Genomic DNA, 144179 nt, shown 5'->3' on the forward strand with positions numbered 1-144179 from the left:
GCCAATTGGAGCCACTCAATATGGAAAGAAAATGACTGCATAATTTCAACTCTGTGAGACAGCATTTAAGTCTTAACAGGGTCATTATATCTTAGAAGTCACTTTAAAACCACTTCATTTCTGCTCACTTAGCAGATGCTCTTTACCAGTGTGACTGAGTATAATTCCATCCCCGTCATCCTGAATCTCAAGTAAGAGCAGAATGGTTTAAGTGACTGAAGAACCCTCCTCCCCAAGTTTGTTTTATTCACTGCTTTAGCACACTCTGCCAACCCAGATGTCCTAGCCATGTCTGAATCCTGGCTTAGGGGGACCACCAAAAACATATTGATTGCCCCCCATCTTTCTTCAGAGCTTGTGCTGCTAGGTGACCTAAACTGGGACAGGCTTAACACCCCGGCCAATCTACAATCTAAGCATGATGCACTCAATCTCACACAAATTATCAATGAACCTACCAGGTACAACCCCAAATCTGTAAACATGGGCACCCTCATAGATATTATCCTAACCAGCTTGCACTCCAAATACATCTCTGCTGTCTTCAACCAAGATCTCAAAGATCACTGCCTCATTGCCTGCATCCGTAATGGGTCGGCGGTCAAACGACCACTCCTCATCACTGTCAAAAGTAGGCCTTTCTAATCGACCTGGCCCGGGTATCCTGGAAGGATATTGACCTCATCCGGTCAGTAGACGATGCATGCCTGGTTATTCTTTAAAAGTGACTTCCTCACCATTTTAAATAAGCATGCCCCATTCAAAAAATGTAGACCTAGGAACAGATATAGCCCTTGGTTCACTCCAGACCTGACTGCCCTTGACCAGCACAAAAGCATCCTGTGCCATTCTGCATTAGCATCAAATAGCCCCCGTGATATGCAACTTTTCAGTTTTCAGTGATATGGAACTTTTTAAGTTAGGAACCAATATACACAAGCAGTTAGGAAAGCTAAGGCTAACTTTTTCAAACAGAAATTTGCATCCTGTAGCACAAACTCAAAAAAGTTCTGGGACACTGTAAAGTCCATGGAGAATAAGAGCACCTCCTCCCAGTTGCCCACTGCACTGAGGCTAGAAAACATTGTCATCACCGATAAATGCACTATAAATGACAATTTCAAGAAGCATTTTTCTACAGCGGGCCATGCTTTCCACCTGGCTACCACTACCCCGGTCAACTGCCCTGCACCCCCCACAGCAACTCGCCCAAGCCCCCCCCATTTCTCCTTTTCCCAAATCCATATAGCTGATGTTCTGAAAGAGCTGCAAAATCTGGACCTCGACAAATCAGCTGGGCTAGACAATCTGGACCCTTTCTTTCTAAAATGATCTGCCAAAATTGTTGCAACCCCTACCCCTTACTAGCTTGTTCAACCTCTCTTTCATGTTGTCTGAGATTCCCAAAGATTGGAAAGCCACTGCGGTCATCCCCCTCTTCAAAGGGGGGGACACTCTTGACCCAAACTGCTACAGACCTATATATATCCTACCCTGCCTTTCTAAGGTCTTTGAAAGCCAAGTCAACAAACAGATTACCGACCATTTTGAATCTCAACGTACCTTCTCCACTATGCAATCTGGTTTCCGAGCTGGTTATGGGTGCACCTCAGCCACACTCAAGGTCCGAAATGATATCATATCTGCCATTGATAAGAGACAATTCTGTAGAGCCGTATTAATGGACCTGGCCAAGGTTTTCGGCTCTTGTCAATCACCACATTCTTATCAGCAGACTCAACAGCCTTGGTTTCTCAGATGACTGCCTCGTCTGGTTTACCAACTTCTGCTCTGATAGAGTTCAGTGTGTCAAATCGGAGGGACTGTTGTCCGGACCTCTGGCAGTCTCTATGGGGATGCCACAGGGTTCAATTCTCGGGCCGACTCTCTTCTCTGTATACATCAATGATGTCGCTCTTGCTGCTGGTGATTCCCTGATTCAGCTCTACGCAGACTGTTTACAGACAGATAATTTAACTTGTAATTCACTGTATCTCAATTCCAGTGGGTCAGAAGTTTACATACATTATGTTGACTGTGCCTTTAAAGAGCTTGGAAAATTCCAGAAAATTATGTCATGGCTTTAGAAGCTTTTGAAAGGCTAATTGACATCACTTGAGTCAATTGGAGGTGTACCTGTGGATGTATTTCAAGGCCTACCTTAAAACGCAGTGCCTCTTTGCTTGACATCATGGGAAAATCAAAAGAAATCAGCCAAGATCTCATAAAAAATATTGTAGACCTACAAAAATCTTGTTCCTCCTTGGGAGCAATTTCAAATCACCTGAAAGTACCACATTCATCTGTACAAACAATAGTATGCAAGTACAAACACCATGGGACTATGCAGGCGTCATACCGCTCAGGAAGGAGACACATTCTGTCCCCTAGAGATGAACGTACTTTGGTCCAAAAAGTGCAAATCAATCCCACAACAGCAAAGGACCTTGTGAAGATGCTGGAGGAAACAAGTACAAAAATATCCACAGTGAAATGGACATAACCTGAAAGGTCGCTCAGCAAGGAAGAAGCGACTGCTCCAAAACCGCCATAAAAAATGCTGGACTATGGTTTGCAACTGCACATGGAGACAAAGATCATACTTTTTGGAGAAATGTCCTCTGGTCTGATGAAACAAAAATAGAACTGTTTGGCCATAATGACCATTGTTATGTTTGGAGAAAAAAGGGGGACAGCTTGCAAGCCTAAGAACACCGTCCCAACCGTGAAGCACGGGGGTGGCAGCATCATGTTGTGGGGGTGCTTTCCTTTCAGGAGGGACTGGTGCACACCACAAAATAGATGACATCATGAGGGAGGAAAATTACGTGGATATATTCAGGAAGTTAAAGCTTGTTCGCAAATAGGTTTTCCAAATGGACAATGACCCCAAGGACACATCCAAAGTTGTGGAAAAATGGTTTAAGGACAACGAAGTCAAGGTGTTGCAGTGGCCATCACAAAGCCCTGTCCTCAATCCTATAGAAAATTTGTGGGCAGAACTGAAAAAGCGTGTGCGAGCAAGGAGGCCAAGGAGCAAGGAGGCTCCGTTACACCAGCTTTGTCAGGAGGAATGGGCCTCTTCCATTTAACCACAATACCGAACTGTTTCAATACACAGAAGCAATATACCTAATCTTACCTGTTTCAATACGCAGAGGCAATATACCTGATCTTACCTGTTTCAATACGCAGAGACAATATTCCGGATCTTACCTGTGCACATAGCGATCTCTTGCTTTTAGGTAGGTTATACATGATATGTCTCTCACACACAAATTCATCCTTAATCAAACAAAAGCTTCTCAATTTGGGTTTATGATTAATCTCCTCCCTCCATTTTTTTCATATTGTATCAACAGTTTAAAAAAAATAATATCTATGTCTCCCTTAATTTGGTTTTCATACAGATGTTCACAGTCAGACTGTTGAAAAGGTCAGACATTTCAGTTGCCCAGGCTCCCCCTATAGATAGATCCCATTAAAAAACTTTTCTACCTATTCTGGCAGTTGGCATATCCAACATCTATTCCAGTCTCACCATACACACCTTCCATCTCACGTCACAGGATTCCCTGCCCATGTCCCCAGTTATTGCAAATATAGGTGCAAACTTGTGGACACCTTAAAAGTAATGTACTGCTCTGTTATGAACATGTTCATTTTTGAGATACCTCTTAGCACCCCACACCCCTGCTGAATAGTCCAGGACAGGGCACACACATGTCTGATACAGTTTGGAATACGTTGCATAACCAATATCTTTTTTTTCCTTTAACTCCCCCAAGAGCTGTTCTTGATGAGTCGGCCAGGTCAGATGTTATTTATAGAAGGGTAATATGTTCATCAATAAAAATACCCAAATATGTATAAATGCTAGTAAACTCAAGAATGTCTTCACCAAAACAAAACTGAAAAACAGTTTCTGTGTTTTTGTCTGGTTAATGATGAATCTCCATCTTTTACACCAATTGATTGCACATAATAACATGGTCTGCAGGTCTTGTTCAGTTTCTGCCATCAAAATCATATCAGCAGCATATAAAAGGATACTTAGCATTTCATCATATCTTACTCCAATATTTAACTGTTGAATTTATTTAGGCAAATAATTTATAAACAAAGCAAACAAAGTCGATTTTAAGGCTAAGGATAAGGGTTTTACACCCGAGGGTGTGGGAAACCAATCTGTACCATATGAATTAAAACAAAGTCGATGTTAAGGCTAAGGATAAGGGTTTTACACCCGAGGGTGTGGGAAACCAATCTGTACCATATGAATTAAAACAAAGTCGATGTTAAGGCTAAGGATAAGGGTTTTACACCCGAGGGTGTGGGAAACCAATCTGTACCATATGAATTAAAACAAAGTCGATGTTAAGGCTAAGGATAAGGGTTTTACACCCGAGGGTGTGGGAAACCAATCTGTACCATATGAATTAAAACAAAGTCGATGTTAAGGCTAAGGATAAGGGTTTTACACCCGAGGGTGTGGGAAACCAATCTGTACCATATGAATTAAAACAAAGTCGATGTTAAGGCTAAGGATAAGGGTTTTACACCCGAGGGTGTGGGAAACCAATCTGTACCATATGAATTAAAACAAAGTCGATGTTAAGGCTAAGGATAAGGGTTTTACACCCGAGGGTGTGGGAAACCAATCTGTACCATATGAATTAAAACAAAGTCGATGTTAAGGCTAAGGATAAGGGTTTTACACCCGAGGGTGTGGGAAACCAATCTGTACCATATGAATTAAAACAAAGTCGATGTTAAGGCTAAGGATAAGGGTTTTACACCCGAGGGTGTGGGAAACCAATCTGTACCATATGAATTAAAACAAAGTCGATGTTAAGGCTAAGGATAAGGGTTTTACACCCGAGGGTGTGGGAAACCAATCTGTACCATATGAATTAAAACAAAGTCGATGTTAAGGCTAAGGATAAGGGTTTTACACCCGAGGGTGTGGGAAACCAATCTGTACCATATGAATTAAAACAAAGTCGATGTTAAGGCTAAGGATAAGGGTTTTACACCCGAGGGTGTGGGAAACCAATCTGTACCATATGAATTAAAACAAAGTCGATGTTAAGGCTAAGGATAAGGGTTTTACACCCGAGGGTGTGGGAAACCAATCTGTACCATATGAATTAAAACAAAGTCGATGTTAAGGCTAAGGATAAGGGTTTTACACCCGAGGGTGTGGGAAACCAATCTGTACCATATGAATTAAAACAAAGTCGATGTTAAGGCTAAGGATAAGGGTTTTACACCCGAGGGTGTGGGAAACCAATCTGTACCATATGAATTAAAACGCACACAAGCAATTGTTGCTTTGTAAAGAGACTGGATTGCGTGATAAAATTTCCCACCAACCCCTGTTTGTAACAAACTACAGGCTAGAAGATCCCTATTTACAAAATGAAAGCTTTCTGGAAATCAATGAAAGATGCAAAGTAGTCTTCTGTTTGTGTAATCTATTACTGATTACTGTACAGACCGAGAACGTATGATCTATACAGGCTTTGGATTTACCAAAACCAGAATGTTCTTCCACCAGAATGTTTTGGTCCTCCAAAAATGTAATTAGCCTATTGTTAAGGATGGATGAATATAATTTATAAAACGTAAACCTCTATAGTTCAGTGGCACTTTTGTGTACATTTTTTTGAAGATTCGGGAATGGGATTAACTATAGATTTATAGCAAGTGCGTGGCAGTACACTGTACTCAAAACAAATTTGGAGCAAATCATATAGAATGTACATTTATTTAGGGTATTTTAAAACCTCATTAGGCAGTTCATCAATGCCAAACGCTTTCCCATGTTTTGCAGTGTCAATCACCTTCTCAGGCCACAGACAGCTCCTCATTTAAATTGTATTTTGTACATTGTATTTTCCATGTGCCACATTTTCGTTACCTGAGAACAAACTAGCAAACCCCTTCTCCCACTCCTTAAGTACCTGTGTAATATCAGTCTTCAGCCACCCCTGCTCTTCCCTGACTTCCATTGCAATTTTCTTATGTTGTTTTGGTCCTAACTTGTTTATCTGGCTCCAAAACTGTTGAGTATTTCTTGTCTGTATCTCCTCAAGGTGTTTTAACTGCCCTCTCTGATATCTCAGTTTAAATAGATACAGTCCTTTCTCAAACACATGCTGTTTTTTCTTAAATTAATCCCAAAACACTGTTCTCTTGTATTCTTATCTTTACACTGTAAATAAGTACTCAGCCTTCCGCATTACTGACCATAGATCCCTTAACTCATCATTCCAATAAGGCTCGTTCGGCCTGTAAACTTTCCTGGACTAGGGGTGTATTCTTTATTCACATGTTTTCCCATTTCAGAATATATAATATTTAAAAAAAATCATATCACAAATGTTGTTTCTTGGCATCTTTCCAGAGTTTCAATGAGTTCCACCAGAGCTCTACATGCCTTTTCAGAACATAGAAAGTCATTTGGCACATTTCTTTTCTTACATTTATGCCTATGCGGGATATGTACATTTTGACCCGTGTGATGCACAGTAATACCTGGTTGAGAAAGTTTGTGGCCAACAGAAAAGATCATAAATAAAATATAATTTTTTTTCTCCCAATTAAGTCAAAACATCCATGCTGTTCAACCATCTGTGTAGGAGATAACACCTTCAATTCCAAACAAGTTTCTAGACAGTCGTGGAGGGTAACTATATGGTCCACCACAGCTTTTCATTGGTCAGATATGGATGTAAAGTTATTGCTTAAGAGGCATATTCTTTCATTAATGATACACATTACAGTCCTGAAGGAATTCAAACAGGGTTTCCCCATGATGATTAACAAGTCATGCAAAGCAACACGTGATGGAATATCATCAAAATCATTTATATAGTCATCTAATCTCCCAATTCCACTGTTAAGATCCCCGCATATGTAAATAGCATCTGCTTCTGTATATAGGTATACTTGACATAAATGACAATAGAAGGAGGATGCATCTCTTCCCCATGTGGACTGTTCAGGTGGAAAATAGTATGAAAACCCAACAAAAGTATATTCTGACTCCCTATGTTCAAAGTGCAAACCTTAAATGACTTTATCGATAATTTCAATTTTATATGCTTTCATCATATCAGACTTAACACATATTCCCACTCCTGTAGAGCCCCTGGGGGCTTTCACATGAGTGTTCCTGTTGGGTGCACACCCTTCCACACCCTCCACACCCTTCCACACCCTTCCACACCCTCCAATATCAATAGTTTCTTGCTGACACAAATGCATTTCATTTATTGAGATCATGTCTGGGTTGAAGGATTTTAGTATTGTTATTCGTAATTTATTGTTCAATGTAGTCCATCCGTTAACATTCCAATTGAAATCGAATGTTGTAGGGGATGGGAAGCCCCTCTGTGTTACGGGATTCTTCCTGGGAAGGAGAGGCGGACCAAAACGCAGCGTTGTTATTGTGATACATCTTTAATGAAGATGATAAATGAACAATATACAAAACAAGAAATGTGAAAAACCCCAAAACAGCCCTATCTGGTGCAACAAACACAAAGACAGGAACAATCACCCACAAAACCCAACACAAAACAGGCTACCTAAATATGGCTCCCAATCAGAGACAATGACTAACACCTGCCTCTGATTGAGAACCATATCAGGCCCAAACACAGAAACAGACAAACAAGACATCCAACATAGAATGCCCACTCAGATTACACCCTGACCAAACAAAACATAGAATACACAAAGCAAACTATGGTCAGGGTGTGACACTCAGTATCTAGTAGGTCTGTCCACCCCATGTCCTTGTCTGCGTTGTCCTTCTGGTTGATCTCGTTTCATGACCCGTCCACTTCCCGTGACAAAATAGTCATTTCCTCCTGGTATTTCCCTCAGCAGCGTCTTGAAATTCAGTTCTATAAGGCGATTGGTGTGGGACTTGGCTGATCGAAGGAAGACTCGCAGCTTTTGCTTTGTCCGTAACAGAGCCACTTTCTCCTCCACGGACACTTCACCTTCACAACCCTTGGACCTTAACCTCTCGCCCTCATCCTCTCAACTGCAATCACCTCTGTTTCGCAGCCTAGGCCTACCAATATCAACTGGTTCACTTTGGAGATTAGGTTTAGGTCCTCGTTTTCATCAGCTATGATAGACACGTCTGGGTTGAACTTCGTTGCTTTGGCAGCGCCTATTCTCCCAGATTCTAGGAATTCTACACGGGACTCCAGACGTCCAACTTCAAGAGCTGCTTGTTATTATTCTCCAGTTGAGAGCAAAGCTGTATGATCATCCTGAATGGCTTTCTCCAAAGATGCACGTACGCTGTCAACTTTACTATTCATTCCTTTTTCAATACTCAGCTTCATTTCGTCCATCTTTTTTTCCATTTTTGTACCTAGGCTCCTTATCTCCGTCATGAGATTAGCCATGCTATTGGCACTTTCTTACTGTCTTCGTACCTAGGCTCCTTATCTCCGTCATGAGATTAGCCATGCTATTGGCACTTTCTTACTGTCTTCGTACCTAGGCTCCTTATCTCCGTCATGAGATTAGCCATGCTATTGGCACTTTCTTACTTTGATAAATTTCACCACTGCGTACATTAGAATCCATATGTTTCAGCGGTTAAGTGTTTCTGTTATTGCTGTTTAAGGTAACGTTAGATAGCCAGCTGAATGTAACCTTATAGGCTAGCCAGATTACTCACCAAACAATCCCCAACAAGATATTGACTGTCGGGATTCAGACTTCAGCTGCCTCCAAACGTTAAAATGAAAAAAGTTGGACATAGTTTGGTCCCATAAAGAAAGAACAGAATGTAAAGTAAGAACAGAATGGTCAAGTATGGTAAAGTAAGAACAGAATGGTCAAGTATGGTAAAGTAAGAACAGAATGGTCAAGTATGGTAAAGTAAGAACAGAATGGTTTGAGTGACAGTTATAAGCATAGGTAGCAAACTGGCCTACCTTGAGCTGACACTCCTAACAAGGTATCTTAGTCCTTTAACTGTCCCTGAAAAGGAAGAAAGAACAACCTTTCCATGTCATCAAACAGAACGCAGATGTGATGTGACAGAGGAGGGCAGGGCCTGGGGGCAGGACAGAGGCCATGTGGCATACCCTGAGCTGCCACGCTGCCCCCACACTACTAGACAGAGCAATTAGACCTGCTGACTCAAACACTGTCCTGTGTCGCCACCGCAATTAACAAGCTCTGGAGGAGCCTGGACAACAACAGAGTGACAGACCGCATACACAGAGTGAGGGAAGAGAGGAAGGAGGGAGGAGGGAGAATGGAGAGAACACGTGCAGGAGGGTAGACATGCTGGGTTGCCAGGTTGTAGTGAACAGCTGGTGTAGGCGGGTGGCAGAATCCTGACAACAACCAGCGCTGTTCTCTTTCTGAGAAAAAGAAAAAAAAAGAAACATGTTTTAAATTCTGAGTCGGATGCTCAACTTTCTTCCTTGACACAAACATGATGAAACTGTTTTTAGGGTGAGCCTTTTCATGTACCACTTTGATGATGCAATCCAGAGTTCTATTGTTTTGCTGTTACCTGTACCTGTGGGATAACAGATAGAGAGAGAGAGTTTGAAGAGAGAGAGTTTGGAGTGAGAGAGTTTGGAGGGGAGAGAGAGAGCGAAAGAGAGAGAATGTGCTACAGCTCCCAGATAGAACACCAGCAGCATGGGTAACTGCCGCAGGATCACATTGTATTCACACACACGTACCGTTTTCACCGACTGAGAAGGAATCAAGCATCTCTACACACACATACACACTCCCAGTGACAGACAGACAGATTGAATGGGTTAACAGACCTGGCAGCAGACAGGCAGAGACAGACAAGTTCTAGAGACACAAACTGATCCAGAGCCAGGGAGACCCAGACAGACCTACAGACAGATAGGTGGACGAGAGGTCATGTTGCAGACCTGGGGACAAAGGAGTGATGAAGACAGTGGGAGATGGATTTCTGGGCCCTCTCATTTCCACACAGTCATTGTTCATCAGTGTGTGTTGCCTGACACCTGTCTGTCTGTGTCACACCTGACAGATGCCACCTGTCACTCAGTCTGGGATGGGCCAAAATCTCGGACACAGCTGTCCATCTTATTGTCTCACACACACACACACACACACACACACACACACACACACACACACACACACACACACACACACACACACACACACACACACACACACACACACACACACACACACACACACACACACACACACACACACACACACACACACACACACACACCAGAGCCTTGGACACTGTTGTTTCTGATGATTTAGGTATGAGCCTCGTTCTGCAATGGAGTACAGGCAGTTTCACTATTCATCCCGTCATCTTCAGATGATGATGTTGATGAGCCAAACCCAGTACCAAAACCCACCCTCTGATTCAGAGCTCAGACCACAAATAGGCATTTTAGTCCTCTGTGTTTTTAACTAGCCCAGGCAGGCACAGAACTAATCAATCTATTAAAGCTGTCCACTTCCAGGTTTTCACTTAGAAGACCACAGCATTAAGGAACATTGCCTTTTAAAGCTGCTCAATTAATACTAGGGCTGTCAAAGTGAAGGTGTTAATAATGTTTTAATGAGTTTTATTCCACACATGTTTTAGACACCATTAATTACATCTCAATTTATTTACTGCAGGGACCCTTTTTAAGCACATACAGTGTCTTCAAAAAGTATTCAGACCCCTGGACTTTTTCCACGTTGTTACATCACAGCCTTATTCTACAATTGATTAAATAGCTTTATCCAACATCATCAATCTACACACATTACCCAATAATGATAAAGCAAAAACATTTTTTGTAAAAAAAAATGGAAATACATAAGTATTCAGACCCTCTACTTATTACTTTGTTGAAGCGCCTTTGGATCTCTCTGTGCTTTGCTCCGTCCATCTTTGCCTCGATCCTGACTAGTCTCCCAGTCCTTGCCGCTGAAAAACATCCCCACAGCATGATGCTGCCACCACCATGCTTCACCGTCGGGATGGTGCCAGGTTTCCTCCGGATGTAACGCTTGGCATTCAGGCCAAAGAGTTCAGTCTTGGTTTCATCAGACCAGAAAATCTTTAGGTGCCTTTTGGCAAACTCCAAGCGGGCGGTCATGTGCCTTTTACTGAGGAGTGGCTTCCATCTGGCCATTCTACCATAAAAGCCTGATTGGTGGAGTCCTGTAGGGATGGCTGTCTTTCTGGATGGTTCTCCAATCTCCACAGAGGAACTTTAGAACTCTGTCAGAGTGACAATCGGCTTTTTGGTCACCTCCCTGACCAAGCGCAACACACAACACAGTGTGCACTTGATGGCAGCAGCTGTTATGTAGCTATGGAGTGAAATGTTGGCCATTCAGGTCTCATATGTTGCTTCATTACAATATTTTATCATAATACATTAAATCTGTGTTCAGTTTATGTTTAACTGCTGAAAATGTTGACGTATGCTTATTGATTAGGAGCAGGTTTACAGAAAGCTATGCTAAGTCAATGGGACAAACAGGCTAATTTGGAATCTAGCTAGCCAGCCATGTAGATTTTACATTGCACATTTGATTTTAGATAATTTTTTGTATGTTTAACTAGCTGACTAGCTAGATGAATCCCATTTACACTCCCTCGTTTAGAATTGTGAAGTAAAACGTTTGCTAAATCTAGTTATCCTTATGTCTGCAATGCTATTGACTTAACAGGGCAGGGGCAACACCTCTTTGTTGCATCTCGTCAATTCCAGTACAGATGTGTCAGTCAACAGGCAACAACAAGCTATAGGACATGAGTAAATAAATGGGGAAATGTAGTTTAAAGTTGATGTTCCTCATTGCTCCTTATTGCTCCAGGGTCTCATACCCCACTCCGTTGCCAGCAACATTGCTCTGCAATATTGCCTAAAGAATTGCAAGTGTATCATCAGTTTAATGATTTTAATTACAACAGGACATCCATTCCATTTAGCTACTTTTTTTGTAGTAGCTTGTGACTAGTTCGTCATGTTGAAGAACATGGATAAATAGCCTAGGCTCGATCTAAACAGAAATTGTGAGAACACAAATTTAGAATGACTGAAGCTTTAAAACTTCTTCAGGATAGGGTCTATTTTTCTCCATTTCCCCCTGACCGACATGTCCAAAGTAAACTGCCTGTTGCTCAGGCCCTGGTGCCAGGATATGCATTTAATTGGTACCATTGGAAAGAAAACACTCTGAAGTTTGTAGACATTTTAAAATAATGTAGGAGACTATAACACAATAGATATGGTAGGAGAAAATCCAAAGAAAAACTAACCGGAAATGTTTTCTTTTTTTGAGAGCCCATGCTCTTCCAATGGAACGTAAAGGTAAAAAATGTAATATAGCTCCCAGTATGCAATTCCTATTGGCTTCCACTGGATGTCAGTAGTCTTTGTTCAAGGTTTCAGGCTTGTTTCTTCCCAAACGAGGAAGAATAATGAGTTTTGATACAGGGACACAGACTTAGAAATCAGTGTATGCGCGCGCGATGAAGAGGACACGCACCTGCTAATATCATTTTCCTATTGAACATACTTCTTTCCATATTAAATATTATAGTTTAATTACATTTTAGGGCATCTGAGGATTTAATAGAAACATATTTTGACTTGTTTTAACAAGGTTTAGAGGTAGTTTTTTGAAACCTTTGTCTGCATGTTGAACCAGTGGATTACTCAAATCGATGGCGCCAACTAAATAGACTTTTAAGGATATAAAAAAAGTATTTTGATGTGGGGCGCCGTCCTCAAACAATTGCATGGCATGCTTTCGCTGTAAAGCCTACTGTAAATCGGACAGTGCAGTTAGATTAATGGCTGTATTATAGTGACTTTTGTGTTGGTTATGATGAAAATGCTATTATAAACATTCTGATACAGAATATGTTGTGTTTCTCTCTCTTACACTAAAAGCATAGTATGCCTGTAACTCAATGCACTGCTTTTTAAATGGATTAATTGTGATTAACTACAGAAAATTAATTGTGTTTAACTACAGAAAATCGCAATTAATTATTGTAATAGTTTGACAACCCTAATTCAAACTAATCACTATTGTATCCAAGCTTCTCAGTGTTCAACAACATGTGAATAATGTTACTGTTTTGATAATCAGCCTCTTTTATTAAAAATGGTTGTTTCATTCTGAACAATTGGTGAATTGATGCAGTAGGAAAAAGGACTTCATTGTCTGTAGTAGCAGGGTTCAAGAGCCAAAGGAATGCAGGGTGGAATCCTGCTGTTGATCCTTATCTCCCGAGAATGTGTGTGTGTGTGTCTGCTCAAGGGGGCTGGGGAAAGGTGAATCGGAAAGTGCATTTAACCTGAGACAGGCAATACATTCTCTTCACCTGTGAGGCACTACGCAATCTAGGCAGAGGTGGGTCTCCTCATATAAACGGCTCCTATCTTAGACAGGACATCACGCACGTGCAAACACAAATGTGCAGCCGCATATTGAAAAGTGCAGCCGTACAACCAGGTTTGAGCCTCTTGCAGTGTGTGGTCTAAACATTGAACATAATTACTATTTCCTCCTGCTACTCAAGGCTTGGTGCCAATAAGCAGAATCATTAAAGCATGTCAAAGTGGGAAGGTGGGCGTCTGAGCTGCTCTGCTACTCTGAAACCACAGCCTACAGATTTTTTTAAATGACATAGAGAGACAAAGGGTCTATTGAACACAGTAATTAAAGCCACCCACCACTAGCATCCCCGTCACGTAGCTAATTTAATCTTACAAAATCATTAATTATTGTCAATACAAACACACATATTCTCTATTTTGCCTGTCGGGAAGACAGAGGTCTAATGGATGTGTATGTGTGTGTGTGTCCGTGTGTGTGTTTGTGTGTGAATCTGTGCTGGTGTGTGTATCCGTGTGTGTGTTTGTGTGTGAATCTGTGCCGGTGTGTGTATCCGTGTGTGTGTTTGTGTGTGAATCTGTGCCGGTGTGTGTATCCGTGTGTGTGTTTGTGTGTGAATCTGTGCCGGTGTGTGTATCCGTGTGTGTGTTTGTGTGTGAATCTGTGCCGGTGTGTGTATCCGTGTGTGTGTTTGTGTGTGAATCTGTGCCGGTGTGTGGTTCCGTGTGTGTGTTTGTGTGCAGGCATGCATGTTTAGCTAGGTGAGCCCAGCCTGGGAGAACAGGTGTAATTGGGTGTGGGAACCTTATGGTCTCTCTCGCTAAATTAGATCAGACTATCTTCTCCTCTCCATTTCCTCCTCAGGCCTGTTATTATTGCTTTGATCACGTCGGAATCTACGATCGAGGAAACACGTATGACAGGCTAATGATTACGTGTTGAAAACAGCCTTCCTTTGATAGCATGAAAGCCCCTCTCCATCTATGTGTTTTCTCTGGCCAAAATCTATTTAGCAGAGGAAAAAAGTCCCCACTAAAAGGGTTTGAGTGCTTTGGTCCACTGACACTCAGCAGTAGTTTAGCCAGGCCTGGGGATCAATGCCTCCTACAGTGAGTAATTAAGGCCCATTATTTCTATAAAGGGAAACAGGTGAGGAGAGAGAATGCAGAACCGCATACACTCCAGCTCCAGCTAACCATAACCAATTGTTAAATGAGTTTCTAGCCGTCGACATCTCAAAGCAAAGACATTGGGAGGTCTGCTGAGACAGCAGCACCACACTTAATGGAGCGTTCCATCTCCGCTTGAAAGCAGGTGTGAATCCGCAGTGCGTGCTGCGCCCCGATTATATGAAGGCATAAAAAGGAAAGTTGGGGGAGCGGAAGATGAGACAGTGTTTTTGATTACGGCTGTGAGGGGATGAGAGTGGTTCCTTCTTGGCGAGGTCTAAGGGATTCTCTCCCTGGCTGTTGACTGCATTTAAAAGGTGCTAGCAGCTAGAAGACAGAATTGAAGAGAACCTCTCCTTCTCCCATTTCCTCCATTCATTCCTCCATTCACCCAACCCCATCTGAATGAAAGGGTGCCATGAATCTTGAAAAAGGAAAGACTGAAAAATACTCCCTTCCTCACCCAGCTCATGTACTCCTTCCTCCCTCCCTCCCAAAGTTTGCTTATCAGGTGGCGAGAAGGAATGGCCCTCACATATGCTGCAATAGTTTATGTGTCGGGGGGCTAGGGTCAGTCTGTTATATATGGAGTATTTATCCTGTCTTATCCAGTGTCCTGGTAAATTTAAGTATGCTCCTTCTAATTCTCTCTCTCTCTCCCTCTCCCTCCCAGAGGACCTGAGCCCTGGAACCATGCCTCAGGACTACCTGGCCTGATGACTCCTTGCTGTCCCTAATCCACCTGGTCATGCTGCTGTTACAATTTCAACTGTTCTGCCTGTGGCTATGGAACCCTGACCTGTTCACCGGACGTGCTACCTTGTCCTGAACCTGCTGTTTTCGACTCTCTCTACCGCACTTGCGGTCTCTAACTCCGAATGCTCGCCTATGAAAAGCCAACTGACATTTACTCCTGAGGTGCTGACCTGTTGCAGCCTCCACAACCACTGTGGTTATTATTATTTGACTCTGCTGGTCATCTATGAATGTTTGCCCAATGAGCAAGAACAGCCAAACATTCAGATATGATGCTGGGGATAATTTCAAATAAGAACATAAGTGGGCAACAGTATTTGACCAAAGTTTCAGACAGATACCTTCAGGAAGGAGTGAGGTACATGCCATTGAGCATGAAGTCACCCAGGTGTCCCTCCCAAGTTTCCCAAATGTACCCAGGTGGCAGAATTGGTACAGTGATACATTGATGCACATAACTATATACAAAACACAAAAAGTTTATTCTAACACCCCCCCCCCCAATAAAAAATGAATATTTCAAAAAAATGTAAAATAACAAGGGTAACTATTTACACTTTCAATGTACAATATTGTGAAGACCCTCAGTCCTCTACACAATATTGTGCTGATGATGCCATAGCCCATAGCAGTCTCTTTCTGGTGTGAAGCAGAGGGTCACCGAACAGGTGGTGCAGGTGACAGGGAATTTCTTGTGGCAAAGAGCACAATGAAGCCTCCCAACTGAGCCCTTTTTGCCCTGAGGCACATTCCTGCCTGCAATGATGAATTTTGGCATGTGAACACCACTGGTTGGAGGAGCAGAAGGGACAGAGGTAGAGGGGACAGAAGGTGCTAGAATGGACTTGCTGTAGCTAGCAAGCTCCTGGATGAGCAGCTCCCTGAATGCTAGCTGTGAGATGGGGAGCTGTCCACAGCTCTTAGCCATTTCCTTCTGGAGTAGGAAGGCATTCACCACAGCAATGTCAATGAAATTATAAAACAATGTCTTGTCCCATTTCATGGTCTTGTGGAGAACATTGTAGTATCCTATCAGCGCGTCTGACAGGTCCACACCTCCCATGCTCTTGTTGTAGTCCTTCACAGCAGCTGGAATGGGAACATTTTTGGTGGCATTTTGGCGCCCTTCACATGCCTGACGATGTGATCACCACTGAAGGACGTGTGGATAGTGGTGCACATGACGACCTCTCTGGTATCCATCCACTTCACAAAGACCAGGCCATCCTTGCGAATCCATCTCATGGTACCCCGATCAGCCCGCTTAGGCATGTCATTCACCCTGGTTTTCGGAAAGCCCACTCTGTTGGTCCGAATGGTGCCATAGGCCCACACCTCCAGCTACCTCAGGTCTGTGAACAGGGTAAGGCTTGTGTAGAAGTTTTCCACAAACAGTTTGTAGCCCTTCCCTAGCAGTTGAAAATCTAATAACTCCATAATGGAATCATAGCTAAGTCCCTTACCGGTCGCACAAATGCTCTTCCCCTCATAGACACATTTTTTTTACGTGTATGCACATGCAGAATCAGCCAAAACAAACAGTTTGTAACCCCATTTAGTTGGTTTGTTACGCATGTATTGTTTTAGGCCAATTCTGGCCTTTGAGGCTACCATTCTCTCATCTATGGAAAGGTTCTGGGTGGGCTGGAAATAGGTCTTGCAGGCCTCAACGATGTTGTGGTAGAGAGACTTAATTTTGCAGAGCTTATCAAACCTTGCTGTGCCTCGCTTCTTCTCGTTGTCCTCATCAACTTTTGGGTCACTGATATGAAGCGCCGTGAGATTGTCAGAAACCTTTTGCATGACATGAGCGTGGTGGGTAAAAGGCAGTTGATAGAGGGGTGCTGTTTTCCAGTAGTCCTTCAGGGTTTTTAGCTTTACAAGACCAATGTAAATGACCATAGAAAGGTAACAAAACAAATCTGACATGGAAATGGGCTTCCATGTCTCTTTCTTGCCTGCCTGCTTCTTAGCTCCGTACTTATTAGTGTTCAACACCAGGGAATCAACAACTGCCGAGGTGAAAAACGTCTTTAAAAGTTGCATGTGGCTGTACTTGGAGGTATGTACAGACACACAGACACAGATACACAGACACACAGACACACCCACCCACAATGTAGAGCAATGTGTACTTTACACATTTAATTACACATTATATTTTTATACATGGCAAATAAAATAAAAATATCTCAAACAACTCAAATGAATAATATTTGATATTATTAATTCCAAACAACGGTACTTACCAGTCCAACACTGCATCTTCTCCACACAAGAACATCTTTTCAAATTGCGAGTCAAAAGTATTCTCACTATCCAAATCATCTTGGAAAAACTCACTGTCACTTTCCCTAGCAATTTCTTCAATAATATCATGTAGATCTGTATATTTAGACTTTGTGTTTGATTTTAGAGATTTACTCACCATAATTCTTCAGGTAAAACATCTGAAAATGCTCTCAAAACAATACCAGCGTGGCTGCTTCAGGTCGAATGTTCAATGGCGAATGGCTGTGTTTACGCTCGAGTTTCCAACAAAGGCTGGTCTTCCCGGAGAGAACCATTACATATTGCTGTTTACCTCAGCTCATTGGCTATCTACCAAGCTAGATTTCAAGATCAGTGGTCATTGGTCCGAAATACAGTCAATCAACGAAGCACTGGTCATATCATTGGTGCGCAATGAGGTCATAGTTTGGTGTGTTCAAATCAGTTCCTTTTGGTCAATATGTCCCGGGAAAAGAACCATGAAGTATGGCTGTGTTACTAACAAACAGAGGATTGATGAAACCATGACTCGATAAACATCCATTTAGAGATAGTAATTACATCGAATGTTACGTCCAAAGTTGAAGGACACTGAATTCACGACACAAGAAGTTTACAAAATGTTTCGTGTTCAGCTATAAAAATGGATTTTATCGAACAAAACGACTATTTATTGTTTCGTCGTGACCTTTAGTATTTCCAAAAGAAGAAGATCTTCAAAGGTAATTGATGAATTTTATTGCTATTTCTGACTTTCATGACTAATCTACTTGGCTGGTAACTGTACGTAATGTTTTGTCTGCTGATCGATAATCGCATGGTTTGCTTTCGCAGTAAAGCCTTTTTGAAATCTGACACGGTAGCTAGATTAACATGAGGTTTAGCTTTCATTTGGTGTATTGCACTTCTGATTTAATTAAAGTTAAATATTTATAATAATTTAATTTCTGCAATGTTGTCGAAACGTTCCACTAGCGGAGCCCCTAGCCATAACAAGTTATAATCTCCACCCAGCACAGCCAGAAGAGTACTGGCCACCCCTCAGAGCCTGGTACCTCGCTAGATTTTGTCCTAGGTTCTTGCCTTTCTAGGGAGTTTTTCCTAGCCACAGTGCTTCTACATCTGCATTGCTTGCTGTTTGGGGTTTTAGGCTGGGTTTCTGTACAGCACTTTGTGACATCAGCTAAAAAGGGCTTTATAAATACATTTGATTGATATTGGACTGGAAGACACCTCTTCACAGGACTCAGCTTGCGTAACACATTACTAAGGGAGACAATAGGCTTCTGAAACCATTATCTGTAATTTCATTTATTAATTAATTTAAGGCAACAACAAAAATTTAATCATTTTAATGTCTTGACTATTTTCCTTTCACCCTCTTTACTCTTACCATTATTGCTGAATAGAAACAATCAATGCATCTTTTTCTAGAAATCATTATATGACTGCTACAAAATAACATGATCCCATTGGGTAGGGCTGAGTCTTGTTCACAACTCAAGTCATATTGATTAGGTCAAAGGTCACCTTCTCCTTTCACATTAAGACTTGTCTCTAGATCACATCACAAACAAAACACACACACACACACACACACACACACACACACACACACACACACACACACACACACACACACACACACACACACACACACACACACACACACACACACACACACACACACACACACACACACACACACACACACCCTCTGTATGTGAATATTGAAGACATGATGGAGTAAGACAGTACTGCATGAAGTTAGTCATCAGGAGTCAGGACTGTACTGTCTGTGCAGATTGTCTCGGGTAATGAGGCATGGTATTAGAGAATGCTGACACTGCACAGAGGAACATTACATACAGGCAAAATACACTTTGATTTTCACCTAGCATGTACTCCGAGGCTCTCACAAATTAATTATGTGTCAATGCTTCATCTGATTGATCTGACAAACACACACAAGAGGAGGGAGTGGGGAGAATTTGTAGGAGAGGTAGAAGAAGAAGAGGAGAGGAGATGAGAGGTGAGTGCTAGGTTGTGTTTATACGTCAAGGAAGATTTTCGAGACACCTGTAATACATTTCCCTTTAGAGTATAAAACAGGAACACCCACCTTGTCCTGTACATTCTATATTCCTCCTCTGATCTAAGTCCTGTCACCAGTCAACTTTTCTATTTTCAATGCTGCTTGTCAAAACAAAATATACAGAAGAAATTAAAGTCAAGCACAGCTTGTCACATTCAGGATTTCATGTTCTATTCAGTTGGGTTTTAGCAGGCACTCAGCCGCTATGCTTTCCTACCCACAGTCCTCTCTAAGCCAAGCACACCAGCCAAGGATCTGATTGGGTGTGAAAACTGAGCCTGACGGAAATTGATTGCATGGATATCATGCTCCTCAATTAAAATAGTTATTGTAGTTTTAAAAGTTCTGAAAGCAATAAGATCCATTTTTCTTACACCACCAGCAGCCTTCTTCAAGGTCACTCCAATGTCAGCTGACATGCAGAGGACAGGAGACTCTCTCTAGTGTTGGTCTCCTGGACAGAGGTAGGAGGAGAGAGAGGTGTGGGAGGTGATTTGTCAGGGGGCGTGTCCCATTGAGGATCCGGACCTGCCCTCTCCGTAGTCCCTGGGGTCTCGTCTCGGCTCAGGGAGTCTGATGGAACGAGACACGCAAGAACATCTTCGTGAGAAGAAAATCTCTCTCTCTTTCTCACACACACACAAACACACACTGACGCACAAACTACATGTCACCAATCAAGTCTTAATTTTTACATTTTGTATAGAAATCTTTCTACTTAGTGGCTGTCGAGTGACGCAGATAAAGTGATTGCCAAATTGGTGGAGCCTGTAGTAATCAGAGAGAGTGTAATAGATTCCATTCCAATGGGGACAGGCTGCACTAATCATATCCCTTAATTGGACGACGTTCAGAGGGTGATAGAATGACAGAAACGAGAGAGAAGGGAGAGCAAAAATACATAGTTATCCCCTCCTGCTCTCATCCTCCTGCTCTCATCCATCCTCTTACCTCTCCCTGTCCTCCCTGAGAGAGAGAAGACAAGAAACAGACATACTCCTCCTCACGTCTGCACACTTATCCTCCTCCTTTTCTCTCTATCCTTTCCTCCCTTCCTTCTACCCACTTCGTACTCTTCCCCCTCAAACGTTCTATCTCCCCACTCTGCTAACTGATCTTTCTCTGTACTTCTAACCATTCTCTCTTCTTACCCCCTTTCCCCTCCCAAAGACCACATCTCTGCTGGCGCTTACTCGGTCTGAATCCAAACATCCCTCTCTCCCCTCTCTCTCCTATCCTCTCTTGTTGGGATCTGGTCAAAGAGCCTATCCTCTGTTCTCTCCTTTTTTAACAACCTGTACCACCCATTCATCTGTCCTTCCTCCCTCTCCTGCTCCCCAGTCTTAGACTGAGGTGCTGTCTCAGGCAGCAGAGCACCACATCCATTAACCAGGAGAAGGCATGCAGCTACCTCTGAGCCCTACTAAGCCCACCTGTGTGTGTGTGTGTGTTTGTTTGTTTTGCTCTGTAGTGTGTGTATGTATGTGTGAGTGTGCATGTGTGTATGCTCTGCAGTGTTGGTGTATGTTCTGTTATGTGTATGTGCATAATTCTCTTCTGGCTGCAGATATAAAGACCTCTGGTTCTGCACCTCAACCCACCTCTCAGCCAACAAGGGCACCTCATTAAAGAGTAGACACTCAAACAAACACACATATGCACACGCACACACAGACACACACACACACCATTCCCCCATGCCTGACATGAGGGGAGAAGCTGAGTTAAGGGAGAAACTCAGAAAGGCTTTTTTTGTGTTAGGCAATTTCATCTTTTATCTCCAGTCAACCAAAAAGTCTCCCTGCTGTTTGACATAATTACAAATATATTTACATGGCTCCCCTACGTTGATAAATTAACTATTTCTATTGCAATTGTCCTGGCTCAACCCTAGGCGCCATGGATGTAATAACTTATACAGTATATTCTATCCGACCCGCAGGAGAGAGGCCATTTTGTCTAGAGAGAAAGAGAGAAAGCAGGGATAGAGTTAACATGGAAGAAATGTCAGAATAAAGAGATAAATATTCCCTACAAGGTTAGAATACCTCTTTTTTACCTGTCTCTCCCTGTTTCTCTGGAAATGCACACATGCACATGCAAGCACACTTCCCCATCACCTCTCTGTCTCTCTCTCTCTCTCTCTCTCTCCACCACCTCTCCATCTCTCCGTCTGCTCTGCCCTGGTTAGAACAGTCGAGTTGTGGGGAAGCGCTATCTTAAAGAGGACTTTCCGGGTTCTTACCAGTCATTTCTTATTTATAGGCTTTAATGTAGTCGATGCATTATTGATCACAACCAATCATTTCCTCCTCCCCTTGCTTGTGACCGTGGCCCATGGATAGGGGGCAGGCTGAGCTGAAAAGCCCAATGCGGAGCTCACTGCAGAGTGTGGGGTTGGGACAGTCCTGGGGCTCCTGGGTGATGGACGGAGAGATGAGGTCTAAATGGATGGGGTCGGATGTGTATCTTGTGTGTGTGTGAGAGACAAAGCTGAGAGAGAGAGAGAGTGCTGTGGGGGGAAAAATTAGCTGAAAGTGTCAAACGTCTCCAAATCATACTAATATCCACTGACTGGTTAAATTGGAAATGCCTAGCCAGTCACCCCTAAAATGAACCCATCACTCATTTTGGAAAACTTTAGGTGCCCCGCGAGGAACCAGAGAGGAGGATCAAGCAATGTTGCCGACACACTTTTCTCTCTCTGTTCTTTTTCTGGCGTTGTTGCTGAGGTCTATAGAGACAGACAGAGAGGGAATGGGGGAGGGAGAAATGCAGAGAGGGAATGGGGGAGAGAGAGATGCAGAGAGGGAGGAGGGGAGCGAGCTGTGCCCTGATTGAGTTTGAATTCCCTGCTCTTGGCCTAGAAACCGCAGGGCTTCTAAGTCATCATCCGGAAATGCGCCCATCACGCTCCAGCCTTGCCTCCTCAATCTTGTCACAAGTGTAGAGAGAAGTAGGCAGGATGCAGTCGCAGGTTTAGAACTACTGAGATTTATTAAAGCAGCATATAGAAAAGCGTGACGAACCCCAAAGTGCAAAATAATAAAGTACTCAGGAACTCATTCCTCTCAGGAAAACAAGCAACAGATACAATGACTGAGTATATATACAGTGATAGAGTGGGGATTGGAACCAGGTGCGTGTAATGATGACGAGACCAGTCTGGAGTTGATGAGTGTAGGGCGTTTGCCAGCAACAGGTTCGGCAGCAGCTAGAAGGCCGGCGACGCTGAATGTTTGAGCTGGACAGGAGGGGCAGCCAAAGCGAAGGTTGGTGTGACAAATCTAGCCTTATTGCACCAGGCACAATCAATCAGAATGCGGTACTTCGGATGGTCTTAATGGGACGGGTGAAACAGCGATGAGGGGGGGGGGGGGGGGGTGCCAGTTAGTGACCACTCTGCAGAACTGCCTCCAGAACAAGATTAATGATGAAAAATGCTAACCTGTGTGAGGGAGCAGAGATGCAGAGGAAAGGCACTCATTTCAGTCATCCGTGGGTTAAATAAATATGGCCATTTGCATTTCCAAAAGGCAGAGCCGCCGACTGACCCTACTCGATAACATTAGGCAGGGAGAGAGAGGCCCATTTCTCAGGGGCCCCAAAACCCTGCGAGGAGGGGGGCCGTAATGAGAGAGGATCCTTAACAGATATTGATAGGGCCCCCAGGACAGCATCTTATCCTAACTCTCCAGTAAGCAGTGCACTCTGCCGCTACTTAATGAAGTAAAACTGGTAGCTTCCCCGGGAGGATTTAACATCACAAACAGCTCTGAGACATGGACCGATCGAGAGGGTGAGTGGTAGAGGGAAGGAAGGAGAAAGGGGGAGAGAGAGAATGAGAGAAAGCATGAGTGAGGAAGAATGAGTGCGGGTTAGCAAGAGAACAAGAAAAGAAAGAGTTAGTCCACATAAAAAAACTAAAGTTTACTATAGAATATTACAGTACTTAATATAAAATGTTGTAGTAAACTGTAGTATATTGTAGAATACTATACTACACACTGTAGTATCCCCCAATCATGTGCAGTATTTAGTATATCATTTTGTAGTATACTGTAGTAAATACTACAGAAATGTCCACAATAACACTACAGTCCGCAAAAACACTACATTTTTAAAAACTATAGTAAATACTACATTATTCAATTTGCATATACCCTGCCCATTCCCCTCCCCCATATCCCAATGTGTGCAACCCATAACTGAGAAACTTACATGCCAAGTATATGTCATATTATGTTCCCTAGAGAACCCCCGAACTCCCTATTCACAACCCAGTCCTACCTATAGGCTATGGAACATTTGCTCTTTTAGTCTTTCTCCAGTAGGTTTCCTCAAGGAGAAAGCCCCCCACTTCTACATCAAAGATAATAAAACACTTGAGTAAATATACCCAAAACACTACAGTAAATCCTATCAGCGCTGCGGATTTTGCAACAAAAGAGACAGAATCACGAGGTCACTTGTTTTGGTACTGCCCTTATGTAGCTTGTTTTTTGGTCACAGGTTCAGGAATGACTGAAGAATTGCAACATTTACCTGGAGCTAACTCTGCAAATAGCACTCCTGGGTGTGTCTTAATCCATTATATAACACTCTTAGCACAAATGTTTATCTGTAGAAACTATGAGAATAGAAAGATTTTTTAAACTTTTCTAAAACATCACAGCACAGTTGAAAAAAGATGGCAATCAATTGGATGACCTTCAGAGATAAATGGGAGGGGTTGAGGGTAGCTGAAGGGTGCGATTAAAAACAGTAAAAACAGTAAATTCAACAGTGTACTGCAGTAAATACTACAGCATTCACTATTCTGCAGACTTCAGAGGCACTATAGTATTTTTTACATTGGGCAGATGGCCGTCCCTTGTGGAAAACGGAAGCAGGGGTATGATGGGTAATTTGACTTATCACAGCGAATGCTCCACTGGGTCTAATTGACCATTGTCCTGCAGGACACCATCTCTCTTTTCCTCTCTCGGTCTCTCGATCTTCCTTTCTCTGTCTCTCTTTCCCTCTCTTTCCCTCTCCTTTCCGCTCTCTTCCACTCACCATCCCAATCTCTCTCTCTTTTCTGGTTAATGTCAGTAGATCAGTCCTCCACCATTCATCCGACAACTGTTCTTTGGAAAATGTGTAATTTAGAAATGGCCCCTGTTCATCCACCTGTCCCTGGGAAACCCTGTGCCAGTCCCCAGCACTTTGTACTGCAATCATCCTGCCATGGAGAATCTCAGCTGGGGATGAAGTGTGATGAGAAGAAATGCAGAGTGGAAGGAGTGGATGGAGGGAGGGAAGGGAAGGATGTAGGGAATGAGAGAGAGAGAGAGAGAGAGACATGGAAAGGTGGAGAGGAAGAGAAAAAAAGATCACTGCTTCACATGAAGCCTGAGGAGGAAATGGATTCTCTGTCAGAGTGATTCAGAGGAAGCAGGAGGAACTGCTATGATGTCAATTGGAGATTGTGTGTGTGTCTGTGTCAGCGCGTAGAGTTTCATATTTTGAAAGGGAAGAGAGGATTTTGTAAATGTATGCTTCCACCACATCGCCTCTAGATAAGAACTGTGAATAGCTATTCAGTAAGTGGATCGATCTTTCTACATACAGCTGTCATTGACGTTGGAGTGTCTATTGTAAACTGAAGCGGCTTGCTGAGGCAACCTTCCCCGACCTGACAGGGAGTGAACACCTGCCGGCCAGTCCACTCACTCATCATCATCTCACTCTTCACTTTACAGCAGCCACCACACATACACATTCTGTATACACAGTACACACCCATGCACCCACGCACACACCCACTAAAATAGAGACAAAGACAGAACAGACAGCCTAATAAAGCTGTTAAACAATGCCGCAGAGGGAAAAAAGACATGAGTAGAGTTACTATTCCATGATAAAGGAGATATCAGCGCAAACCATTCAGAGCGTTGCTTGACATAATTCCCAGAACATTATTTTCAACAATTCCTTTGATAAAGCTCTCTATAGACTGAGTTGCAGTAGAGAGAGAGAAAAAACAAAAAGCTGTCTAGCCACCAATCACATCCTGAATCTACAAGGAGTCTCAGAAACATGACCCTAGGCTTCAGCGGTGATTAGGGTCTGGTTTCAATGACGGACACTTTTGGCAACTTCAATAAGGGTAAAAAAAAAATACATCTGGGGTGGGTCCTCTTCAGACAGACAACTCTCCCAACAAATCACGAAGCAGACATGTCAGAACTTTGCGAAATGCAGTTATTAAAATACTAAGGTTGGAGCGAAAACCTAAAGGACGATAACTCTCCAGGAACAGGGTTGGGGAGCCGTGCTCTATGCCAAACTGACAGTCTATTACTACAGACATGTTCAGCCGGAACATTTGAACATTGTGGGAGGCAACCCAGATGGGAGCCTGTCATATGATGTAACACATACAGTATCAGTCAAAAGTTTGGACACACCTACTCATTCAAGGGTTTTTCTTTATTTGACTATTTCCTACGTTTAGGAATAATAGTGAAGACGTCAAAACTAGAAAATAACACATATGGAATCACGTAGTAACCAAAAAAGTGTAAAACAACTAAAAATATATATTTTATATTTGAGAGTTTTCAAAGTAGCCACCCTTTACATTGATGACAGCTTCGCAGACTCTTGGCATTATCTCAACCATCTTCATGAGGTAGTCACCTGGAATGCATTTCAATTAACAGGTGTGCCTTGTTAAAAGTTCATTTGTGGAATTTCTTTCCTTCTTAATGTGTTTGAGCCAATCAGTTGTGTTGTGACAAGGTAGGGGTGGTATACAGAAGACAGCCCTATTTGGTAAAAGACGAAGTCTATATTATGCCAAGAACAGCTCCAAAAAACTAAGAGAAATGATAGTCTGCCATTACTTTAAGACATGATGGTCAGTCAATGCAGTCGCAAAAACCATCAAGCGGTATGATGAAACTGGCTCTCATGAGGACCGCCCCAGGAAAGGAAGACCCAGAGTTACCTCTGCAGCAGAAGATACGGCCATTAGAGTTACCAGGATCAGAAATTGCAGCCCAAATAAGTGATTCACAGAGTTCAGTAATGTTATATTTGAGATTTTTCAAAGTAGCCACCCTTTGCCTCGATGTCAGCTTTGGACACTCTTGGCATTCTCTCAACCAGCTTCATCTGGAATGGTTTTCCAACAGTCTTGAAAGAGTTCCCACATATGCTGGGCACTTGTTGGCTGCTTTTCCTTCACTCTGCAGTCCAACTCATCCCAAACCATCTCAATTGGTTTGACGTTGGGTGATTGTGGAGGCCAGGTCATCTGATGCAGCACTCCATCACTATCCTTCTTGGTCAAATAACACAGCCTGGAGGTGTTTTGGGTCATTGTCCTGTTGAAAAACAAATGTTAGCCCAACTAAGCGCAAACCAGATGGGATGGCGTATCGCTGCAGAATACTGTGGTTAAGTGTGCCTTGAATTCTGAATAACAGTGTCACCAGCAAATGACCCCCACACTATCACACATCCTGCTCCATGCTTCACGGTGAGAACCACACATACAGAGATCATCCGTTCACCTACTCTGCGTCTCACGAAGACACAGCGGTTGGAACCAAAAATCTCAAATTGCTTGTGTTTCTTGGCCCAAGCAAGTCTCTTCTTATTATTGATGTCCTTTAGTAGTGGTTTCTTTGCAGCAATTCAACAATGAAGGCCTGATTCACGCAGTCTCCTCTGAACAGTTGATGTTGAGATGTGTCTGTTACTTGAAATCTTTGAAGCATTTATTTGGGCTGCAATCTCAAGTGCAGTTAACTCTAATGAACTTATGCAGCAGAGGTAACTCTGGGTCTCCCTTTTCTGTGGCCGTCCTCAAGAGAGTCAGTTTCATCATAGCGCTTGATGGTTTTTGTGACTGCACTTGAAGAAACTTTAAAAGTTCTTGAAATGTTCCATATTAACTGACCTTCATGTCATAAAGTAATGATGGACTGTCATTTCTATTTGCTTTTTTGAGCTGTTCTTGGCATAATATTGACTTGGTCTTTTACCAAATAGGGCTATCTTCTGTATACCCCCCTACCTTGTCACAACACAACTGATTGGCTCAAACGCATTAAGAAGAAAATAAATTACACAAATTGACAACGCACACCTGTTAATTGAAATGCATTCCAGGTGACCTCATGAAGCTGGTTGAGAGAATGCCAAGAGTGTGCAAAGCTGTCATCAAAGCAAAGGGTGGCTACTTTGAAGAATCTCAAATCTAAAATATACTTTGATTAGTTTTAACACTTTTTTGGTTACTACATGATTCCATATGTGTTATTTCATAGTTGTGATGTCTTCACTATTATTATACAATGTAGAAAATAGTAAAAATAAAGAAAAAAACCTTGAATGAGTAGGTGTGTCCAAACTTTTGACTGGTACTGTACACATATATACCAATCTATTTTACTAGCCATGTTATCACAGCAATATTGATACTGCATTCCCTCATACATACATGTATACAGTACTGTACTGTTAATGGTGACTGAAGTCTATTCACTCACAGGGCCAGGAGAACATCTTCACATAGGTAAATAATGCACCTATGATTACACTGGCACGTTGCGTGTAAGATATAATCTGTTCGCTACAGGCAGAGAAGCGGAGGGAGCTGCCGCTTCTTATAACCTGTAGTTTACATTGCAAGTGATTGATGTGAGCAAAACACGGCTCAGTATAGTAGGGAAATAATCCATATCATTAGCTTACTGATCCACAGCCTCCAGCGGCCCTGATTCCAGCTCATGTTCATGCATGCTGTTACGTAAAAATGTACATGATAAAATTCACTGGATTCTACCACTCACTTGCCCAAGAAGATATCCATGCAATCTACCCACCACGTGTAGCATACAATAGCCTGAACATACCTCTGTGTGCTACCGGGTCTAAACCACAACGCTGGAACACATAAGGTCAGTGATGTGTAATTAAATCTAGCGTAGTTGATGTTCATCCAATCTGAATATTCATTGAGGAGATAGATTGTGTGTAGCAGTGTTACAGCTGTTATCAACCAAGAGCCAATTTCCTGTGTGCGTCGACAATGTACGCACCTGCCTTAATCGTTTACAGGAATGAACAAAGAGATATTCTGATAAGAGCATTAATCGTGGTAAAGAGTCAATCTGACATAGGTTCATTTAGTGCTTTATCAATCACTGTTGCCACAGGGGCAATTGAGGAATTAATTGAGGAGAGTTGCATCGAGAAATGCTGCCGCCTGTGTAGGGCGAAGAAATGAAATCGCTCATTAATTAGTAATGTCAAATAAAAATTGGGGCTAAACAGAACGACACAAAGTGGCCAAGCGGCTCGGCAGGGAGGGCTGTTTGTGTTGCAAGTGTCACATGGCTGATAATTCCCCCATAAAGCCATTCTTCACAGAGATGTAAATAGACAATAAACAATTAGAGTACATCCTGGGCTGAGCCTGCGCCTGCCTCCTATACCACCTCCAGAGTCGTTAAAATCCTATTAGCCGTCATTAGTTTCTAAAGAGCTTCCTATAGAAGAGCGGAGAGGGGAGAGAGAAAATCAACATGAAAGTAGAGGCCTAGGTATAGAGAGAGAGAGAGAGAGAGAGAGAGAGAGAGAGGAAGCTGTGGAGCAGGCCTGAAAAGAAGATGAGATTTGTTTCATTCTCCACCATTATTCTATCTGGGGCCAGATGGAGAAATGGAGCATATCAGTGCCTAGAGTAATGCTGTAGTTTAATGTAGGCCAATGTGCCGGGATCCCCTAAGCAAGCAGCCTGCAGAACACACCAGGCAGACAGGCAGGCAGACAGGAAATAGGGAAGTGAAGGACCCATAACAACCAAGGCTTTGCATAGTACTGGAGCCCTCTGTGTTCACGATGCACTATAAAGACTTGTCCCCAGAGTGTGCAAAGCCATTTGGTCCTGGGTTTCATTGGGACTGCATATGGGAACAGGGCCTGGAGTAGTATGGTATTGTACCACTCACCACCTCCCAGACGATGACTGTAAGCTGCGTCCCAAATGGTACTCTATTCCCTATATGGTGCATTACTTTTGACCAGAGCCTCATGGACCCAGGTCAAGAGTACTACACTATAAAGGGAATAGGGTACCATTTGGGACACAGCCGATGACTGTAGAGTGTAGAGTCCCACCCTGTGTCAGAGGGTAATAGAGCAGAGGCTATAACCAGCTTGGACAAGTCACTCTTATGGAACTGCTGGTAGGTCACAGAACGGTCACACTGGGTTCTGGAACATTGTGGAAATGATAAGCTGTAGCACGTGGTTGAACGGAGAAAAAGTTATTTGGAGTGACGAGGGGGTCATGGGAATTCCAATGTGACCAAGTGCCGGTGTCACAGCCCAATGCTGCCAACTGTGTTGTAGTGTAACCATAGCATTTGATCCTAATTTTAACCATTTAATTATAGCAGAGATGGACCTTGATTAGCTGAATCAGGTGTTTCGGAGAAGCACTGGAACAAAATCCTTCACACTCAGTTAGCGCTCCCTGAATGTGAGTGTTTGTGTGGGCTGCACACCTGAAATGGGTGGCAAAACGTGTCAGAAGAAAGTCTTATGCCAATCAGGAGTAAAATAAAGTATTTGGATCTTTCTGCGGTTAACTTTGACATTTCTACCGAGGAGAGCAGGGTTTGGGGGAACCTTTGTCTTTTTTCTCCAGCTTCTTGCCAAGGATCCAAACTTTAAACCAGGTTTATTTTCCTCATCTCAGTTGAAAAAGCCTCTTTCTTCACCACTGCTCTAAATATATCTTAATCTTCTCTCCGAAAATTTGGAGATTCAAGGACAGCAGAGAGAAAAACAGCATGGAGATAAACTTGTATCTATCCCTCTATTAAACCACACCTCTGTTGTGCTGAGAAATCAATAGCTAACAGGGGATAAATAACAGTAAAACCATCCCCCATCCCCACCCTTCCTCCTCTCTTCTCTGCGCTTCTAAGAGCCATCAATCTTGCTCTACTAGATGGGAACTCCCCCTTGTGTGATATGAATATCAGGCCCATGTGATGTATGTTATGAGATGTGTAGGCGCCGGGCCATTATGAAGAGTGACTGGTCACAACGTCCTCCCGCTCACAAACATGGTACGCACTTACTCACGCACTCACTCACACACACACACAGAGAAAGGGGTAAGCAGACTGGCACATCTGCCTCCCTCCCTCCATCCTTCTCTAACGGCTGATCACTGGCGCCACCACCATTGAAGAATCACCCAGGTGCCGAGGCAAGCTGTCCGGGAATGCTTAGGAATGCTGTCTGAGTGGACTCTCTCGGCGCGATGTTATGGAAATCACTTTCTCACCTTCTCTCCCTTCGTCAGAGATGGAGAGATGGCAGAGGCACATATGGAAGCAGAAAAGGGAGAGGGAGAGAGAGAGTTAGAGAGAGAGAGTGTGGCAGAGAAGTGACAGCCTGGCTATTAGGCAAAGCCTTCTGTCATGTGAATACTCCCCCCATAGTCCTGTCATCCACACGTACATAGCCCTAGTCTGAAGGACACACAGGAAGCCTATACCATCTTCTCTGCCTGCCTGTGTGCTGCTGTCAAAACGTTCTTCTCCTGATAAATGTCCCCTGTCCCTCAGTTCCACATGTCCTCTCATAAATATATATCTTTAATCGACTGACAGAATTTGCCCTGAATACTAACCACTGGGGATATCATTGATTACATAACTTTTCATGTTTGAGCATACAATCCATGCCCTCATAATGAACCAGACAGAACAGAATAGAGCTGTGAGAATGTGTGTATGGCTGGTCCCAGTGTCTGTGGTTCCTGTAGTAGTAGCTGAGACAGGAACAGAAAGAGAAACATGCAGAGACACTGCCACGGGCCTGACAGCTCCACAGTGTTAGCTGCTAGCTGGATGACTAATAAACTTTTATGTGTGCTAATGCATCTTGTAAAGCGTCTGTCATAAAAGCATGCCATCTCCTGGAGTTAACCCCCCCCCCCCCCCCCCCGATGATATTTCAGGATAGCACTAGACAGAAGGCAATTGAAGTGTTTTGAGAAATCCAGTGGCCTGTCCATCCATGCCTGTTAGTAAAAACACATCCCTACTACCAGGACATAAATACCTTCAGTGGAGGCTAGGGGGGAAACAACGACACTGTCATTTAAATCAGTCCGAGTCCACAGCAACCAGAAAACATTCACATCTACAGTATAAAAACTACCACGATAACAACCTCACCTCAAATGTCATTCAAACAAAGAAAAACTCATTGGACTAGTAACCGGAAGGTTGCAAGTTCAAACCCCCGAGCTGACAAGGTACAAAATCTGCCGTTCTGCCCCTGAACAGGCAGTTAACCCACTGTTACTAGGCCGTCATTGAAAATAAGAATTTGTTCTTAACTGACTTGCCTAGTTAAATAAAGGTTAAAAAAATAATAATAATAAAAATAATAAAAAATTATCTGCCTCAACAGCCCTGCTCAATCCAAAGTGGAGAAAAAACAACACACAATGTGAAAATAGTAAAAAAAGATGTCTGGATGTTTGACTAGTGAGAGGATGTGTGCTATGTGGTGCATATTAACACACCCTCTATAGCAGGGTAATTAAGAACGGGCTCCCTCCACTCGCTCTACTCCTCCCTGCCCCTACATTCCACTCAAGGTCGCCTTCTCCCTCCACCGCCGAATACTGATGCTGAGGTGGGAGGCAACACAACGCCACGGCAACACATAAATCGCCACTGTGACAGCGACTGTCGGGAGGCTGCTGAATTAAACATGCCATGACAATCGTCACGCTGTCCCTCTCTCTCTGGGTGGAGGAAAGGAGAGGAGGAACAGACATCTTAAACCTTTTTACCTTGCTGAAGTGTGTGTTGTAATGCCACGCGATTTGGCGGGCCCCTGCCTGCAGTGGGACGGGAGTGGGGCTGCGGCTGGGGGCTGAGGAGTTGTGATGTGGCACTGCGGTGGTGCTGGGTGATAATGTCGCTCTGCTGCTACCGCGTTGACAGGTCATACGAGGGGCTGGAGTTTGATAAGCAGCTGATTCATCAGCCTTTGTTCAGCTCACCGCTATCACCCTCCAGCATCTCCACTGAGCTGACACCAAACCTAGAACACTACCCCGTGGTGTCAAGGTTTGTTGCACTGTGTGTTTCGAATCGCTCGCAGTGTGTGTATGTGTGAGTGAATGTGTGTGTGTGTGAGAGAGAGAGAAATCGAGAGAGAGAGAGAGAAATTGAGAGAGAGGGAGACAGAAAGACAAAAAATCAAGACAAACACTCTTGTAGTGTTTGTGCGTGTTGTGTTCAGTCTTTTGACTGTTTGCATGAATAATGTTTCTGTGTGCTGTAATTTCTAGAGTGTGTATGTGTGGGAGTACTCTCTACAGAGATACAGGGTGGAAATCTGCTTTGGGAAGCACACATGCACTCAAAGAAAGAAAGGAGAGAGAGAGATTGTGCACTTGCTCTTTTCTGTATCTGTTTCTGTATGTGTGTGTTTCCACAGACAAAGGAGGAGGGAATGTTATCCCCAGGTACTGAGTCCCAGTGCCCAGTTATTCCAACTTTAAAAAACTCTCTGTCCCAGAAAACACTGTCTTTTCACAACCAATAGGTCTGCCTTGTGTAAGACCTACAATTCTACCAGCCTGGAGACTTAGACTGCTACATTGACCTTTAGCTGCTAGTTGAAATGGATGCCGTACGTCGCCAGTGCTCTGATAACCATCGTAGTCCATTACAGACCATTACATATTCTCCATTGCTACTGTGTCCGCTCCGTGACGATGATGACCCTGCCTGGTCTCGTCTCGCTGTAACAGAATGCTTCCCTCCAGATGTTGACTAGTCAAACTACACAGAGAATCACAACACCTCTGTGTTCTACGATACACTGCTCCCACCTTCTCCTGCTGTCTACCTCTCATATGGGCTCCCTCTCTCTGACACGCACATCCCTTTTCTGTCTCAAGCTTGCTCTTTCTTTCCCACACTTTCTCTTTCTCTCCCTCCTCAACAATATGAGGTATATGTTTCCTCCAGGACAATTGTTTTAATTAGCATGTTGACTGTGTTTTATACCTACTCATATTTTCATCTAACACCTTTCTCTCTTTCTTCCTGGGGGGGGGGGGCATGATAGACCACGAGACCAAATGAATGGTTTAAACATATTTTAAATAGTCTACACAAATGATAAAACACATTAACAATTGTTCAATTTGGTTTCATGGCCTGCCAGCAAACAAGAAAACGATCACCCAGAGGCGGCGCTCTTAGTAGCCGGGGACTTTAATACAGGGAAACTTAAATCACCTTTAACCTAATTTCTATCAGCATGTTAAAAGTGCAAGCAGAGGAGAAAACAACTCTGGACCACCTTTACTCCACACACAGAGATGCATACAAAGCTTTCCCTCACCCTCCATTTGACAAATCTGACCATAATTCTATCCTCCTGATTCCTGCATGCAAGCAAAAATTAAAGCAGGAAGCACCAGTGACTAGATCAATAAAAAAAGTGGTCAGATGAAGTAGATGCTAAGGTAAAGGACTGTTTTGCTATCACAGACTGGAATATGTTCCGGGGTTGCTCCGATGGCAATGAGGACTATACCACATCAGTCATTGGCTTCATCACTAAGGGCATCGATGATGTCGTCCCCACAGTGACCGTACGTACATACCCCAACCAGCAGCCATGGATTACAGGTAACATTCGCACTGAGCCAAAGGCTAGAGCTGCCGCTTTCAAGGAGCGGGACTTTAACCCGGAAGCTTATAAGAAATCCCGCTATGACCTCCGATGAACCATCAAACAGGCAAAGAGTCAATACAGGACTAAGATTGTATCATACTACACCAGCTGTGATGCTCGTCGGATGTGGTACGGCTTGCAAATCATTACAGACTACAAAGGGAAGCATAGCCAAGAGCTGCCCAGTGACACAAGCCTACCAGCCGAGCTAAACTACTTCTATGCTCACTTCGAGGAAAATAACACTGAAACATCCATGTGAGCACCAGCTGTTCCAGAAGACTGTGTGATCATGTAAGACCTTTAAACAGATCAACATTCACAAGGCCGCAGGGCCAGATGGATTACCAAGATGTGTACTGCGAGCATGTGCTGACCAACTGGCAAGTGTCTTCGCTGATATTTTCAACATCTCCCTCTGTAATAACAACATGTTAAAGCAGACCACCATCATGCCTGTGCCCAAGAACACTAAGGTAACCATAGTGTCCTCAAAGCTCATCAATAAGCTAAGGACCCTGGGACTAAACACCTCCCTCTGCAGCTGTATCCTGGACTTCCCGATGGGTCGCCCCCATGTGGTAAGGTTAGGCAACAACACATCTTCCACGCTGATCCTCAACACGGGGGCCCCTCAGTGGTGCGTGCTCAGTCCCCTCCTGTACTCCCTGTTCACTCATGACTCATGAATACCATCAATACGTTTTCCGATGACACAACAGTGGTAGGCCTAATCACCGACAACGACAAGACAGCCTATAGGGAGGAGGTCAGAGACCCGGCCGTGTGGTGCCAGGACAACAACCTCTCCCTCAACATGATCAAGACAAAGGAGATGACTGTAGACTACAGGAAAAAGAGGACCGAACACTCCCCCATTCTCATTGATGGGGCTGCAGTAGAGCATGTTGAGAGCTTCAATTTCCTTGATGTCTACATCACCAACAAACTAACATAGTTTGCACACCAAGGCAGTCGTGAAAACGACGAAAACTATTCCCCCTCAGGAGACTGAAAAGATTTGGCATGGGTCCTCAGATCCTCAAAAGGTTCTACAGCTGCACCATCGAGAACATCCTGACTGGTTGCATCACTGCCTGGTATGGCAACTGCTCGGCCTCTGACCGCAAGGCACTACAGAGGGTAGTGCAAACAGCCCAGTCATCACTGGGGCCAAGCTTCCTGCCATCCAGGACCTCTATACCAGGCGGTGTCAGAGGAAGGCCCTAAAAATGGTCAATGTCTCCTGCCACCCTAGTCATAGACTGCTCTCTCTGCTACCGCATGGCAAGCTGTACCGGTGTACCAAGTGCGGGGGTGACAGTCTAGGTCCAAGAGGCTTCTAAACAGCTTCTACCCCAAGCCATAAGACCCCTGAACACTTAAACAAAAGGATACCCAGACTATTGCCCCCTCTCCCCCTCTTTTACACCGCTGCTACTCTCTGTTAACTTCTATGCATAGTCACTTTAAAAACTCTGCCTACATGTACATATTACTTCAACTAAACGTTGCCTCCGCACATTGACTCTGTACCGGTACCCCCCTTTATGTAGTCTAGCTATTGGTATTTTACTGCTGCTCTTTAATTACTTGTTACTTTTATTTCTTATTCTTATCCATATTTTTTGAAACTGCATTGTTGGTTAGGAGCTCGTAACTAAGCATTTCACTGTCAGGTCTACACCTGTTGTATTCGGCGCATGTGACCAAAACAATTTGATTTCATTTGAGTCAAACAGTTGTACTGAGCTCACGAGGCCACAGTACAGTACATGGACTTGGTAGGAAGTGTAATACTTGGTAATATATTGGATACCACAAGATTATCAGCAAGGAGCATCCCTGGAGGCAGATGCAACACAGGAGAAGATAGCAAACTGTTTATACCACCGTACACACTGACGTTTGCTGTCAGACTAACCTATTGTTGTTGTTTTGTGCACTGGAGCCCTATGTGATACTGTATGATTCACTAGGCTTGCTCCCATTTTTCATCCCCTATTCCTCTATATTACTGCATGCCCAGAAAGCTACAATCTCCCCCATTTGACCATCTCCCCTCTTTCCCTTCTCTGTTCTGAGTTAAACAGGATCTCATCTTTTTGAATACTTAAAGCGGTACCCTCTTGATTCCCTTGTTAGATAGTTGAAGTACATCCTCTCCTGGCTCCTTTTCAATGTCACCAGAAAATGCTGAGGATAACTGCTTTCAAATGAATGAGTAGGCAAACACAGTGTGTACATATACTTCACTGACAAACCCGACACACACCGACAAACACACTCAGAAATAGACAATCCATTATTTACAGACACTATATGCTTATTTCATGTTATTTAACCAGGAGTTCACCAGAAGTTCACTCAGTACACTTCCTAAGATCACAGTCCTGGTACTACAGTATACTAGTCTGCGATTGGTACAGATGTATGATCTTAATTTGAGCCAGTTTGCTACAGCAGGAAAATAATCAATCAGCAACAGAAAATGTGAATTATTATGTGAATTATAATTAATGGACTTTTTTGTCGGGGTTAATACATTTTTCATAAGGGAAATTACAAACTTCAGAAACCTTTTAAAACCTCAAATACACCATTAAATGTTAAGTTATCCTGCAACAGGTTGATCAAATTAAGATCCTACATCTGTACTGGGGGTGATGGTCAATGCAGAAAACAACACCAATATTGTCCAGTATTGACTTCAAATATTAGGATTCAAAACGTTGCTCCATACACAGGCTACTGCTAGGCTGTGTGTTGTTGCAAGTCTTCCTATCTACAACTGAACTCAACCAGAGTAATCAGGCAGCTAGTCCGCAGCAACATCCATTATGGAACCAGACACTGTCTGTTGCATCTTTTATCTAAAAACATTATCTTAGATAATTTTTTTGACGTGGGAGAACACATTTTTATGATTCAGATTGTGCCATTTCAGAAACTCTATTCATCTGAAAAGCTTTAATTTTGCAGCACTACCCTTTCCATTTAAAGGCCCACATCTGTAGAGGGGAACAAAATACAAAACCACAATGTACGGGTTGCTATGGCAACTCCCAACATTAAATTGTGATGGTTATCAGAAGCTTTCTTGTTGTAAAATGACCTTTTATGTATTCCAGTGAATCCCTGAGAGATAAAAAAAAATCGGACCATTAGTCATCTTCTAAAGGAGCACATGAAAGATCACGCACACATGCACACATGCATAAGATATGTGTTGCTTAGGCTGCCTTGTTGATGTTTTTAGATAGTGGCCCTCAGAGTGAATACCGGTGACATGAGCCTTATGAAGTGTGTGTGCGCTGTGTCTAGTACATGTGAGTTTTTCAATGAATAATGCAAGTTTATTTGTGGCGTGACATTCAATGAGTGGTGTTTGTGTGTGTGTGTGTATTTGTGCATGCACAGAGAATGAAATGAAAGGTGTTAGTGTGCCAGTGTGCATGTTAGTGCGCGCATGCCAGTGTGCATGTTAGTGCGCGCATGCCAGTGTGTGTGTGTGTATGGTGTTAGCAGGATAGCGCAGAGTGTGAAGTAGAATGTGACACCCACAGTCCCACTGGAGTGTGAATAAGAGAGGAGAGGAGTGTGAGGTGGAGGAGAGACACATGATCCTCCATCACCAACCACAGCAGCTACCTGGGCCCAACTACACACACACACACACACACACACACACACACACACACACACACACACACACACACACACACACACACACACACACACACACACACACACACACACACACACACACACACACACACATACACACATACTAGCAGCACTTACTAAAACCCTGTTGGCTGATGTTATATAGCCTATAGCCACTTAAGTGAGGGCATGTTGATTATACCGCGGCATACAGCACACGTGATGAGGTGGGGAGAATGGAGGGATGAAGGAGGGGTGGGGGAGAGAGAGTGGGAGGCCGCAGTGCCTTTTCTTCTCTCTGGGTAATGTAAATATTTCACTGTGTTTCCATCTCTGGGACCATCCCCTGTCCTCTACCATTTCACTCCTCTCTCACTCCTCCCTTTCTTCCCGTTCTCCACTGGTCTGTTTGACCATCTGAAGGGCAACTCATCTCAACACCAGACCCTTCCGTCTCCTGACCCTGGATGTGTTGACTGAACTGAACACCAGGAAGGTAACGCCAGAGAGCTCCAACTTCTTCTCCATGTACAGTCTCCATCCACAGAACCAGACCGCAACCAGAAAACTACCAACAAACCATCCATTCAACCAGAACACCACTAACTAATCATCCAATCAACCACAACACCACTAAATAACCATCCATTCAACCAGAACACCACTAACTAATCATCCAATCAACCAGAACACTACTAACTAACCATCAATTCAACCAGAACACTACTAAGTAATCATCCATTCAACCAGAACACTCGTAACCATCCGTTCAAACAGAACACTACTAACTAACCACCCATTCAACTAGAACACTACTAACTAACCATCCATTCAACCAGAACACTACTAACTAACTAACCATCCATTCAACCTGAGCACTACTAACTAACCATCCATTCAACCAGAACACTACTCACTAAACCTCCATTCAACCAGAACACTACTAACTAATCATCCATTCAACCAGAACACTACTAACTAACCACCCATTCAACTAGAACACTACTAACTAACCATCCATTCAACCAGAACACTACTAACTAACTAACCATCCATTCAACCTGAGCACTACTAACTAACCATCCATTCAACCAGAACACTACTCACTAAACATCCATTCAACCAGAACACTACTAACTAATCATCCATTCAACCAGAACACTACTAACTAACCACCCATTCAACTAGAACACTACTAACTAACCATCCATTCAACCAGAACACTACTAACTAACTAACCATCCATTCAACCTGAGCACTACTAACTAACCATCCATTCAACCAGAACACTACTCACTAAACATCCATTCAACCAGAACACTACTAACTAATCATCCATTCAACCAGAACACTACTAACTAGCCACCCATTCAACCAGAACACTACTAACTAATCATCCATTCAACCAAAACACTACTAACTATACATCCATTCAACCAGAACACTAGTAACCATCCATTCAACCAGAACACTACTAACTAACCATCCATTCAACCTGAGCACTACCAACTAACCATCCATTCAACCAGAACACTACTAACTAAACATCCATTCAACCAGAACACCACTAACTAAGCACCCATTCAACCAGAACACCACTAGCTAAGCACCCATTCAACCAGAACACCACTAACTAATCATCCAATCAACCAGAACACCACAAACTTTTATTTTATTTTATTTTTTATTTCACCTTTATTTAACCAGGTAGGCAAGTTGAGAACAAGTTCTCATTTACAATTGCGACCTGGCCAAGATAAAGCAAAGCAGTTCGACACATAAAATGACACAGAGTTACACATGGAGTCAAAACAAACATACAGTCACTAATACAGTAGAAACAAGTCTATATACGATGTGAGCAAATGAGGTGAGACAAGGGAGGTAGAGACAAAAAAAAGGCCATGGTGGCGAAGTAAATACAATATAGCATGTAAAACACTGGAATGGTAGATTTGCAGTGGAAGAATGTGCAAAATAAAAATAAAAATAATGGGGTGCAAAGGAGCAAAATAAATAAATAAATAAAATAAAATAAATACAGTAGGGAAAGAGGTAGTTGTTTGGGCTAAATTATAGGTGGGCTATGTACAGGTGCAGTCATCTGTGAGCTGCTCTGACAGCTGGTGCTTAAAGCTAGTGAGGGAGATAAGTGTTTCCAGTTTCAGAGATTTTTGTAGTTTGTTCCAGTCATTGGCAGCAGAGAACTGGAAGGAGAGGCGGCCAAAGAAAGAATTGGTTTTGGGGGTGATCAGAGAGATATACCTGCTGGAGCGTGTGCTACAGGTGGGTGATGCTATGGTGACTAGCGAGCTGAGATAAGGGGGGACTTTACCTAGCAGGGTCTTGTAGATGACATGGAGCCAGTGGTTTTGGCGACGAGTATGAAGTGAGGGCCAGTCAACGAGAGCGTACAGGTCGCAATGGTGGGTAGTATATGGGGCTTTGGTGACAAAACGGATGGCACTGTGATAGACTGCATCCAATTTATTGAGTAGGGTATTGGAGGCTAATTTTGTAAATGACATCGCCGAAGTCGAGGATTGGTAGGATGGTCAGTTTTACGAGGGTATGTTTGGCAGCATGAGTGAAGGATGCTTTGTTGCGAAATAGGAAGCCAATTCTAGATTTAACTTTGGATTGGAGATGTTTGATGTGGGTCTGGAAGGAGAGTTTACAGTCTAACCAGACACCTAGGTATTTGTAGTTGTCCACGTTTTCTAAGTCAGAGCCGTCCAGAGTAATGATGTTGGACAGGCGGGCAGGTGCAGGCAGCGATCGGTTGAAGAGCATGCATTTAGTTTTACTTGTATTTAAGAGCAATTGGTGGCCACGGAAGGAGAGTTGTATGGCATTGAAGTTTGCCTGGAGGGTTGTTAACACAGTGTCCAAAGAAGGGCCAGAAGTATACAGAATGGTGTCATCTGCGTAGAGGTGGATCAGAGACTCACCAGCAGCAAGAGCGACATCATTGATGTATACAGAGAAGAGAGTCGGTCCAAGAATTGAACCCTTTGGCACCCTCATAGAGACTGCCAGAGGTCCGGACAGCAGACCCTCCGATTTGACACACTGAACTCTATCAGAGAAGTAGTTGGTGAACCAGGCGAGGCAATCATTTGAGAAACCAAGGCTGTCGAGTCTGCAGATGAGGATGTGGTGATTGACAGAGTCGAAAGCCTTGGCCAGATCAATGAATACGGCTGCACAGTAATGTTTCTTATCGATGGCGGTTAAGATATCGTTTAGGACTTTGAGCGTGGCTGAGGTGCACCCATGACCAGCTCTGAAACCAGATTGCATAGCAGAGAGGGTATGGTGAGATTCGAAATGATCGGAGACCTTAGAAGACCTTTCGAAGACCTTAGAAAGGCAGGGTAGGATAGATATAGGTCTGTAGCTAACCATCCATTAAATCAGAACACCACTAACTAACCATCCATTAAATCAGAACATCACTAACTAATCATCCATTCAACCAGAACATCACTAAATAACCATCCAATCAACCAGAACACCACTAACTAACCATCCATTAAATCAGAACACCACTAACTAATCATCCATTCAACCAGAACACTACTAACTAACCATCCATTCAACCAGAACACTACTAACTAACCATCCATTCAACCAGAACACCACTAACTAACTAACCATCCATTCAACCAGAACACCACTAACTAACTAACCATCCATTAAATCAGAACACTAACTAACCACCCATTCAACCAGAACACTACTAACTAACCATCCATTCAACCAGCACACTACTAACTAAGAGAGAGACTGATCAAAACAACAACAAAATAGGTAGTTGGACGTGAGCCACTACAGCCCAGACTGTGTGTGTTTAAATAAATGTCCTGCTATCAGTTTGTGTGTGTTTGAGAGAGTGAGTGAGAGAGAGAGAGGGAAAGAAAGACAGAAAGAGAGTAGGAGAGAGAGATAGTGTTTGTGTTTAAAGGCTCTGGTGAGAGCGATAGCCCTTAGCCCTCTTATCGATATTCTCTGAGGTAACGCTACTTCTCCTCAGGTCCCATGCATGATAAAACAGAGGTTGTGTGTGTGTCTGTAGGTCCCATGCATGATTGAGGTTGTGTGTGTGTCTGTAAGTCCCATGCATGATAAAACAGAGGTTGTGTGTGTGTGTCCATGCATGATAAAACAGAGGTTGTGTGTGTGTGTAGGTCCCATGCATGATAAAACAGAGGTTGTGTGTGTGTGTCCATGCATGATAAAACAGAGGTTCTGTGTGTGTGTGTGTAGGTCCCATGCATGATAAAACAGAGGTTGTGTGTGTGTCTGTAGGTCCCATGCATGATAAAACAGAGGTTGTGTGTGTGTCTGTAGGTCCCATGCATGATAAAACAGAGGTTGTGTGTGTGTCTGTAGGTCCCATGCATGATAAAACAGAGGTTGTGTGTGTGTGTAGGTCCCATGCATGATAAAACAGAGGTTGTGTGTGTGTGTCCATGCATGATAAAACAGAGGTTCTGTGTGTGGGTGTAGGTCCCATGCATGATAAAACAGAGGTGTGTGTGTGTGTGTGTGTGTGTGTGTGTGTGTGTGTGTGTAGGTCCCATACATGATGAAACAGAGGTTGTGTGTGTGTGTGTGTGTGTGTGTGTGTGTGTGTGTGTGTGTGTGTGTGTGTGTGTGTGTGTGTGTGTGTGTGTAGATCCCATGCACGATATAACAGAGGTTCTGTGTGTGTGTGTGTGTAGGTCAGGGGATGTTTCATGGCTCCAGAGACAGGGACAGAGCAGAGAAACGTGACAGAGTGGAGGAATAAATGGAGGGACCTGCTATCATCATTAGAAGTGCCAGACACCCCAGAGTGCCTATCATATTAGTGTGATTACATTGCATGATTTATATGCCTGCCAAGCCTCCCCTGCTAAGCAGACTTTATGCACATCACAGTCCCGTAGCTCTTTGACACACATACTGTATGTCCTTTGTTCCTGGAGTGGTTGCTTAAATGGAGCAGTGTTTGCAAAACAAGGTGTGAGCCAACGCACTTTAAAAGCTCCACCACAGCAATGCCTTCTGGTAAATATAGATTTTTTATTTTTATTTAACTACGCAAGTCAATTAAAAACAAATTCTTATTTACAATGACGGCCTAGGAACAATGGGTTAACTGCCTTGTTCAGGGGCAGACAGACAGATTTCTACATTGTCAGCTCATGGATTCGATCTACCAACCTTTCAGTTACAGGCCCAACGCTCTAACGACTAGGCTACCTGCCTTCTGAAAGTATTCATACCCCTTGACTTATTCCACATTTTGTTGTGTTGCAGCCTGAATTCAAAATTGATCAAATGTATTTTGTTTCTCACCCATTTACACACAATAACCCATAATGCCATAGTGAAAACATGATTTTTTGAAAATGAAATACAGAAATATCTAATTTACATAGGTATTCACACCCATGAGTCAATACATGTTAGAATAACTTTTGGTAGCGATTACAGCTGTGAGTCTTTCTGGGTAAGTCTATAAGAGCTATGCACACTTGGATTGTATAATACTTGCACATTATTATTTAAAAAATTATTCAAGCTCTGTGAAGTTGGTTGTTGATCATTGCTAGACACCCATTTTCAAGTCTATTTACGTCAAAACTGTAACTAGGCCGTTATTAAGGAACATTCAATGTCTTCTTAGTAAGCAATTCCAATGTATATTTGGCCTTGTGTTTTAGGGTATTGTCCTGCTGAAAGGTGAATTTGTCTCCCAATGTCTGTTGGAAAGCAGACTAAACCAGGTTTTCCTCTAGGATTTTGCCTGTACTCAGCTGTAGTCCTAAAAAACTCGGTAGACCTTGCCGATGACAAGCATACACATAACATGTAGCCACCACCATGCTTGAAAATATGAAGAGTTGTACTCAGTGATGTGTTGTGTTGGATTTGCCCCAAACATAATGCTTTGTATTCAGGACATACAGGTAATTTCTTTGCAGTTTTATTTTAGTGCCTTATTGCAAACAGGAGGTTTGTGGTTGAATATGTGTTTGAAATTCACTGCTCGACTGAGGGACCTTAAAGATAATTGTATGTGTGGGGTACAGAGATGAGGTAGTCATTCAAAAATCATGTTAAACACTATTACTGCACACAGAGTGATCCCATGCAACTTATTATGTGACATGTTGAGCAAATGTTTACTCCTGAACATATTTAGGCTTGCCATAATTAAGGGGTTGAATACTTATGGGTTATTGTGTTTAGGTCAGTGATACATAATCGCAATTGAATCCATTTGAAATGTAGGCTGTTACAACAAAATGTGGAAAATGTCAATGGGGTGTGAATACTTTCTGAAGGCACTGTTTGTAGAAGTACATTTCATCCCTCGGGGCCATCGCTCAGTGATGTCATTGACAGCTAAAAGGGGATACAGTGATATATAACCCAGAAAAAAAAGAAAAAGAGATGCTGTAAGTAGCACAACTGCAATGGAAGACACAACTGCCAACCCAACCCTGTAAAACAACACATTTCCCTGACAATAAAACGTCTTATCTTATTCAAATTAGAAAAGTTTCCCAAATCTTATATTGGATAAAGCTGGTATATTCTTTGACCGGATCTCATTGTTTTCTCTTCTCTTTATTTATAGACTATCTGATTGAACCTTTGATATGGAAAGACACCACACAGAACAAGGGGTGGAGAAAGAGGAACAGACAGAAAGAAACAGAAAGAGAGAACGATTATAACATGAAACGGGGCCAGCTTGTGACGCAAGTGTTCCTGATCCTATGCAGCCTTGATCGAGGAAAAGCTCAAGATTTTTGAATAATCCCAGAATATTCTATTAGGGCATTCTTATTCCAAAATTCTGAATGGGGACATCTCAACTACTGAATAGAGGGAGCCGAAGAGAGAAAGCTGAAAGCATTCCATAGGCCTCAGTGAATGTCCTGCCTCTGTCTTTATCAGAAAACTAACAGAAACTATATCCAAAAGGACAGACTCCCTAAACGCCTGTCTATCATCACTTGCAACTCATACAGGGTGAAAAACATCTTAAAAAGACAAGCAATTATCAACTTTTTGTGACAGAGAGACTCGATTGATTGTGATTTTTAATTTGTTTTCTTTAAAAAAAATCCCCTTTCTTTCTTTCTTTCTCCCTCTCCTCCCTCTCCCTCTCCCTAGGTCATGAAATTGATCACTTCTCCCGACTATTTGCACTAGACTCTTGGATGAAATCAGGACTCAGAAAAAGCATTGGATTGGTTTCGGGAGCAACCACAGTTCCTAAAAAGTGATGACCTGCACCCGAACAGGAGAGGAGTTTGGACGCTGAGTGCTAACATCGAAAGGGTACTAAAAAAGTGATCGGATCTCAGTCCTTGTCCGCAACAGGTAACACATTGATTCTTGTTTTAATCCACGTCCTAGTTTGAGGCATAGACAAAATGGCACAGTTCTAAGCAATCTTTTATCTACTGTACTGTATTCAATTTCAAGACAACCCCATGGCTATTTGATATAGAGGGTTATCTACTGATCATGGCATGTTTGTATTAGAGACTCAGTCTGATCTGAAATACCACATCTGTGGCCTTGGACTGATTCATGTAAATGTTAGAAGTTTGATTTAGAAAATGGACCTTATTGTAATTCTGGCTTCTCAGACCAAAGCATACATTTTGATAATTTCTGAGACTTGGTAAAAAAAAGTCTGTGCCAGACTCTGATGTGTCTCTGAATGGATATAATGTTTATATATCTGACAGAGCTGGCAGAGGTGGGGGTGTCGCCCTTTTATGAAGAACAACTTGAATGTTGCTGTGTGTTTTACCACCTCTGTCCCCAAGCAATTTAAATGTCTTGTTCTAAATGCGTGCCTTGGTAATAATGGACCAACGAACGTTAGTGGGAGTTATCATCCTCCCTCAGCCCTCCCAATTGCTCTTAGAAAATAGCCTGACTTGATGTTTAACTATGCTAAATCTGAATGATTAATGTTCAATGGTCTTTACCTGGATTGATTCAGATAGACTGAAAGATATTTGTACTGAGCTAAATTTAACTAAACCAACCAGTCCCAACTAAACCAGCCTGAAAAACCAACCAGTCCCAACTAAACCAGCCTGACCGTTCCACAGGTGCATGTTCATTAATTATTTATGGTTCATTGAACAAGCATAGGAAATTGAAGTTATTTGGATTTTTAGGAATTATCTTTGAAAGACAGGGTCCTGAAAAAGGGACGTTTCTTTTTTTGCTGAGTTTAAATATATACATTTTAACAAGTCAACATACTTCTTGAATTGTATATCTGAGAGTGGTGGAAATTCAGCTAAATTCTGTAAAGTGGTCAAATCTTTGAAACAAAACTCACCCACTAATTGCCCCAGCAGGTTGTGACAGCCTTTGGTCCCATAACAGTTAAAAATGAAATGTATGATGCTTTAATGTCCATTTTGCCTCAGCTGGTCTGCTGTTTCAAAGAATAGTTTCTGAAAACACCTCAAGTTATTCACCTCTAAACAGATAGCAGAGAATGATGCACTTCCAGGCTCTGACTCTTTTCTTTTTCTTTTCTTCATTTGAACCATTTGATGTCAATGAAGTGCCTTGCAAAAAATGTATGTAAAAAATCATAGGAGCTGATTCGCTTAATCCCTTTTTACTGCAGCTTTCTGCCCCCTCATTGTCAAACCTTTGACCCACATTTTTTGTTTGTTTAACGATTGCTTCTGGTGCTATCCCTAAAATCTAGAAGGCAACGAATGCCCACCCCTTAACAACGGCGGGGATCCTTCTGACCTACATACTGTAACTACTGCCCAATTTCTAAGCTATCTTGCTTTGCTCAAATGTTGGAATCACAAACACTAACTTAACTTTGTTAATTTCAAATGATATTCTTCATGTGCACCAGTCTAGTATTATACCTGGACATAGCAATGTTTCAGCAGCTATGTTTGTCTTAAATAATGTGTTAAATTGCTTAGATCTTAGGCATCAGTGTGCTGCCATATTTATAGACCTATCCAAAGCCTTCGATAATGTCGACCATCCCCTAATCATTCAAAGGTTGTCTGAAATGGGCCTCGACCAGGCGTCTTGCAAGTGGTTTGGGAACTGTCAGACAGGACACAATGTGTGGTTTTTGATGGTGTCAAGTCAAGTTACCTCGATATTACTAAAGGTTTCCTGCCGGGGTCGATTTTGGGACCTGTTCTCTTTAATATTTATATAAATAATATTGGTCTATCTGCTAAAACCTGTAACATAAATCTGTATGCAGATTACACATATGTATGCTATTGCACCTACTGCTGACCAGGCTATGTTAGAGCTGCAATCTGATTTTGTTGCCTTGCAGAAAGCCCTTGTTGATTTAAAATTGGTACTTAATGCAGGAAAAACTAAATAAATGTTGTTTTCTAATTCTCATAGAAATATTTCATAAGGTTTACACATTTAAGCATGGAAAGGTTCTCTCATAGAGCATGTTCCTGCCTATAAATATCTGGGCTTTTGGATTGACAACAACTTGACATTTAAAAAACATACGGATGAGCTAGTGTGTCAATCTAAGTAACATAATAAAAATAACTCAAAATCTGTCAGTTTAAACTAGAGATATGTTTTTTTTTGCATGGGCTGCTTCTCAATCCACCCCATCTGCCTATTTCTGCATTCCACATCTGCAGTGGAAGGTGGCTGAGCTACAGCGATGTTTGTCAGAACACGAGACACCCTGAAAAGCGGTCTTCTCATGAAAACCTCTGTAGCATCTGGACGGTTTGGCCTACAAACTAATGTGACCAATCTATGGAAAGATAAGACTCCCACGAATACGATGGATCCGTTTTGCTCTACGACTCCCACAGTTGTCACGGGACTCGTCAGAAGGTAACCCATACAAATGAATGGAAGTATGGAGGTAGTTTTATGCCAACAAAAATAAGGGGTTAAATATGTGTAGAAAAAAAACACAAATATTTCCTGAGCTTTCTTATACCTCCTAGACAAAGGACAGACACTACAAAACCTTATTGCTTATGATTTATTTTTCACAGTCCTTTTTTCCACTTATAAATGTGTTATTCAATGTGTTTATCGGCAGACTCAGTAGCCTCGGTTTTTCGGATGACTGCCTTGCCTGGTTCACCAATTACTTTGCAGACAGAGTTCAGTGTGTCAAATCGGAGGGCATGCTGTCCGGTCCTCTGGCAGTCTCTATGGGGGTGCCACAGGGTTCAATTCTCGGGCCGACTCTTTTCTCTGTGTATATCAATGATGTTGCTCTTGCTGCGGGCGATTCCCTGATCCACCTCTACGCAGACGACACCATTCTATATACTTTCGGCCCGTCTTTGGACACTGTGCTATCTAACCTCCAAACAAGCTTCAATGCCATACAACACTCCTTCCGTGGCCTCCAACTGCTCTTAAACGCTAGTAAAACCAAATGCATGCTTTTCAACCGGTCGCTGCCTGCACCTGCATGCCCGACTAGCATCACCACCCTGGATGGTTCCGACCTAGAATATGTGGACGTCTATAAGTACCTAGGTGTCTGGCTAGACTGCAAACTCTCCTTCCAGACTCATATCATCTCCAATCGAAAATCAAATCAAGAGTCGGCTTTCTATTCCGCAACAAAGCCTCCTTCACTCAAGCCGCCAAGCTTACCCTAGTAAAACTGACTATCCTACCGATCCTCGACTTCGGCGATGTCATCTACAAAATGGCTTCCAACACTCTACTCAGCAAACTGGATGCAGTCTATCACAGTGCCATCCGTTTTGTCACTAAAGCACCTTATACCACCCACCACTGCGACTTGTATGCTCTAGTCGGCTGGCCCTCGCTACATATTCGTCGCCAGACCCACTGGCTCCAGGTCATCTACAAGTCTATGCTAGGTAAAGCTCCGCCTTATCTCAGCTCACTGGTCACGATGGCAACACCCATCCGTAGCACGCGCTCCAGCAGGTGTATCTCACTGATCATCCCTAAAGCCAACACCTCATTTGGCCGCCTTTCGTTCCAGTACTCTGCTGCCTGTGACTGGAACGAATTGCAAAAATCGCTGAAGTTGGAGACTTTTATCTCCCTCACCAACTTCAAACATCAGCTATCTGAGCAGCTAACCGATCGCTGCAGCTGTACATAGTCTATTGGTAAATAGCCCACCCTTTTCACCTACCTCATCCCCATACTGTTTTTATTTATTTATTTTTCTGCTCTTCTGCACACCAATATCTCTACCTGTACATGACCATCTGATCTTTTATCACTCCAGTGTTAATCTGCAAAATTGTAATTATTTGCCTACCTCCTCATGCCTTTTGCACACATTGTATATAGACCCCCCCTTTGTTTTCTACTGTGTTATTGACTTGTTAATTGTTTACTCCATGTGTAACTCTTTGTTGTATGCTCACACTGCTATGCTTTATCTTGGCCAGGTCGCAGTTGCAAATGAGAACTTGTTCTCAACTAGCCTACCTGGTTAAATAAAGGTGTTCTCAACTAGCCTACCTGGTTAAATAAAGGTGTTCTCAACTAGCCTACCTGGTTAAATAAAGGTGAAAAAAAAAAGTTTCTATGGGTTATAATATTAAACGGCAAATTAAATATTTTATAAAATAATTGTTATACCTGAAGGATCCTATAATTCAAAATCCAATAGCTAAACGATCCATGGTATGAACATCTTAAAACAATTCCTCTCTCTATACATCAGGAAGCAGGTTGTAAAGGCAACCTTTCTGCCAGCTCTTGATTATTGTGACACCATTTATAAGGAAGCAGCAACCACTACTCTAAAACCCTTGGATATAGTGTACCACAGCGTGCTTCGCTTTTTCACAAGTGACAGGTTTAATACTCATCACTGCATGCTTTATCAGAAGGTCGGCTGGATTACTCTAAATTCCCGTAGATCACTTAATTTCTCCCTTTTTGTTTCCAAAGCTCTGCTGCACCAGCTTCTAACATATCTCACTTCTCTGTTAAAGTATAGAAATATGAGGCACCAAACCTGCTCACAGGGTTGGTTAACTCTTGAGGTCCCTCATGCCTCTACCAACCTAGGTAAATCAGCCATTAGTTTTAATGCCCCCCCCCCCCCCCATAATATACAAATCCCTGGTGCCAATAGGGCAGTTTAGAACGCTGATGAGGAAGGAATTCACTGAGGTTTGCGAGTGTTTTGGTTGAATGTAAGACTTTATTTGTGTTGTTGAATTGTAATGCATCTGTAACGGCTGCATCTGTAACGGCTGCATCTGTAACGGCTGCATCTGTAACGGCTGCATCTGTAACGGCTGCATCTGTAACGGCTGCATCTGTAACGGCTGCATCTGTAACGGCTGCATCTGTAACGGCTGCATCTGTAACGGCTGCATCTGTAATTTCTCTTTTGCTGTTTTATTGAATTATAATGTTGATTTGTGAATTGTTTCTTCTCAGGGCACCATTGAGAATGAGATTCTGGTCTTAATTGGATTCCCCTGGATAAATAAAAGTTAATACATAAATATAAATCTTTCTCTCCCATTCTTCCTCCAATTAATTTTCTCCTCTCCACTGCCTCAATCCCCATCTTCCCAAGCTTGTAAACTAACCCTTCAGACAATACAAATTCTTGCATTCCCTCCTCTCTCCCAGTCACATTCCTCCCTTCATCCCTCTTTCATCCCTCTATCCTCGTCCTTCTTGTATGATGAGTTCATTATGTTTTATACCAGTCATTATCTGATGTCTTTATCCAGGCAGGGAGCTGGGCTGGATTCTGCAACCTAGGAGTTTTATGAAGATGGGGAAAGGTGGTGTGTGTGCGTTCATGTGTGTCTGTGCATACTTTTATGTGTGTGTATGTGTGTGTGTTAACCTTGACCAAGGGCATTTCAGAAGCGTTATGCCACCCTGGGGTCCCAAATTGCAGCCATCTGGTCTGGCATAGAGAGTAGTGGATTGTGCTTGGGTCTCAGTATTACCATTGGCAGGTTAAAGCTCCTACAGCCCCTGAGATGGTAGTTATACTGGGCTTCTCCATGACTGGGTCAGGGCCGTTAAAAACAAAACACTAGAATCTGTAAATATCTACAAATACTGTATATTCCTCCAAAATAAATACTCAAACTCCTATATTTATTTGTTACACTGGCTTTTTCAGTTTTTCAGGAGTGTAGCAGAGCAAGGCAATGCAGGCTGATGTTAGTGTGTATTCAGTTTCCCCGTCATAGCTGTTATTTGGTTGTTTGTGTTATCACTCATACATATGTTCTGAAAATCCAACAACATTACAAAGATAAAACACTGAGCACTCTGTTATTTTGTCAAACTTTTAGCTTATAGCTTGTAGGTGTCTGTCTTATCAGACAGGTTCTTCTTTAACCATTATTCACCCAGATAGTACCTTTTTAGATAAAGCATTTCTTCCCCACCCGAGATGCCGAGGCTGACATTTGCACAGCTCAGACAGGCAGACAGGGAGGCTCTGCCTGTGTCTCAGACCATTACTGAGTGTGTGTGTATGTGTGTGTGTGTGAGAGATGTGGTGAGGTGGCAAGCCTGACAACAAGGCCTGGAGAGACACACACCATAGGGACAGAGCAGGGGGTGATGGGAAGGCAGCTGCTCCGGGCGAGCGACTCCTGAAAGCCATGTCAGTGTCAGGGGATCAATATGTGTGTGACTGGCTAAAGGCTATCTGTTACACCTACTGTTTTACACACTGTCTCACAAACCAATCTACACACACTGTCTCACACACTAACATACACACACACCGTCTCACACACTAACCTACACACCTCTACAAGTGAGACAGACAAAATGACAGTCAGACAAATGAACTAGAGGATGAACAGATGGACAGAGATACAGACAAGTAGACAGGCATTCAGGCAGACAAGCAGGCAGGCACGCAAGCAGACAAGACACAGACCTTTCACACGACTACCTTCTAGACAAGCTTAGTACAACACAGACCATGCTGCCTAAGCACGATTGTTCCACCAGAGGGCTTGGGTTGACCCCAATAATCGAACTACAGCTTGACCACACACTAGTGGACAGTGTGTCTCTCCATTTGCCCAGCCTGGCCCGGCTTGGCCCAGTGACCATTGGAGCGGCGTGGCCGTGTGATTGGAGCAGGGAGATCGTCACAACTCTGAGCGTTACATTCCAGCGGGCATAGAGATTGGAGCAGCTAAATGCTGGCTGGGCCATGGATGTGACACACATAAGGTGCATTCATAATGCCCCTTAGCCCTGGGCTAAGGAAGATTTTTACATTTTTAGTCCATATACAAACGTATACATACAAACAACAAATTACAGACGCACACAAACCATGACTACATCTCATCTGCCCAGACCCGCATGCTCACACCCCCATCCTTAGTGCCTGCGTTATTGTTTGCCACAGATTTTTTCATTGTGTTAATTAATGGTCGGATTAAATGATTTCCACATTTTTAGTATAGGTTTTAGCAAGATGAGTGATGAGAAAATAATAGTCCAGCCTTGAAATATGCAGACCAACGGATTAAAAGTATGTTTACATTGTAATACTTCTGACAGCCAACTTTCTAGGTTCCAATAGTTAATATTTTTCACATTCTAAAGTGGGCTAGCGCCAACCTTAGCCCAGTGCTGTTTGGCCCTGCCTTGAGCAGGGTTAGCACCAAATCTTCGGGGTTAACCCAAAAAACATGGGTGCCAAAATAGCCAGTGTAAAACGGGGTCTAGAACAACACCTAGAATGATCACAGTCCAATCACAAAAGCTGCATTGTCACTTAATTTACATATACTTGTGATGTTTATAATTATTATGCACGTTATTTTGATAGCCAAATTCATACTATTTCTTCCTTCCATCTGAGGACTTTAATCAGTATGCCTAACAAAAATGGCTGCTATGCCGGCTGGCTAACGTCTTCTCATGTAGCCAACTAAAGCTTCAAACTCTACAGCTGGAAGGGCAGCAAACACTCCAATCTGTTTTCATAGCTTTTGTAATAACATTTATTAGGATATATCCATGATAATAATAGTTTTGCATGATTTCACCTAGATCAGAAAAGTTTGTTCATTGACAGTATTCTCTGTACAGGGGTGAGATCGTATTTCAAAAGTGAAACATTGTTTCCGAGGCTTTGAAGAATCCACCTTCCAGAAACAAGTCTCTCACCGTTGCTGCTTGCTATAGACCACCCTCAGCCCCCAGCGGTGCCCTGGACACCATATGTGAATTGATTGCCCCCCCCCATCTATCATCAGAGCTCGGCTGCTAGGTGACCTAAACTGGGACATGCTTAACACCCCAGCCACAATCTAAGCTTGATGCCCTCAATCTCGCACAAATGATTAACGAATCTATTAACGCACCGTCATAGATATCATCCTTACCAACTTGCCCTCCGACTCTCTTCTCTGTATACATCAATGATGTCGCTCTTGCTGCTGTTGATTCTCTGATCCACCTCTACGCAGACGACACCATTCTGTATAATTCTGGCCCTTCTTTGGACAAGCTCCAACTGCTCTTAAATGCAAGTAAAACTAAATGCATGCTCTTCAACCGATAGCTGCCCATACCTGCCCGCAAGTCAAGCATCACTACTCTGGACGGTTCTGACTTAGAATATGTAGACAACTACAAATACCTAGGTGTCTGGTTAGACTGTAAACTCTCCTTCCAGGCTCACATTCAGCATCTCCAATCCAAAATGAAATCTAGAATCGGCTTCTTATTTCGCAACAAAGCATCCGTCACTCATACTGCCAAACATACCCTCGTAAAACTGACCATCCTACCAATCCTCATCTTCGGAGACGTCATCTATATAATAGCCTCCAACACTCTACTCAACAAATTGGATGCAGTCTATCACAGTGTCATCCGTTTTGTCACCAAAGCCCCATATAATACCCACCACGGCGACCTGTACACTCTCGTTGGCTGGCCCTCGCTTCATACTCGTCGCCATACCCACTGGCTCCAGGTCATCTACAAGTCTCTGCTAGGTAAAGCCTTGCCTTATCTCAGCTCACTGGTCACTATAGCAGCACCCACCCGTAGCACGCACTCCAGCAGGTATATCTCACTGGTCACCTGCATAGCCAATTCCTCTTTGGCCGCCTTTCCTTCCAGTTCTCTGCTGCCAATGACTGGAACAAACTGCAAAAATCACTGAAGCTGGAGACTCATATCTCCCCCACTAGCTTTAAGCACCAGCTGTCAGAGCAGCTCACAGATCACTGCACCTGCACCTGTACATAGCCCATCTGTAAATAGCCCATCCAACTACCTCATCCCCATACTGTATTTATTTATTTATCTTGCTCCTTTGCACCCCAGTATCTCTACTTGCACATTCATCTTCTGCACATCTATCACTCCAGTGTTTAATTGCTATAATGTAATTATTTCGCCACTATGGCCTATTTTATTGCCTTACCTCCCTTAACTTACCTCATTTGCACACCCTGTATATAGACTTTTTCTACTGTATAATTGACTGTATGTTTGTTTATTCCATGTGTAACTCTGTGTTGTTGTATATGTCGAACTCCTTTGTTTTATCTTGGCCAGGTTGCAGTTATAAATGAGAACTTGTTCTCAACTAGCCTACCTGGTTAAATAAAGGTGAAATAAGAATTGTTTTTTAAAAATAAAAAAGGTCACAGGCAAACATCAAGGTTTGTATGGTTTAGGCTCGAAGCTAGAGGAACTAATGTGTTAATTAATGTATTGTTTATAACATTGGTTGCGTGTCGAGATAGAATGTTGGTTGCATGTTGTGTTTGTCCATTAGCCCAGGGCTTTGGAATACAAGTATGACTAAAGCTTAGCCCAGGGATAAAAAAATGCTTGTTTGAACACAGGCAAATTTAGCCCAGGGCTAAGAACAGTGCAGTGTGAAAAGGTTTATAAAGGACTACAGGGGAGGAGGAGAGGAGATACTATGTTCAATGGCTGGAGAGAGAAGTGTGTGTGTGTGTGTGTGTGTGTGTGTGTGTGTGTGTGTGTGTGTGTGTGTGTGTGTGTGTGTGTGTGTGTGTGTGTGTGTGTGTGTGTGTGTGTGTGTGTGTGTGTGTGTGTGCGTGAAAGAGATAGAGAGAGCATACACATTTACTGTACATGTGGGTGTCAGCATGGATGTGTGTGGTATTCCTCTCTCCCTGTAAACCCACTGTAAAACCACCTGAGTGTGGGGATTTTAAAACATATTTTTTTCTCCCTGCTCTGCTAGATGCTCAGAATGTTATTAATCAGACTTACCTTGGCCTGGCCTCAATGTTGCGCTGCTGAAAAAGAAAAGGGAGACAGTAGTTTTAATACAGGGGCCAATAACACAGAGGTGCTGTAGCTACACAGCTGGCATGCCTTCACAAATCAAAAGCTATTCACAGACACTTAGCAGTTCTTTAATAGATTCACATGGTAGGAATTAGTATATACTTACTATATGACTACCTGTACATGACGTATACTACCCAAGGAGAAAAAAGGGTTTAAGAAAGTGTCTGAGTATGAGTGTCTGTGTGATACTGGCTTTGAGACAGTGCCTTAATGACAGCTTTATTTATTTATTTATTTTATTTTACCTTTATTTAACCAGGTAGGCAAGTTGAGAACAAGTTCTCATTTACAATTGCGACCTGGCCAAGATAAAGCAAAGCAGTTCGACAGATAAAACGACACAGAGTTACACATGGAGTAAAAACAAACATACAGTCAATAATGCAGTATAAACAAGTCTATATACAATGTGAGCAAATGAGGTGAGAAGGGAGGTAAAGGCAAAAAAAGGCCATGATGGCAAAGTAAATACAATATAGCAAGTAAAATACTGGAATGGTAGTTTTGCAATGGAAGAATGTGCAAAGTAGAAATAAAAAAAATAATGGGGTGCAAAGGAGCAAAATAAATAAATAAATAAAAATTAAATACAGTTGGGAAAGAGGTAGTTGTTTGGGCTAAATTTTAGGTGGGCTATGTACAGGTGCAGTAATCTGTGAGCTGCTCTGACAGTTGGTGCTTAAAGCTAGTGAGGGAGATAAGTGTTTCCAGTTTCAGAGATTTTTGTAGTTCGTTCCAGTCATTGGCAGCAGAGAACTGGAAGGAGAGGCGGCCAAAGAAAGAATTGGTCTTGGGGGTGACTAGAGAGATATACCTGCTGGAGCGTGTGCTACAGGTGGGAGATGCTATGGTGACCAGCGAGCTGAGATAAGGGGGGACTTTACCTAGCAGGGTCTTGTAGATGACATGGAGCCAGTGGGTTTGGCGACGAGTATGAAGCGAGGGCCAGCCAACGAGAGCGTACAGGTCGCAATGGTGGGTAGTATATGGGGCTTTGGTGATAAAACGGATTGCACTGTGATAGACTGCATCCAATTTGTTGAGTAGGGTATTGGAGGCTATTTTGTAAATGACATCGCCAAAGTCGAGGATTGGTAGGATGGTCAGTGTGACCATTTACAGTGTGACTTAGTAAGCGTGTGACCGTGTTACTGAGTGACTGTGAGTGTGAGACAGTGGCTTTCACATATCATTGTGTCACATGAGAGGAGAGTAAATGAATAAAGCGGTGGAGCTCTACTCTGACAGTAAACACTGTTCACACTTTAATTAGCAGCCACCAGCCCAGACACCAGCTAGTGGAGGACCACAGAGACTAACTATACAGCACTGTACTGTATCTTCCCTCAAAGGGCCCTGAGCCGCTAACGCCATCTCTCTGCTTTTCATTAAAACAAGACAACAGAATACTGCCATAGTTCTTCCCACTTAGTTCCCACATCTCATTGGAATTGGTGCAGAATTCAAATGAATTCACAAGGTGAATGTAAAAATAAGAACATATTGTGAGGCCGGGTGGTGTTTAGTTTACAATTAAACAACGGGTGGGTATAATCCTGAATACTCATTTGTTAAAAATGCATTCCAGTCAGTGTCTATTCCACAAGTTACCACCGGCTAAATCTATGACGTTAAAATGCCTATTTACTCTGTTCCATCTGACTGCATAATCCACTGTCTCATCAGCCCAGGCAGGCAACGTATAAACTTCATCTCCACTATAAATAGCATCTCGACATTATCTCACATTTCTATTTCGACTAACATTTCATTTTCAACAGTGGAGATTTGTATTAATCTTGCTGTTTGTCTCTCCAACATTTGCAACAGTGTTTCAATATTCAAATTCCATCTATAGCTGTCCCATAGTAATGAGTCGGGATGAGACAGACAGGCAGGCAGCCTTTCTCAGCCAGTCGAAATCATGAATCAGCATAATTTTTATGGATATATACAAAGAACTGTCAATAGAAAACAGGTCAAATGAAATTAAGTGTAGCTAGTTTGCTGTCTTTCCAGCTTCAGATTGAAGTGATTGTGTTAGCTGTGTTGTTGGGTAGCTCCTCTGAACAACAGTGTTCTGACGATAAAGCACATTTTAACAACAGGCGATATCGCGCATCATTAGCTCATTGTTATGGATGTATCCAAATAAATGTCACTAGAAAACAGCTTAAACAAATGCAGCTAGTTTGCTGTTATTCTGGCTGCACTGTTTGACGTGACTGTAAATTAGCCGTAGTTGGCTAGCTAGAAAGCAAGCGATTAGAACAGTGTCTCGGGCCTAACAAAACCTGTACCAATATATCCTCCAAACACCGGCTTCTCTGGCATTATCACTTAATTGTAACCCAGGTCCGATTTAGGTGAAAACATACTGTAGAATGAGTGGTCTACAGTGATGGCAGTAATTGTTCAGTCACTATGAGCTTTACTTTCTAGACTATTGGTTGTCTAAGGTCAGCCCCTCTGCCCCTCACTGTGAACCAGGTCAGGACCATGTTAGGTCTGGTTCACGACCAGGTCAGGACCAGGTTAGATTTGGTTCAGGACCAGGTTAGGTCTGATTCAGGACCAGGTTAGGTCCAGTTCAGGCCTGGGTCAACACAGTCCGCACACCTGGCATTTAATGATTGACTAATGGCTGATTGGACCAGCTGACTAATACACTCCTCTGCCGAACTCATACACACACTTGCTCACACAGAAATGTGGACACTACTGTAACTTGCTTACACAAACAGCCACACACATTCTAGTACGCACAATAACACAGACTCATACGGGAGCAAACACACCTCACACAATGCAATGGAATGTGTTTCTTTGTGTATTGATGCACTGGGGCATGTGAAAAAGTCAGTGTGCATGACTGTCTATCTGTATGGGTGGAGGCATTCTTTCCTGTCTGTGTCACTCTTGGAATACGTGTGAGTGTGACAGAAATGTGTATTTCAGAAAGTCTAATCAGTGTCTGTGTCAACACGATTATGTGCACTGTACACACATAGAGCAAATACATGTTGGTACTTTCCTGGCAGTCTGTATAGTACAATGTAAGCATAGGTAAATGAGTGTGATTTATTCTGCTATGTGTGTGTGTTCTCTGACTATTTGTGTATGCTACGTGAGGTGATGTGTGTGCGTGTGTTCTGTGAGACAGCCTGAGAGATGGTTTCCTCCGGGGTGACAGATAAGTGCTCAGTAATCATGGTGTGTGGTGATTGGAGGGTAAACACAGCGGTGTACGTCTGTACAGCTGCTTACCTACTGCCCGCACCGCTCTTTATTGATTTAATGACAGATCTGTAGATTACACTGAAAAACAGGAGCCCATGCATTTCTGTAATACATAACAAATGGCCCATTCTTTATCAGTCTTGCCTCTAGTTAGACTAACTGCTTAGCGAGCACACACACACACACACACACACAGACACAGAACTGAAACTCGCTGGAGAATGATTAGATTGTGTGTATAAGTTGGTGTTAAGGGCTTCTTTCTATCTCATTCTCCATTTTGTATCTCTTGCACACACACAGAGGTATAAATGCATGCACACACACCCTTTTTATTTGTACTTCATCATGCACACACACACAATGAAATATTTTACATCAGCAGATGTCACAAAGTGCTTATACAGAAACCGAGCCTAAAATCCCAAAGAGCAAACAATGCAGATGTAGAAGCACGGTGGCACACACACACCTAAGTGCCACTGTAGGAGCTCAGACAGTCTCTCTCTCGCTGTCTCTCTCTCTCTCCTCGATGTCTCTAAGTCACAGCAGGCATTACTCACTGCAGCAATGACTTCCAGAAGAGAACAAACAGGGAAACCATCACCATCCAATTAGGGCCTTAATGAACTCGGGCCTACCACTGGCCCATTTTTCAAACCAGGAAACCAATCGGCAGGCCGACCACAGCCATTAATACAGCCCACCTTCCCTCTCTCCCTGACTGCCTGACTGGGAGCCTGAAGTAGTTAAACTATAGCAGGTGAGTAATGGGCCAGCAGGATCTTTGATTTAACCCTGTAAGTAATAAGAGCTTTCTCTTGTATGAGGGAGGAGGAGTGTGTGGAGAAGGGGTGTGTGTGCATGTGAGAGAGAATACATGCACAGTACCAGTCAAAAGTGTGGACACCTACTCATTCAAGGGTTGTTCTTTATTTTTACTATTTTATACATTGTAGATGTTACGACTTCTGCTGAAGACAGCCCCTCTCCTTGTTCGGGTGACGTTCGGCAATCGACGTCACCGTCTGTCTAGCCATCGATGCTCCATTTTTTGTATATCCATTTGTCTTGTCTTGTTTCCATACACACCTGGTTTACATTTCCCCAATTAAGCTACTTGTATTTAACCCTCTGTTTCCCATCATGTTTTGTGTGTAATTGTTTTCATGTTAGGTAGTGTTAGTTCACGCGCTCTACTTTTATGTTCCGTTTTTTTGAGCGTGTTTGTTTCATGTAGTGCTCTCGTTTTTGGAACTATAATAAAAGTGCGCCTGTTCATTGTATCTGCTCTCCTGCACTTGACTTCGCCTCCAATACACCATCCTGACAGTAGAATAATAGTGACGACATCAGAACTATGAAATAACTCATATGGAATCATGTAGTAACCAAAAAAGTGTTAAGCAAATCTAAATATATTTGATGAGAGCTTTGCACACTCAACCAGCTTCATGGAAGTAGTCACCTGGAATGTATTACAATTAACAGGTGTGCCTTGTTAAAAGTTCATTTTTGGAATTTCTTTCCTTCTTAACGTGTTTGAGCCAATCAGTTGTGTTGTGACAAGGTAGGGGTGGTATACAGAAGATAGCCCTATTTGGTAAAAGACTAAGTCCATATTATGGCAAGAACAGCTCAAATAAGCAAAGGGAAACGACAGTCCATCATTATTTTAAGACATGAAGGTCAGACAAAAACCATCAATATGAAACTGGCTCTCAAGAGGACCGCCACAGGATGGAAGACCCAGAGTTACCTCTGCTGCAGAGGATACGTTCATTGGAGTTACAGGCGTCAGAAATTGCAGCCCAAATAAATGCTTCACAGAGTTCAGTAACAGACACATCTCAACATCAACTGTTCAGAGACTGCGTGACTCAGGCCTGCTTCAAAGAAACCACTACTAAAGGACACCAATAACAAGAAGAGATTTGCTTGGGCCAAGAAACACGAGCAATGGACATTAGACCGGTGGAGATCTGTCCTTTGGTCTGATGAGTCCAAATGTGAGATTTTTTGGTTCCAACTGTCGTGTCTTTGTGAGATGCAGAGTAGGTGAATGGATGATCTCCCCATGGAGCAGGAGGTGTGATGGTGTTGGGGTGCTTTACTGGTGACACTGTCTGATTAATTTAGATTTCAAGGCACACTTAACCAGCATGGCTACCACAGCATTCTGCAGAAATACGCCATCCCATCTGGTTCGCGCTTAGTGGGAATAATATTTGTTTTTCAACAGGACAATGACCAAACACACCTCCAGGCTGTGTAAGGGTTATTTGACCAAGAAGGAGAGTGATGGAGTGCTGCATCAGATGACCTGGCCTCCACAATCACCCGACCTCAACCCAATTGAGATAGTTTGGGATGAGTTGGACCGCAGAGTGAAGGAAAAGCAGCCAACAAGTGCTCAGCACATATGAGAGCTCCTTCTAGACTGTTGGAAAAGCATTCCAGGTGAAGCTGGTTGAGAGAATGCCAAGAGCGGGCAAAGCTGTCATCAAGGCAAAGGGTGGCGACTTTGAAAAATCTAAACATCTAAATCACATTTTGATTTGTGTAACACTTTTGTGGATACTACATGATTCCATATGTATTATTTCATAGTTCATAGTTCATAGTTTCTACACTGTAGAAAATAGTAAAAAAATAAACCCTTGAATGAGTAGGTGTGTCCAAACTTTTGACTGATATTGTATGTATGTCTTTGGTTCGCTGTTGAACAAAACAATCTGAATAATTTCCAAAATGTTAGCTTATTCCAAACATTTGACTGGTACTGTACATTATATGACCCAACGTATGTGGACACCTGCTTGTGGAACATCTCAATCCAAAATGATGGGCATTAATATGTAGTTGGTCCCCCCCTTTGCTGCTATAACAGCCTCCACTCTTCTGGGAAGGCTTTCCACTAGATGTTGGAACATTGCTGCGGGACTTTTTCCATTCAGCCACAAGAGCATTAGTGAGGTCGGGAACCGATGTTGGCCGATTAGGCCTGACTCGCAGTGGGCGTTCCAATTCATCCCAAAGATGTTCGATGGGTTTGAGGTCAGGGCTTTGTGCAGGCCAGTCTAGTTCTTCCACGCCGATCTCGACAAACCATATCTGTATGGACCTCGCCTTGTCCACAGGGACATTGTCATGCTGAAATAGGAAAGTGCCTTCGCCAAACTGTTGCCACAATATTGGAAGCATAGAATCATCTATTATGTCATTGTATGCTGTAGCCTTAAGATTTCCCTTCACTGGAACTAAAAGGCATAGCCCAAACCATGAAAAACAGCCTCAAACCATTATTCCTCCTGCACCAAACTGCATTCGGGCAGTTAGCATTCTCCTGGCATCCGCCAAACCCAGATTCGTACGTCGGGCTGACAGATGATGAAGCGTGATTCATCACTCCAGAAAAAGACATTCCACTACTCCAGAGTCCAATGGTGGCGAGCTTTACACCACTCCAGCCAATGCTTGCCATTGCGCATGGTGATCTTAGGCTTGTGTGCGGCTGCTCGGCCATGGAATCCAATTTCATGAAGCTCCCGACGAATAGTTGTTGTGCTGACATTGCTTCCAGAGGCAGTTTGGAACTTGGAGTGTTGCAACCGAGGATGATATCTACGTGCTTCAGCACTCTTGGCTGAGCCATTGCCTCTCCTAGATGTTTCCACTTCACAATAACAGCATTTATAGTTGACCGGGGCAGGTCTAGCATGGCAGAAATCTTACAAACTGACTTGTTATAAAGGTGGCATCCTATGACGGTGCCACGTTGAAAGTCACTAAGCTCTTCAGACCATTCCACTGCCAATGTTTGTCTATGGAGATTACATAACTATGTGCTCGATTTTATACACCTGCAAGCAACAGGTGTGGTGCCAAATCCACTCTTTTGAAGGGGTGTCCACATACTTTTGTATATATAGTGTATATACTGTAAAGTGTTGGTCCCATGTTTCATGAGCTGAAATAAAAGATCCCAGAAATGTTTAAATACGCACATAAAGCTTATTTCTTTCAAATGTTGTGCACAAATTTGTTTACATCCCTGTTAGTGAGCATTTCTCACTTGACAAGATAATCCATGCACCTGACAGGTGTGGCATATGAAGAATCTGATTTAACAGTATGATCATTAAACAGGTGCCGGGGACAATAAAAGGCCACCCTAAAATGTACCGTTTTGTAACACAACACAGTGCCACAGATGTATTTTGAGGGAGCATGCAATTGGCATGTGGACTGCAGGAATGTCCACCAGAGCTGTTGCAATATAATTAAATGTTAATTTATTTTCAATAAACCGCCTCCAACGTCGTTTTAGAGAATTTGGCCCTATGTCCAACCGGTCTCAAAATTGCAGACCACGTGTAACCTGGCCAGCCCACGACCTCTACATCCGGCTTCTTAACCTGCAGGATTGTCTGACACCAGCCACCCGGACAGTTTATGAAACTGAGGAGTATTTCTGTCTTTAATAAAGTATTTTTGTGGGGACAAACTCATTCTGATTGGCAGGTCCTGGCTCCTCAGTGGGTGGGCCTGGCTCCCAAGAGGCCTATCCCCTCCCAGGCCCACCCATGGCTTTGCCCCTGCCCAGTCATGTGAAATCCATAGATTAGGGCCTAATTAATTTAATTTAATTGACTTATTTCCTTATATGAACTCAGTAAAATCATTGTGAGAAAACATATCTGTGTATATTTGTGTATTTGAGTAATGGTGTGGGCATGTGAGAACATAACCTTGGTAGAGATCGGTATGTAGAATTGGGTGGTAGAGTATTTCCAGCTATTGTGTGTGTGTGTGTGTGTGTGTGTGGGTGCATACGTGTGTGCAGTCAGAGGATATACACAGCTACACTTAAGCCCTTGGCTATGCAGTGCAAAACATGTTTACATCTAAGAACCCACCATAGTTTTACACACGCTGCTTTCCAATAAAAAGAAGCTTGTATAAAGTGATTTTTATCCCTGTACACTTCATACCAATCAACACGAAGCTGCCTGCTATGCCTTTCGGATATCCTAGTGTGATGGGTCAGATATAAAGTCTTTGCTGCTTTAAACAGACCCAAGATCAGTAACATCTACCTTGACCATGGTGGTGTATAAGGGAGAGATGCCTCACCGCTGGTCTGGTGCTCGGGCCAGGTGCTCCTCCCTGGACTAGGGCTGCTATTGCGGCCCCAGGCTTTGCCCCAGCTTGGTCCAGCTGGCCCAGTTGCTGTGTGATGCAGGCCATCTCCTCCTGGAGCCGCTTGGTGTGGATGGTGATCTCAGCGATATTCTCAGCGGCGGCGGCAGTCAGGAAGGCTTCCTTCAGGTCAACCAGGTGGAGGGTCCTCTTCTCCTCCAGACGAACCAGCCGGTAGAGGTCATCAAACTGACTGTTGACATACGCCTCCAACTGCTCTGTAGACATCTGAAGAGACAGAGGGAAGGAGAAAGAGAGAGAGATATGGTAAATATTTCAGTTCAACTACTTTTGGAGAGAGATGGAAGGAGAATGTGAAGAAATTAGAGGAAGAAGGGGAGGATGAGAGGGTGTGATTGTCTGTCTCATTGACTACAGACACATTATAAATTAATGTTGTTTTTGTCAACAACACTTTTCGCATTCAACTGGTCTATAGACATGTTATTAGACGGACTATAAACCAGCCTTAAGATGGAAACGAAGGTGAGAGGGAGAGAGTGTGTTAGGAAGATGAAGGTCAAATATGGAGAAGCACGTGAAGAAAGTGAGAGAGAGTTCATTAAGGTGAGGAGATACATTACTGTCATTTCAAATGAACTTGAATGAACTACCTTTGTAGGATATAAATGATTGAGATATAGACCTAAAACAGGGAAAAGAGACAGAGATGTAGAGAGCCAGTGCATAACTGTAGAAGTAAAAGAGAGACGAGGAGATTATAAAATAACAGAGGATGATGGGGCAAAAGACTAGAGCCAGAAGGTGACAGAGAGAAGGAGGAATGGAGAGCGACAGAAAGATGAAGAGAGAGACGGATAGAGAGAGAAAGACAGAGACAAAGATTTCACTTTTGTTAATTATCTATTTCACTTGCTTTGGCAATGTAAACATATGTTTCCCATGCCAATAAAGCCCTTTGAATTGATTTGAATTGAGAGAGAGTGAGAGTGAAAAGGGGATGGGGCCTCAACCTCCTCTTTTTCTCTGTTTCTCGCTCTCGGGGTGTCATATTAATGATCTTCCTCTCTCTCTGTGCATGGCCGGTTCAAGGCATAAGCGACATAAGCGGTCGTTTAGGGCCCCTGATCACTAAGGGTCTCAACTTACTGTTGAGAGTAAGAATAGTAGAATACACTAGGTGCAATTTCAAAATGTGGTTGTGCATCAGCAGTTTTTCTCTTGTTATGTCAGTCAGTGACAGTCACTCAATTAGTCATTTCAGCTATCACTTTTTAGATTGGTAGTTAGTCTAGCCAGCTATCTAAACTTGTAGTAACCATGGCCGAATACCGACGTTTTTCGTAATGAATCTTGTTCTAGAGACAGCTCTGCAGAGTGGTCACTAACTGGTACAGCCACAAAGTCATAAAAATCTGTTTTTAAACCTTAACCACACTGTTAACCATAATGCCTAACTAACCTTAAATTAAGACCAAAAATCTAAATGTTGGTTTTCATGAATTTTTACAATATAGCCAAGTTGGACTTGGCAGGTGGTCTATCTCAGGGGAAATCACTCAGTTATGCCTCCAGGACAAGACTCATGACAATAAGAACGTGCCCAGGAGCCCTTACCTCCAGGAGGCTCTTATTGATTTTGTTAGTCATTCTTCTCCAGATATCATATTAACATGGCATAAGTCATTGCAAAATGTGTAGAATTGCAGTAAATTAGCTGTAAAACTGCAAGTAGTTTATCTCTGCCCCATGGTAAAATGAGTAGAATTGCATGAAATGTGTTATACAACTGCGACATTTTCTCTTCGCCCCATGGCAAAATGTTTCCTGGAATTGCAGAATACTTCCTTTAAAATTACTATATTTTCTCTACGCCCCAAGGCAAAATGTGTAGAATTGCAAGAAAATAACTAAACATTTTATCTTCACCTTGAAGAGAGGGGCCACCAAAATGTTTTGCCACAAGATGGGGGAGGGGTCTCCCAACCAAATCTCGCTTAGGGCCCCCAAAAGCCTAGAGCCAGCCCTGTGTCTGTGCCATGTGGTTGCTACCTGGTTGCAGCCTGGCATGGTGCATCTCCTCTCCAGGCCCTCCTCCATGGCTCCAGTCTGCAGATAGAGTCTTCAGAGCCCCTCTGCCATGCCATCTGTTTGGCTTTCAGGGCAATTGAACTGCTTACTGAGACTCCCTGTTAATCCATTTCCCATCTCCCAATGCCGCCGAGCTCTCTTCGGCTATGACTCATTAGAATATGACACCTCCACTAGCAGGCCCCTCACTGGGACGCCTCTGCCTCCAATACAACACAACATTTGATTTGATTTGACAACGTAGATGGTGAAGCGTTGAGGAGCACCGCACAGCCCCCTGACACCCCCTATGCCCCTCAATGCCATCACGTCATCTCACTTCCCTCCCACATCTACCCTCCCCTCCACTCATCCTTCCCCTCCCCATAACTGCTCAAGTGGAGCTGTTTCACAGAAGTTGCCAAAGCTGGGGGCATTGGGGACCAAAGTCTTGTCAGCTATTGGCATCTCTGCACAAGCAATCAGATTCTCCAAATTACTCCCTAACTCAACAAAGAGATGTAACATTTTTGATTTACTTCCTTCATATGGGGGAGTTGAAAAATGTCTATCCTTCATTCTGATTCCAGGTGATCGAATCACAGCAAATTAGTAGTCACAGAACCAGTGTACTGATTCTAGAAGTGACTTTTTCTGTCCCATATCACCTTTTGGCGGGTAATTCCACGGCAATGGAACTACGCTTTGGCTCTGATTTTTCACTTTGGCATACATTTTAAACAAAAACCATTGATTTCAAAGTTTAACAAACTATAAAAATCTATATGTGTTCCTGAGTGGCGCAGTGGTCTAAGGCACTTCATCTCAGTGCAAGAGGTGTCACTACAGTCCCTGGTTCAAATCCAGGCTGTATCACACCCGGCAATGATTGGGAGTCCCATAGGGCGACGCACAACTGGCCCAGCGTCATCCAGGTTAGGCCGTCATTGTAAATAAGAATTTGTTCTTAACTGACTTGCCTAGTTAAATAAAGGTTAACAAAAAAATAAACAAGGACTACCTTGAATAACTTACACAGAAAATTTCACAAAAACACAGTTCCTGGAAGAACTGTGCAGATGTAAAGTTTGGTAACAGAATTACAGTCAAATATCCCTCAGTTGTTTTAATGCGACCACGTTTTCCCAAAATTTTGGAAATATACACTACCAGTCAAAAGTTTGGACACACCTACTCATTCCAAGGTTTTCCTTTTATACATTGTAGAATAAAAGTGAAGACATCCAAACTAGGAAATAACACATATGGAAACATGTAGTAACCAAAAAAGTGTTAAACAAATCTAAATGCATTTTATATTTGAGATTCTTCAAAGTCGCCACCCTTTACCTTGATGAGAGCTTTGCACACTCTTGGCATTCTCTCAACCAGCTTCATGAGGTAGTCATTCTGGAATGCATTTCAATAAACAGGTGTGCCTTGTTACAAGTTAATTTGTGGAATTTCTTTCCTTCGTAATACATTTGAGCCAATCAGTTGTGTTGTGACAAGGTAGGGGTGGTATACAGAAAATAGCCCTATTTGGTAAAAGACCAAGTCCATATCATGGCAAGAACAGCTCAAATAAGCAGTCTATCATTACATTAAGATATGAAGGTCAGTCAATTCAGTAAATTTCAAGAACTTTGAAAGTTTCTTCAAGTGCAGTCGCAAAAACCATCAAGCGCTATGATGAAACTGGCTCTCATGAGGACTGCCACAAGAAAGACAAATCCAGAGTCACCCCTGCTATAGAGGATGTTCATTAGAGTTACTTGCCTCAAAAATTGCAGCCCAAATAAATGCTTCACAGAGTTCAAGTAACAGACACACCTCAACATCAGCTGTTCAGGGGAGACTGAGTGATTCAGGCCTTCATGGTCGATTTGCTGCAAAAAAAAACTACTAAAGGACAACAATAATAAGAAGAGACTTGCTTGGGCCAAGAAACACGAGCAATGGACATTAGACCGGTGGAAATCTGTTCTTTGGTCTGATGAGTCCACATTTTAGATTTCTGTTTCCAACTGCTGTCTTTGTGAGACGCAGAGTTGGTGAACGGATGACCTCCGCGTGCGTGGTTCCCATTGTGAGGCATATAGGAGGAGGTGTGATGATGTGGGGGTGCTTTTCTGGTGACACGGTCTGTGATTTATTTAGAATTCAAGGCACACTTAACCAGCATGGCTATGACAGCATTCTGCAGTGATATGCCATCCCATCTGGTTTGCGCTTAGTGGGACTTTCATTTGTTTTTTAAACAATGACACAACACACATCAAGGCTGTGTAACGGCTCTTTGATTAAGAAGGAGAGTGATGTAGTGCTGCATCAGATGACCTGGTCTCTACAATCACCCGACCTCAACACAATTGAGATGGTTTGGGATGAGTTGGACCGCAGAGTGAAGTAAAAGCATCCAATAAGTGCTCAGCATATGTGAGAACTCTTTCAAGACTGTTGGAAAACCATTCCAGATGAAGCTGGTTGAGAGAATACCAAGAGTGTGCAAAGCTGTCATCAAGGCAAAGGTTGGCTACTTTGAAGAATCTAAAATCTAAAATCTATTTTGATTTGTTTAACACATTTTTGGTTACGACATGATTCCATATTTGTTATTTCATAGTATTGATGTCTTCACAATTATTCTACAATGTAGAAAATAGTCAAAATAAAGAAAAACTCTTGAATGGGTAGGTGTATCCAAACTTTTTCTAAACTATTCCAATCTGTAAGTGGTTGAACTTATTTCACCCGTTATTGAGATGGTTGTTCCCATTTAGATTGTTTACGTAGTCTCATATAATAATCTTCTCTACCTTCGCACCCATTCTAACTGAGGTGAAAAAAAGGTACAATTGTTGGCTATACTATCTGTGGTTGGATTCCAATAAGAATGATATACCACTTTGCAAGCCAGTAAAATGTGACTTGCCAATGTGGCCTGCAAACAAGGAGATTCAGACCGGTGTGTTAGGTTAAAACAAGTCTGTTAAAGTATGGTATTGTAAAACAAAGTAATGTATAGTCATAAATAATTACATTTTTATGATAAAATATTGACTTAGGCACTCACTTGTTGAAGGCTACAAGACAAAATAAAGCCATTAAATGCAACAATCATGTCTCAGTCACTAGCAAACACAGTCATAGGTGGTACTGGTACCTCTAAAATTCACTCAAAAGGCACCCTGAGAGATAAATATGGAAATAAGGCTTTACACCTTAGTGTTAAAACAACAACCCAAAGTGAGTTACTAATTCCCTAACACTGAGAAAGTGTAACAGCATCAGCTCTAATGAAGTGTTAAAGGAGAAGTGTTTTCTAAAAACAAATCTCTATTTGTTATGTAATTGGCATGTTATAGAAGGGTCCCTTTTGTATATTGAAATCACGGGGTGCTTTCACACACTGAAGCTGTTCTGGCAGCTCGTGGTGGCCCAACACACTATTAAGACATGTTGGTGTTTCCTTTATTTGGTAGTTACCTGTAGCAGCAGGCATACATGGAGAATGGAGAAGCTGGATAGGGGAATCGGCTTGAGTCGAGCAAAACGGAATATAACATTGCAGATAGGAATTGCAGTTTGGAATGACACAATTTCATGTGTACAGCATCTAAAGACCTGCATCACTATACTGAGAGATTTGCTGTTTCTAAAATGACGTATTTGGGTGTTTTGGGAGCCTTTGTTCATGTTTTTTCAGGACCCCATGCTACATAACAAGGTTTCTCAAAAACGTGAAATCACAAACAAGTTTTTTAGACCCTTCCATAACATACCATTTACATAAAAAATAGAGATCTGGTTGTAGAAAATATAACTTCTGCTGTAATTAAAGTCGGAATATGTTACACCCATGTAAGTTTATCAACACTTAGAAAACTATTAGTTTAAAACTATTTAAGATGGTCACATATACTTTCTAAGAAAGTTTTCAAATTTAACACTGTGTGTGGTGAAATTCCGATCGCAAATTTGCTGTGTACATGTCATCAATCTGACACGGTGACACATTTTCTCACCACCTCTACTATCCTCCAGGGTCTCCAGTGAACCCCCATGTCCTCTGCTGCTGGGTCCCTACAACTCCTGCACCAGAGGGGATGGGGCGCGCTCCTAGCACTGGCCCTCTGTTTATAGAGCATGGCCCTCTGCCCTTGGACCTCTCTCCCTGGTAGTCCTGATAGTGAGAGGGGAAGCAGCCGTGCGTGCTAATCTTAATTTACACTGGAGCAGACTGAGGTCTCCAACTGGGGCCACCGGAGAGAGAGGGTACAGGGCTCAACAAGGGGAGGGGGAGGGAAAGAGATAGAGAGGGCACTGGCAAGTGTGTGTGCATTGGGCCACTGTGCCTCTGAAGCTACACGAAGACAGACAGCGACTGTTTGGTATCAAAATGTTAAAGACGGAACGGCTCTTTGGAATCAACATGTTACAGAGAAGAGTTGTGATCTGTGTTTGACTAAATATAGCAAATTTCTTAAACATTGGTCATGAGAGAGAGAGTGCTGTGCACATGACTGCAGAAATCTATACAGTGTACACTCCAATGAAATTGACAACGGACAGTGGCTCCTTTGGGGTTGGAGATTCAGAATGTGGTGCTACCAATTAGTACCGATAGAGAATGCTAACAGAGCCAAAACTCAGAAATAGACCAAAGTAAAAGTCACAACCAGCTAATCATGTCATTTATAAGAAACAGGAAAACATGACCTACTTAGCTCCAAAACAGCTATAGCCGGTATGTGTTTACAATTTTCTTTAACGATCACTTGAACTCATAGTCAGTTGGCAGTTGTAAATGAGATCTTCTCAACTGGCCTACCTGGTAAAATAAAGGTGAAATAAAATAAAACAAAAAAATAACACAACATAGTGCCATCAGACTTCTGATACCAATGCAAAGTGAAAGGGGGCCAAAAAATGGTGAACCACTATAAAACAAGTGGTATAGAAAAGTATTTTTGGTATTTTGAAAATACTAATTAGAGTTCTCAAAAGTATCTTACAAAATACATTAGAGTGTAGTTCAGCCCAGCGGAATAGAAATTCTATAATACTCAGAAGTAACTGAAATGCATATTTAAAATACATACTGCGATTCTCTGTGTACACTTGTTATGAAACTTTCTGTGAAGGTCATTCCCTCCCATATAGGTCCTGCTGGTGCTCATCCCAGGCCCAGGCCCAGGCTCAGGCCCAGGCCCAGGCCCAGGCCCAGGCTCAGGCTCAGGCCCAGGCCCAGGCCCAGGCTCAGGCCCAGGCCCAGGGTCTGTGTAATGTTTTTAAAAGGGCTAAAAAGCATTAATGGAACATTAGGAGCAAATGACTTTGAACGGTCAGTCCCTCCCTCTGGCAACAATGGCCCCACTCCAAATGAACACTTTTCCAGGGAGATCCAAAGCCCCATTCTGTGCTCTCGCTCTCTCCGTTATCGGCGTTTCTCTGCCAGCAATCAAATTTTCCAAATTCTCCACTAACTCAACAGAGGAGGTAACATGTTTTATTTACTTTCAGTGGCGTGTATTCATGGATGCAAAGGGAAGCCAGACTTCCCCAAACAATTGACTGTGTTTCATAATTTTCCTTCAATTCACAAGAGGCTGAATGTATCTCACTGGAGAAAGCATCCAAGCGAGCGTGAAATTGCCACTCTCTGTATGTGTAAATCATCTATCTGATGCTGTCTGGTCAAAAGTAATATGACATTGTTGCCACCCATAGCATTGAATGCAAGGGAAGCCAGCGAGAACTTTCCCTCCCTTGATAAAAAAAGTATAAATAGCAAATCAGCGTTGAGCTAAATTAAGTGAGCTGAACTGTGAATGGTCCTGGTGAACCCCAAAAAAACATTTAGGTTTGCGAGCAAGAATTTTAGCCAGGTAGCCTAGGACAACAAAAAATTTAAGCGTGTACTGTATGACAGAGTCATAGACCGTTTTGTCAACATGAACGAGTGGAGGATGGCATTGTCGTTTCTATACAAGTAGGGTGAGTCAACATGTTTTTCCACCTGCACAAATACACACACACACACACACACACACACACACACACACACACACACACACACACACACACACACACACACACACACACACACACACACACACACACACACACACACACACACACACACACACACACACACAAATACACACACACACACAGAGAGAAATCAGAACCATGGACAGCCACATCATAGTTAGCTTACATTGATTGGACTAAATCGTTTTTGGTATCTTTTAGGTGATTTAGTGATTGTGAAGTTGAAAATGGGGCTGGCATAGTCAAGGCAGCTCCTGTTTTCTTTGCGACTTGCGGTAACGTCCCATGGTTCTAACAATAGTTGTTTAGTAGTCCGGAAATGTCAGAAACATTAACTTGCTTGACCATGCTGTAGGTCATGTAACTGTTTGTTACATTGACAGAGGTTACTCTCTGGTTTTGTGATGAAACAAAGGCATGGTTGAATTTATTCTGCCACTGTGTCTTCTTATTGTCTTGGCATTAGGCCTATATATCACAGTCGCAAGGCATATGAACTAACCGGTTATAGAGCAAACAAGGCAGTTATCACAACACATAGGTTGTAGATTGGCTTTTTTTCTAGCTTGGCTCCCGAGTGATTTTACTCACGCACTGCTGCTGTTTACTTTCACCCTTTTTTACTCTAAAGTAATGTAAAAAGGGGGAAAGCAAGGGAGGGAAAGAGAGGGCCTGTGGCATTCTAACGGCAGGAGTTTAAATGCCCTGCACCTTTCACGGTTGTGAAGGAAAGTCAGGTACTGTGTGCTCCTGGGCAATGATACATACAGTAATTAAATTAAAATGCTGTGAAAGGAGAGAGAGAAGGACAAAGGGAGGGAGGCAGATAGAGAGAGAAAGATTGAAAGAGCAGGAGAAAGAAAGAAATAGGCCAACAGCTTAGTTTTTCCCATGCATTTCTGTCTGTTCCTCACATCCCTGTGACAGCTTTAATGTGTACTTTTCTAGATTTTCTGAAGCAGGGAAAAGGGATGGAGCAGGAAGGTATGTTTGTGTGTGTTCGGTGCTCCTAATATGGGCCCTGTCTGAAGCGAGCGAGCGAGAGGCAGCCAGCAGCACCACCCCAGCAGGCATTGTGCCACTGACTGCATTATGCAGAGGAAACAGTAAATAAAATATGAGACAGAGGTAAATATGCTGACTACCTGCTGCCTTGATCCCCCCGGTTAACACACTGTTTGTTACCTGCTCTCAGAGACAGACACATACACACACACACACACACACACACACACACACACACACACACACACACACACACACACACACACACACACACACACACACACACACACACAGGAAGGTTGGCAGGCAGGCAAGCAGGCCGGCAGTTAAGCCTAAATCATAGTGTAGAGACGCTGAGACGCAATAGTCCAGTATCCCATTGTGGCTCTGACACCACCATCCGCGAGGGACACACAGCCGAACGCGCATCTCTACACAATTCCCAACAAACGCATCTCCAGTACACGTCCTCTATTCATTTGAATGTGTTGACAGTTGAAGAAATTGCTTGAGCTGTGTGTTTATTACTATCCTCGTAGGTACCGGAAATGCCCAAAAGTCCCCACAAGGATAGAAAAACAAGAAAATACACAGGTCCCCAAAAGGACAAACGCTATTTTAAGGTTTGGGGTTACGGTTGAGGTAAGGGTTAGGTTAAGGGGAAATCAATTTTATGTCCCCACAAGGAAAGTAAAATGTGCGTGCTTGTGCGTGTGTGTGTGCATGCAAGGAGGTGAGTGGATAGAAAAGTTGAACCCTAACTGTTGTTTACTTAAATTAAATTTCCTCTACTTAATTGTGTACTCTGCCTCAGGTATGGGGATTTGAATCTGCACGTCTCTGAGCCCATATCTCCATGCTGCACACACACACACACACCTCTTCTCTGGCTAGACTGACTTTACCATGCTAAAGTTACATATTTTCAAACTTCCCCATCACACCCACCCCTCCTTCTGCCACCGGTTGACTGCACTGTGTCAGCTTGCAGTCTTGTATAATGAGAAGCTGTGACGTTTGAGAGCGTGGAGAGGACACAGCGACAAATCCACCTAATGGTTCCTGACACGTCAGCCTGTGAATAAGGAGGGAAGTGGATTTTCCTGAACACTCCACACCTCTCTGGTGATAGTACAGAAGACAAAAGGTCCAGGAAGGCCTGGGGGCAGCGGGAAGGCCAGGGGGCAGCGTTGATATTTCAGTATGATAAATTGCCGGGGCTGGGGCTGCCCATAAGAGTATTACCTTTTCAAAGGGTGTTCAAATGAACCTGCTAGATTATGGTGCATAGCTGCAGGTCAGCTCTCAGCGGGAGACAGAGTTATGTAACGACACAGCAGAGCGTTAGGCCTGCAGGGTTCGCTGGGAGGCCAGGTACAACACTGTCTATGGTAAATAAATTAGACCTGGCTGGTTAGCACTGACCTAACTCCCAGACCTGCACGCACGCACACCATTTCCAGTGACTGTGTCCCCATACTAACCTATCTGGACAGGAAGTACAGCTATCCTTTCCAAGGTCGACCTGGAATAGTGAAAGTCTATTTCAGTTGTTGTGTGTTTTAAATTGGTCTACCTGCTTGCCGAGAGGGATAACAACTTTCTACTAATATAACTCTGTTAACGGGACCCCTGCCAAATAACCTACTCCATGTCAAACATGCATGTTCAATAACTTCACTAAACAATAAACTACCTAGAGGAAGACCTACAGTCACTAGCACTGTATGAAAGCAATCCAGGACTCTGTACTATGTCTCAGCAGTAAACAAGGATGTTGTGATGATATTTTGTCTATAGTCCTGCTCAACAGAGCCACGTATTTGTGTCTGGGAGGAGATGAAGACAGATTTAGGTGGTGATGTCATAAATCTCTAGGTTCTTAGACAGGGAGAGCCAAATGGAAGCCCTCCCAGTGAAAGGAACACAGTGAATAGATGGGAATAATTGGCTCCCATGTTTACCCCCTCTATCTCATTTAGGATGTAATCTCTGTGTAATCCATCTTTAGCTCACAATAGACTGATATGTCATACTGCCACTGACGGGATTCGTTGTTATAGAATTTGAAGGAAAATAATCATCATCAGACGTTCTCGTTCAAAGCAATGTTCCGAGGTAGAAACACCATGGGCCATATTGGAATGTTAGTTGTAACAGTTTTGTTGTACTGACCTCAGGGTTGGTCCACTTGGTCTTGATGTGGTCAGCCATGTTCTGTGTGCAGCCCAGCAGGTCGTAACCCTCCCTGCCCTGGAGGAGAAAAAAGACACCACAGAGACACAGTCAAACCATTTGAAGTTGGTTTTTAAGCTTTGTAAAATTCCATCACACCTCAGCTTAATCTTTTATCATTCTAAATATTCCATCACACCTCAGCTTAATCTTTTATCATTCTAAATATATATAATAACGATTATCACACTTGATTCATGACTAATTGGTACTACAATGATAATGTGTTAATTCAATATATATATATATATATATATATACTACTCAAAAAAATAAAGGGAACACTTGAACAACACAATGTAACTCCAAGTCAATCACACTTCTGTGAAATCAAACTGTCCACTTAGGAAGCAACACTGATTGACAATAAATTTCACATGCTGTTGTGCAAATGGAATAGACAACAGGTTGAAATTATAGGCAATTAGCAAGACACCCCCAATAAAGGAGTGGTTCTGCAGGTGGTGACCACAGACCACTTCTCAGTTCCTATGCTTCCTGGCTGATGTTTTGGTCACTTTTGAATGCTGGCGGTGCTTTCACTATAGTGGTAGCATGAGACGGAGTCTACAACCCACACAAGTGGCTCAGGTAGTGCAGCTCATCCAGGATGGCACATCAATGTGAGCTGTGGCAAGAAGGTTTGCTGTGTCTGTCAGCGTAGTGTCCAGAGCATGGAGGCGCTACCAGGAGACAAGCCAGTACATCAGGAGATGTGGAGGAGGCCATAGGAGGGCAACAACCCAGCAGCAGGACCGCTACCTCCGCCTTTGTGCAAGGAGGAGCAGGAGGAGCAATGCCAGAGCCCTGCAAAATGACCTCCAGCAGGCCACAAATGTGCATGTGTCTGCTCAAACGGTCAGCAACAGACTCCATGAGGGTGGTAAGAGGGCCCGACGTCCACAGATGGGGGTTGTGCTTACAACCCAACACCGTGCAGGACATTTGGCATTTACCAGAGAACACCAAGATTGGCAAATTCGCCACTGGCGCCCTGTGCTCTTCACAGATGAAAGCAGGTTCACACTGAGCACATGTGACAGACGTAAAAGAGTCTGGAGACGCCGTGGAGAATGTTCTGCTGCCTGCAACATCCTCTAGCATGACCGGTTTGGCGGTGGGTCAGTCATGTGTGGGGTGGCATTTCTTTGGGGGGGCCGCACAGCCCTCCTTAGGTAGCCTGACTGCCATTAGGTATCGAGATGAGATCCTCAGACCCCTTGTGAGACCATATGCTGGTGCAGTTGGCCCTGGGTTCCTCCTAATGCAAGACAATGCTAGACCTCATGTGGCTGGAGTGTGTCAGCAGTTCCTGCAAGAGGAAGGCATTGATGCTATGGACTGGCCCGTCCGTTCCCCAGACCTGAATCCAATTGAGCACATCTGGGACATCATGTCTCGCTCCATCCACCAACGCCACAGACTGTCCAGGAGTTGGCGGATGCTTTAGTCCAGGTCTGGGAGGAGATCCCTCAGGAGACCATCCGCCACCTCATCAGGAGCATGCCCAGGCGTTGTAGGGAGGTCATACAGGCACGTGGAGGCCACACACACTACTGAGACTCATTTTGACTTGTTTTAAGGACATTACATCAACGTTGGATCAGCCTGTAGTGTGGTATTCAACTTAATTTTGAGTGTGACTCCAAATCCAGACCTCCATGGGTTGATACATTTGATTTCCATTGATCATTTTTGTGTGATTTTGTTGTCAGCACATTCAACTATGTAAAGAAAAAAGCATTTAATAAGAATATTTCATTCATTCAGATCTAGGATGTGTTATTTTAGTGTTCCCTTTATTTTTTGGAGCACTGTATATATTTTTATCCAGAGCGACTGACAGTAGTGAGTGGATACAATTTTGTACTTAATCATCATTGTCCTGATAATATCCTGCTAATGTCATGATAATTTAATGATAAAGTCTTGATAATGTCCTACTAATGTCTTGATAATATCCTGCTAATGTCATGATCATTTCCTGATAATGATTGCCTGAGTGTAAATGTGGCAGTGATAATGTCCTTAACGGTCATCAAAATTGTTAAAAGATTTTAAAAACAATTCTGATAAACGCAATAGTTGGACAATGGATGAAGATACTTCAAACTTTTAGAATGTTTTAAATCCATCAGAAATTGAACGAATTATAGCACATAAAACATTTTGCTGGCACAGACAAATAATTAATGGAGTTCAGGAATTATGATGAAAAGTTAGGTATTCAATGTATTGTCAAATTTTATTTATTATTAATGCACTCATATATAAATGTTCTAATGGTATCAGGTATTTGTTACAATATGTTGTGTTAGAATATAGAACAGTATATGTGCCTAGTTAGCATAAATACAATGGGTTCATTTGAATATATTAATAAAGTAACATAAACGGGTGGAACAGGGCTTCAACCACCAACACTTGCTCTGTCTAGGACTACCTGCACTGTCTAGACTGCCTCATTAAACAGTTCAATGGGATTGAAAATGTAAATCGGTATAATCCCCATAATCGGCACAAAAGTTATTATTTTTTCATGAAAGGGCCATAAACAATAACTAGTAATGTTGCACACTCAAAGAAAGGTTGCTTTCTCACCTTCCTGGTAAAATGTTTTATAAATTGCTGAGGTGTAGTCACTTTTAAGGACATAAGTTCAAGTACACAGTACAAATATGATGTACAGTATGATGTATTTCCTATTCAACAAAACTATGAATAAGGCTTGAATTTACTTATAAACTTTCTAAATATAGCATAATCAAATTATAAAATGATTATCTACAAGATTTCACCTTCCTTATAATTGTAAAATACATATTTGTATTAGAGCATATTTTCTAAATGTTTCTCTTGATCAAAACATCAGCCCCCGTTGATGTGAAAGTCTCACAGAGCTCTAGCTTGGCTTCCTTAACTTGTTAGGAACTGTCCTTTCATCTCATATTAGCTTAGATGTAAGGTCCTCTATTTAGGGGACTTGCGTGGTTCTGGTACCGGTTCCGACCTGCGTGGTTCTGGTACCGGTTCGTTTATAGATTGAAATGTTTTGCATTGAGCGATAGCCCTGGTTCCCATGGACGCAGTGTTATTTCTGAGACTGTGTGACATAAGATGTGAAATCTGAAACCACTTGAAGCTGGGATGTCCCGCCTACCATTTCATTCACTTTTCCGACTGTCCATCAACTCCTGGCTGAACTCTACATCGCAGCCACTGACATAGATTTATAGCGATTTATCTCAAATAATTCAGATTTGAAATAAAATAGACTTTCTGTTTGTCATAGACGACAAGACTAAAAGCTCTGACGAAGAGACCAATTAACACTTTGTGAGAAAACAGAAATCCACTTTGAATAAAGATTAAATAAAAAACACGTACATTCTGAAAGATGTAGCCTACAACACAATACTTGTGATCATTTTAAGGAGAACAAAAATAACTTAGCCTACATTTGAACACCAACACAGAAGCTTCAGGCATCTTCGCAATTAAGTAGCCTAGTTTTGTTGTTGGCTACTTGAAGAGAACTAGGGCCCATCACTCACAGCCCACCTCTTCCAATGCATTGTGGAAAAGTGTTCATGTATTTCTACTAGATGAAGAGCTGGAAAGAGTATAACATCCTGGCATTTAAACCATACTCGATTTTCGAAATGTTGCATACTATTAAACATTCTATTTTCGCAGAATATGTCATGTGTAGTTGCGTTGTTTCCCACTATTCGTTGATTACGGTAGCGCATCCCCATATCTAATTGATCAGCTGTGGTCAAAGCCAAAATGAGTATGACATGCGGGAATTTAAAGTATACTCAATTTTAAAAACATGATTTATTTTCTCATCCCTAAACGGGACACTATTTAGGACAAGAGTATGGGTATTCATTGACCCTGAGAAACACCCACTCTTTGACTGGAAAGAGAAATAGTTCTACGCTGCAGGAGCTGTATTTACTACGCTGTCTTCCGGGACAATGTGGACCAACCAGAGTTCCAATGCCACAATTGTTTACTTGCAGAGGACTATAGAGAAGAAGTGGCTACTCTTAGCAAACATATTAAGAATTTACACAATCTATTGGGGAAAGCACTCCCGCCTACCTTCTCCTTGTCTACTCCCCAGACTGGACACCATTACGATGTGCTGAGAGTATCACCACCATGTCAACTCTCTTTGACTGAATGGCCAATGCCTTCCAGGGACCCCTCCCAGAAGAAGTCTCCCACTTTAATAAAAAATGGAGCAGGACCATCACTTCTGATGGATTTAGGCTTGCTGAGAACAAGTTGTCATTTGCAACTGTGGCCTGGCCAAGATAAAGCAAAGCAGCTCGACACATACAACAACACAGAGTAACACGTGGAATAAACAAACATACAATCAATAATAGAGTAGAAAAAGTTTATAAACAGCATGTGCAAATGAGGTAAGATAAGGGAGGTAAGGCAATAAATAGACCATGGTGGCAAAGGAATTACAATATAGCAATTCAACACTGGAATGGTAGGATGTGCAGAAGATGAATGTGTAAGAAGAGATACTGGGGTGCAAAGGAGCCAGATAAATAAATAAATACAGTATGGGGATGAGGTAGATTGGATGGGCTATTTACAGATGAGCTATGTACAGGTGCAGTGATCTATGAGCTGCGCTGACAGCTGGTGCTTAAAGCTAGTGAGGGAGGTAAGAGTCCCCAGCTTCAGAGATTTTTGCAGTTCGTTCCAGGCATTGACAGCAGAGAACTGTAAGGAGAGGCGGCCAAAGGAGGAATTGGCTTTGGGGGTGACCAGTGAGATATACCTGCTGGAGCACGAGCTATGGGTGGGTGCTGCTATATTGACAAGTGAGCTGAGATAAGGCAGGGCTTTACCTAGCAGACACTTGTAGATGACCTGGAGTCAGTGGTTTTGGCAACGAGTATGAAGCGAGGGCCAGCCAACGAGAGCATACAGGTCGCAGTGTTGGGTAGTATATGGGGCTTTGGTGACAAAACGGATGGCACTGTAATAGACCGCATCCAAATTGTTGAGTAGAGTGTTGGAGGCTATTTTGTAATGACTTCGCCGAAGTCAAGGATTGGTAGGATGGTCAGTTTTACGAGGGTATGTTTGGCAGTAGAGTTTACAGTCTAACCAGACACCTAGGTATTTGTAGTTGTCCACATATTCAGTCAGAACCGTCCAGAGTAGTGATGCTGGATGGGCGGGCAGGTGCAGGCAGCGATGGATTGAAGAGCATGCATTTAGTTTTACATGCATTTAAGAGCAGTTGGAGGCCACGGCAGGAGAGTTGTATGGCTTTGAAGCTCATCTGGAGGTTAGTTAACACAGTGTCCAAAGAAGGGCCAGCGGTATACAGATTGTGTCGTCTGCATAGAGGTGGATCAAAGAATCACCAGCAGCAAGAGCGACATCATTGATGTATACAGAGAAGAGAGTCGGCCCGAGAATTGAACACTGTGGCACCCCCATAGAGACTGCCAGAGGTCCAGACAACAGGCCCTCCAATTTGACATACTGAACTCTATCAGAGAAGTAGTTGGTGTACCAGGCAAGGAAATCATTTGAGAAACCAAGGCTGTTGAGTCTGCCAATCAGAATGTTGTGATTGACAGAGTCGAAAGCCTTAGCCAGGTCGATGAATACGTTTGCACAGTAATATATCTTATTGATGGTGGTTATGATTTCATTTAGGACCTTGACCGTGGCTGAGGTGCACCCATGACCAGCTCTGAAACCAGATTCCGTAGCGGAGAAGGTACGGTGTGATTCGAAATGGTTGGTAATCCATTTGTTTACATGGCTTTCAAAGACCTTAGAAAGGAAGTGTAGAATAGATATAGGTCTGTAGCAGTTTGTGTCTCCCCCTTTGAAGAGGGCAGCTTTCCAATCTTTGGGAATCTCAGACGATTCGAAAGAGAGGTTGAACAGGCTAGTAATAGGGGTTGCAACAATTTCTGCAGATCATTTTAGAAAGAGAGGGTCTAGATTGTCTAGCACGGCTGATTTGTAGAGGTTCAGATTTTGCAGCTCTTTCAGAATATCAGCTATCTGGATTTTGGTGAAGGAGAAGTGGGGGAGGCTTGGGTGAGTTGCTGTGGGGAGCACAGGGCTGTTGACCGGGGTAGGTTAGCCAGGTAGAAAGCATGGCCAGCCGTAGAAAATTTTTGTGGATTTATCGGTGGTAACAGTGTTTCCTAGCCTCAGTGTAGTGGGCAGTTGGGAGGAGGTGCTCTTATTCTCCATGGACTTTACAGTGTCCCAGAACGTTTTAGAGTTTGTGCTACAGGATGCAAATTTCTGCATGAAAAAGCTAGCCTTAGCTTTCCTGTGTATATTTTTTCCTAACTTCCCTGAAAAGTTGCATATCACGGGGGCTGTTCGATGCTAATGCAGATACGCCACAGGATGTTTTTGTGCTGGTCAAGGGCAGTGAATGATTTAGTGAATGATACTGTCATCATCCCTACTGCCGAACCGTGGAAGCGCACCACCTGTCGTAGAGCTAATGGAGGGAAGCAGCCTGTGGTGAGTGGGGCTTCTTTGGCATTGGGAAGGCTGAACCAAATCCAGTTGTTGAACAGCTTTGCCCTCCTTGCTTTGGATGTTCAAGCTATCCTGACTCCTTCCCAGGGGGATTCTGCATTGGATTCTTCCATGGACTCGGATCACCAGACCTTGAGGGTGTCTGACTCCTCAGTCAGCCACAATGGGGTTTTTCTACGTTGTAATCGGCAGCTCTATGGTGAGAAACATCGTGGTTCCTTAGGCAAAAACGTTTTGTTATCCTGGGGCTCGGGTACAGGACATTACTAGGCTGCTTCCTACCATTTTACGACAGAACATAGGGGCTGTCGCTGTCATAATCCATGTGGGATTTAATTACATTAGGATGGCTAGCTTGGAATGTCTGAAACTGGATTCTATAGAACTGATTGGAACTCTGAAAGACTCCAATAAACATCCAATTATCTGAGTCATGGCAGCAAAAGATTCAGCAGGTTGCTGGCACTGCAATACTGGCTACGAGTCTACTGTAGCTCTGTTGACACCTTTTGGAAACAGAATATGTTTTACAGAGAGGATGGGGTCCATCCAAATGATCTTGGTGTCTGCACCCTGTCCTCACATTTCAAGGTTGTGCTGAGACATTGATTTATCAACACCAAGTCCCGCTTAGGTAATCCCAATCATAAATTATCATCATACTGCTGATCCTTCTGACTTAGATAACTACCGTCCAATTAACAAATGATCTCAATTGCAAACTGCGCCGTGCTAACAGTCTTTTCTCTCCTGCGCCTGACTTCTCTGCCACCAGTACGCACTCATTACAGCTGCCTTATTTATAGACCTTTCCAAGGCCTTCGATGCCATTGACCCTGACATTCAAAAGTTGACTGATATAGGCCTGGATTAGGCTTCTTGCAAGTGGTTTGAAAATGATCTGTCAGATAGGACTCAATTGCCTGGATATTACAAAAAGTGTACCGCAGGGGTCGGTACTGGGACCTGCTCTCTTTAAAACTTATATATTGGTATATTTGCTAAAACTTGTAATATTAATCTGTATGCAAATGACACTGTTATGTATATCATTGCCCCAACTGTTGACCAGGCTATGTTAGAGCTGCAATCTGACCTTATTACCTTACAGAAAGCTCTGGTTGGTTTAATACTTGTTGGTAGATGAGAAGCAGGTACAGGGAGTGAACATTTAATAGCAACTGACATGGAACAGGACAGGATAGCGTCTGGACATGAACACACAACTACATTAATGCTGACACAGGGAACAAACGAGGGAGCAGACAGTTATAGACGGGGCAATCAACAAAGGGAAGGAGTCCAGGTGAGTCCAATGAGCGCTACAGCGCTTAATGATGGTGACAGGTGTGCGTAATGAAGGGCAGCCTGGCACCCTCAAGCGCCAGAGAGGGAGAGCGGGAGCAGGCGTGACACTTGTACATAATGCAGGCAAGACTAAATACACGTCCTTTTGAGAACTATGGCGAATGTTTCAGATGGACTACATATTTATTAATTGGATGGTTCTCCCATTGATCAGGTTCCCGACCACAAATATGTAGGTATTTGGATTGACAAGACCTAATGCTTAAAAATCATACAGATAAGCTAGTTAAAAAGCTAAGATTTGAAGTGTGCTTCTTTTTTTAGAAATAGATCTTGCCTCTCCCTAAATAGCAGGAAGCAGATCGTACAGTCAAACTTCCTGTCAGTTCTTGTCTATGGTGATTCCATTTAACAGATTGCTGCAGCCTCTACTCTTAAACCTTTGGATGCCGTCTACAATAACACTCTTCGCTTTATCACTGGTGACAGTTTTAATACACATCACTGCATCCTGTATCAAAAGGTTGGCTGGTCCTCATTATAAATTCATGTAGGTCACTTCATTACTCCCTCTTTATTCACAAAGCTCTACTGCACAAGCTTCCAACATACCTCACTTTGTTGTTGAAGTATGAATACATTACAAAACATGTTTGCAGGGTTGGTTAACTATTGAGGTTCCTCGGGTCTGCACCGAATTGGGTAGATCCGTTTTTTGTTTTAACGTGCCCAACTGCTGGAAAAATATGCAGATCTCATTGAAATTGGATGTTCTGGTGCCGCTCAGACAGTTTAGAGTATTGATAGAAGATCTGGAAGCTGAGAGATGTAGATGATATCTATGGTTGTATTTTGTATTTTAACTGTCGCTTGTATTCTGTAGAATGTGTCAAATGTAGGGCACCCTGTTGAAATAAAGTAAAATAAAATAAAGAAATTCGGACACGGCCTATGTATTCCATTGAGCCCATTTCAGCCATTACCGGGTTGTGTTTGACAGGTCATTACAAAAATGTCCGCGGTTAGAACGTTAATGGGAAAAAACGACAGACGCAAGAGTATGAAAGAGTCGCAGGAGTAAAATGAAAGCAATCAATCCAGCAAGACGTGACAAGTGGATTTTGCATAATTCAAACGCAGGAAATAGATGGCTGAAAAAGACAGTTCCTCAGGTGGGTGGGACATTCACGTTGCTAATGTCATCCCTACTCCCTCCGTAGTCAAGATGATGATGTGTCATTCTCGCTCCATGATATCTCCCCTGCCCACAGAGAGCAGTTAGTTAGTCGGTGAGTCACGGGACGGGAGGGGACGGGCTGTAAAACTTCTGCATTAAAAAGCCATCTGGAAAGGAAGCCATGACGCAGGAAGGAATTGATCCCTAGCCAAACGGACACTGGAATATATTCCAAACACATTCATAATAGGGAAGGATAATTGGGAGGATTTGTCATGATGTCATTGTAGCTGTCCCATGATGACATATATTATTATTTTTTTTTAAATTATTATTATTAATACATTACATCATTATGTGTTAAACATATGGATATACTTTGCTCTACTCTTCTAAAGCCCTAGTGTGTTGACTTGAAGTGCTGTATGAGTGCCTCAGCTCTATTAGTGTACTACTATAATTTGATATTCAGCTCTATTAGTGTACTACTATAATTTGATATTCAGCTCTATTAGTGTACTACTATCATTTGATATTCAGCTCTATTAGTGTACTACTATCATTTGATATTCAGCTCTATTAGTGTACTACTATCATTTGATATTCAGCTCTATTAGTGTACTACTATCATTTGATATTCAGCTCTATTAGTGTACTACTATCATTTGATATTCAGCTCTATTAGTGCAATACTATCATTTGATATTCAGCTCTATTAGTGCAATACTATCATTTGATATTCAGCTCTATTAGTGTACTACTATCATTTGATATTCAGCTCTATTAGTGCAATACTATCATTTGATATTCAGCTCTATTAGTGCAATACTATCATTTGATATTCAGCTCTATTAGTGTACTACTATCATTTGATATTCAGCTCTATTAGTGCAATACTATCATTTGATATTCAGCTCTATTAGTGCAATACTATCATTTGATATTCAGCTCTATTAGTGCAATACTATCATTTGAGATCACAGATACATAAACAATATTGATTGTATAATTTCTCCTATACTGTAGGGGATGTATCGTTATGTTATGTAGATCATACACAGTAGAGGGCACAGAATGAGTCACATGCAGGCTGTGTCACTGTGCTGTATGCTCTCTCCCCATGAAAAATACCTTTGCAGTTCAGCTACTCAAGGACAGAGGTGGCTTAGATATCTCACTCCCTTTACAATGGAATGTAAGTTTAGAACTATTTTGTTTAATTTGTTATGCCATGACTGTTCTTATATGTTATATATGGTGGGAATGTGCTTATATCTATGTCATACATGGTGGGACTGTGCTTATGTCTATGTTAGCGCCTTCAGAAAGTATTGATACCCATGCACTGCACAACACGTCACTTCCTGTTGAACACGGAACGCTCTGTTCCGTATTAGGTCTATCTCTGATCAGCTACCCAGGAAAGGGATGAAAATAGCCCATATGAATATATGTAACCTTAGAAATAAGGTTAATGAAATCGATAACTTGCTAACATCAGATAACATTAATATATTAGCTATTCCTGAGACTCACTTAGATAATTAATTAGATAATACAGCAGTAGCAAAACAAGAATATCGCTGTATGTATTCAGAGCCATATGCTTCTAATGCGTAGAGAAGATCTCATGTAAAGTGTTTTTTAAGTGTTGTGGTTCCAGCTTCACTTGGCACATCTAAAGCCCTTTCTTTTCATCAAGCTGTCCACTCAAGAGGAAGCTTCTCACTGTAACGAGTGCCTTTAGTCTGGTTCAGGTTATTAATCAACCTACCAGGGTGTTTACAAACACTACAGGAACAAGATCATCCACATTTTTACTAATACTTTAGAGCTTTGTTCCAAAGCTGTAGTCATACCCATTGGATGCAGTGATCACAATAGTGGTTATATCTAAGAAAGCCAAAGTTCCAAAAGCTGGGCATAAAATAGTGTACAGTGTAAGAGATCACACAAAAGATTTTACTGAGACTTTTATGTGGATGATGTTAAAAATATTTGTTGGTCTGATGTGATTAATCAGGAGCATCCAGACCCTGCACTTGATGAATTTATGAAATTGCTTCTTCAAATTATTGATAAACATGCACATTTTAAGAAACTGACTTTCAGAACTGTTAAGGCTCCATGGATTGATGATGAATTGAAAATCTGTATAGTTGAAAGGAGTGGCTAATAAGACTGGCTGACTTACTGCAACTTGAGAAATTAAGACTAAACTCAACAAAAAGAAGAAGAAACTGTATTATGAAGCAAAGATAAATTACATAAAAAAATCTTTAATTTAAACTACGGGCAGGAAGACATTCAACTCCACCTTTCATTGGATCACATGGCTTATTCATCACAATAGCATTTGATGTTGCCAATTTTTTTTATGATTATTTCATTGGCAAATTGGGCAAACTTAGGCAGGAAATGCCAACAACAACATCGTACTCATGCATAAAAAAATGAATAATGAATGAAAAGCATTGCAAGTTAGAATTTTGTAGTTAGTGGGGAGAGGTGGAAAAATGATTTGTCATCAATCAATAATGACAAACCTCCTGGCATTGAAAATTTGAAAAGATGAAAAGATGAAAAGATGAAAAGCTATTGAGGATGGTAGCTGACTCTAGCTACTCCTATCGGTCATTTCTTTCATCTAAGCCTAGAGGAACGGTTTTGTCCGCAGGCCTGGAGGGAAGCAAAAGTCATTTCGCTACCCAAGAGTGGTAAAGCCGCCTTTACTGTTTCTAACAGCAGACCTACCAGCTTGTGTTTCATTATTAAAGAGGATAGAGATTTGAGTCACTATGTTGGCAGCAGCCACTCAATGTCAGTGATGGCTGTTTAACAGTCTGATGGCCTTGAGATAGAAGCTGTTTTTCAGTCTCTCGGTCCCAGATTTGATGCACCTGTACTGACCTCGACTTCTGGATGATAGCGGGGTGAACCGGCAGTGGCACGGGTGGTTGTTGTACTTGTACTTTTTGGCCTTCATGTGACATCGGATGGTGTAGGTGTCCTGGAGGGCAAGTAGTTTGCCCCCGGTGATGCGTTGTGCAGACCGCACTATCCTCTGGAGAGCCTTACGGTTGTGGGCGGAGCAGTTGTTGTAACAGGCGGTGATACAGCCCGACAGGATGCTCTCGATTGTGCATCTGTAAAAGTTTGTGAGTGTTTTCGGTGACAGGCCAAATTTCTTCAGCCTCCTGAGGTTGAAGAGGCACTGTTGCGCCTCTTCACCACTTTGTCGCTGTCTGTGTGGGTGGACCATTTCAGATAATTCATGATGTGTACGCCGAGCAACATAAAACTTTACACCTTCCCCACTACTGTCCCATCGATGTGGATAGGGGGGTGCTCCCTCTGCAGTTTCCTGAAGTCCACGATCATCTCCTTTGTTTTGTTGACTTTGAGTGTGAGGTTATTTTCCTGACACCACACTCCGAGGGCCCTCACCTCATCCTTGTAGGCCGTCTCGTTGTTGTTGGTATTCCAGCCTACTACTGTAGTGATGTCTGCAAACTTGTTGATTGAGTTGGAGGCATGCATGGCTATGCAGTCATGGGTGAACAGGGAGTACAGGAGAGGACTGAGAACACACCCTTGTGGGGACCCAGTGTTGAGGATCAGCAGGTTGGAGATGTTGTCTCCTACCCTCACCACCTGGGGGTGGCCTGTCAGAAAGTCCAGGACCCAGTTGCACAGGGCGGGGTCGAGACCCAGGGGCTCAAGCTTAATAATGAGTTTGGAGGGTTAAATGCTGAGCTGTAATCAATGAACAGCAATAGGTATTCCTCTTGTCCAGATGGGTTAGGGCAGTGTGCAGTGTGGACCTATTGGGGTGGTAAGCAAATTGGAGTGGGTCTAGGGTATCAGATAGGGTGGAGGTGATATTTTTATTTATTTTTTTACCCATTTTTTGTGGTTTCCAATTGGTAGTAGTTACAGTCTTCTTGTCTCATCGCTGCAACTCCCGTACGGACTCGAGAAAGGCGAAGGCCAAGCGCCATGCGTCCCCCGAAAACATGACCCAACCAAGCCGCAATGCTTCTTGACACATCCAACCCGGAAGCCGCACCAATGTGTCGGAGGAAACACAGTACACTGGCCCGCCACAGGAGTCGATAGTGCGTGATGATACAAAGATATCCCTGCCGGCCAAACCCTCCCTTACCAGGAACGACGCTGGGTCAATTGTGCGCAGCCCCAAAGGCCTCCAGGTCGGGGCCGGCTGCGACAGAGCCTGGGCTCGAACCCAGAATCTCTGGTGGCACGGCTGCGATGCAGTGCCTTAGATCACTGTGCCACCCGGGAGGCTCAGGTGGAGGTTTTATGATCCTTGTCTCTCTAGCACTTCATGATGACGGAAGTGAGTGCTACAGGGCGATAGTCATCTAGCTCAGTTAACTTAGCTTCCTTGGGAACAGGAACAATAGTGGCCCTCTTAAAGCATGTGAGAACAGCAGACTGGGATAGGGATTGAATGAATATGTCCGTAAACACACCAGCCAGCTGGTCTGCGCATGCTCTGAGGACGTGGCTAGGGTTGCCGTCCCGGCCGGCAGCCTTCCTCGGTTTAACACGTTTAAATGTTTTACTCACGTTGGCCGCGGTGAAGGAGAGCCAGCAGGTTTTGGTAGCGGGGCGTGTCAGTGGCACTGTATTGTCCTCGAGCGAGCAAATAAGTAGCTTAATTTGTCTGGGAGCAAGACATCGGTGTCCGCAACGGGGCTGGTTTTCTTTTTGTAATCCGTGATTGACACTGCCACATACGGGAGGGAGCATGGAGTCATAGTCAGATTTGCTAAGGAGGGCGAGCTTTGTATGCATCGTGGAAGTAGCAATGATCCAGAACATTGCGAGCCCGGGTCGCGCATTCGATATGCTGATAAAATTTAGGGAGCATTGTTTTCAGATTAGCTTTGTTAAAATCCCCAGCTACAATAAATGCAGCCTCAGGATATATGGTTTCCAGTTTACATAGAGTCCAATGAAGTTCTTTCAGGGCGGTTGAGGTGTCTGCTTGGGGGGGGGGGGGGTATTCACGATTGTGATTATAATCGAAGAGAATTCTCGTGGTAGATAATGCGGTAGGCATTTTATTGTAAGGAATTCTAGTTTAGGTGAACAAAATGACTTGAGTTCCTGTATGTTGTTATGATCACACCATGACTCGTTAATCATAAGGCATACACCCCGGCCCTTCTTCTTACCAGAGAGATGTTTGTTTCTGTCGGCGCGATGCGTAAAGAAACAGGGTGGCTGTACCGACTCGGATAACTGGTGAAGTGGCGTGACATAGAGACTGTTGTCCTGGCAGATTCTCACATCTCAGCCCAGGAACTGAACAGAACTGTAGTTCTGTCAGAGTGGTCATTGAGTTCGTAGTCACCTCCCTGACCAAGGTCCTTCTTGCCCGGTTTGGTCGGAAAGCCAGCTCTAAGCAGAGTCTGGGGATATTTTTCACTGTGCTCTTGGAAACTTTCAACACTCTAGAAATGGTTTTATACCCTTCCCCAGATATATGCCTCATCACAATTCCTTCTTTGGACTTCATGGTATAGTTTTCGTTCTGAAATGCACTGTCAACTGTGGGACCTTATATAATTGGCCAATCAAGTTGTAATGACGTCTCAGGGATGATCAAAGGAAATTGGATGCACCTGAGCTCAATATGCTGTGTCATAGCAAAGGGGTGTAAATGAGATATTTCTGCATTTTAATTTCACTAAATTTCCAAACAAAATCTAAAAACATGTTTTCTCTTCATCATTATGGGTTATTGTGTGTAGATGGGTGAGATTTTTTTATATTCATTTTTAATTCAACAGAATGTTGAATAAGTCAAGTGTTATGAATACTTTCTGAAGACACTGAATGTGTGAATGATGTGCAACTCACCTTCTGCCAGACGTAGGCCTCGCGCAGGGTGATGATCTCATGTTCGCGGTGATCCCCCTGCACGGCACACACCACACAGATGACCTTCTCGTCAGCCTTGCAATAGAGAGTGCCCTCCTGGCCATGCTCCTTACAGCGCAGCCTCTCCACTGTCACTGTGTCCCTCTTACTAACCCCCTCTAGAGCCGCCACTGCCTCTTTATCATCAACCTTCCACTGGTCTCTCTCTCCTCCACACACACCGTTCTCTTGTATCCCAGCCCCACCGCATGCCCCATTTTCCACCACCCCTGGCTCTGCCGCAGGCCTCATTCCCTGTACCCTTTCCTCCCCTGCCCCCTCCCTTGTGTATCTGTCCCTGCCCAGCCGTTGGGACTGGGGCTGCAACACTTCCTGGCCGTAGGGCATCAGCTTGTGTCGTGTGCTGCAGGCGTGTTTCTCGGCATGGGCAGGGCAGAAGGCGAAGCTGCAGGTGTGGCACACCTGGGTCGCCGGCTGGGCCTCATCAGGCTCACACGCATCACATGACCCATCCATCTGCGGTAGCTCGTCCTCATCAGGTCCTCCACTTCCTCTCCAGGGTTCCCTTTCGTCTGTCATTGTAGTGGGTCTGAGTAGGGTGAGTAGGGGGGTAAGTGAAGGACACCCTGTGGGAGAGATGAGTAGTAGAGGACAGGGTATATAAATAGGTATAAACAAGGTGTAGGGACTACTGTCAGAGGGAAAACAAAAACATCCCTTTCAAAGGTACTGTACCTGCCAAAGTTTACTGCTTTTGTCTGCAAACACACCCCTCTTTGTCATTATCTTTCTCTCCAAGCTCCTCCTCTTCCTGTCCAGTATCAGGGCCAGACCATTTAACGCTTCAATAATTTTGTTTTTCTCTTTTCTCCCTCCCCCTTTAATTTATTTCACTCTACGGGAGAGCATTTTAAGAATGGAGGCTACCCACGCTGCCTGCCTGACACACACAGCAGGGCCTGAGCTGCATACAAAAGTATGTTTTGTGCTCTCTCTCTCTTTTCCTTTCTCACTCCGTGGGGGCCTACCTCTCCTGAGCACAGCTCCGCTATTCTCTCTCCTTTCTGACACAAACAACCACCAACTGGGCCTCACTTCACATAAAACTCCCCCTACTCTTCAATTCTCTTCTCCACTCTGCTATCTCCGTTTCTCTGACTCTTTCACACACCGACACACACTCTCCCCCCCCCCCCCCCCCCCCTATGGGCCTACCCGTGTGAAGCTTGGTTCCCAATGTGTACTCACTGGTATATCTGTGAGGCAGGCTCTGCAGTTTTGTTCGCTTTCTGTCACTCTTTGTTTCTCTCTCTGCTGCAGAGAGCACAGCCAGTGATGACGTTAGCTAGCTAGCACTTCCTTAGCACAGCTGCCCTGCTCTCTGTGCTTTAACCTGCTCCTTTCACTTCACAGTTGACGCTCAGGCCCTGGCTGTATTCACTTCCTTGTTTTCCTCAGCTGCTGGGTATTTTTTTCTCTCTTTCTCTCTTTACTTCCTGGTTCTCTAGTGGCAGCAGGAGAGAGAGACACACAGAGGTGGGAGAGAGAAACTGGCTTGACAACCACAACAAAGGCAGAGAGAGCAGCCTGCTAGCAAACACAGACAATGCAGCAGGATTAGTAGGCTTGAGAGGGAGAGGAAACAAACTCTTCCACTGTTCTCCTCTTTAGAGAGAGCTAAGAGGCTATTGAGCTGAGCTCCACATAAGCAGCAGTGTTTGGTGTTTGGCCAGTGAGTGCTGCCTTCTCCTTTATGGTGAAACATAAATACGTTTTACAGTCTAAGCTGTAATCACAGTCTGGGTCTCACTGGATGCGGATGAAGATGTTTTGCCAATTGAGCAGCTGAAAGACCAATTGAATTGACTGTAATAAAAAAACACTTCACGTTCTCATATATAAGTACACAGCTGGACAAGCCTCTCTGCAAGAGAATAAACAGCAGAGGCAAAATAACAAAACAACAAGAATTTAGTACATTGACTTGATTCTAATTACAATATACCCCAAACACAATTACACAATGAGCCCAAATTATACCCGTTGTCCAAATCTTTGGCAATTTGCACTGGAAAATAAAGAACAATCAATGGTTAAAAAAAGGGATTTGATTTCAAAGAAGGTAAAATATGGGGTCTCCCAGAGAGAGTGAAACTATGCAGAGGGGTTAGTCAGAGCTTTAATTGATATGACAAGACCACCTACTCACTAAACCCTGATCAGATTATTCCATTCTTTTTCTTGACCCATTGAGTCACGTTGTTTGGAGAGAGATGGAATCTGGAGTCCATATAAGGTTGGGTGGGCATCTGATACTGAGCGGGGGTTTGGCCGTTGACTTAGGAATGCGATATGTTACAGAACAATAGCTACCTTTACTGATCACTCACGTGGAAATGGTTATTTTTCAGGTCAATACATGACAATACTTTATAGCGACAAATTCACAATAGATATAGCTCGTCAACAAACGTACACAAATCAACAGATTTCATGCATTACATCTGTCATTGGTTCCACCCAAACCTTGATGCAGCTAGAGGCAGCAGTGCTGTTCCAATGAGGTAATTACCATCAGCCCATGCTAAATAGTTTCTGGCCAATTAGCGGGGCCATTGACTTGATTCTAATTACAATATACCCCAAATACAATTACACAATGAGCCCAAAAGCAAATGTGAAACAAACAAGTGTTTTTTATGTTTCACACTTGTTGTGGCTCACAGTTGTATAATGAAAGTAAAGCCAGTTATACAACCCCATGTATATGGTTCTACTTAGAACCCTCTATAAGGGTTCTACTAAGAACCATTTTATCATCTAACGGTTCTTCCTAGAACTGTCTATGAAGATTTCTATCAATAACCTTTTTATCTTTGGAGTGTTCTTCATAGAACCCTCAATGAACAGTTCCACCAACCTTATTAGCCTTTCAAATGTAATTATTTATGACAATACATTATACTGCAGTTTAGTAAAGTAATTTCCTATAATAAAGATTCAAGCACACAAAGACCAAGAATGAGTGGGATGTTTTGGCCGACAGACAGAGATGGACAAGACAGACAGAAAACATTTACCTACTGCGTCATCTGTAACATTGTGGTATTGGCATGAAAGATCAGAATCTGTCTTGGGCAGAGAATACCAAACAGCATCGCTTTCAGGACAACAAACACTTCTCGCTTCTTCTTCTTCTCTCTCAATGTCTGTCCCTCTCCTTTTCTCTCTCTCTCTCGTCTCTCTCTCTTTCAGAGTCACAATATCTCTCAAATCAGGTCGATAGTTAATAATAAAGAAGCATTTCTTCCATGTCCATTGTCCTCTAAGAGCGGTTGTAATGTACAACCTAGTTTGTTCTCCTGTTCAAGCATCTTGGTTGAACTGAGAGGTAGAAAATACATTTTTCTTTCTCTCTCATCTCAAAGCAGGTCAGTTCCTGGGCTGCTCTCTTTCAGCACAGTGCACGCAGGGTCTGTTATAACACCATGTCAAATCAAAAAGAAGAATCAATATGGTTTCAGAAAGAAACTCAGCGTCTGGACTGGTGATGATCAGCTGGGTCTGTGTGGAGGGAGAGAGGGACTGCTGTCTGATCAGAGATAAATTGAGAGGGGGAGATGGAGAGAGACAAGGGGACAGGGGGGATGAATGAGAACTGGAAGAAGGAGAGACATATAGAGAAGAGAGGAGAGAGATATTGATACATAGCGGGAGACATACAGTTTTAGATCAAATGTTTCCAAAATGCTTCTTTGAGGAGGGGTAGGGTTCTACCAACAACGTTTTTGATCAAGATAACCCTTTTTAGAAGACATGGGTTCTTTGTAAGGCAAAGGGTTCTACCTAGAACCTTTAACATCCAAATAACCGTTTTTGAAAGAGAGGGTTCTTTGATGATTCTTTGGAAGTCAAGAAGGATTCTTTGGAAGGCAAGAAAGGTTTTACATAGAACCATATATAATATTTCCCAACATGCTCTATTGCAGGAAGATTTTCTAAATTGTTTGTTATACTGTAATATCTGTGGTTTTGCATTGATTGGTTGATTAATTTGACGCTATGCAAAAACTAATCTAATCTGTTAGTAATTGGATTTATTGCACCCGTTAGTTAGATGGTTGTTTCAGTTTAGATGATTGAGGTAGTCTCAGTATTCAATCTTCCCTAACCTGACAGTCGTACTGAATGCAGGTTGCGGGTGATTAACAATTCCGCTTGTTGGATATCCTAACTCTGGCTGGATTCCAAAAGGAATTACACATCACTTTGGAGGCCAGAATAATGTAGCTTGCTGGCCTGATATGGCCTGTAAATCAGGAGATTCCTAACACCCCTTTGTTAGGGTTTAACTAGGCCCTCAAAGAAAGGCCTTACAGTATAATGTATTGTCATAAATAATTACATTTGAAAGGCTAATAAGGTTGGTGGAACTGTTCATTGAGGGTTCTATGAAGAACACTCCAAAGATAAAAAGGTTATTGATATAAATCTTCATAGACAGTTCTAGGAAGAACCGTTAGATGATAAAATGGTTCTTAGTAGAACCCTTATAGAGGGTTCTAAGTAGAACCATATACATGGGGTTATTTGAAGAACCCTATGAAGAGGGTTCTACATAGAACCCTCCGCAAATTATTCTACTTAGCACCAAAAAGGGTTCCCCAAGGGGACAAACCGAAGAACCCTGTATGGTTCTACTAAGCACCTTTTTATCTAAGAGTGTAGAGGAAACAGAGATGGAAAAAGAGAAGGACAGACAGAAAGAGACAGAAAGAGAGAAAGAGAGAGAGATTATAATGCCAAAGGGGGACATCGGCTTGTGACGCAAGTGCTCCTGATCGAAGAAAAGCTCAAGGTTTCAGAATCATCCCAGAATATTCTATTAGGGCATTCTCCATCCAAAACCAATTTTCTGCTGAATCAAACATTAATCAAACCCCCTAATGTACAATGTTCAATATTCAAATACAGTGCCTTGCAAAATAATTCACCCTCTTTGGCGTTTTTACTATTCTGTTCTATTACAACCTGTAATTTAAATGGATTTTTATTTTTATTTCATGTAATGGACATACCCAAAATAGTCCAAACTGGGGAAGTGAAATGAAAAAAATAACTTGTTTCAAAAACGTCAAAAGAATGTAAAACGGAAAAGTGTTGCATGCATATGTATTCCACCCCTTTGCTATGAAGCCCCTAAATAAGATCTGGTGTAACCAATTACCTTCCGAAGTCACATAATTAGTTAAATAAAGTCCACCTGTGTGCAATCTAAGTGTCACATGATTGGTCACATGATCTCAGTACACATACACACCTGTTCTGAAAGAGTCTGCAACACCACTAAGCAAGGGGCACCACCAAGCAAGCGGCACTATTAAGACCAAGGAGCTCTCCAAACAGGTCAGGGAAAAAGTTGTGGAGAACTACAGATCAGGGTTGGGTTATAAAAAAAAAACAGAAACTTTGAACATCCCACGGAGCACCATTAATTCCATTATTAAACTATTTAAAGAATATGGCACCACAACTAACCTGGCAAGAGAGGGCCGCCCACCAAAACTGATGGACCAGGCAAGGAGGGCATTAATCAGAGAGGCAACAAAGAGACCAAAATAACCCTGAAGGAGCTGCAAAGCTCCACAGTGGAGACTGGAGTATCTGTCCATAGGACCACTTTAAGCCGTACACTTCACAGAGCTGGGCTTTACGGAAGAGTGGTCAGAAAAAAATAAGCAAACATTTTGGTGTTCGCCAAAAGGCATGTGGTAGACTCCCCAAACATGTGGAAGAAGGTACTCTGGTCAGATGAGACTAAAATGTAGCTTATTGGCCATCAAGGAAAACACTATGTCTGGTGAAAACCAAACACCTCCCATCACCCCGAGAACACCATCCCTACAGTGAAGCATGGTAGTGGCAGTATCATGCTGGGACTGGGAAACTGGTCAGAATTTAAGGAATGATGGGTGGTGCTAAATACAGAGAAATTATTGAGGGAAACCTGTTTTGTCTTCCAGAGATTTGAGCCTGGGACGGAGGTTCACCTTCCAGCAGGACAATGACCCTAAGCATACTGCTAAAGCATCACTCGAGTGGGTTAAGGGGAAACATTTAAAAAATCTGGGAATGGCCTAGTCAAATCCCAGACCTCAATCCAATTGAGAATCTGTGGTATGACTTAAAGATTGCTATGCACAAGTGGAACTCATCCAAATTGAAGGAGCTGGAGCAGTTTTGCCTTGGAGAATGGGCAAAAATTCCAGTGGCTAGATGTGCCAAGCTTATAGAGACATACCCCCAGAGACTTGCAGCTGTAATTGCTGCAAAAGGTGGCTCTACAAAGTATTGACTTTTGGGGGGGGGGGGATAGTTATGCACACTCAAGTTCTGTTTTTTGTCTTATTTCTCGTTTGTTTCACGTAAAAAAAATATTTTGCATTATCAAAGTGGTAGGCATGTTGTGTAAATCAAATTATACAAACCTCCCAAAAATATATTTTAATTCCAGGTTGTAAGGCAAAGAAATTGGAAAAATGGCAAGAAGGGGGTGAATACTTTCGCAAGCCATTGTATGCTCTGTATATTTCTTATGCAGTCAGAATGAAATCAATAAAAATACTCTACATACTTATGGCCTATAACTCATTAATTAATTTCTGTACTGCTTTGATGTACAGGGAGAAATTGTGAGAATTCTGCACACACAATATCTATTTATCTCACTCTTTCCATCTCCATCGCTCTCCACTCTCCTCAGCTATACTGTCCCTCACAGCACAGGCTATAGAAACACAATGAGCAATGCTAAGAGTGCTCTCTTTTGAAAATAAAATACCTCCTACTTGTGACTCTATTCATCGCACACAAAAGCCCCTGATGCGAGGCTGGAGAGGAGACGAGGTGGAGAGAGAGTGTTTGCTTTATACAATGATGGAGAGGCAACACACAGTGTATGTGGGCATTTGTATGTGTGTGTGTTGGTAGTGTCAGGCACAATCTGGATGCAGCTTCCAGCTCTGACGTTATTATTAGTAATGTTGGTGATTTCACATCACCTAAACTCTTCACTAACAGCTCTCAGGCTACTTCATAAGACTGAGAAAGCTTTCATCTCATAATTTCTCCATTCCTTCTCTTATAGTATAACAGGATCGATGCCCAGGTTTAGTGCATGCTTTCTCTCAATAAGTAATCTTCTAAGCCAGGGCTGTAGCATGTATGTTATCATAACCTTAGGCCTTCCCTGGACTTGATTGCTTCTACAGGTTGTCGGATCTTAACTGCATCACCCTTTTATCTTTAAAATGGTGTATAATACTTGTATGTTTGAGGAATTTTAATTATGAGATTTCTGTTGTTTGAATTTGGCGCCCTGCACTTTCACTGGATGTGGGCCAAGCACTGAAAGCAGCTTTTTCAGTAGTTTTGTTGGAATAGGGTCCAGTATGCAGCTTGAAGGTTTAGAGGCCATGATTATTTTCATCAGTGTGTCAAGAGATATAGTACTAAAACTTGAGTGTCTCCCTTGATCCTAGGTCCTGGCAGAGTTGTGCAGCCTCAGGACAACTGAGCTTTGGAGGAATACGCAGATTTAAAGAGGAGTCCGTAATTTGCTTTCTAATGATTATGATCTTTTCCTCAAAGAAGTTCATGCATTTTTAACTGCTGAAGTGAAAGGCATCCTCTCTTGGGGAATGCTGCTTTTTAGTTAGCTTTGCGACAGTATACATTTTTTGGGGATTTGTCTTATTTTCCTCAATTAAGTTGGAAAAATAGGATGATCGAGCAGCAGTGAGGGCTCTTCGATACTGCACGGTACTGTCTTTCCAAGCTAGTCAGAAGACTTCCAGTTTGGTGTGGCGCCATTTCTTTCCAATTTTCTGGAAGCTTGCTTCGGAGCTTGGGTATTTTCTGTATACCAGGGAGCTAGTTTCTTATGACAAATTTGATTAGTTGTTAGGGGTGCAACTGCATATAGGGTATTGCACAAGGTTAAATTGAGTTCCTCAGTTAGGTGGTTAACTGATTTTTGTCCTCTGACGTCCTTGGGTAGGCAGAGGGAGTCTGGAAGGGAATCAAGGAATCTTTGGGTTGTCTGCGAATTTATAGCACGACTTTTGATGCTCCTTGGTTGTGGTCTGAGCAGATTATTTGTTGCGATTGCAAACGTAATAAAATGGTGGTCCGATAGTCTAGGATTATGAGGAAAAACATTAAGATCCACAACATTTATTCCATGGGACAAAACTAGGTCCAGAGTATGACTGTGGCAGTGAGTAGGTCCGGAGACATGTTGGACAAAACCCACTGAGTCGATGATGGCTCCGAAAGCCTTTTGGAGTGGGTCTGTGGACTTTTCCATGTGAATATTAAAGTCCCCAAAAATTTGAATATTATCTGCTATGACTACAAGGTCCAGTAGGAATTCAGGGAACTCAGTGAGGAATGCTGTATATGGCCCAGGAGGCCTGTAAATAGTAGCTATAAAAAGTGATTGGGTAGGCTGCATCGCACACCACACAAAAGCCCCTGTGATTGGGTAGGCTTTCATGACTAGAAACTCAAAAGACGAAAACGTAATTTTTTGGGGGAAATTGAAATTTGCTATCGTAAATGTTAGCAACACCTCCGCCTTTGCGGGATGCACGGGGACATGGTCACTAGTGTAACCAGGAGGTGAGGCCTCATTTAACACAGTAAATTCATCAGGCTTAAGCCATGTTTCAGTCAGGCCAATAACAGTTATTTGACTATAACTGCCTTTGAAGTGAGGGATCTAACATTAAGTAGCACTATTTTGAGATGTGAGGTATCATGATCTCTTTCAATAATGTCAGATTGCTAAGGCGAACACCGCCATGTTTAGTTTTGCCCAACCTAGGTCGAGGCACAGACACGGTCTCAATGGAGATAGCTGAGCTGACTACACTGACTGTGCTAGTGGCAGACTCCACTAAGCTGGCAAGCTGGCTAACAGCCTGCTGCCTGGCCTGCACCCTATTTCATTGTGGAGCTAGGGGAGTTCGAACCCTGTCTATGTTCGTAGATTTATTTTACATTTTTATTTTACCTTTATTCTACAAGGCAAGTCAGTTGAGAACAAATTCTTATTTTTAATGACGGCCTAGGAACAGTGGGTTAACTGCCTGTTCAGGGGCAGAAGGACAGATTTGTACCTTGTCAGCTCGGGGATTTGAACTTGCAACCTTTCGGTTACTAGTCCAATGCTCTAACCACTAGGCTACCCTGCCGCCCCAAGATAAGATGAGAACACCCCTCCAGCTAGGATGGAGTCCATCACTCCTCAACAGGCCAGGCTTGATCCTGTTTGTGGGTGAGTCCCAGAAAGAGGGCCAATTATCTACACATTCTATCTTTTGGGAGGGGCAGAAAACAGTTTTCAACCAGCGATTGAATTGTGAGACTCTGCTGTAGAGCTCATCACTCCCCCTCACTGGGAGGGGGCCAGAGACAATTACTCGATGCCGACACATCTTTCTAGATTATTTACACACTGAAGCTATGTTGCGCTTGGTGACATCTGACTGTTTCATCCTAACATCGTTGGTGCCGACGTGGATAATAGCTTTAGCCAGCACCATCTTCATATTAGCCTCAACGTCGGTAGCCCTGCCCCCTGGTAAACAGTGTATGATCGTTGGATGATTTGTTTTAAGTCGAATACTGCGGGTAATGGAGTCGCCAATGACTAGGGTTTTCAATTTGTCAGAGCTAATGGTGGGACGCTTTGGCGTCTCAGACTCCGTAAGGGGAGGAGTAGAGACCAGAGAAGGCTCGGCCTCTGACTCCGACTCGCTGCTTAATGGGTAGAACCGATTGAAAGTTTCTGTCGGCTGAATGAGCGACACCGGTTGAGGATTCCTACAGCACTACCCTCCAGAAGCCATGAGAAAGTAGTCTGGCTGCAGGAACCGTGCGAGGGGATTTTATACTCACGTTACTTTCTGTACTATCTGGTGGCACAGATGCTGTTTCATCCTTTCCTACACTGAAATTAACTTTGCCTAACGATTGGCGATCATTCTCCTGTATATTATGAGTACAGCGACAGCAATTAGAAGACATCATGTTAATGTTACTACTTAGCTTCGGCTGTTGGAAGTCCTGGCGAACCATGTCCAGATAAAACATCCGGCGTGAAAAGGTTGAATGAAAAAAAGTTGAGTGAGGGAAAAACCACAAATATAAACGGTAATTAAAAAGTAAAAACCTTAAAGTTGTCAGGTAGCAAAGTAAGGTTGGCAACAAAATGCACAGCAGCACATAAACAAGTCAAAATGCACAAATAACTTAATCCCCGATTGACTTAATATAGTTACATATTTACAATATGGACATTCCAATGTTATTTTACCCCAGATCTAAATAAGAAATTATCACAACAGACACTTTTGGATAACATAAATAGGAAACTAATTTTAAAAAAGATCAGTCATCAGGATACACCAACATTAGTTTCCATTCATACAAACCTGGTCTCAGAGCATTTTATATTATTCTGAACGTAAATCCGAGACAACCCATTTAGTTTGATATGTTACGTTTCGTATGTTATGTATTAATTTGTGGATGTCCATCACCCATATCGTGTGATATGTTACGTATTACGATTCGTATTGTATGTTACAAATTTGCTGAATGTACAATATATGAAGAATTTGCTAAACGTATGGTATGTTACGGATTCTAGCTTGGTGGCTAACATTAGCTAGCTGGCTAACTTTAGCTAAAATGGGGTTAGGGGTAAGGCTTAGGAGTTAGGTTAAAGAGTTAAGGTTAGGGTTAGCTAAAGGGGTTGGGGGAAGGCTTAGCTAACATGCTAGGTAGTTGCAAAGCAGCTTCAAAGTAGTTGTAAAGTTGCTGATTATCTAAAATGCTAAAGTTTTCCGTGATCAGGGTTGGGTAGGTTGCTTTCTAAATGTAATCCGTTACAGTTCCTAGTTACCTGTCAAATTGTAATCAGTAACGTAACTTTTGGATTACCCAAAAATGTATGTTACCAATTGAACAACATTATTGCAGGATAAATCAATGTTGAAGTTTACATAGCTGGCCATATATGGATGTTAAATTTTACTTTATTGGTTGGCTATGTAGGCTTCTTCTAACCCATCGCTTTCTACCACATATAATGATACTAATAATACATTTAAATGATATATTTACATTAAAAACCAAAGTCTATCAGAATTACAGTCATTCCAATACATTTAATACCCCTTGATCTTCAAGAATAGGACTTGGAAATATGGAAGTATAGATTAGTCAAATTGTTTTACCTGATCATAATCCCAAAACTAAGGATTTATTAGCCATCCCTAATCTGTTGTTTATGAATTTGTTATCATAGAGGATTGATTGTGCTCATTGATTCAAGTTGAAAAATAAATGCTGTGCTCATGGAATGGCATGCTTTGAGCACTACTGAAAAGTGCTATTTACATTTGAAAAATTAATGCCATATGCTGCATTTATGATAGGCCTATTGTTGACCTTTTTGTTGGTGACACTTTGATATTGTCACATCTACTCCTGCTCCTCCTCTCTGGCGCTCGTCGTTGCCAGTTGTCTCACCATAATGCACACCTGCCACCATCGTTACGCTCACCTGTGCCTCATGACACTCACCTGGACTCCATCACCTTCCTGATTACCTCCCGTATATATGTCACTCCCTTCGGTTCTTTCCCCAGGCATTATTATTTATGTATTTCTCTTTCATGGCTGTACGCCTTTCGTGTTTCTTGTTTTGTACTGTTCCCAAGACTTGCTTCCCGACAGATATCTTAAAGGGCAAATCCACAGATGAAACAATAACAAAACGGTCAACCCTCCTCTGTATTGGTAGAAAGCTGAGGTATGGGCCTGGAGAAATGTAACCACTCTCAGATGAATAGACAGAGCTATGGATGAAAGGACTGACCATCCATTATATCAAAATGATTGTTGTAACTATGTTATGAGGCTATACAGTGTTTACAAACATTGGAGGAAAAACAAGCTTATATTTAGGGTTTTTATGGAGTGTGACAGTTGAACTAAGCTCGTGAGTCATTCATAAATTATATTCTTCAGTAATCAACGGATATATATATAGTACCAGTCAAAAGTTTGGACACACCTACTCATTCAAGGGTTTTTCTTTCTTTTGACTATTTTCTACATTGTGGAATAATAGAAGACATCACAACTATGAAATAACAAGGAAACATGTAGTAACTGAAAAAGTGTTATACAAATCCAAATACATTGGATATTTGAGATTATTCAAAGTAGGCTTCATGAGGAATGCTTTTCCAACAGTCTTGAAGGAGTTCCTACCTATGCTGAGCACTTGTTGACTGCTTATTCTTCATTCTGCGGTCCAACTTATCCCAAACCATCTCAAATGGGTTGAGGTCGGTGATTGTGGAGGCCAGGTCATCTGATGCAGCACTCCATCACTCGCCTTCTTGGTCAAATACCGCTTGTACAGCCTGGAGGTGTGTTTTGGGTCATTGTCTTTTTGTTGAAAAACAAATAAGAGTCCTACCAAGTGCAAACCAGATGGGATGGCATATCGCTGCAAAATGCTGTGGTAGCCATGCTGGTTAAATGTGCCTTGAATTCTAGATGAATCAGACTGTGTCACCAGCAAAGCACCCACACACCATCACACCTCCTCCTCCGTGCTTCACGGTGGGAACCACACATGCGTAGATCATCCGTTCACCTACTCTGCATCTAACAAAGACATGATGGTTGGAACCAAAAATCTCAAATTTGGAGTCCATTGCTCGTGTGTTCGTGTCTCTTGGCCCAAGCAAGTCTCTTCTTCTTCTTGGTGTCCTTTAGATGTGGTTTCTTTGCAGCAATTTGACCATGAAGGTCTGATTCATGCAGTCTCCTATAAAACAGTTGATGTTGAGATTTGTCTGTTACTTGGACTCTGTGAAGTATTTGGGCTGCAATCTGAGGTGCAGTTAACTCTAATGAATTTATCCCCTGCAGCAGAGGTAACTCTGGAGCTTCCTTTCCTGTGGCAGTCCTCATGAGAGACAGTTTCATCAGAGTGCTTGATGGTATTTGCGAGTACACTTCAAGAAACTTCCAAAGGTCTTGACATTTTCCAGATTGACTGACCTTCATGTCTTAAAGTAATGATGGACTGTTGTTTCTCTTTGCTTTTTGAGCTGTTCTTGCCATAATATGGACTTGGTCTTTTACCTGTATACCACCCTACCTTGTCACAACACAACTGATTGGCCCAAATACATTAAGAAGGAAAGAAAGTCCATAGAATTAACTTTTAACAAGGCACACCTGTTAATTGAAATGCATTCCAGGTGCCAAGAGTGTGCAAATCTGTCATCTATTCTGAGTGGCTAGTTTGAAGAATCTCAAATTTAAACTCTATTTTGATTTGTATAAGACTTTTTCGGTTACTACATGATTCCATATTTCTTATTTCATTGTTTTGTTTTATAAGTCCCAAAATTAATGTAGCAATTACAGATTGCTTAAGTCTATCAAGTGTGAGTTTGAGCATGTGTCCATTAGATTAGGCCTATGAATTTAAAAAAAGTCAGATTATATTGAGCAATAAAATACCCACTTTTATTCCATAGGCTGGGATTCACACTTTGCAGCTGTTGCAAGAGCACATTTTTCCCTGGCTGTCCATTGGTTTCAAAAACAATGATCCAATCAAACTGTATTTGTTATATGCGCCGAATACAAGAAGTGTATAACTTACCGTGAAATGCTTACTTACAAGCCCTTAACAAACAGTGCAGTTCAAGAAGAGTTAAGAAATTTGTTATCAAAAAAAATAAAGTATAAAATTACAAAAAGTAACACAATAAAATAACAATAACGAGGCTATACACAGGGAGTACCGGTACCGAGTCAGTATGCAGGGGTACAGTTCAGGTGATGTAATTTGTACATATGGGTAGGGGTGCAAACAGCTGGTAGCAGCAGTGTACAAAACAAATGGAGGGGGGGTCAATGTAAATAATCTGGTGGCCATTTGATTAATTGTTCAGCAGTCTTATAGCTTGGGAGTAGAAGCTATTAAAGAGCCTTTTGGACCTAGACTTAGCCTTCCTGTACCACTTGCCGTGTGGTAGAAGAGAAAACAGTCTTAGACTTGGGTGACTGGAGTCTCTGACAATTTTATGGGCTTTCCTCTAACACCGCCTATTATACAGGTCCTGGATGTCAGGAAGCTTGGCCACAGTGATGTACTGGGCCGTACGCACTACCCTCTGTAGCACCTTACGGTCAGAACTTTTTGAGGATCTGGGAACCTATGCCAAATCTTTTCAGTCTCCTGAGGGGGAATAGATTTTGTTTTGCCCTCTTCACGACTGTCTTGGTGTGTTTGGACCATGATAGGATCCAATCGAGAATCTGTGGAAAGAACTGAAAACTGCTGTTCACAAATGCTCTCCATCCAACCTCACTGAGCTCGAGCTGTTTTGCGAGGAGGAATGGGAAAAAATGTCAGTCTCTCGATGTGAAAAACTGATAGAGACATACCCCAAGCGACTTACAGCTGTAATCGCAGCAAAAGGTGGCGCTACAAAGTATTAACTTAAGGGGGCTGAATAATTTTGCACGCCCAATTTTTCAGTTTTTGTTTTGTTAAAAAAGTTTGAAATATCCAATAAATGTCGTTCCACTTCATGATTGTGTCCCACTTGTTGTTGATTCTTCACAAAAAAATACAGTTTTATATCTTTATGTTTGAAGCCTGAAATGTGGCAAAAGGTCGCAAAGTTCAAGGGGGCCGAATACTTTCGCAAGGCACTGTACATATGATCTCTGTGGGGACAACGATGTTGGTGCACTTATTGATGAAGCCGATGACTGAGGTGGTATACTCCTCAATGCCATTAGATTAAGCCCAGAACATATTCCAGTCTGTGCTAGCAAAACAGTCAGGTAGCGTAGCATCCGTGTCATCTGACCACTTCTGTATTGAGAGCTTTGTATGCATATCTGTGTGTGGAGTAAAGGTGGTCTCAAGTTTTTTTTCCTTTGGTTGCACATGTGCCATGCTGGTAAAAATGTGGGAGAACTGATTTAAGTTTGCCTGCATTAAAGTCCCCGGGCCACTAGGAGCGCCTCTTCTGGATGAGCCTTTTCTTGTTTGCTTATGGCCTTATGGAGTTGGTCGAGTGTGGTCTTAGTGCCAGCATCAGTCAGTGGTGGTAAATAGACGGCTACAAATAATATAGATTGATAGGCAGCTTAAACTTGTTGAATTCAACCATTATTGGGTTCAAATACACATTTAGATTTGTGAACAGCCATCCACAACAAACACAATCTGTAAGGCGCAAATAGCTAAATGAGAGAGCAGCAGTGTGATTCACATCAATGCGCTATGTAGATATCAATAATAAGTGATATCCGTATCGCCATAGACTACACCACTGCTGTCATCCTTACCTCCAAGCGTTTATTCAAGTTGCATAATCTTTGGATGTCAACAGCAGTCACAGCATTGGAAGACATAACTTGGACTGTAGCCTACAAAAGCCTATTTCTCCTATTTTCCTGCAATCCATCAAACCCATTTGGTGTGTCAACATTGTGGTCTCTGACTTGTGGTCAGACTCGCTCAGGAGGAGAAATTTTTACTTGAGCCTTTTTTCAATGATGACTTGAATGTCATTAAGAAAACAGAGAAGTGTCAAAGTTTATTTTTCTGAATTTAAAAGTAATCATTGAAGTAAACATCTAGTTTTTCAAAAGTATCTGTAATCTGATTACAATATTTTTGCTGGTATCATAACGGATTACAGTTACTATTTTTTACATGTAATCCGTTACTCCCCAACCCTGACAATGCTTGTCAAATAGATAAATTGTCCTTAGTCTGTTCAAATCAAATGTTATTTGTCACATGCGCCGAATACAACAGGTATTCCTTAACCAACAATGCAGTTTTAAGAAAAATAAGTATTAAGTAAAAAAATACATAAATAAAAAATATTAAAAGAGCAGCAATAAAAAAACAGTAGCGATGTTATATACAGGTGGCACCGGTACAGAGTCAATGTGTGGGGGCACCGGCTAGTCGAGCTAATTGAGGTAATATGTGCATGTAGGTAGAGTTAAAGTGACTATGCATAGATAATAAACAGGGAGGGGGGCAATGCAAATAGTCTGGGTAGCCATTTGATTAGCTGTTCAGGAGTCATATGGCTTGGGGGTAGAAGCTGTTAAGAAGCCTTTTGGACCTAGACTTGGCACTCTGATATCGCTTGCCATGCGGTAGCAGAGAGAACAGTCTATGACTAGGGACTCAAAAAGGACTAAGTTGTTGTGATGAACAGAGGGCGAACATATCTTGAAAGACAATGGTTGCAGCATCTTTTAGGGAGTGGTAAAGAGGTGACCAATAATAGTTACAATTGATGGTTTAATGAGACATCAGCTGGCTATAATAAGGATGCTGCCTTTTGAGGCAACATTTGTAGGCAGAATATCCAAATTGGCATTTTCCAATCCCATGTATGCTTCGGCGGGGAAGCTCTCCCATAACACCTTGCAGTGCAGGCAATTTAAAAAAAAGAATTAACGGTGGACAGTAGTCCCTGATTGGGATAACATTTTCCAGAAAAATAAGGAATAACTTTGAGAAATGTATAAGGTTTATTTATTCACTAAATTATGCTAAAATGTTTTACTTTCATATTAAATGTGATTTCAAACCTTGAGTAAATGGTGTTTATCAGCCCGTTACCAAGCTAGCTAGCTAGCAAGCAATCTCATCCTGTTTATTGGCTGTTTAGAGATGAACAACAAATCATAGGTTCAGCCATGTGTAAATTGTGAAGACCCAGACAGTTTTTAAATCATGAATTGGTGAATTTGCTAGCCAGCTGAAGACATGTAGCAAACAGTTTTTCCCCCATTTGTTTTCAGGGACTAAAACGGGCAGCTGATCGTGTTCCAGGTTGAAGGACATCTCACCCTGACACCCTGCAGATGTAAAGAACTTGTTGTGAACCTCCCAGCCACAAGGATAATCATGATATCCCAGGATATTATTCAGGATTGTGCAACATCACAATGTTTGATAACAATGTTATCATGCAGATTTGCCAGGACATTGTAATTTATGAAATTATTTCTGTCCCAGGGGATTGCACTGTGTGCAAGTATTCAATTTAGACCACAATTAGTTGAATTAGGTGTTAGTGAAAGGCTGGAACCAAATATGTAAACTACTGTCCTGTGTATAAAAACATCTGTGGCTGTCATGTCTAAATTGCCCTCATGTAATGAACAAGTTTATGAATGTTGGAGGTTAATCTCCTTGAGATGTCCCTCACTTGGGAATGACTTATTTTGAACAATGAACTATGTTTTAAGGACTCATGCACAGATAAAGGAAAACCACTAAAAATGTTAACAGTTATTCAGAATGACAAGAGGTGATGTCTCCATGTGTTTCTGGGTTTGAGGCTTGGGCATCTGGTGACTGCAGTTCATCTGTCAACTCCCCTGCAAGGAGAGAGAAAGGCATCAATATTATTACAACTCTGTATTCATTTCATTATATATTCTTGTTTGATATGCATTTATATAATCATATTGAACATATTATCCTTTATCACATGCCACTATTTGTTTTGTATCCAATGTATTTAGTTTACATTAGGATGAAGTAGCATAGGCCTTCTAATCTAGATAGATTGCATCATATCACCTTTCAATATTAGTTATCAACAAATATGAATCCATGTGTTTTTGAACATCGGTGTCATTTAATGCACGGGTGGGATAGTTGTTTGAATTAATCACAATGCAAGCCTACTCATTAGGAAAAAAACAGCAGCTCTAATGCAATATTAGCTTCACAGTGAAACTCCACTATTCTCAGCCTGGTCTCATAGACTAGACGTAACATAGTAAATGTAAATCCGGAACACTCAAATTAAATAAAATCAAAGTTTATGATATGTTACATTTGGTATGTTTACATAAGACAGAAGGATAATTAAGGCAAAAACAAAAGTAGAGTAGTTGGTAGGCGTATAACACAAAGGTCAACATTTTTACATTTTAACAACCATTTACTACTTTTTAACTACTTAAAATTATTTAGCATGTTAGTTAACCCTTCCCCTAACCTATCTCCTAACCCTAATCCCTAGCTTCGCTAACGTTGGCCACCTAGCTAATGTTAGCCACAACAAATTGCAATTCGCAACATATCATAAGAATTGTAATTCGCAAAATATCATACAATTGTAATTCGTAACATATCACACGAAATGAATGATGGACATCCACAAATACCATACGAAACGTAACGTTATGTCTACCCCTGAGTCTAGGTTGCTATTCTGGCTATTATTCATTCTTAAACTTATTTATTCATAAACAAAATGGTAGCCTATATGATATCATGCATGCAATCTTACCTGTCATGTCCACAACGACGGAGCAGCAGACCAAGCAATATGCAAAAGGGGGACCCTATACCGTAGGATAATTATTCTGGTCGGTGTCAACTTCATTCATTAACAGGTAATGAGGAGAACGATTCTGTTACTTGTTTACTTGTTATTTGTGTCAGATATTTCCATTTTGGGGTAGTTTTTCATTGAATTGCCAGCACTAGTTGCTCACGCTGCTAAAGTGGCTACAATGTAAACAAACGTCTGGCGCTCGGTGGAATGTGAATGCGTTATCACACGATGCTGCCTTCAAATCCCGTTCCAAATGGCAATAACCTACTGGGAAAATGCTGCATACTAAGGTAGGTGCCTTTGGAGGCAGATACGCTGCAGCCTTTGGATTGGTTAAATAATAACAGTATGCTACACCAACAATAGTTTCCATTCATACAAAGTGTCAAAATGATTGCCCAGTACTCATGTCCAGAGCAAAAGCAAGCTGCTCAGACTACTGCACTATGTCAGTTCACAATGCTCTATTAAGCCATGAGAATACTTGATGATACTTAATGATATGAGCTCAGTTGGTTTGCAGAGCCTTCCCCAAACCCTAGCCCCTAGGTACTGTACTGCATTGTATAGCCTACAAACATTGCTTCCAGCTGTCCCATGGCGGCGATTATACATTTTAAATATTTATTCAAATCCTCCTGCTGCAGGATTATTTTCCTCTAGAATGGTTCATATTAAGATCTGACATCTGTAGCAGATGGGAAGACTAGTAGTCACAGTGAATTGGTGTGAGAAGGTGTTTGCTGCTTGGCAAAAAGTTCAAAGTCTTTTTTTATTTTAAAAGGCAAGTCAGTTTAGAACAAATTCTTATTTTCAATGACAGGTTAACTGCCTGTTCAGGAGCAGAATGACAGATTTGAACCTTGTCAGCTCGGGGATTTGAACTTGCTACCTTTTGTTTACTAGTCCAACACTCTAAAGCCACTAGGCTACCCTGCCGTCCCATGTATGAACCTACTTACTAAGACACAGCGCAATCATATTCTCCTACACATTTGCAAAAGTTAGTCGCAACCCTCAAAATAACATAAAATAACAAATCACTAACATTATCCTCTGTCAATCTGTTTAAAAATGTATATTTTGAAAGTATGTATGGTACAGTAAAACAATATACTACAGTGAATCGGTTGACACTGGCATCTATTTGATTGACGACACGATTGAGACAATCAAAAAACTGTTGGAATGAAACTGTATTTATTCACGGTGATTCATTGAGTATCTACAGTACAATAATATAGACAATAGCTCCTGTCACTCTGTAGCTCAGCTGAAAAGCATTTCCTAGATGCTGTCAAAGCTTGACACCTAGCCAGCTGTCTGAAAACTGAAACTGAAAGGAGATGTAAGCTGGTAAACATCACCACTGTCATCAGCCTTATCAAAGCGGCTTTATATCAATCACTTTCCCTATCAAAGCTAATCAACTGGTCTCCTGGTCCCAGCTCAGAACATCCGTCAAGACAGGGAACAAACACAGACTCATTTGTCCACTAAGGCCAATATTTGATGTTTTCTCTGCTCAGAAAGGTTGAAAACAAACCAGTCATCCAAAGGTTGAAAGTGTGCCCTGTTTTCCAATGACGTCAGAGCACAATATTTTCCCCCTCTGTTCCATCATGCTCTTGGCTCCAGCTGAGCTCCGCTGAGCTGCAAACGAGATGGTAGCGATTGATTCATCTACGGTTCAGATCCAGTGCCACGTCAGACAGTCAGACAGACAGACATGTAAATAATCAGATACATCGGTGACGCACCGTCAGAGCCCTGGCGAACGCAGACCTGTCCCGTGGTCTCGTTTCATTCCGCTGGATTTAACCGGCTACCTCTTATCAGCCCCCTGCACACAGGCCGTCCCCACAGTAACCGTCTTCCACCACCAATCCCAGGGCAGCGATGTGCATCCACCGGTTTATAGCCGGGTCGGCGCTGGCCTGGTTTTCATCACTGCTGCAGAACTGGCCTCTATCTATCTGGGGAAACAAGAGAGAGTTATTTAGAGCCAAACAACCCACTCAGCTAATATTATGACATTTGTTCTGCCCTCTAATATCTGCTTGTTTTGGATTTCCGTTTGTGATCGATCTCAAGAGATACTGTCAAGTTACAATGCCAATCCGCTTAACTTCAAAACACTTATTTGAACAGAAACGTAGGTTAGCAAGGTTCAAACAGATATTGTCCTTAATAGATGATGTTGACTACTTTTTAACAGAATACTTCCCAAAAGAAATGTGAAGTTACAGTTAGTTTACTGTAGCCTCTGGGCTTGTTAAGGCATTATGCTCCACAGGGAGCAAAGAGGAGTAGCTCTAAGTAAGAAAATACTGTTTCCTATGTTGTCAAGCACAATTCTGTCCTAACACAACTTTTAATCCTGTTAAGATCAGCAGAATAGAGACAGAAACACTGTGACTGCCAGGAAAAGCAGGGTATAAAAGTCCTAACCCGAACACAATGGGGATTTGTCTGAGACTGTCACATCTTGGCAAAGTGTACAGCGCTGGAGGCATCCGCTGCTATAGTGTATCAATGATTCATCTGAGGCGGGCAAGTCTCTGCCTGTTCCTTCCCTGAGTGCTGCTCTAGTCGTCCCTTATACTTACTTACTCTCCCTTCTCCACTGAGCCTGTGCTGTGAATGCCTCCATTCACAGTGCACATATTAGGGCACGATTAGCAGACTGTTTGTTCCATTCTCATGTTGTTACACCACATCTGGAATGCTCACAGCGATGACATCATAGCAGATGATACAGAACAGATCCATGGCCTCCTCCTAACAATAACACCCAGTGTTCCCCTCTCACCAGGGTCTTAACAGTGGGTGCAGGGCCCAAAATTGCCCTCTGAGTGCCTACTACCCTGACGTATGCCATTCTGGCTTTGTTGTGGCCCTGGGGGGCTCCAAGGACAGACTGTCCAGCCAATCGGCCCCAGAGCCAGAGCTTGCCAAAGCCACCGCTGGCCTCTCTCCTCCAGTCCTGCCTCCTTTCCCTCCCTCCCTCCCTCCTCTTATCCTTCTCTTGTCATACTGTATCTAACCTTCAAACTTGTCCACATTTCAGCACACTGTTCACCTTGGTGTGAGGCTCAGAGAAGCTTCTCTTAATAACTGTCAATCAGAGGTCAGCAGCATCAAAATATGTTATGTTCTCTATAAGAGAAGCAGGGGGTTCGGAGGGGTGGAGGGGGGTTGCTAGCATTTGGTACAATTGTTCAGGTAATTACAGTACCAGTCAAAAGTTTGGACACACCTACTCATTCAAGGGTTTTTCTTTACTTTTACTATTTTCTACATTGTAGAATAATAGTGAGGACATCAAAACTAATAAATAACACATATGGAATCATGTAGTAGCCAAAACAAGTGTTAAACAAATAAAAATATATTTTAGACTCTTCAAAGTAGCCACCCTTTGCCTTGATGAAAGATTTACACACTCTTGGCATTCTCTCAACCAGCTTCACCTGGAATGTTTTTCCAACAGTCTTGAAGGAGTTCCCACATATGATGAGCAGTTGTTGGCTGCTTTCCTTCACTCTGCGGTCCAACTCATCCCAAACCTTCTCAATTGGGTTGAGGTCGGGTGATTGTGGAGGCAAGGTCGTCTTATGCAGTACTCCATCACTCTTACACAGCCTGGAGGTGTGTTGGGTCACCGTCCTGTTGAAACACAAATGATAGTCCCACTAAGTGCAAATGAGATGGGATGGCATTTAGCTGCAGAATGCAATAAACGCAACAAATAAATCAGACAGTGTCAACAGAAAAGCACCATCACACCTCCTCTTCCCTCATTCATGGTGGGAACCCCCACATGCGGAGATCCTCCGTTCACCTACTCTGTGTCTCACAAAGACACAGTGGTTGGAACCAAAAATCTCACATTTGGACACATTAGACCAAAGGACAGATTTCCACTGGTCTAATGTCCATTGCTCATGTTTCTTGGCCCAAGCAACTCTCTTCTTATTATTGGTGTTCTTTAGTAGTGGCTTATTTGCCACAATTCGACCAGCCTGATTCACAGTCTCCTCTGAACAGTTTATATTGAGATATGTCTGTTTCTTGAACTCTGTGATGCATTTATTTGGGCTGCAATTTCTGAGGCTGTTAACTAATGAACTTATCCTCTGTAGCAGAGGTAACTCTGGGTCTTCCTTTTCTGTGGTGGTCCTCATGAGAGCCCGTTTCATCAAAGCGCTTGATGGTTTTTGCAACTGCACTTGAAGAAACTTTAAAAGTTCTTGAAATTGTCCGGATTGATGGACCTTCATGTCTTAAAGTAATGACAGACTATCATTTCTCTTTGCTTTTTTGAGCTGTTCTTGCAATAATATGGACGTGGTCTTTTACCAAATAGGGCTATCTTCTGTATACCACCCCTACATTGTCACAACACAACTGATTGGCTCAAATGCATTAAGGAGAGAAATTCCACAAAGTAACTTTTAACAACGCACATCTGTTAATTGAAATGCATTCCAGGTGACCTCATGAAGCTGGTTGAGAGAATGCCAAGAGTGTGCAAAGCTGTCATCAAGGTGGCTACTTTGAAGAATCTCAAATCTCAAATCTATTTTTCATTGTTTAACAATATTTTGGTTACTACGTGATTCCATATGTGTTATTTCATAGTTTTGATGTCTTCACTATTATTCTACAATGTAGAAAATAATAAAAAATAAAGAAAAACCCTTGAATGAGTAGGTGTGTCCAAACTTTTGACTGGTACCCTTTATATTTGAAGGTAAAAGAGAATAACATAATGTCTACTCAAACAACACAACGCAGCCTGAAGCAAACCCAACAGAAGAGAAGGGAGGATAGAGGGATGTGACTGATGGGGAGAGAGAGAAAGAGTCAGAAGGGAATGGGAAGGTGAGTGAAAGAGAAAGGAAACAGGATGAGAGAATATGGGGTAGCGATAAAAAGAGTAAGGGGTGAGTAGAAAAAGAAAGAGTGAAAGGAGGAAAATTCAATTTTCGTTGTGTCTCTCTCTCCCTATCTCTCTACAGCTTTCTCTCCGTCTCCCTGTGTCAGTGTCCAATATCAACTTCTAAAACAATTATTGAACTGCCGTAGGAGGAGCAGAGAGCACAGTCAGCAAACAGACCTGGGAAGAGTTCCTGTCACAGAGAAAAAGGGAAGAGAGTAGAGAGGGGTGAAAGAAAGGATAGGATGAGGGGGAGGGGGAGGGGGAGGAGGGAGAACTGAACAATCATCATAAAAATGTAAATTTAATGAAAGTTAAACCTCGTATTGATTCGGCTAACAGTTCACTCATGAATGTGTGTGTGAGAGAGCGAGTGTATGAATGTGTGTGTGTGAGAGAGAGAATGTAAGCGTGTTTGTGTGTGTTCTCTAGCTGTATCTAGGGCGTCTTTGGAAGAAGACAAAACTACTCAGGGCGAAAGCAGATTATGAGATTAAATATAAATAAATACTGTAACTATTTAAATGAATGCACTAGTAAAATGGGTTGGAAATCATTTCGCTTAAGCTTGTTAAAGGACTGTGTGTGGACTTGCATCCCATCAGTGTGTGTGTGTGTGTGTGTGTGTGTGTGTGTGTGTGTGTGTGTGTGTGTGTGTGTGTGTGTGTGTGTGTGTGTGTGTGTGTGTGTGTGTGTGTGTGTGTGTGTGTGTGAGATGATGACGACTTTGTAATGGCATCTCTGAGAGGTGGGAAATGAATCTCCTAATCAGTGCACGGCGTGTTAGCTTAGCAATGGCCTCTAGGTGGGGAATTACCTGCAGAGCGTCTCTGCCCCCAATGACTTTGCCTATTTCCTCTCATTTACTGTAGCTGAGCAATGACTGGACTGCCCTGCCTAAGACTGTATGGCCAGGCAGCGGTCAAACCAATCTCGGATAATACAGTACAGTAAATCTCCCATGCACGCTATTATTTTATAGTAACACTGAAAGTAACATCAACAATGGTATAATCATATAGGAGTATAGGTCTTGTTTTGGTATGAGACTGCTCTTATTTAAATGGCAGGAGAAAGGTATTGTGGTACTTTTAAAGGTTTTATTTCACTGTTTCAAATGGATGGAAGTAACATACTGTATGCATTGCAGACTTGGTGTGTATGAGTGTGTGTGCATGTGTGTTTGTGTTTACTATATGTGTAAATAGTAAGGAGCACTCAACACCCAACATATGGCAGCAGATGCGAGAGGGTGTTTTGAGTGTGTGTGAGAGAGAGAGAGGTTTATAGGCACCCAGCACTTTGCACAGCAGATGTCACATTCTGTCTGGCACAATGATCTGTGGGGCTGCTCTAGTTATATCCTCCTCTCTGTCACCACACTAGAGGTCGACCGATTAATCAGAATGGCCAATTAATTAGGGCCGATTTCAAGTTTTCATAACAATCGGAAATCGGTATTTTTGGGTGCCGATTAAAATTTGTTAAAAAAATGTATAGCTTTATTTATCTAGGCAAGACAGTTAAGAACACATTCTTATTTTCAATGATGGCCTAGGAACGGTGGGTTAACTGCCTTGTTCAGGGGCAGAATGACAGATTTCCACCTTGTCAGCTCGGGGGATCCAATCTTGTAGTTAACTAGTCCAACGCAATAACGACCTGCCTCTCTTTCGTTGCACTCCACAAGGAGACTGCCTGTTATGCGAATGCAGTAAGCCAAGGTAAGTTGCTAGCTAGCATTAAACTTACCTACCTTACTCATCTCATATGTATATGTATATACTGTACTCTATATCATCTACTGCATCTACTGCATCTTTATGTAATACATGTAATACATGTATCACTAGCCACTTAAACTATGCCACTTTGTTTATATACCCTACATTACTCATCTCATATGTATATACTGTACTCGATACCATCTACTGCATCTTGCCTATGCCGTTCTGTACCATCACTCATTCATATATCTTTATGTACATATTCTTTATCCCTTTACACTTGTGTGTATAAGGTAGTAGTTTTGGAATTGTTAGGTTAGATTACCCGTTGGTTATTACTGCAATGTCGGAACTAGAAGCACAAGCATTTCACTACACTCGCATTAACATCTGCTAACCATGTGTATGTGACAAATAAATTGGATTTGATTTGATAAAAAACAATCAATCATAATCACTAGTTAACTACACATGGTTGATGATATTACTAGATATTATCTAGTGTGTCCTGCGTTGCATATAATCTGACTGAGCATACAAGCATACAAGTATCTAAGTATCTGACTGAGCAGTGGTAGGCAGAAGCAGGCACGTAAACATTCATTCAAACAGCACTTTCATGCGTTTTGCCAACAGCTATTTGTTGTGCGTCAAGCATTGCGCTGTTTATGACTTCAAGCCTATCAACTCCCGAGATGAGGCTGGTGTAACCGAAGTGAAATGGCTAGCTAGTTAGTGCGCGCTAATAGCGTTTCAAACGTCACTCGCTCTGAGCCTTCTAGTAGTTATTCCCCTTGCTCTGAATGGGTAATGCTGCTTCGATGGTGGCTGTTGTCGTTGTGTTGCTGGCTCGAGCCCAGGGAGGAGCGAGGAGAGGGACGGAAGCTATACAGTTACACTGGCAATACTAAAGTGCCTATAAGAACATCCAATAGTCAAAGGTTAATGAAATACAAATGGTATAGAGGGAAATAGTCCTATAATTCCTACAACCTAAAACTTCTTACCCTGGAATATTGAAGACTCATGTTAAAAGGAACACCCAGCTTTCATATGTTCTCATGTTCTGAGCAAGGAACTGAAACATTAGCTTTCTTACATAGCACATATTGCACTTTTACTTTCTTCTCCAACACTTTTTGGTTTTGCATTATTTAAACCAAATTGAACATGTTTCATTATTTACTTGAGGCTAAATTGATTTTATTGATGTAATTATATTAAGTTAAAATAAGTGTTCATTCAGTATTGTTGTAATTGTCATTATTACAAATAAATAAATAAAAATCGGCCGATTAATCGGTATCGGCTTTTTTGACCCTCCAATAATCGGTATCGGCATTGAAAAAAATCATAATCGGTCGACCTCTACACCAAGTCCATGAGTCTGCTCTCCAACACAGAGGGAGCAGGTAGGATGCTGGGGCTCGCAACAGGAGAGAGAGCTGTGAAAACTAGAGCAAGACTGGTAGAAAGAGAGAATAAGAGACATGTCGAGCTGGGGGGGGGGGGGGGGGGGGGGGACAGGTTCCCAAGTAAGCAGAAAGGTTACAGGAAGAGGTGAGGTTGTTGGTTTATAAACTCAGGGATATGGTTAACTAAAGCTAGGGTCACAAATAGAAAAACTAGGGGTTAACTAAAATTGGTAAGAGGGGGTTTACAAACCAAAGCTGGGAGGGGGTTCTCAGTCCAACTCAAACACAGCAAATGCCTGCCTGGTCTCAGGGCTGGCAAGCCAGACTGGCGCTTTGAGAGAGAGAAAGAAGTGACTGTGTTAGAGAGAGGAGTGAACAAACAGCTCGGGGGAGCTGGAACCCCAGCTAGTGAGACTTGCAGCCATTTTACATCAGATTGTTCCCTTCCACTTTAACGACAACAAGAGCTGGGAACAGGAGGAGGAAAGGAAAGTCTAAACGGGTGTTGATAATGAGAGAGGAGCAGATAGAGAAAGAGCGTGAAGAAGTGTGATGAGAAAGTGATGGCGCAGCAACGAATGTTTCATTTCTCCACTCACGTGGACAAAGACATTGTAGTAGTTAATTTGTTAAGAGACTTACCATCAGATAGAAACAGATACTGTAGGGATGAGGATGCAATGGAAGGCAGCATGGAGCCTTGACTTGGACTGCTCTTCTTATGTGAGTGGAACAATAGCCTGATTACAAAAGCTCTTTTGATTTAACAAGATGCACAGTGTGGCCAAGAGGATTGTGGGGATTTTCTCTGCCTCTCTTTATCTCGCTCTCTCTTTCTTTCTTTCTTTGATTATTTATCTCTCTCCATCTCTGTCTGTCTCTGTCTCGCTCTCGGTCTTTCCTCTCTGAATCTGTGTCGCAGTCTTAACGGTCGGGCAACGACTGCATGTTAAACGCTCTTTGTTTGTAATCAATCAGCACAACATTATATAAGAGCAGAACAGGGTTTATTATAGCAGCGGCTCAGAAGAATGACACCAGTCTGCACATCCATCAACTTCACACCACAGGGCCCTGCAAAATAACACTCCCTATTCACCAACCATGGCACATTTAATGGGCGTTGGTGTCCTATAACATGACAGGCAAAGTCATGCAAAACAAATTCAAATATCATTGGAGAAGACAGTTGTCTAAGAGCAGGTTGAATACCTTATGCAGGTGGAATAGAACACTCTAGAAAGGCAATCGGTGAAACGTTACCTCTTCTGTCATTTCAAAAAGCTAAGTCCCCATTTGAGATAACTGCTAAGCTCTGTCACAAGCATTCGTCTGAGTAACAAACCAATTTCAGTAGGACATGTTATCCCCGTGATTTGGGGCCTGGCCATACCACAGTGAAACATGTTGAGACCAAAGAGAAGAAGAGCATGTGTGTGAACACTCCAGCTATCAGAGAGAGAGAGAGAGAGAGAGAGAGAGAGAGAGAGAGAGAGAGAGAGAGAGAGAATGAAAGAAAAAAAACAAGAGGCTTGCTTGACTTTGAAGTGGCCCTTATCACCTTCCCTGCCTCCTCCTTCACCCATCATCCTGTCCTCCACCCTTCTCCCTCCCCATCCTCAGTGAGTCATATATCTGTCTCCTCACTGTCAGGATGCCTCTGAAGTTTAGGAATGTCTTCCCTGGATCTGAGGCCCTGTGAGTTATGGGAACACCTGGAAGGGGGGAGAGAAATGGAGAAGAGAGAAAAAGCGAGGGTGAGGGAGGGTTAAGGTTAATCCCCTCATCCTAACACCTATCTAGGGCACTTTTTTGACAGAGAAGGAACCTGATGGATTGGTTCTGGTATTCATCTGTGTCTAGTTTGGGAGAAAAGCATTCGAACTCTAGCATGAGTATAGAAATTTGGCCATGTCCAGCAGTGACATCAGAGGCGGAAGGGGCGCGAGGTTGAGTGACAGGAGGGGCGGGTTTTAGGGGAGTGGGGGTTTAAAAACAGAACATGGGTGAGGTCGCACCCTGTCCTATCTACAGTATATCGTTCCTGCACAGCAAGCCTGCATTCCTCAAGTCTGCATGCTCCACAGTCATCCATCTGCCTGCCTCCTCCAGCCCACGGCAGGCAGCCTGTCAGCCTCAATACACACCAGGCAGATGTGTACGTGAGTGTGTCTGTTTGTGCGTGCGTGTGTGAGTGAGAAAGAGTGAAAGAGAATGACAGTTGCTAACAGAGGGAAAGATATACTGTATGTTTGTGTGTTAGTGAAAATGCTTGTGTCTGTGTTTATTTTTTGTGTTGTAGCATGGTGCATGTGTATGTGTGGTATACTGTAGGTGTATACGTGTGTATGAGTCTATTTGTGCTTTAGGGTCTGAAGTGAAGCCATGAGGATGTCATGGCCACTGAGCACTGTTGCTCTGCAGAGCCACTATGACAGCAGAGTGGAGTGGACATAAATCAATGGGTGAATGGATAGATCACATTTACTGCTGTATTTGTCCTTGCAGGGGATGCCTGTTTTCCTTCTCCCTGTCTTGCACTGCCTAACTGTATGCCATCCCCTTTCCTGATGAGAGAATATAAAACAATTGGCTCTGATATTCAATCTCCAGGTCATAAATTCTCACTCCCAGGGCACCATTAAATATTTTTTTCCTCCCGGTAGAAAGAAGAGAAATTTGAATGTCGAAAGCGAGAGAAATGTACAAAATTAAATGAAACCAAATGAGGTAAAATGGAGGGAATTCATCCAGCTAGCAGAGAATGTCAGGACCACCGCACATGTAGAGAAAGAGTAAGTGGTAAGACCGATTTAGATTCAGTATCAGTGGCATTGATTTTGCAGGAAGGTGTCTCTGTAGCCAGCCTGCACGATTAGTCCCCCCAATCAATGGCTCCACAGAGAATCTCTCACTGGCAATATTTCCAAAGGCCAAACGAGCCTAGGAAATTAGAACGAAGAGAGATAGAGAGAAAAATGAGAGAGAGTAAAGAAGAGACAGAGAGAGAGAAAGAGAGGATAAAGAGTGGGAGAGAGAAAGAGAAGAGAGACAGAAAATGAGAGGGAGGTATAGAGACAGAGCGTCCCATGAAACAGAGAGATAAGGACATGGTCCCACAAAAGAACACCACTTATTTGTATTGTCTGCCAGCCAACACGCCTGCATTGTTTGTTTGCTATAATGACTGGCCTGCTGTAATTCTCTGGGTGACACTCCCTGTCCCTGTCCCTGTCCCTGCACCTCTGTTTGGACCTTCTGAGTGTTCAATTTAGTCAAGAGGAAAAAACCTACACTTTTTCCCCTCTTCAACAGTTTTTCTTGTAGTGTGGGTGTTACATGGAGGATTCACTCAAGCTACAAAAGTGTATATCCACAGGAAAACGTCCACATTTCCCCCTCTCTTGTGTTTGGGTAATGTGAGGGTGTTCTGATGTGAAGTGTTCCGAGTAGGCAGATAGGACGGAGAACTGAGCCCTGTAATTGTCTCAAACAGTGATTCCTGTGGCTCAGGGTGTGGGAGACCTCAGCCTGGATGTCAGAACTATGATTTGAGGTGATTCAGAGTCAGGGATCAGGGTTTATTGCAGGTTTGCAAGGTTTGGAATGCATGCAGAGAGAAACCTGATGTTGAGGCTTTACATGTCTGGCCAACAGTTGGCTAGCTTCAGAGCTATATACATGTATTTCCTGTTGTAGAGGTAGAAAGGATGTTCTAGATCTATGGAAGTATAGTCTTGCAATATACAACACTATTCCCCTCACCTTCATGTTTTATGATTTGCTCTTTCACTGTATATCAATTTTTCCTTATGCATCTACCTCTTCTTCAGTAGTTGTGTTGCTGTGACCTGGGCACCCTTGAGAATGAGACCCTGGTCTCAATGGGTTTTCCCTGAATAAATAAAGAATACGTTTAAAAAACAAAGAACGATGGCATGTCCCTGCTGTAAGGCACTGATACTGACACAGACACAGCCCATAATGCTTCACTCCTGTCTCTGTACAATAAGCTGATCCCCTTGGTTCCCTTCCAAAAGGTATTGGATCTCAACCTGACTGACTGACTGGTCAGCCATGCAGAGCTTTAATCATCTCAATGTAACACCGCACCATCACTGGCCCAGGCGAGCCGGAGCATGTGTAGGCTACAACAGCCTAGTACGGCACAAAGCCCGATTTACATAGAAATGACCAAATTACCAAGCACAGGCCCCAGCAAATGGTTCCATTGTTCAAAGTGACTGAAAAATAGTAATGACACACACACCTCTAATACGCTAAAAGCCGTGAGCCAACACTAACATTCAGATAGGCCATGGAGCTATGAAGGGAGGAGAGGGAAAGTGCTGAATCAGCAATGTGCTGGTATTTTGTCATCAAGTGCCACATATCCCCTTGCCCTTTTACGTATCGATTCTCTCAGTACTCGGGAGTGATGTGGACAAAGATCTGATGTCACAGTCAGAGCACACATAATCCTGAGTACCGCTAATCATACTCAAATGTTGTTGGCATGAACAATGGCAATTTATTTTCCATTTCCATGCCTCTGAGCGCCGTCCACCTCCATGGTCTTATTGTGTATGGGGTGGTTGTGTTTCTGTATTTCGAAAACGTCAGGCATAAGGCGAGTACAGGTTTGTAGTGTGTGGTGTTACGGCTGCAGATGCGCTGCCTGTTGTATATAGAAAGGTCACAGCCTCCCCGGTGTTATGCAAGCGGAACCATATGTCCGTCCAGCTCATTCAGACCGGCCAACATCTAGAACGCTGCATCACTTGCCTTCCACCATGCAAATCCTAAACTCACACTGGACTGCATTAGCATAGAAATATCTTGATTAAGAACACACGGCCACAACACAGCCCAGGTGGGTCTGAAGGAGCCTCACTCAAAAGCCAAATTATAGATTATCTCTATGAATGCGATCAGTTATTCTTCCCCCTCTGAAAAACAGTCATTTCCATAAGCCTACTAATTCACATTTACATAGAGATGAAGCCTTATGCTAATGACCAAACTCAGTGTGCTTGAAACAGGCCTCTGTAGAGGCTGCACTGCGGCTTCAACAAGCTTCACCCAGAAGATTACACAAATCTGTCAGCCACGTTCTTCAGGAGCCAGGGTGTGTTTTCACTCAATGAGAAGGAAAAGAAGAGAAGAGAAAGAGGGAAATGCTGGGACAGCACCTAGCCCTGACATGGAGGAGCTAATGTCATGCTTGGCTGCATCAGGGAAGCAGATAAACAGGACAGGATGTTAATACACAGGAGATGAGTAATTGCAAGGCTTGCAAATGTAAAATTAACGTGTGACCTTTCTCTAACTTTCTCTCTCTCTCTTTTCAATGAAAGAGAGGAGCCACCCAGCTATTGGCACCAGTGTTAATTTGCTAGATGCTAGAGAGAGAGAGAGAGAGAGAGAGAGAGAAAGAGAGAGAGAGAGTGAGAGGAGGCTACAACCAGCACATAAAGTAGAGATAAACTACAGATATATACTCGTGTCTTGTCCAATGAAAACCACATAATGTATTGGCTATTATTTGAATAATGTATAACACCTAGTGCTTAATTTATAAATCGGGAGATCCTGGAACACATAGTGTAAGAGAGAAAGGGGAGGGGATGGGAGGAGGGGGGGAGATTATTGGGGTTCCCGGAAAAAAATGCAACGCAAACAACGCAGCAGACAGAGTAAACGGCCAAGTAGCCTACTATATTTGGTGTTGAAACGGACAGCACTCTCCAAGGTGCTGATTAATTCAAAGCATTTTAGACGTCACTTGCAGTATGCCCACATACTTTAGTATAGCTGCGGGGCTTATAAAAGTTTTTCTAGACATCAATGTACACGACTTTGCAGAACACCCGTCATATGCATATGCACACATACTCAGCTATGGGGTTTACAAGACCAGAATTTCATATAATTTTCAATAAATCAATGTAGCAGTAGAACAAATTGTACAATATCGGAATATAACTTCAAATAAAATAAATCAATGTAGGCTAGAACAGAACACACATATGAGAATATATAGGCCTCCTGCCTATTTGATAATATGAAGCACATATTCATATTACCTTCACAGAACAACAAAAAGTTTGTAAAGAAAAACGATTTCCTACCTTCGTTTTCAAAACCTCCCACAATGGGGGCGGCAGGTAGCCTAGTGGTTAGAGTGTAGGGACGGCAGGTAGCCTAGTGGTTAGAGTGTAGGGACGGCAGGTAGCCTAGTGGTTAGAGTGTAGGGACGGCAGGTAGCCTAGTGGTTAGAGTGTAGGGACGGCAGGTAGCCTAGTGGTTAGAGTGTAGGGACGGCAGGTAGCCTAGTGGTTAGAGTGTAGGGACGGCAGGTAGCCTAGTGGTTAGAGTGTAGGGACGGCAGGTAGCCTAGTGGTTAGAGTGTAGGGACGGCAGGTAGCCTAGTGGTTAGAGTGTAGGGACGGCAGGTAGCCTAGTGGTTAGAGTGTAGAGGAGGCAGGTAGCCTAGTGGTTAGAGTGTAGGGACGGCAGGTAGCCTAGTGGTTAGAGTGTAGGGACGGCAGGTAGCCTAGTGGTTAGAGTGTAGGGACGGTAGGTAGCCTAGTGGTTAGAGTGTAGGGACGGCAGGTAGCCTAGTGGTTAGAGTGTAGGGACGGCAGGTAGCCTAGTGGTTAGAGTGTAGGGACGGCAGGTAGCCTAGTGGTTAGAGTGTATGGACGGCAGGTAGCCTAGTGGTTAGAGTGTAGGGGCGGCAGGTAGCCTAGTGGTTAGAGTGTAGGGATGGCAGGTAGCCTAGTGGTTAGAGTGTAGGGACGGCAGGTAGCCTAGTGGTTAGAGCGTAGAGGAGGCAGGTAGCCTAGTGGTTAGAGTGTAGGGACGGCAGGTAGCCTAGTGGTTAGAGTGTAGGGACAGCAGGTAGCATAGTGGTTAGAGTGTAGGGACGGCAGGTAGCCTAGTGGTTAGAGCGTTGGGCCAGTTAGCGGAAGGTTGCTGGATTAAATCTCCGAGTTGACGAGATAGGAATCTTGTACACGGAAAGCCATTCTCGTCCATTCTATTTAACTCCTGAGAGACAATTTCTTGCTCAAAGCCATGAGCGGGCTGTGACGTTTAGCCTCCTTTTGATGCTGTTCTGAAGACTGTCTGTAGTGCATATTTTTGACTCATTTTGAGTGTTAATTATAAGGCCTACTAAATAGTGGAGGTGCCGGTGGTGATGCTGAACTGGTGAGATTAGCAGCGCTGCTAGCTAAAGCATCGCCATCAGGAGCAATTTGACCCTCAACCCTCCCCTCTGGCACTGACAGTTCTCTGGCTCGTTCTGGGTTCGATTCACCAACTTTCTCGGGATTTTTTTACTTGAAAAACGTAATCAAACTCGATTGCATTTTCTTATAAATGTTTTATTTGGTTTTTCCCACGAATCAAATCCAGTAAGGAGACAACTAGACTAGGCTACGTAACGTGATTAAGTATGGCCTCTTCACCAGCTGACCACCACTACCAAGACCTGTGTCAAGATCAGTTATTTACCCCACCGGCCCTCCCATAATCCTTATGCACAAATAAGAGAGCAGGTCTGGAATCAGAGTGGCAGGATAGGATGATTACAGAGAAGGATCGCTGCGGTTTAACATTATGGTTTTTCTGAGAGGCGGGAGAAATAGCGGGGATGAATCTTAATTTAACGCTGATCGATTTAATTAGAATGTGTACAGTGCGTACCGTGAAACAATTCATAAATCATGCCGCGAGAGGTACCAGATCTGGTCAAACAGATGCAGGGACAAATAAAGTCAAATCTGAGAGGTGCCGGATCCTGTTCCCTAATAACACCCAAATGCTATTCAACTGTAAATGATTTGTCAAGTAAAAAATCTGGATTTTCTGCAGGCTGTTTACAGTTTATACATTTCTCTGTAAGCGATGTACTGTCTGTAGCGCTTATGTTTTATTTGTCAAAACAATGCATTTACCTGTATGTAGCACATTACATAACAAATAGACTGGAATCTGCACGTGAAAGGCTTGAGGTTTAATTTATAAAGTAGGCCTTTTATCTGACAGATATAAAGCTGGGAGGACATATCCTATTATCTGACCTACAGTATATAAAGGTGAGAGGACATATCCTATTATCTGACCTACAGTATATGAAGCTGGGAGGACATATCCTATTATCTGACCTAGAAGTATATAAAGCTGGGAGGACATATCCTATTATCTGACCTACAGTATATGAAGCTGGGAGGACATATCCTATTATCTGACCTAGAAGTATATAAAGCTGGGAGGACATATCTATTATCTGACCGATATAAAGCAGGGAGTACATATCCTATTATCTGACCTAGAAGTATATAAAGCTGGGGGACATATCTATTATCTGACAGATATAAAGCTGGGAGGACATATCCTATTATCTGACAGATATAAAGCAGGGAGAACATATCCTATTATCTGACCGATATAAAGCTGGGAGGACATATCCTATTATCTGACAGATATAAAGCTGGGAGAACATATCCTATTATCTGACCGATATAAAGCTGGGAGGACATATCCTATTATCTGACCGATATAAAACAGGGAGAACATATCCTATTATCTGACCGATATAAAGCTGGGAGGACATATCCTATTATCTGACCGATATAAAACAGGGAGAACATATCTATTATCTGACTGATATAAAGCTGGGAGGACATATATATTATCTGACTGATATAAAGCTGGGAGGACATATCTATTATCTGACTGATATAGAGCAGGGAGAACATGTCCTATTATCTGACCTACAGTATATAATGCTGGGAGGACATATCTATTATCTGACTGATATAAAGCTGGGAGGACATATCTATTATCTGACTGATATAGAGCAGGGAGAACATGTCCTATTATCTGACTGATATAAAGCTGAGAGGACATATCTATTATCTGACTGATATAAAGCTGGAAGGACATATCTATTATCTGACCTACAAGTATATAAAGCTGGGAGAACATATCTATTATCTGACTGATATAAAGCTGGGGGACATATCTATTATCTGACAGATATAAAGCAGGGAGAACATATCTATTATCTGACCGATATAAAGCAGGGAGAACATATCCTATTATCTGACAGATATAAAGCTGGGAGAACATATCCTATTATCTGACAGATATAAAGCTGGGAGAACATATCTATTATCTGACTGATATAAAGCTGGGGGACATATCTATTATCTGACTGATATAAAGCTGGGGGACATATCTATTATCTGACAGATATAAAGCAGGGAGAACATATCTATTATCTGACCGATATAAAGCAGGGAGAACATATCCTATTATCTGACAGATATAAAGCTGGGAGAACATATCCTATTATCTGACAGATATAAAGCAGGGAGAACATATCCTATTATCTGACCGATATAAAGCAGGGAGAACATATCCTATTATCTGACAGATATAAAGCTGGGAGAACATATCCTATTATCTGACTGATATAAAGCTGGGGGACATATCTATTATCTGACAGATATAAAGCTGGGAGGACATATCTATTATCTGACTGATATAAAGCTGGGGGACATATCTATTATCTGACCTACAAGTATATAAAGCTGGGAGGACATATCTATTATCTGACTGATATAAAGCTGGGGGACATATCTATTATCTGACTGATATAAAGCTGGGAGAACATATCCTATTATCTGACAGATATAAAGCTGGGAGAACATATCTATTATCTGACCTTCAGTATATAAAGCTGGGAGGACATATATATTATCTGACCTACAGTATATAAAGCTGGGAGGACATATCTATTATCTGAGCTACAGTATATAATGCTGGGAGGACATATATATTATCTGACCGATATAAAACAGGGAAAACATATCCTATTATCTGACCGATATAAAACAGGGAGAACATATCTATTATCTGACTGATATGAAAATGGGAGGACATATCTATTATCTGACTGATATAAAGGTGAGAGGACATATCTATTATCTGACTGATATAAAGGTGAGAGGACATATCTATTATCTGACTGATATAAAGCTGGAAGGACATATCCTATCATCTGACCGATATAAAGCTGGGAGGACATATCCTTTTATCTGACCGATATAAAGCTGGAAGGACATATCCTATTATCTGACCAATATAAAGCTGGGAGGACATATCCTTTTATCTGACCGATATAAAGCTGAGAGGACATATCTATTATCTGACCAATATAAAGCTGGGAGGACATATCTATTATCTGACCAATATAAAGCTGGGAGGACATATCCTTTTATCTGACCGATATAAAGCTGAGAGGACATATCTATTATCTGACCAATATAAAGCTGGGAGGACATATCCTTTTATCTGACCGATATAAAGCTGGGAGGACATATCCTTTTATCTGACCGATATAAAGCTGGGAGGACATGTCCTACAGGAATGTGTTTATCCTTCTTTACTGTACAATGTTTAATTTACAGTACCAGTCAAATTTTGGACACACCTACTCATTCAAGGGTTTTTCTTTGTTTTTGCCATTCTCTCAACCAGCTTCATGAGGTAGTCACCTGGAATGCATTTCAAATAACAGGTGTGACTTAATTTGTGGAATTTCTTTCCTTCTTAATGCATTTGAGCCAATCAGTTGTGTTGTGACAAGGTAGGGGTGGTATACAGAAGATAGCCCTATTTGGTAAAAGACCAAGTCCATATTATGGTAAGAACAGCTCAAATAAGCAAAGAGAAATGACAGTCCATCATTACTTTAAGAAATGAAGGTCAGTCAATCTGGAAAATATCAAGAACATTGAAAGTTTCTTCAAGTGCAGTTACAAAAACCATCAAGTGCTATGATGACCAAGTGCTAATACCTATTTTTTACTCTAATACTTATTTTTTACTTACAAATTGCACTGTTGGTTAGGGCCTGTAAGTAAGCATTTCACTGTAAGGTCTACACCTGTTGTATTTGGCGCAAATGACAAATACACTTTGATTTGATTTGACAAAACTGGCACCACAGGAAAGAAAGACCCAGAGTCATCTCTGCTGCAGAGGATAAGTTCATTAGAGTTGCCAGCCTAAGAAATTGAAGCTAAAAATAAATGTTTCACAGAGTTCAAGTAACAGACACAGCTCAACATTAACTGTTCAGAGGAGACTGCGTAAATCAGGCCTTCATGGTCAAATTGCTGCAAAGAAACCACTACTAAATAAGAATAAGGCTTGGGCCTAGAAACACGAGCAATGGATATTAGACCAGTAGAAATCTGTCCTTTGGTCTGATGAGTCTAAATTAGACATTTTTGATTTCAACCACCTTGTCTTTGAGAGATGCAGAGTAGGTGAATAGATGATCTCTGCATGTGTGCTTCCCACTGTGAAGCATGGAGTAGGAAGTGTGATGGTGTGGGGGTGCTTTGTTGGTGACACTGTCAGTGATTTATTTAGAATTCAATGCACAATTAACCAGCATGGCTACCACAACATTCTGCAGCGATACGCCATCCCATCTGGTTTGCTCTTAGTCCCACTATCATTTGATTTTCAACAGGACAATGACCCAACACACCTCAAGGCTGTGTAAGGACTATTTGACCAAGAAGGAGAGTGATGGAGTGCAGCATCAGATCACCTGGCCTCCACAATCACCCGACATTAACCCAATTGAGATGGTTTGGGTTGAGTTGGACTGCAGAGTGAAGGAAAAGCAACCAAGTGCTCATCATATGTGGGAACTCCTTCAAGACTGTTATAAAATCATTCCAGGTGAAGCTGGTTGAGAGAATGCCAAGAGTGTGCAGAACTGTCATCAAGGCAAAGGTTTGAAGAAGATTGAAGAATCTAAAATATTTATATTTTTTAACACTTTTTGGGTTAAGACATGGTTCCATGTGTTATTTCATAGTTGAATGAGTAGGTGTGTCTAAACTTTTGACTGGTACTGTACATTTAAAAACACAAAAAACGTTCATTTAAAAACAGGATATGTCCCATGTTAAATGGAATATGTGAGAAAATACCGGTTGACACATTTTCCATGATACATATCACCACCAAAATCAGTCCGTCTTTACTGCATATTTCCTATAGAAGTTTTCTCATGAAATACCAGTGGAGGCTACTGAAGGGAGGAAGGCTCATAATAATGACTGGAACGGAGCCGTCAAATTATGTGTTTGATGTATTTGATACCATTCCACCTATTCGGCACCAACCATTACCACGAGCTCGTCCTCCCCAATTAAGGTTCCACCAACCTCCTGTGTTGGATACAATCTCTTTTTCAATAGACACCTGGTCCAGGATGATTGAATGAAAGAATGCTCTAGTATTAAATGGTGAGAGAATATAGACTAGTTGTTTCAGCCATGATTGAATGAGAAGATGCTGGGGTACAATGAGAGCAGCAGACCAGTGTTATGGAAGATTACAGGGCGGATGTAATCTTTCCCATAATTGCTGAGTGCAGCAGGTTGGCCAGGCACTGAAAGAATGGACAACAGCTGGAGAGCTGTATTAGTGTTCCCCAGTGAATGATTTACTCTGACAGAGCCCTGCACAAACCAATTCCCCCACTCCACTCAACTCCACCATACAACTGTGCCGAGCCGCACGGCCATCAGATCTTAGGGAAATACGCTCTGCTCAAGAGGACCTCTTTTATAGGTTTTTATATTTTAACACACATGCAGTACACACACTGGCAACATCTGACTATCTCTCTCCCTGTCTTTCTATTGCTCTCTCTCTATCTCTCTATCACACACACAATCATGCAGAGAAATGTGAAAGCAGAACCAGCCTCTATAGATTAATGCAGTCGTGGGGATATACAGTAGATACATACAGTACAGATGCATATAAAAACAGATAACCCTCTGGGATAAAAAATAATCATATAAAAATGTCCACCCTTTTACACAATTATCCCTCTACCAGTCACGTAATCACATTCTATAAACGGCAAAACAAAAACTCTATAACTATATGCAACTGTATGTGTTTTGAGTTCAATCTATCGTAAATTCATTTAAATTAGGAAATTAAATAGGTCTAATGACCTCTCCATCTTCCTGCGTGCCTTCCTACCTCTGTCTCTGCATGGAGGGTTAAACAGGGTAACCCTGCTCTGACCGAACCAGGCATAATGCCAGCTTGCCTCCCTGGCTGGCACACCACACAGTTCTCTCCCTTCCCTTCCTCTAGCCCCCCATTCTCCGTGCCAGCCTGTGCCATCCCAGGTCCTGCTCTACACCCCCCCACTCACTGCCCATAAATCACCTTGTCCCCCAGCCTTGGCCGTGCTGCCCAGTCCCTACCCTCCTCTAGCCCACCAATCCCCTAATACCCTTGCACCTCTCTAGCTCCCCAACCTTGATCTGTGTCCCCATTACCTGGCCTTCACCCCCCAGTCTAAGCCCCATGATTTCCACTAAGTCCTCGCACTCTCCTGTACCCCAGCATGTGCTCTCCTATCCCAGTCTGAGCCCCTTGATGTACCTCAGTCCCCTCTCCCTCCAGTCCCCAGTACGTGCTCTCCAGTCCCTCAATACCCCTGCCATGGCCTTCAGCCAGTCACAGCTTTATAATGAAGTCACTCACTGACACACACAGACAGGAAGTGTCATGCACTGCGCAGCCATGAAGGAATGCCAGTTATGTCCGTCCACTAGCCCAAGATGTGCACATGGCCAGCTCTCTAAAGCAAGCCAGGCTTGATAGTCCCCTGGGATCTGGCAACTGAGGCCCGGTTGTTGCTCTGTGATGTTTTGTTGAGATGATTTTTGTGGAGGCTATTTACACTGAGTTGACATTCACAACTATGACATCTTTATTGAAGTGAATGCAAAACAATATTGTTTGGTAGAAATTGCATTAAGTGAATATAAAACCATTTATACTCTATTTATATGTCAAATAAATGAGTATCCCTGTTTTCAAATGACAACCTGTGTTTTTACCTATTCTCTCTATAGGCTCAGGCTCCATCCAGAAACAAACAACCCTAGCTCCTACCCCCAAAGCACTTTATGTAGATCTGAAAATATTAGATAGCTAGGTATAAGAATTATGGTGGTAGCTTGCCCTAGGTTAGGAGGAAGAATAGCCATTTTGGATATAGTAGCTTCCAATCCAATACTTTCAAATCCAAGTGTAGGATGTAGGGCTAGGGGTTGTTTTGGATAGAGCCTCAGGACTACAGAGAGCAGAACCTCTGCCAGCTTATAGTACACAACTGCCTGTGCCTGCCTGGCTCCCTGGCCGCCCTGTGACACAAACAGAGCTTGAATAGGCCCAGAGGACGGCCATAGATGCCTGGCCCCTGCACCCTGCATGGCTAACTAGCTCACACGTCCAGATAGATTTAATTTAAAAAACGCTGCCATTACCAGTGGCCAATGAGGAGTTGCCATAATGAGGCCATGTCACATAGGGGGCTTGGAGAGTTCACTGCCTCAGTGTGGACAGTGGGATGGTGGTGGGACAGAGGGGAGGAGGCGGTAAGTTTTGTGAGGTTTCTGGCCAGTTGACACAAGCCAGACATTGGGTAAGAGGACGAACATGTGATCTGTTAGGAGCGGTTCTGAAAAAAGGCTTTGATATATGCCGCTAGTATTATATAAATCCAATCCATTAGAAGTGACATGAGCCCTGGTGCCAAAAAAATACGTTAAAAAAACAATTGAGAAAATACCACTTTTGTTTTCCATTTAGCTAACCACTGTAGACAGATGCTAGGCAGGGACAGATGCTAGGCAGTTAAAATTACCTGTTTTCCCCCTCCACAGCAGTCAGTGCACTTATTGATCCCCAAATCGCTATTACAGGACCGGCAAGCAGGCAGACATGCAAAGGCAGGCACCAGGGAGGCAGCAAGCCCTGCTAAAGCCTCCAACTCCAGCTGCTCAAACCCCAGCCGCGTCTCAGGCCACTAATCGCTCCCTAATAGGGAGAAACACAGATCGATGATAGTGACACACGTAGTGGACACCATGGGTTGTGTTTTCATAGAAGTCAAGATAAGGCACCTCATAGTGCATAAACCCTTCTCATTGTTAAAGTGAGGCTCTTTCCTAAGGCCCCCTCCTCTCCCCTCCCTAACCCTACATCTATCAGGAATAAGATTAAATGTTCTGGAGCGCCCTGCAGCTAGCTATCAACAAAAGGTGAACCAGATGAGATCAGGGATAGAAGGAGGAGATGGAGGGATAGAAAACCATTAGCTGGAAACCATTAGCCCTTCAAACATTTATCACTGACACACCTATGATGTGCCTCCAGCATGTCTTGATAAGGAGATCACAGTAACCTGAAAGGTCACTGTGGAACTAATGAGAAAGAGACTCACTTTAGTTTGAGAAATCAAATAAATAGTGTGCTTCCAAGATGTAGCAGTTTATGTAACAATAACAAAAAAGGGGCCTCAGGTTAGCAGATGGATTTGGTCAATGCCTTCACCCTGTCTGATGATCAAATTAACCCTTCAAATAAACTAATGAGGTGTCCATTTGTATCAAATAAATGCTATGGCTCCATGATGTAATGGTCTAGGGAACAATAACAAAAAGGCCTCAGGGAAAAAGATGGGTTAGGAACAGTGGAGGCTGCTGAGGGGAGGACGGCTCATAATAATGGCTGGAACGGAGCAAATGGAATGGCATCAACCCATGTTAAGGTGCCACCAACCTCATGTGGTTAGGAACAGCGAGGTCAAATCCTTTGTCTTACATTAAAATGAAACATTTAACAACCATTTTAAAAACTTTTACATGAGGCTGAATTCAAATAGTAAAGTCATCACCAGTAGTAGTTTTGTTAATATATTTGTCACGGATCCCTCTGGAACTTTCGTTGCGCACACCTGGCCCCGATTCCCACTGATTGTATATGTATACAGTTGAAGTCGGAAGTTTACATACACTTAGGTTGGAGTCATTAAAACTCGTTTTTCAACCACTCCACAAATTTCTTGTTAACAAACTAGTTTTTGCAAGATGGTGAGCAATTTAATTTTTCAAACAATTGTTTACAGACAGATTATTGCACTTATTATTCACTGTATCATAATTCCAGTAGGTCAGAGTTTACATACACTAAGTTGACTGTGCCTTTAAACAGCTTGGAAATTTCATCCTTGGGAGCAATTTCCAAATTCCTGAGGGTTCCACGTTCATCTGTACAAACAATAGTACGCAAGTATAAACACCATGGGACCACGCAGACGTCATACTGCTCAGGAAGGAGACGCGTTCAGTCTCCTTTAGATGAACGTACTTTGGTGTGAAAAGTGCAAATCAATCATAGAACAACAGCAAAGGACCTTGTGAAGATGCTGGAGGAAACAGGTACAACAGTATCTATACCCACAGTAAAACGAGTCCTATATTGACATAACCTGAAAGGCTGCTCAGCAAGGAAGAAGCCACTGCTCCAAAACCGCCATAAAAAGCCCGACTACGGTTTGCAACTGCACATGGGAACAAAGATCGTACTTTTTGGAGAAATGTCCTCTGATCTGATGAAACAAAAATATAACTGTTTGGATATAATGACCATTATTATGTTTGGAGGAACAACGGGGAGGCTTGCAAGCCAAAGAATACCATCCCAACCGTGATGCACGGGGGTGGCAGCATCATGTTGTGGGGGTGCTTTGCTGCAGGAAGGACTGATGCACCTCCCAAAATAGATGGCATCACGAGGATATATTATGGATATATTGAAGCAACATCTCGAGACATCAATCCGGAAGTTAAAGCTTGATTGCAAATGGGTCTTCCAAATGGACAATGACCCCAAGCATACTTCCAAAGTTGTGGCAAAATGGCTTAAGGACAACAAAGTCAAGGTATTGGAGTGGCAATCACAAAGCCCTGACCTCAATCCTATAGAAAATTTGTGGGACAGAACTGAAAAAGCATGTGCGAGCAAGGAGGCCTACAAATCCGATTCAGTTACACTAGCTCTGTCAGGAGGAATGGGACAAATTTCACCCATCTTATTGTGGAAGGCTACCTGAAATGTTTGACCCAAGTTAAACAATTTAAAGGCAATGCTACCAAATACTAATTGAGTGTATGTAAACTTGCGGCCCACTGGGAATGTGATGAAAGAAATAAAATCTGAAATAAATCATTCTCTCTAATATTATTCTGACAGTTCACATTCTTAAAATAAAGTGGTGATCCTAACAGGGAATCTTTACTAGGATTAAATATCAGGAATTGTGAAAAACTGAGTTTAAATGTATTTGGCAAAGGTGTATGTAAACTTCTGTCTTCAACTGTATATGTGCCCTTTATTCACCATGGTGCTGTCGATCATTGTTACAATGTCCGTTGGTGTGTGAGTACCTGTGCGTTTTGGCTTTCGTGCCATTGTGGATGATGATTACGGGTCTCATCCCGTGTGATAATCATTATGAGTTTGTGTATTTATTCGAGGTACTCCTCGCTCTTTTGTTTTGGGTTTCAACCCTGTGTTTTTGTTGTGTTTGCTTGGTCTTAGTCCCCGTGCCTTTAAACGTAATGCCGTAATTTGGGCTAAATAACAAACCCTATTACTCATTCCTGCGTCTGTCTCCCGAATCCATTATGAAAACTTGACAACACTTACCACAAATGACTGTTAAAATAGCACCACCAAGACAAACCATTAATATTTGTACGTTATGATAATGTAAGATAGTTCTAATAAGCTTATGATACATTTCTCTGTTAAATTAATATTGAAGAAAAAATGTATTACTTAAAATGACCATGAACAGCAGAAAATGTCCCAGATTGTGCCTTTAAAGAGAGCTGGATAAGGGCAGGGGGGTGAGAGCTTTCAGTTGGGCCATGCCTAACGGTCTGCCTGTCAGAGAGAGACTCAGAGTTCCCTGGTAACAGGCTCTGAGGGCATGGCATTTCAACAGCACAATGGGTGCACTGTAGTGGACAGGGATGGGACAGGGCCCTTTATATGAAAACCCCAGGACTGCACACACAGAACAGGCACATTTTTGACCCATCATTGTACCCTGCTGAAGAAGAATTGAACATGAAAAACATGGTCTGACAACTTAAATTACAATATATTTAACAAAAAGACAGGAAGATTGGAATGTTACAATGCACATTGAATTAGTGAAGTAGATTGCAATTGTGAATGTCAAAAACAGATACAATATTCACATACTTACAGCATGTACAACAAATATGACTGGGTCATGAAATTAAGACTATAGATACAATCATAAGACAACCAAATACACGAAAACAAGTGTTTGCTTTGAAAGTTGATTGTACAGTAGGCTAGAGCTTCTATAAAAGGATGAGACAGGTGACAAATTGTACATCACAAATTCATGTGTCAACAAATACTAAACTATTTAGGAGTAATCTATTAAGGCTTGGTTCTCATGATCAAGCAGTCAGTTTCTTATTGTACATATTAAAGACAATGCACCCTGACACCACAATAGTTGATTCCTATTAATAAACACAACTGTGTATCAAAATGGAACAATTGAAGGCTGACCATTAAACCTAAATAGGTACAAAGATGCATTGGCTGTCATCCAGTGGAGGCTGCTGAGGGGAGGATGGCTCATAATAATTGCTGGAACGGAGCAAATGGAATGGAATCAAACCATGTGTTCAATGTATTTTATACAATTCCACCTATTCTGCTTCAGCCTTTGCCATGAGCCAGTCCTCCCCAATTAAGGTGCCACCAACCTCCTGTGCTCTCATCATGTTATTCTATTGCAGTTATCTTTTGAGGCTGGGTGAAAATAAATTATGGCATATCCTGCAAGAAGCCCAAAAACAACATCAATATTTTATCCTGACAAATAAAGTAGGCAAAACATTGGTTCACACAAGAGGTAGTTCATTAAAATATTCAAAAACATTTCAACTGATGCACGTTAATCTGGTACAGGTGTGTGGTTACTGGGCTGGGTTACTGATTAGCAGCACACGTCATTCTGTGTGGCAGGTGCGTAACACAGAACCTTATATATATGAGAGGAATCAGAAACACGCTCACAGCTGGTGGTATTTCTCCTTGCAATGCGATATGTGTTTGTATAATCTGTCTATTCGGTTCTGTAGTACATCCGCGTGTTCATAGGAGAGAAAACCTAATTCCGGAGATAAAGGTTCGCTGTCTCTGTACAGCTCGAGAAGCCGAGTCCTGGTGTCCCTGCGCCGGTGCAGTTCTATCACTCGCTGCGCTGTCCTCTTTCTGAACACAGACACGGAGCCCAAGACCGTGCTGTGGTACTTCTCCCACATATCAAGCACCCGGTATCCATGTACAAGCCCTGCCTCGTTGTCTATGAATACCAGGTCACCGCGGGGCGTTCTGAGCAGGTTGTTGGTCTCTCTCTCCATCACGCGCGAGTCCCACTGCAGGCTAAATAGGTTGCTGACGAGCCTGTCGAAGTTAGCAGAAAGGTAGTCCAATATTATCAGGTCGGTCCACTGCATTAGCTCGAGCAACTCCGCAGTCGTTTTGTTCCCGAGCTCCCCTTGCAGAGGACGCAGCCCCTTGCTCTCCTGGCGCAGCGGAGCAGGTGTGACTACCCCGGTCAGGTTGGCGACCCACTCGGTGAGTGAAACAACCGCCCGCTCACTCCACTGTAAACCGCCAATTCTTCTCCTAACAGAAGCCCATTGTTCACTGTCAACGTTCAACTGGGCAAGGATGAGAGGCGGTAGATTTGTAATACCTAGCAAATTAGCCAGGTAATAAGTCAGCGTTTCCCCCTGCACCTGGTCCGCGTTTATTCCATAACGCACACAAGCTTTGGCTCCGTCCGAAAAAGTGGCCAGCTGATTGGATATTCTACCACAGCCCGGCTCCAGTCTGACTATGCGGTGTCCCCGGGCTCTCTCTCTCCAAGCCTGGGCATGTTCCTCACTGAAGCTGGCGGGAAGCTGAGCCTCCAGCCATTCACTCCAAAAAATACCCTCAAGGAGCGAGCCAAATTTGGCCGGGACCTCCCTCTGTACTGACCCCTTGTTATCTACATTCATATGGTAATCTCTGCTTCCTAAAGAGCCAATTTGATCCCTAACACCAGTAACGTTGCGGACATCGAGTCTGCCCCCCAAGTGCAGTCTCTGTGCCACTGGAACAGCTAGCAGAGCACGGAAAGTTTTAGCGGAGATGTCCGGTGATGGCCCAACGTGAAAGGACCTCGGTAACTGTAGCCCCCGTTTGTATCTCTCCAGCCGACTCTCCAGCCTGCTCCAGACGTAGAATAAACAGGCACAAGTGCAGAGAAAAAGCAGTGCAAGTAAGTTCGCCGACACAGCCCTCATGTTTACTGACAGCCGCCCTTCCCTTTGTTGCGCAGAGACAACTTGCACAACCCCAACGGTAATGCGGTTCGCATATCTGTTCCGCTTGGGTGAAATAAAATCCTTATCCGTCGATATGAGTTTTATTTATCGGACGAGCTTTTTTTCATAATAGCTGGTTTCCAACCGCGAACGGCTTTCTCTCTGCGTCTCCATCTCTCCGGTCTCCACTGGGTGAGGCTGGTTTAGTTTGATTTGTGTAGCTACTAGCTTCGGCTCAGATACTAGGATGAGGAACACGTGACTCAGGTTGCGAGCTGGTAGGCGTATCATGGGAAGTGGTGGGTCCTATGGAAGCGGTACTTTGGAGAGCTACACATCCAGAGGAAGTGCGGCTAGGCAACATGGGCACCCGATGGTGCACGATTCTGTCAGAATCAGACAGCACTTTATTTAATTGTTTCAGGGTTGGAAATAATTCATTCCAATTGTTCACGTGAAACGTATAATTACGAAAGAGTGCTCCTGAAACAAGTCTCAGGGACTTGATCCATGCAGTCCACTTAAATATCCCAAACCAAAAACATAATATAGGCTAACATATATAAAGGTCCACTGCAACCATTTTTTCAATATCAAATCATTTCTGGGTAACAATTAAGTACTTTACTGTGATTAACACAATGATAAAAGAAAATTAAACAAATAGCTTCTTGGCAAAGTAATTTCTCAAGCAATAATTTTGCTAGGGCTGTTTGAGTGGGGTGGGGGGGGGACTGAAAATGTGCTGTTATTGGCAGAGGTTTGGCTCTAACTAAAGTAATTTACTGCATGGCCAAAACTCCCTCACCAAGATAGGCTGGCATTTCAGGTGGTCTTTAAAACCGCTCAACATTAATAGGGTATTATCATTCTCTCAGTATCATTCCAACCTCCTAGTGTTGAAACAGCCAATCAGAATTCATTTTCCCCACAAAAATGTTTTATTCCAGACAAAAATAATTATCAGTTTTATCGGCTGTCCAGGTGGCAGAGCTGATTCCTGCCGGTGAAGAAGCCAGATGTGGAGGTCCTGGGCTGGTGTGGTTACAAAAGGTCTGCGGTTGTGAGGCTGGTTGAATGTAATTCTCTAAAACGAGATGGCTTATGGTAGAGATGAACATTCAATTCTCTGACAATAGCTCTGGTGGACATTCCTCTAGTCAGCATGCCAATTGCACACTCCCTCAACTTGAAACATCTGTAGCATTGCGTTGTGACAAAACTGCACATTTTAGTGAAGGTGCGCTATTTAATCAACTTCTGAATATGGCACACATGTTGGGTGGATGGATTGCCTTGACAAAATAGGAATGCTCACTAACAGGAATGCAAATAGATTTGTGCGCACAATTTCAGCTCATGAATCATAAACACTTTACATGTTGTGTTTAGATTTTTGTTCAGCTTATTTAAAACAGTCAATCACCTTTTTGACTGCACTGGCCCTTTAACATCTATGCTTCCTTTTTAGTTAATTTATGACTATGACCTAAATATTCTTTCCTCGCTGTGACCTCAAATAAGTATGCTTCTTTCCTCATGCTCTAATGTATAAGAGCCCGTTTTCTTCACATGGCAATGCAACATTGTGGATTGGCATTAGGCCTATAAGCTACTCATTGCACGCAAATAATTAAACATTCTGTGTGCTGTCTTATATGCCTTGGCCGGGTTTCCAATTGTGATGGAACTTAAAGGCGCTGCTTGGTCAATATGAGGTCTGCATTGGCTGTGTAGCATTTATGGTGTTATGGCCTCTTCAGAAGTCAGGGAATTCTTGCACTTTGCCAAGCAGCACAGAACAGTTGTGACGAAAGTAAGTTTGTGTTTGTACAGTCGTGGCCAAAAGTTGAGTGACAAATATTAATTTCCACAGAGTTTGCTGCTTCAGTGTCTTTAGTAACATCTGACAAAAATATCTATGGAATACTGAAGTATAATTACAAGCATTTCATAAGTGTCAAAGGCTTTTATTGACAATTACATGAAGTTGATGCAAGAGTCAATATTTGAATTGTTGACCCTTTTTCAAGACCTCTGCCATTCGCACTGGCATGCTGTCAATTAACTTCTGGGCCACTGATGGCAGCCCATTCTTGCATAATCAATGCTCGGAGTTCTCAATGGGATTAAGGTCTGGGGAGTTTCCTGGCCATGGACCCAAAATATTGATGTTTTGTTCCCCGAGCCACTTAGTTATCACTTCTGCATTATGGCAAAGTGCTTCATGCTGGAAAAGGCATTGTTCGTCACCAAACTGTTCCTGGATGGTTGGGAGAAGTTGCTCTCAGAGGATGTGTTGGTACCATTTTTTTTATTCATGGCTGTGTTCTTAGGCAAAATTGTGAGCGAGCCCACTCCCTTTGTGTCATTCTCAACTTTTGGCCATGACTGTACAGGACCTCCCAACCTCACCTACTATCATCCAATCATGTCAATGCGGAGTCCTCTGCATTGTTCCAAGCTTTGAGAGGCCCACAGTGATGCGGTACAGAGCTCAATTTGGCCTCCAGGGGCTCTGCTATTGCATCAAACCATCCATATGGCGCCTCCAACCACAAAAATCAGACCAAGTATAAGTTGTCTTTTATGCTTGCAAGTGATTTAAAGTTGCATATTTACTACAACAGATGGAGATATAACATATCCAAGTGACAGGATAAACCGACAAGTAAACCACAGAGTACATGTCATTACTTGGTGGTTCACAGGATTTAGATACTTAATATGATCTGACCCTTTTATCAACTTTTTCCTAAAATGACATACCCTTCAGGACCTGAAGCAAGGATATGCATATTCTTGATACCATTTGAAAGGAAACACTTTGAAGTTTGTGGAAATATGAAATTAATGTACGAGAATATAATACATTAGATCTGGTAAAACACAATACAAACAAAAAACATGCATTTTTAATGTTTTAATCTTTCAAATGCAAGAGAAAGATCTGACTTTAAGATAGGAGTCTAGGTGTAATTTAGACTTTGGCCACCAGACGGCGGCAGTATGTGTGCAAAGTTTCAGACTGATCCAGTGAAGAATTACATTACTGCACAATATTTTGTATCAAGTCTGCCAGGAATTTGCTCAAATATGCCAACTTGGTCAATTGATACTTTTTCAAGTACATTTTCAGCAAAAAAAGAAATGTCCTCTCACTGTCAACTGTGTTTTATTTTCAGAAAACTTAGCATGTGTAAATATTTGTATGAACATAAGATTCAACAACTGAGACGTAAACTGAACAAGTTCCACAGACATGTGACTAACAGAAATGGAATGTGTCCCTGAACAAAGCGCGGGTTCAAAAGTAAAAGTCAGTATCTGGTGTGTCCACCAGCTGCATTAAGTACTGCAGTGCATCTCCTCATGGACTGCACCAGATTTACCAGTTCTTGCTGTGAAATGTTACCCCACTCTTCCACCAAGCCACCTGCAAGTTCCCCGACATTTCTGTGGGGAATTGCCCTAGTCCTCACCCTCCGATCCAACAGGTCCCAGACGTGTTCAATGGGATTGAGATCCGGGCTCTTCACTAGCCATGACAGAACTGACATTCATTGCACAGAACGAGCACTATGGCTGGTGGCATTGTCATGCTGGAGAGTCATGTCAGGATTATCCTGCAGGAAGGGTACCACATGAGGGAGGAGGATGTCTTCCCTGTAACGCACAGTGTTGAGATTGCCTGCAATGACAACAAGCTCAGTCCGATGATGCTGTGACACACCGCACCATACCATGACAGATCCTCCAAATTGATCCCGCTCTAGAGTACAGGTCTCGGTGTAATGCTCATTCCCTCGACGATAATCGCGAATCCGACCATCAACCCATCACTCTGACCATCACCGCAGACAAAACTGCAACTCGTCAGTGAAGAGCACCTTTTGCCAGTCCTGTCTGGTCTAGCGACGGTGGGTTACAACAGGCCTACAAGCCCTCAGTCCAGCCTCTCTTAGCCTATTGCGGACAGTCTGACCACTGATTGAGGGATTATGTGTTCCTGGTGTAACTCGGGCAGTTGTTGCCATCTGTACCTGTCCTGCAGGTGTGCTGTTCGGCTGTACCGATCCTGTGCAGGTGTTGTTACACGTGGTCTGCCACTGTGAGGACGATCCGCTGTCCATCCTGTCTCCCTGTAGCGCTGTCTGAGGCGTCTCACAGTACGAACATCAATTTATTGCCCTGGCCACATCTGCAGTCCTCATGCCTCCTTGCAGCATGCCTAAGGCACGTGCATGCAGATGAGCAAGGGCCATGGACATCTTTCTTAAGGTGTTTTTCTGAGTCAGTTGAATGGCCTCTTTAGTGTTCTTATTTTTCATAACTGTGACCTTAATTGCCTACCGTCTGTAAGCTGTTAGTGTCTTAACGACAGTTCCACGGGTGCATGTTCATTCATTGTTTATGGTTCATTGAACAAGCATGAGAAACTGTGTTTAAACCTTTTACAATGAAGATCTGTTTTTTATTTATTTAACCTTTATTTAACCAAATCAAGATATATTTTAGATTCTTCAAAGTATCTTGCCTTTGCCTTGATGACAGCTTTGCATATTCTTGGCATTCTCTAAAACAGCTTCACCTGGAATGCTTTTCCAACAGTCTTAAAGGATTTCCCACATACTGAGCACTTGTTAGCTGCTTTTCCTTCACTCTGCGGTCCAACTCATCCCAAACCATCTCAATTGGGTTGAGGTCGGGTGATTGTGGAGGCCAGGTAATCTGATGCAGCACCCCATCACTCTCCTTCTTGCCACAAAATGGACTTAGCCCTATTTGGTAAATGATTATCTTCTGTATACCATGCCTACCTTGTCACAACACAACTGATTGGCTCAAATGCACTAAGAAGGAAAGAAAGGCACTGTCACGCCCTGGTCTAAGTATTTTGTGTTTATCTTCATGTATTGGGTCAGGCCAGGGTGTGGCATGGGGTTTTTGTATTGTGGTGTGTTTTGTCTTGGGGTTTTGGTGTGTATGTATTGGGATTGTAGCTAGTGGGGTTATCTAGCAAAGTCTATGGCTGTCTGGAGTGGTTCTCAATCAGAGGCAGGTGTTTATCGTTGTCTCTGATTGGGAACCATATTTAGGCAGCCATATTCTTTGAGTTTGTCGTGGGTGATTGTCCTTAGTGTCCTTGTTCCTGTCTATGCGTTAGTTTTCACTAGTATAGGCTGTTACGTTCTTTGTTTTTGTAGTGTTTGTATTGTTTCGTTTTTTGTTCATTAAACATGGATCGCAATCTACATGCTGCATTTTGGTCCGACTCTCCTTCACACCTAGAAAACAGGCATTGAAATGCATTCCAGGTGACTACTTCATGAAGCTTGTTGAGAGAATGCCAAGCGTGTGCAAAGCTGTCAAGGCAAAGGGTGGCCCATGTTCTGAATTCTGTCGCTGTACATTTCAAAAGTGCTGAACAAATAGTTATACTGACTATGTCCGTTGTCGCTCGCTCATTGTCTTAATCGAAATTACAGATGGCCTCTTATCCACTTGTTGTCGCCTTATGCCATAGTTTGTACATCTCAATTGTCAAAAAACACATTTGTTTAAGCAAGACAGCCATATCAGCTTTGCTTTCTTTTTAAAGCAGTAAATGAGGCTAAATGAACTGTTTTGCTGCCAGAAAAGGCTCTGCTGAAAGCCAGGTTTAGCAGTCAGTGGTAAGGTGTTGGGACTCTGCTGTTGGGACATCTTTATGTAGGCCCTAACAGTTCGTGTGCACTGTTTGTCACCGTTATATTGCAATTCATGTGTTGGGTTGTGGGTTTGCTGGCATGCATCCCACATTTTCTTTGTTTGCCAGACCAAGATTTACATGCTAAAATCACCGCTGCAAACTATCAAAAAATAAATGTAATCAACCTGCTTTTCTGTAAAAAAACATTCTATTCGGGTCTCTCCACAGGCTCAAAAGACTTCCTAGCGACAATAGTCCTTGCAGTGCTTCTGTGGTGAAGTCTTGGAGCCCCAAAATATAATGATGTCCTGCTTCTTGGACTTCATAGACACTTGTGCTGTACAATTAATCAATATGGATATAAATGCCACAAAATCCACTTCTCAATGAGTATATCCAGATCACTCGATTGACTTAACACTACAAACTGGTTATAATGCATCCAACGCCATATCGTCAACACTTTTGCCTCTTGCCCCTTCTACTCTCTTCACCTCCTCCATATACGAGATCTGTTGCACAGCCCTGATCCTTGACACCTCAACCTCTTCACCCTAACAGGACACTCAAGGAAGTCCAGAGTATGACTCCCCCACAGTTGCAATACCTCAAATATCCAAGCTTGACATATTCGGGTAGTCTCCTCAAACAATATCGATTAGGCTTTTTTCCTTCCATTTGCAATACGGGTGCGCTGACCACTCCTGGGATTTTCTGACTAAGGTACTCGTCATCTATATCCAACGAGACTCCAGCTATAACTCCTTTGACAGGTGCCCTGCTTCAAAGATCAATACATGTTACTTATGAAGTGAACAATTTTGCCAGTTCCAGTGCAAGCTTCCTCTGTTCTTCATCAACACAACCAAAACAAAGTCTCTTCTAGTCACCTTGATTTAATCCACATTTTCCCACTGCGTTCTTCACAGTCTTGATATTAAAAATTGATTTCCAAATTCTACCTCCTTGTCCAAAAAAACTTATTTCTATAAGAAATGTTCTTTGCCCACTGTTACTGTCACGCCCTGATCTGTTTCACCTGTCTTTGTGCTTGTCTCCAACCCTCTTCAGGTGTTTTCTGTTTCTGTTGCCAGTTCCTTTTGTTCCTCAAACCTACCACAGTTTTGTCCTTTTCTGCCTGCCCTGACCCTGATTCTGCCTGCCGTCCGGTACCTTTGCCCCACTACTCTGGATTACTGACCTCTGCCAAACCTGAGCCTGCCTGTCATCCTGTACCTTTGCCCCACTACTCTGGATTACCGACCTCTGCCAAACCTGAGCCTGCCTGTCGTCCTGTACCTTTGCCCCACTACTCTGGATTACCGA

At 42.6% G+C, this 144179-nt stretch overlaps 2 protein-coding genes, 1 long non-coding RNA gene and 1 other non-coding gene across 10 annotated transcripts; 1 reads left to right on the top strand and 3 right to left on the bottom strand.

Annotated features, from left to right (window-relative positions):
* Positions 1-18884: 18884 nt before the first annotated feature.
* Positions 18885-91685, bottom strand: LOC109867527 (tripartite motif-containing protein 44). 7 transcript variants are annotated; one of them, XM_020456725.2, is made up of 6 exons: positions 91484-91685; positions 90215-90861; positions 75223-75300; positions 63889-64182; positions 55432-55454; positions 18885-20271 (listed from the first exon to the last, which is right to left on the bottom strand). In XM_020456725.2, exons 2-6 carry the CDS (start codon positions 90812-90814, stop codon positions 20196-20198), a joined length of 1071 nt encoding a protein of 356 aa, XP_020312314.1. In that variant the 5' UTR covers positions 90815-90861; positions 91484-91685; the 3' UTR covers positions 18885-20195. The 7 variants fall into 7 exon arrangements, with proteins under 7 accessions (XP_020312314.1, XP_020312313.1, XP_020312311.1 ...); XM_020456724.2 differs by having other exon boundaries at positions 55432-55457; positions 91451-91685; XM_020456722.2 differs by having other exon boundaries at positions 55432-55457; positions 91484-91684.
* LOC116356421 (U7 small nuclear RNA) lies at positions 24001-24055 on the top strand. Its single transcript, XR_004204917.1, has one exon. It is a non-coding gene; the product is annotated as a U7 small nuclear RNA (small nuclear RNA).
* An 18228-nt stretch (positions 91686-109913) lies between the features above and the next one.
* LOC116356370 (uncharacterized) lies at positions 109914-117564 on the bottom strand. The gene is made up of 2 exons (XR_004204883.1): positions 117462-117564; positions 109914-110711 (listed from the first exon to the last, which is right to left on the bottom strand). It is a non-coding gene; the product is annotated as an uncharacterized LOC116356370 (long non-coding RNA).
* Positions 117565-134880: 17316 nt separating this feature from the next.
* Positions 134881-137380, bottom strand: LOC109867421 (four-jointed box kinase 1). The gene has a single exon (XM_020456574.2). The coding sequence runs from the start codon at positions 137138-137140 to the stop codon at positions 135857-135859; it is 1284 nt and encodes a 427-aa protein (XP_020312163.1). The 5' UTR covers positions 137141-137380; the 3' UTR covers positions 134881-135856.
* Between the last annotated feature and the right edge of the window lie 6799 nt (positions 137381-144179).

The sequence above is a fragment of the Oncorhynchus kisutch genome, linkage group LG22, assembly GCF_002021735.2.
Source record: "Oncorhynchus kisutch isolate 150728-3 linkage group LG22, Okis_V2, whole genome shotgun sequence".
Classification (NCBI taxonomy): Eukaryota; Metazoa; Chordata; class Actinopteri; order Salmoniformes; family Salmonidae; genus Oncorhynchus; species Oncorhynchus kisutch.

Coding starts and splice junctions, on each gene's coding strand:
- LOC109867527 (XM_020456724.2), bottom strand. CDS start 90,814: ATGACAGACGAAAGGGAACCCTGGAGAGGAAGTGGAGGACCTGATGAG. Junction 64,183..75,222: donor CCAAGTGGACCAACCCTGAG/GTCAGTACAACA, acceptor CTGTCTCTTCAG/ATGTCTACAGAGCAGTTGGA. Junction 55,458..63,888: donor GCCCGAGCACCAGACCAGCG/GTGAGGCATCTC, acceptor TTTCTTTTTCAG/CAGCGCAACATTGAGGCCAG.
- LOC109867421 (XM_020456574.2), bottom strand. CDS start 137,140: ATGAGGGCTGTGTCGGCGAACTTACTTGCACTGCTTTTTCTCTGCACT.